General features: G+C 46.6%; 1 protein-coding gene across 2 annotated transcripts; it reads left to right on the forward strand.

Annotated features, from left to right (window-relative positions):
* Positions 1–8,374: 8,374 nt before the first annotated feature.
* Positions 8,375–110,295, forward strand: MARCHF4 (membrane associated ring-CH-type finger 4). 2 transcript variants are annotated; one of them, XM_058027636.1, is made up of 4 exons: positions 8,375–8,900; positions 74,383–74,544; positions 83,427–83,619; positions 101,955–110,295. In XM_058027636.1, the coding sequence occupies exons 1-4, from the start codon at positions 8,442–8,444 to the stop codon at positions 102,314–102,316; spliced, it is 1,176 nt and encodes a 391-aa protein (XP_057883619.1). In that variant the 5' UTR covers positions 8,375–8,441; the 3' UTR covers positions 102,317–110,295. The 2 variants fall into 2 exon arrangements, with proteins under 2 accessions (XP_057883619.1, XP_057883620.1); XM_058027637.1 differs by having other exon boundaries at positions 8,378–8,900; positions 74,383–74,538.
* The last annotated feature ends 18,556 nt before the right edge of the window (positions 110,296–128,851 follow it).

Consider the following 128,851-nt stretch of genomic DNA (forward strand, 5'->3'; position numbering starts at 1 on the left):
GTGTTTCCTGGGGTTGACAGCTTGTTTTCTCCCTCTGAATAAGAGCACATTATCTGGGAGGAAGATCCAGAGAGACCCCACTAGTCTTAAGATGGAAAGGACTGGTATAAGAGTCAGCCCATCACCACAGTCATCTGCATTGTGACCTGAGGGTTAAAAAACATCACCAGAGAAAGCCCAGGCCTGTTAGGAAGGAAGAGCCCCTTTAGTAGCATGGAGTTGTTGCCTACTTGCAGATGCTGGCTCAGAAACCGTTACTTTTGAGGGTTTCCTTTTAGGGTCTGCAAGACTGAATATTTCTGTCTGCTGGGACCAAGTCATTAGGAGCTGCATGACCCCAAAAACTAGAGGAGATTTCCGGCTCATCAGCACTGAGGGTTCATCCCACAGGGAAACCCAGGCACTCACCACCTTTATGGAGATGTTTAGTTTATGGCAGCATCCATCCCTAAAATGCTCCCCCACAATAAAATGTAATTACAAAACTCTTTAACTACATAAGCTTCTAAATCAGTTAATTATCTTGGTAAGAAAATGTGTATGGTTTTGAAATCTCACTTTAATTAACATAAAGTGCATTAGGAAGCAGTAGATCTGGGCCATCACTTGGATGTAACAGTTTCTCACTTCACGAGCTCCTAAGGCCCTGGGAGAGTGTCAATGTGATGTTTAAGCTCCCTTTCAAAGACTGTGTCTGGGCCACATGCAAGGCCAAGACCTCCTCTACAGAACAAAGTTTCCATTCTGAGGTACTATTGGGGGATGCTCCTTAGAAATTCAATGGTCAAAAATCAATTCCTCTTTCCATGGATGTAAATCCACTAATTTTTCCCACTCTTCTATTTCCCTCTGCTTTCATCGTCTGCACTATGCCACCTCCAACAACCCTGCCTTTAAATCCACACTCCTCTCTTCCTGTTGGAGCCTTCAGTTCATTGACAGACACTGCACTTGTCCTTTGTGCAAAGTAGTGGGGAGAGGTCACCAAGGAGAGTGACACCTGCCAGTGGAACCTTTGTGCACTTTTTAATGACAGTTGTGATCTTTTCTGTGTTTCTGATGTGCGTTGGAGCATAGTCAGGGCAAGAGAGGAGACAATGCAGTATTTTAACAGGCTGTGGGTGAGCCCTGTGTTTTGTGCCTGACACTTCCAGGCAGTTGTGGAAGCCTACTGCCTTCTTCTATGAAAATGATGTGGAGCTGGTGCATTAGTGCATATGGTGAGTATGCACAAGGAGACACTAGGATGTCCTCCTGCAATGTACTTCAGTGTGCCTTTCTCTCATCTCCAGTGTCCCTGCTCTCCTCAAGACCCATTTTATGCAATAAAGATCATTTAGGAGACACCTAAAAAGGTCTTCTCATGTCTGGGTCTTGACCTCTGGCAACATGGAAACCCACCTACTGCTGATGAAGCTAAGGAGATTATCTGGCTTGTAAGCAACTTCACTACCTGCACTGTATTTATGCAGCATGTGTATATCTGCCTGCTGATCCAGAAACAAGGTGCTGTAGATGGGGAAGCTATCTGGGCAGCCTAAGATGTTAAATCCTAAGATTGGTAAGAATTTGGGGAAACAGTCTTTAATATCCAAGTATTCATTACACTGAAGAAGAATTGTAGCTCAAGAAGGATCTTAGCTCAGCACAAGATTCACAGGATTCATAGGATTAATCTCCTGGACATCCTGGTGTGGTGACTCCGTGCACTACCCCTTTATGCCAGGTACAGATCCTCCTGAGGACAGACTATCAATCTTCCCATACAAAACTGTTGCTTTTTTCTTGAGGATGGCAGTGTTGTGCCAGATGATGGTCCTAGGGGGAACATCCTCAGTGTTTCTGTGTCTGCTGATGAATCCTGGTAACTAAGCAAATGCTGGATGACATGCTGGATCCTTTCTGTTCCCCTGGATTTGGAGAGCATGGGATATCTCTCAGGATCAGCCCCTAATGAGCTTGTTTAACAGCATTCATTTTACTCTAAATCCATCAGACAAGTGTAAGCCAGTTCTAGGTCTGTTGTGTGTCACTAAAATAACATACATCTGAGAAAGCAATTAAACACTTGAAACAAATTTGACTTGACTTAGGAGAGGAGTGGAAACATCCAAGGGACTTTTGATTATATACTTTCCTTTTTTTTTAATGTCTAATTTTCGGGTCCTTTTAGGCTTGGAATTTCATGACAATTACTACATTCCTGGATAGTTAAATCCACACAGCATTTGGCTGAATGCCTTCTGAAGATATCCTGAAACACACCGTCTATTGCAGCTGCTCTGTTCCAGTCAGAGTTCTGACTAGTCATCCAAGGGGACAAGGAATTCCTTTTGTAGGAGGTAGTGTAGGACTTGTTACCAGGAAAGCTCCATGTTTGAAGTTGTCTAGTCCTGAAGAGAAGTGCTGTGGCACTGCAAGTTTGAATTTTAAATCCAGAGCCTAAAGAAAGAAAAAGTGGGGGCTGTCCTCATCAGCAGTAGTATCTTCTCACCCACATTCTCCTGCACATTGACTGGCCTCAAGCCTGCTTGTAGAGAAAGCTCTAAAACAAAGACATGGATTTCTTCCTGAACCCAGGCAAAAAGATGTGCAGTTGTACTTCGCTTTGCTTGGGGTCCTCTTGCTGGACATGCCTGATTTTTCAAAGAAGAACCAATTCTTTTCTCTCCCCTTTGTAGAGAGCAAGCTGCCATGGAAATAGAAAATTTTGTTCTGTATCAATTCAGAGACGGACCATGATTTTTGCAGGAAGAGAACAAGTGGAAGTTCAGGCCTTGCCTGGGGAGAAAGCAATAGCACAGGAACTCCCTGTGTGCAGAGTGCAATGACTTTTGCTCCAGTCCAAGACAGCAGATACACCAAGGCACAAAACTCCAGAAATTATTTGTGTTCTCCTCTGAGAAGATTATTCCAATCAATATATAGATTATTTCTGAATGTTTAGAAGATGCATAACCCCCATCTGCTCAACCCAGCTTTCCAGCAGCAACATCCTTTGCATCAGCACATTTGCAACTGCCCAGAAAGAAAGAAAGATTAAAAAAAAAAAAAAGTGTCAGAGCTCCCCCTGGCCCCTGGCTGCATCTGCCCACAGGCTTCCTCAACTGAGTTATGGTAATTACATCACTTGAGATTTATTTAATATCTCTGTCCGGGAAAAAAACTAGGAAGTCTGGCTGTGACAAGCAATCAGAGGGTACTCAGCTGATGAGCAGCTCCCCATCATTGAGAGAGCAGCAGGAACCTTCAATGTATTGGATTTAAGTAATGGTTTGCCAGAGGGATGGGGCCCATGCCACGGCAATCAAAGCTACTCTGCACCATTAAGGAGCTGTAAGTGGAGCAGGAGGCGCAGTGCAGCTATTGACCGAGTAGGTGGGCATGAAAATGGGTTTAGGTAACTGTTTCCTGAGAGATGGAAAACACAAAGGAATGTTTCTCTGGCAGCTTTCTGGCTCCCTGATCCTCTCTGTCCACATCAGCATTTATATTGTCTGTCTCTCACATGCTTGTGCACAATGACCAGTGTGCTGAGTTCAGTCTGTTCAGCTGCAGTCCACATAATGTTTTCCTGCTTGCATTTGCCCTCTCCCTATCTCTGCCATTTTTTAAAAAATCCCTGAACTAACAACATAAAAAAATTAAAATAAAAATTTGCTTATATGATTTTATATCGAGCTGCCACATAGGCAGACCAAGTATTCATGCAGCTCTAGCCACCTTTTTTCTTGCTTCCTCCACCCCCTCTCTGCTGAGCCATGGCTTGTACAGAGAGGTGAAGAGGAGGCACAAGAATAGCAATACTTTTTTTGTCCTTGTTGAGGGAGTAGCTAAGGGCAAATGGGCCCACACGGTGCCTTAGATAACCAGTGTCTGCTGTGAGACCAACCTGCAGCCTGACACTTGAATCCTTCTATAACAAACAGTCCTGCCAAGATGCCTGGACATATCCCAGTCTAATTTCCTAGTCAGTAGCTTGGATGTAAGCAACCAAGAGGAACCAGTTATCCACTCTCAGCTGATTGAGTCATGTGTTTTTCCTTCCTCTTTGGGTACCCGAGGAGGGCAGAGGTAGTGTCTGCCAGAGGTGATGCCTCCCATGGTTGTCCTCCCAATGTTTCCCTCTTGCCTGTCAGTGGGCTCAAGAGACAATGGATCAAAACTCCCAGAAACAGGTCCTTCTGCAAAAGAAGGTGCTGCCCGTCATTTGCTGCACATTGCTTCCAGTGAAGAAAAATTAGGAAGGCTGAACTGGCCTCCTAACACATCCTGACTCTCACTGGGATCTCACCAAAGTGTCTTGGGCCAGCTCTTTCCAGTGCAAGCATTTTAAATGAGACACCTTGATCCATACTAAAGGGCCTGAATGCAGCATCCAAGTGTGAAAACATTGGCAGCTATCCCATTTACCAAAACAGAAATAATACCCACTCACCTCTGGGAAGCATGTGGAGCACTTCCGATTTATTATTTGTTTTATTTATTTTGTCACATTTATCAGCCATTCAACTCTCTGGGCACACAGCCCATACATTAAAACCCAGAGTATAACACAAAGATCTCCTCTAGCCTGAGAATATCCTTTCTGTAAAACCAGGCCTGGGCAGGAGGGAAGGATGAAAGATGCTTTACACAAGAGAAGGATAACAACAATATATTTTTCTCCAGTTCTGTTATTGATGGAACCATTCTGAAAATGTTGGTGACATCAAGACAAGAAGATGGGAGCAATAAAAAGCATGGGGGGTGGTGGTGGAAAGCCATCCTGGAGCATGGACACAGAGACTCAGCCTCTAGCCAGCCTGTCTCACACACAGGAAGTCTCTAAAATGCTCTTTCCATTATTATTTCTCTAATGACCCCATTAGACACGTATGAAATTCTGAGAAGCTGTAGTATGTTGTAGACAGCTACACGGGCAAATCTGCCCAGCTTTTCTGAGGAACGGCAGGCTGCATTGATGAATGTTTTAAAGCATCCCAATGTGTAATTTATTTCCTGGAAATTAATTGCATGTGCTGGTTTCATTTTCCTGTAGCAAATAATCAGTCTGCTCCTTTTTAATTAGGTAACAACATAGATTCCTCTACTAATCATGACACGATGTTTTATGCACGTCATGTCTTTTTCTATGGGAAACAATTTCAAATCATTGTCTGGGGCCCAGCACAACTTTAAAGAGACATGAGATTATTTATCAGTGGTGTTGCCTGGGTCACTGCCAATCAAGACCTTGTACACAAAACCAGCTAGAGTATCCAGACTGGGCATTGGCACAGGCAATGGCCTCCTCAAGGAGAAGTTTAAGGAAGAAACCAAATTAAATGAAATTTCAATGGCATTGTCATGATGTCAGGCCCAGGCGCCAAGAGGTGTGTCTCATCTTGCAGGTATTCACTGGTCCCTGAGCTGAGCTATTCCACTGACATTAGCCAGATTGCATAGCCTGGATCAATAATACTTTTGGTCCACATGAAACTCAGTACCTTTGTCAGCTGTTCCAGCTGGAATGCAAATACCAAATTCCAGTTGAGACCTAAGTTCCCCCTCGCATTCAGAGGCTGCAGAGTCTGCATGGACACACATACATCGCAGGATGGGGTGGGGAAAGCCACTTCTGCTGATGATTGCAGAGAAGAGCTAATGGCCAACAGCAGCTGCTACTTAAAATTTTCAAACAGGCTGAGAGAGTAAAAACTATTGGCCTTGACATCCATTCATTACTTGCAGCAAAACTCTAATTAAGCAATAGTGTTCAGTCATATTTACCCTCCACTGGGCTACAAGGAACCCATATTTCTACTGAAATACATGCTACTGAAACAAAACAAATCTATCAGCAAAAAACGCTGCTGGAGTAAAATGTAATAATGATATCATAGCTATTAGACCGAAAAACCCCTGCAACAAATTAATCTGCTAGGGAAAAGTTTGTTGGTGGGGTTTCGGCTTCCTGCTGGAAACACGTAAAACCCTCACCACTACCCGAGACACCGCCGCACCTGCGGCCTCTGTCTCCTGCCCCTGAAGTTCCCGTGTGTCACAGGACCGGTGGGAGCTGGAAACCCGCCTGGAACACGCCGGGGCGCCGAGGCTTTGCCGCCTTCCGGGTGCCTCTCTCGGCGGCGGGGCCGCGTCCCGCAGGGCCGGGCTCCGCGGGGCTGGAACGGGGCTCGGCGAGGCCGGTGCGGAGCTCGGAGGGGCTCGGCAAGGCCGGTGCGGAGCTCGGCAAGGCTGGTGCGCGGCTCGGCGGGGCCGGTGCGGGGTTGGCGCGGGGCTCGGCGGGGCCGGTGCGGGGCTCGGCGGGGCTGGCGCGGGGTTGGCGCGGGGCTCGGCGGGGCTGGTGCGGAGCTCGGCGGGGCTGGTGCGGGGCTCGGCGGGGCTGGTGCGGGGCTCGGCGGGGCCGGTGCGGGGCTCGGCGGGGCTGGCGCGGGGTTGGCGCGGGGCTCGGCGGGGCTGGTGCGGAGCTCGGCGGGGCCGGTGCGGGGCTCGGCGGGGCTCGGCGAGGCTCGGCGGGCGGGCCGGGAGCGCAGCGCCGGCGGAGCCTCCGCGCCCCGCCCCGCGCCGCCCCGCCCGGCGGAGCTGTCCGCGCCCCGTGGTGCTGAAGCCGCAGCGCCCGCCCAGCCCCTTCCCCGCCCCTCCTCCCTTCCTCCCCGGCGTGGGCTCTCGCAGGCAGCCGGCAGCTCGGGGCATCAAACGTTGGGAAGGGCTCCATTCCTCGCTTTGATTCTCCCCCTCTCACCCCGCCTTTTTGCTTTTTCTTTCTCTCTCTTCTTTTTTGTTTTTTTTTTTTTTTTTTCCCTCAAGCTGGGGGAGGAAGAAGAGCGCGGCCACGTCCCACCCCTCCCTTCCTGCAAATCCCCGCTAGCACTGCAAACAATCTGCCTTCCCCATTGCATCCAAGGGAGATAGCAACAGCAACATCATCACGGCAAGCCGGATGGGAGAGCGGAGAGGAGGCTGCTGCTGAGGGAGGAAGGCACACACGCACACACCAGCTCGATGTTGCCAAAGCGGTAGGAACCGCACGAAAAATAAGCCATGCTGCCCCGTGTGTCTGGCGCATTGTGCTCCATCCGAGCCTTTTAGGAGGAAGAAGAGAATTATCTGCTTCGGTTTTTTTTTTTTTTCCCTGCCAGCGAGAGTGCGACAGACTTGCGATGGTTGAATGTCAATGCCTGTGAGAGAGAGCAACAGTCAGAGCAGGAGGAGGACAGAAGGGGAGGAAAATGAAGGTGGGGACGGTGGAGGAGAGAAAGAAGGAGCCTCGTCCAATGCATCAAAAGGAGGTCCCTGCAATTGCTGATAGAGCCCTGACCGCCTCGCCATCCACAATGGTCTGTACAAGCTGCCAATGCGTTTGATGACGTTCCTGTTTTGTGAAAGGAGGAAAGGAAACGTGACCATGTAAGATCCACGTTTCCCCGGTCAATTACATGCGAAGAATAGATCCGATTTCGACGTGGGTTTTTGGTCCAGGATGGTAACAGCTTAGGGAATAATACAGCCGCCTTCCCTCATCAATTTCGCCCTGATATTTTTTTTGTGTGTGGTCCAGACAGCTGCTGGAATACAGAAGGTCAGAATATATAAATATATATAAAATATATATGATATATATATATTATATATATAAAAATATATTTGTCTCAGTACATCTGGGATTAAGCTCATTGAATGCTAATTATTTCTTTTCGGACTTTTAATATTTACAATGAAATCTTTTAAAGGCAACGGTAAAATCTGAAGCCACCTGGGAGCACAGTGTTGAAAACGTAGGGTGTTTTCCCACAAACAATGTGAAGGTCTTTTTTGTCAAAGAGGCAATTTTGATAATAACAACAGCTACCAATTTTGCATTTTGATAGCCAGACCAGCTGCTATTTTGTCTGGATGCACACCGGGAATCGTGTGATCGGGTTTTATTTTTTAATTGAAAAAAAATTATTATAAAATAGAAGAAAAAGGAAAATTACTTGAGATGCCAAATACTGTCGAGAGAACCATATTCTCTCTCCTCCCCACACCCACCGGAGACGTGGACCCTTCTTTTTTACAGGCTTAGGAGTTGCGAGAGCTGATCGGGGGCTTTCTCCCGACACCGCCGCCTGCGCCCCTGGACCCTCGGGCGTGGGAGATTTATTTCCTCCTCCCGCTGATTTCTAAGCAAACTTGTGGAGGGGGGAAAGGATCCCTCGGCAGCACAGAGTCGGTTTTTTTCCCGGTGTGGATTTTTTTTTTTCAATCGCCGTCCCCGCCGGGTCGCAGCGGGCTGCCGGGGACTCGGCCCCCTCGCCCTCCGGCTCTGCTTTTGTGCGTTCCCCGGCGGCCAGCGCAGCCCCCCCCGGCACTGCGGCCGCCGCGGAGCCCCCCCGGCCGCGGGGCGCCCGGCTCCTGCCCTTTTCTTTCCCCCGTGCCCGCCTGCCAAGGAAAGGCACATGTTAATACCACCCGGCGCGGGCATTTTCTGCTACTGCTGCTGCGGGCTCCTCCGTCCGAGACAGATGTTGCGAAACCAAGGCCTCCTCAAGTGCCGCTGCCGCATGCTCTTCAATGACCTGAAGGTCTTCCTGCTGCGGAGACCCCCCGCGCCGCCGCCGCCCTCCCCGCCGCCGCCGCTCCCCATGCCCGGCGGCGCAGAGGCGGCGGCGGGGGCCGCACCGCCCGGGGGGCGCGGGCCCGGCTGGCGGGCGGCGGGCGGCGGCGGCGGCGCGGGCAGCCCGGCCGCCGAGGAGTGGGGCAGCCCCGCCGGGGAGCCGCCCGCCTCCCTGCCCAGCAGCACCTCCTCGGATGACTTCGGCAAGGGCAAGGCCGAGGACCGCTACTCGCTGGGCAGCAGCGTCGACAGCGGCATCCGCACCCCGCTCTGCAGGATCTGCTTCCAGGGGCCCGAGCAGGTGAGGGACCGCGGGCGGTGGGGGCCGCGGCGGGCCCGGTGGCAGCGATGCTCCGGCCTGAGGGACCCGGGGCCTGCTGCTGCTTGAGGGGCTGTCCCTGTAGCCCGGAATAGGAGCCCAAACCAGAGGGGCTCTGCCTTCTGCCCAGGCCCCGGGCTCCAGATTTTGCATTTCGGTAGTGTTTCCCAGGGAGGTGTGGGGTAGAAGCGTGCTCCGTCCTTTTCTGGTTCCCGGCAGCCTTGCCCCGGGCACTCATGCCCAGCCTGAGAGCCGTACAGCCGTGGCATGGCAGGAGAGACATGCTGGCACCTTCATGGAGCAGAGCACACCTCAGCAAGGGAGGCTGTTCCCTGCTTTGTGGGTACCTAGTCGCAATGATTCCAAAAGTGATGCAGAGGAGGAGTTTAATGCGCTCTTTGCTTTTAAAAATACAACTTGAGTCTGTACAAAACACGTGGCACAAGACAACCCCACTTCAGTGTTTCCCAGGGGATGGCTAATAGGGACTGTGCAGGTGCTCCGCTGCTCCCGTGCTCCCAGTTGCACTATCTGCAGGAGAAACACAGCTAGCTGTGATTGTACCTGCTGAAAATGCAGACTTGAGGCGCTCCATGGTACAGACTGAGGTTAGGCCAGTGAAGTTTCTCTCCACCACACAGAAGAATGAAACAACTGCAACCATGCTAAGAATATAAGTTGCCGCCCTGGAGCATTATGCTCCATATTTAATGACAATTAAAAGCATCTCATGTATTTTAGGGCTGGCAACTTCCTTACAGAGATGCACCCAGCAACATTTGTACCTAACGTGACACAGCTTGCAGGTGCAAGGAAGGCTGTAGACCTCCTCTTGTGAGATCAAGCCCATATGTGCAGATAACCATTATTACTCAGGATAACTTCATTACCTGTCATAATCCTTGTATGAAAAAGGGTTGCCAAGTTCAACTTGACTATTTCCATTTTGGGCACAGGTTCTGGCATGTAAGGTGATACGTTGAAATCTTACGCAAAATGGGTTTTACCCCAGGTGTTCTTTCCCCATCATGGACCTGCGTGCTCTGCTAAGGAGAAAACCAGTGCTCATTTGAAAGTGGCCATGCTGTGGCACATGCCCTGCCTTTCCCCAAGTTGCCAACATCTGTAATGCAGTGATTGTGCCTTCCCTTATGTTGGTTTGAGGATGGTGGTGATGGGTGCTGGAAAGTGGGGAATGGGCTTCCATTCTTCCTTGCCACCAACCGATCCCAATATGCACAGCCCTGCTGGATGTGTCGTACCAAGGGTTCCATAGGTCCCAGCTCAGTGCTCTATGGACTGTAGCCTTCTCTAATGGTTTATGCAGCTGGCAGACAGCTGTGAAACACAGCTTTCACCACAGGATTTCAGATGGGAGTGGAGGAAATAATTCTTTTTTGGAGATACCGTACACCTTCTTCTCTTTCTTGTCTTGTCCTCATCTATTCTAAAAGTTGGAAGCCATGCAATTCACTTCCTGGGAATTTGCATTATTCCACATTTCTAGTACTCTTCCCTGGCTTGCCATTCTGCCTGTGTACACAAGACGTAGGCACCTCCGAGATTGGCTTACGTGTCAGAGCAAATAGAGCCTAAGCAGAATTAAAAGGTAGCTTGCTTCCTTGGAGAACATTAATGCTTGAAAATAATTGGATGCTAATTTTCACTCTGAAAACCAGTGTAGGTTGCACTGTAAAAGTGAGACTATTTGCTGACCATCTGCCAACCTACCTGAGTGAGGAGCTGAGCAGATGTGACTGGCATCTCATAACACTTTCACCAGGATTTCTCTTTTTTGACCCTCACAGTTTCTGACCAATACAATAAGATATTTGCAACTGTATTCTGCCACTCCTCCTTGAGCAGTACCTTATTCCACAAATAATTTTTTGTTCACTGGCATTGCTTGAGGAGTATTTGAAACCTTTGCCCCTGCAGCAGCTGGGAAGCACAAGTCATTATGGAGGCCCAGACTGTGGGGTTTCAAAGCACAGCCAGATCCTGACACAGCTTCCTGGAAGTACAGTTCAGAATAACTGAGCACTGAATTGGTGCAGCTGATGTCAAGACCTGCAGTTTGGTTTATTTGGTGCTTATGTCAATAAAACTCCAACAGGGCTAAATCCCACATTCCTTGTTCCTTTTTGTTATGGTGTTTATTACTGGTTTAGCCTTTATTTCCCTTTTTTTTTTTTTTTTTTACAGCTCAACAGCTGACCAAAGACTCTTCATATTTTGGACCCTCACAACTGTAAAAGTTATAGATGCACATTATTCTGTACCACCCCTGCCAAGATCATGATGAAAATTTATCTGCTTGGAAACAAAATATAATTGCTATTTCTTTACTCTGCTGATTAATAACAATGACAGATCTAAACAGTATTTTATTTACCTGTCAAAACCATCTGAATTTGCTGCAGCTGTGGGCAAATTTGCAGGGCTGCATCACAGTAACAAGAACAAAAGCCTTCATTATAAACTGACTGTTAGGCGCTCTAAGCTTATTTACTCAGATAAAATGACAGTGAGTCTCCAAAAGATGTTTTAATCCTGTTTTGATATAAAGAAAGCCCAACCAAAACAACAGCCAAAAAGGTTTTTCAGTAATCTGGCTTTGCAAGTAGGTTTTATTTAGCATCTAATGCAAAATAAAATTGGTAGGGATTTTTGCTTTAAATTTATGATTGCCCAACATGCATGATACTTCAGGCTACTGAATTGCTTATATTTTGAGCTCCTCATGTTGGTTTGTGGCTCTTATGGACAAGCTGATTCTTCCATTTAAAAATGTGCTGAGGACCATAGGAAGGAGGAAAAGTAATTTTTGTGAAACTGTTCTGATCCTTGCGTGTTAGTCAAGAGAAACCAGGGATGTGGGTGAGAAAAGAGTGGATCTGATGACCAGGGGATCACAGCATCTGGGCTCGTGTTTTGAGGGCACGAAGGGCAAACTCTGCTCAGGTCTGACAGTTGAAAAAGGCAGCTGCTTTCATTGAAAATGAGAGCTAAACATGGTTGAAGCTGAGGGACTGAATTCAGCTCTTGGCAATGGCATTTCCTTTCAGGGACTTGCTTGGCATTTTCAAAGGTTTCAATGACTGAACATCCTGCACCGTTGTGTCAGCAAATTCTGAGACCCTGGATTGAGTAGCAAAGCTTTGGGGAGAAAGTGAGGAAGAAAAATGCTGGAGTATTTTCTTCTGTTTTGGTTAATGCTTAGTGTTTGTAGAATTTTGTCTGCTTTCCTGGATCTCTGACAATGTTCTGCAAGAGAAAGAAACTAAGATGAGCTCCTCTCTGACAAATGTTTTACAGTATTTGATATGGTTCCAAGCTGAAAGCAAGTCATGGGGATTACCAGAAAAAGACATGGGTGAAAAGTCCCTTTGCATCAGGAGATAAACTGTTAGCCCACGTCACAAGGAGTTAGCTGTGCTGTGGAGTTTAGGGTCTCAGAAGTGGTGCTTTCAGCTGTGCTGGAAATAAATAGAGAACCATTCTTAAATGAAACTGAGATAATTTGGAAAGCCACGTGTTTCAAGGTTTGCTTGTTATATTGTCGGTAAGAGCGTGTGCACGTCTTTTCTTACCTATCATTTTCAGTCTGCATTTCTCTTTCTCTTTTTGGGGGAAAGCTGCTGGAAAGATGGAGATTTGAAAAGTCAATAGTGATAGATTTAGTTGGCTATGGAGGATCAGAGAGAATTGTAGACTCTTTCCTGCAGGCTGGTAGCTTGGACTTAGTATTCAATAGAAATGCTTGGATGAAGACTATTCTTCCCATCAAATTTCCTGCTAGACTTTTGGGACATCAGTTCCTTAATATGAGAACATGAAAACCTTCAAGAAAATTGGAAGGGAAGATAACTTAAAATGGATATTGAGACATACGTTTCCATGTGAGATGTAACTGGGCTGTGGAGCTCCCTGCTGCAGGACAAACAAAGAGATAAAGTTTAATAAAGTATTATAAAGCCATGTGATTATTATGAATATCTAGAGTTGTCACAATTAATCATAACACTTAAAGTAAAATTCATCCTTCACATCTGAAGCCAGTCTAGAGATTCAGTGTAGGACTGACTTAGGAGCAGGGCCCTGGGGCTGGTGTCTTGCCCCACAGCTCACCAGCCTCCTGTGCCTGACCAGTGAGATCACCCCTGCAGGTGCATGTCTGGATTTCATGCTCATGTAAGTTGATGTCTTCAGTGTGTAGGCATCTGCCGTGTTCAGGACTTCTCTAGAATTAAAGTGACCTCAAATTATTCATCCTGGACTAACACACATTCTTGGGGCCCTGTGTAGGTTCAGGGAAGGGTCAGTACCACTGAACAGCTGGTCATGGGCCTGTGTTACTTGAAATAGCTGGTGAGAATCTCAACCTCTTCCTGGTACAGACATGAGCAAAAAGCATCATCAGTTCCCTGCGTGGTAGGGTCTGCCGAGAAGGCATGAGCTAAGGTCAGGAGATACTGCTGGTATACAGACTGGGCTCTCAGCAGCACAGAGGAGTGGAGGAGGTGTCTGGGATACCTGATTTCTGATTTGCAATGTTGCAGGATTGAGGAAAATGAAGTACTAGAGTGAGACAAAGAGGAAAAGAGACAGTCTCTGTCAGAATTCAGAGCACAAGTATGATAATGAATGAGTGGAAGAAGAAACAACTGTGCAACCAGTATCACAAGCATGTCCAAAGCCCAGAAAACTTGCAAATACAGATGTTGGTGCTTCACAGGGTCTGTCCAAACTGGCTAGACCATCAGGACACTGTTTTCAAACATGCTGAATCCCATGACAGTGCAGGCTTCCATCCATGACCTTTTCATAGGTGTGTTTCCACAGGATTCATTTCTTTGCTGTTAGAAAGAGAATAATTCATTAGAAAACAGCCAGTCCTGCTAAAACTGAAGAATATGAGATGCTGGAATGCAGCCATTTGGATTTCAATCTATATTTTGTAATTTATGGGAGAAAGAAAGAAAGAAAGAGAGGATTCTTTCTGTGACATTCAGTCCATCTCTCTGCCTTCCCATCTTTGAATCTTAACAAACACCTCTATAGCTACCTCTCCTCTTTCACCTGTCCCAGGATGAAATCCGCACTGTACAGGCAGAACATTTTTGGTTTTGGCAAAAGCTTTGCTTGAGCCATCAACTGAATGGAGCCCAGGATGTCATCTATTTTAGATTTAGTTGCTGTTGCCACAGAGTTGATTGGCAAAGCTCCCATTAACTTCAACAGCAAAAGTGTAGGCATCCAGTAGCAAGGACCTGACCCCTGTATTTCAATAATGTTGTGTGCACAGCGGGGTTTCTATAAATAATAGTGAAAGCCACTAATCCCATTGACTTTTAATTGCTCTGGAAGACAAGGTTTTCACCTTTTGTGCCTGCTGAAACTCTGATGCCTGACCCATTTATTTCAGTGCCACTAGTTAGCCTGAGCAGCAGTTTTTCTTTTCTTTCACTTTTCCCTGTATAAAAGGCTTCATGAAGGAACTTGTCTATGTGTCACTGTTTCTTAAATATACATTTCAGACCATGATTAACAGTGGCTGATGTCAGTTAGTGACAGAACAAGCAATGCAAAAGCTTGTAGCTCCATTGTTTGCATCTGTAGAGTCACTGTTATTTCCACAAAGGCAACACTTGGCTCTGGAAGGGCTCTGTTCATACAAAACTGAATTGCATTTAGGTTGTCTTTTTAGCAAAAATTCATTCCCAGCAAGGGCCTCCTCTGGGGCAGCCTTTTGCTCACATCGGTGTTTTTTGCATTCAAGGCTGGCACAGTCCAGAAGTCAGAAATGGTCGTGCCAAAAATCTGTGATGCTGTGTGTCCTGTGTGCCTGCCGCACATCTCCATTCCTGCTAGGCCTGTAGTAAGATAATAAAATGTAATTGTTAGTGGTCCACGTCTGTGACCATCCCAGCCCTTTATCATCTGGCTGCCACAGGAATAAAGCCGTGTGATGGTGTAAGCTGTTACAGGTTGTGCTCATCAGCCCTCCTCTAAACCTGCTGGCTAATGACAGCCACATCTGGCTGAGAGTGCAGATCTGAAAGGCATCAAATTCCTGTATGCTTCATGAAAACTAGCTGGGTGAAGAAGAGGAAAGCTAGAAATGTCCTGCTGAGAGAGAGATTACAGCATTATCTGTGCTAGACACTGTAGAGTCCGTGGAGGAGAGAGCTTCAGATGGAACAGCAGCTGTAATAGGAATGTGTATCCCATTAGACAAAAAAAGAATAACCCCATCATGATATGGTTTCCATGGGAAACCAGACTTACAGAATAGCTTGTTAACTTTTTATCTTTCTCCTTTTCCTTTGTTAATCAGAATTGCTTACCTAAAATGAATTGCTTGATGCTGAAGACTTTCTTATCTTCCCCCATCTTTTCACAACCTACCTTTTATCCTTTTCTGATTTATCACTGGTTACAGTAGAACAGATTACCCTTTTGGTAGTGGAGAGTGATGAGTGATGACTTTCTTCTGGTGAAGAAAGTAACAGCAGGACCTGGAAACCTATGCAGATAATAAATGGACTGTCCCCATGGCCCTCTTTAAAAGTGATGAGATAAGGCAAAATCATGGTAGGCAAACTGGTTCTAGTGACAAGGCCCCTATACTGAAATTGTCACACATCTTCTGTCATGTAATTTCTTGTTCTTTACACTCTTGGGTGGTTTTCTCTCACCTCCTCTTCCTTCTTTTCTTCTTGGCCAAAGCCAGTTGACACATCAGAGCTTGGTTTCACCCATCCTATCTGTCTCTATCTGCACAGGTTCTCCTATGGCCTTTGTACCATCAAATCCAAGCCTCCTCTCTGTGCAGCTTGGAACATAGGTGACATCACTCCCAACAGTCACACAGACTCAACTTGCTTCCCTGGGTGGGGAGTGAGGGATGGTACAGAATGGGAGAATGATACAAAATAAAAAAAAAAGGTTTGCATATTATAATTTCCTACATCTAGTACCTTGTGTTTATTGTAGGAACCAGGCTGTGCTTGGGGAAGACTTTGTAAACCCCATGGAGGATGGGGTAGTTGTATCTTGAAGGGATCCCTGAGAAAGTTTTGCCTCCTCTGTAGGGTTACTTTGCAGGGAATGTCCCTTTTGGTTGGAGAACTGGACTGTCAGGCATACTTTTTTCCATGGAGTCACAGACATAAGCAAAACAACTTTGCAGAACATGACAGAGAAAACAAACTTGATATTCAGCCACTTTGGAGGTCAAGCACTGCTATGGCCCTTGTGGTTTCTTTGCCATGTTGCTCTCAGCAGAAGGTTACCAAGGTCTGCTTGATTGACAGTGTGTTCATGTTTAATGTGAGGCCATGAGGTCACCTTTCCCATGCAGAAAGGATGTGCCATTAGCTCAGAGGTCAGTCAGTGCTAGAGGCACCTCTAAGGGTTGCAGTGCTCTAAGCATTTTGAGGTGTTTGTCCCCACTGTTTGCAGACAGTCCTGTGGCCACAGCCTCTGTCAAGTCATTCCCTGGGATTGCCATTGTAACCTCTGGTACTCTGTGGGTTTAGCTTATGTTTATTAATGTGTGCACTGATGATGCCCAAGCCTGGGGCAGTGCCCTCTACCTGTCCAAAATCCTGACAGAGCCTGTTCTAACCAGTTCTTAATGATGGGCATATTTGGAGAACCCAGCTTTCCTGTTGACACTCATTTCTTCTTGACCTTTCCATTTTTTCCCAATAAGTAAGTAACTGAAGGTATTTCCCAGTATTTGCAAGTAAACACAGTGAAAATTCATCCTTTCAGGATTTTACAAGTTTAAGTGACAACTGAAGCTGTAACACTGCTTCTTCTCTAGACCAAACAATCCCAATTGTGCCTTTCCTTTTATGATGTATGTATCTTTTAGAACACTAATCATCCTTGGTGTTACACTTACCAAATAGTCCATATTTTGCTATAAAAGCACTGGAAACAATTATCCAGCTGAATCCTTGTCAGTGCCTAGCAGGCAGAAAGGTTTTGAGTCCTGCTTTACAGGTAGCAGAAATCATCCATTCCAGGCTAATGTTCGCCCTCTTTATTTATTCATTTATTTAGGGAACCGCAGATGATTATTGATTGTTACTCAGCTCATGATCTCCATGTCCTTCAGAGCTGCTTCTTGGCCAGTCCTCCACCCTGGCTCTGTGCAGTTGGCATTACTGCACTGGTGGAGGAGCTGCATTTCGCCTTACTGAATTGCATCCATTTTCCCCCAGTAGCAGCCCCTTACAGGAGGGTCTGCAGATGCAATAAGCATTAACTCTGTTGCATCTTCAGATCCGTAATGACTTGAGCTCAGCCTTGCCTCCTGAGCGGAGCTGGAATGAAAAGGCTGGAGGAGCAGTTGTGCTTTTCTTTAAGGATCCCATGACTGCCACAGGTAAGATATAGCTGGGGCTGGTCCTGCCTACTTAAGGCCATGTGGAGGAAGGGTGAATGGATCCTCATCCCTTGAGTTCAGGTATCTGCTCTCTGCCCCAATTAAAGCCACTCTCAGCAAGGCTGAATATGATTTTCCTGACAGTTTCAGGCTTCTAGCCAGTCATGCTTGAAATGTTGCCCACACCACCCCTCCTGCTTCTTCAATCACTTTATGGATGGGGTGGCTCACATTTCCTCCTAGCACCTTCTTGTGCTAGCACTGTCACTGGGGGCATTAACCCTACACCCAGTTTGAGCTTACGTTCTCTCATATCCCAGCTGTGTACTCGTGTTGTGTTCATTTGCTTTCTCTAGGATTGCACAGACATTTGTTTAGATGCTCATTTCTTGCGTTCATTACTGTGATCCCTCCCTCTCCAACTTCCCAGCACAGGCATTGTCCTGCTTCAGTGGAGTCAAAACCAAGAAGCTCACTTTTTTGACTGGTATCTTGATGAAATAAATGGTTTTCCAAGAACTTCCATGTGCATCTCCACACCCTTCAGCATTCCCTGTCCTTACCCAGATAGATCCTGCGTAGTTTTTTACTCCAATTCTCAGCGTTTGGGAGAGCTAAAAAAAGCCCATGTGGAAGGATCTGTTGAAGACATAACACACAGCATCAGTGCTGCAGGAATCCTGCTGGCACTTCACCCACATCACATCAGCACCTACCCTGGCAATTTCCTGCAGGTGCTGAACTGAAGCTCAGTGGATGCTTTGCAATTCCTGCAAGTACAGGGCCATGGGCTAAGCCTGCCCCTCCAAACACCCCAGTGCTTTTAGTTTTATCAGTCGTCTTCTCTGTCTGATGTCTTGCATGACCTTGCACTGTCTGATGAATTAAGCACTTCCCTTTTCTTTTTCTCCTTGTTAAGCACACTAGGACCTATCAGGGCTTAAGGTGCTGGACAAGTACAAGAATATTATTATCCCATTCCAAGTGATATTAAAAGAACATTAAGACGGATCAGATGGGCATTCAAGAAAAGTAGGCAATAATAAAATACTGTATCAGAGAGAAATAGCAGTTAAGTAATTAAAGAGTGGGTTTCCACAAGAGGCAGAAGGAGAGTTATGGGTGCTTCTGGCCTCCTGACCATTCTTTATTTTAATACTATGATAACCTTTACAGGATGTCAATATGTCAAACATTGCACCAAGAAGTGAAGCAAAGGCTTTTCTTGCCCTACAGAGTTCACATTTTAGGACATAAAACCCCAATATTTCCTTAACATTGAAAAGGCAGGCGTTCTTACAAGATTTAAGGCCAGAGGGAGTTCCTGGGTTAGTCTAGTCTGAACCTCTCTGTAATAGCAGTGAAATAAGTTCCCTCAATGAAATTCCTGCTTGAAGCTTAATAGCAGTGCAAGGACTGGAGAAGAAATATCTTCTTGAATTTCAGGTCTCCAACAATGGGAAATTGTTGGAGTGCCCAAGGAGAAAATCTAGGGAAACAGAGAACTGAAACTGTCTTTGCATATCAACTTTTGTCTTTTCTGTCACAGAAAGAACTGTGTACTGTGTGCATCCTTAGAAACCAGCTTCAAAAACCCTTGGGCTAGCTGGCAGAGAAGATTTCCCTCATGGAAGAAGTTCTGTGTTTGAAGACAGTTTTATTCCACATCAGATTAAAAGCAAGAAACTTTCAGCCTGGAAAAATACTCATGGGATTCAGCTAGTTAGGAAAAAAACAGTTCATAGCCTCCTCTGACATATGAGAGCAGAAGTGCTGTCACCTACATTTAACCCACATCTGGAGAATTTTCTTCATAGAGGGGATAGCTACATCATTTCTAAGAAAAACATTTTTAGAGCCCCCATAGCCTGAAGTGAGGACTCTTTCATAAAGTCCAGTTTGCTATACTGTCATGACCTGGCCCAGCTGATCGTGTTGGGTCATTGTTATTAGCTTTCCCACTCCTTATGATTTATTTCTTGCCCTTTTTGCAGTCATGTGAAATCTGTGGGAGAGTTCTTGGCCTTCTCATCCTGCAGCTATTAATGAGATTTCCTCTCTCATCTTTTTCTTGGTGATGCCAGACAGGAGTTTCATCTCTTTGAAGGTGTGCTCAGGCATTCAGTGTAAATGTCAGATGATGGTGACAATTTTGAGTTATAACTCATGTCAAATAAACTCACACAGCCTCAGAATATTTTAGGATTTTAGGGAACCTCAAGAGATCATCTTGTTCAACTTCTGCTCAAGCAGATCTGACCAAATCAGATTTCCAGATATCCAGATCTGGATAATTCTAGGGACTGTAATTCCAGTCATGTCTCTGGACACCAGATTTAATATTTAACCTCCCTTGTAGTAAAAATGTGTGTATGTGGGGTGTATTTTTGATTTATAATCATAATTTCTTGTGTTTCAAATAGTATCTGTTTCCTCTTGTAACCATACACCTTTGAGAAGAGTCTGGTTTTCTTGCTGTACCATGAGGTGGCTGAAGACAGCAGTAAGATCTCCCCATAGCTTTTACAGTGATTTTAGAAGGAGCTGTGCAAAAGAAAGGATTAAATGTCTGCTCTAACTGCCCTGTGTGGATTTGGACAAGGGCTGAGATTTGTGTAATGGTAGTCAGATAAATACCAAGAGAAAATACCTGCCCATCTATAGCTTGAAGAATGAGAACAAACATTGCTAATAATAGCAAAAGCTCAGTTATGTGTCTTTGTCATAGCCAGGACCCTTCTTGATCCAATAATCACTAAACCTCAAGGAGGTGATTCTGTTTCAATCTGAGTCTTACAGAAATACTGGTTGTAGAAAACCTTGATTGAACAAGAATGGTTTTTGTTTAAATTGAACAGAAGGATGAGCAAAAAGAGATCTGTAACTAAGGTTTTCAACTTTACAGAAGCAGATTTTGAAAAATTATGAATCTGTAAAAATATGCAATATAGCAGAAATTTATTATATGTTATCTTATTACTACCAAAACAGCCATTAGTCTCTTCATAACAAGCAAGCATTCTGTTACAATTGCTGCTTTCTGGAATCTTACAATAATTCTCTCTTCTACAGGCCATTTTTGCTTTCTGCCTTCAATTTATTTGCCTGGAAAGCTGTTTAAAACCTGTCCCAAGATATGTTTTAATAGAAATGAAAAATATTCTCTTCTCTCTCTCTTACTTGCTTCCCTAAGCATCAGTACTTATCCATGTCAGTTCTGTTTATAAGTTCACAAGATACACTCAGTGACATTTAAACTTCTCTGTCAAATCCAGCCACCTTTGATAAATAAAGGGCTGCAGAACTCTTAAGCTCTTATGAGTTGTCTGAAAATGTGTGGCTGAGTGGGGCATATTCCCCACACTGGGTTTGTGATGCCATGGAGGGGAACTGTCATAAGAGGCCCACTCCTACAAGACATCATAAAAAAGACATCTTACCACCAGGTACAATTCAGGGAGAACATACACACTGTTTGGCTCCATTGCTCTGAGACCTTCTGGTTCTGCTGTTGTCTTTGCTTTTAATTCTCTTTTCAAAAAGGCAAGAAAAAGATCCATCTGCCAGCAGATGTGGAACTACCAAGTTTCAAGTTAATACTGGAATATTTCAGAAAACTGTACATTTGGGAAACATAGGGACCTGTATAGTAAAAGTTTTAGAGGCTTCTCCACTGACCCCAGTCCAGGATCTGTTATTTTAGTCAGCCTCTTTCTAGGGCACTTCACAACAGGGTGGTTACACACAGCCAAATGGTGAGACTTGCCCTTCAGGCAGCACACAAAGGGAGGATGTTGATCCAGCCCTACCTAGGACTGCTTGAAAACCTGAAGAAACAGCTTTGGTAGATGGCTGATGGCAGCAGCTCTGTCTCAAGCCTGCAGAACTCTACGTGTCACTCCATCACTGCAGAAACCTCAGCTGGAGCGGAGAGCCGGGTGATCAGGGGAAGGATTGTAGTTAAGTGATCATGACTGGCAGGGAGAATATCAGAAATAATTCTGTGCAACTTAATAAGAGGAGGAACTTTGATCAGAGGCATCCAAAGTGCATCTGTCAGTAGGAAAGCAAACTAAGCTGCAGGGACTCTTCAGAAGTTCTTATTGCTATAGTAAGCCAAAGGAGATGCAGAAGCTGCTACAGGCTTATAGATTTCCACAGAGCAGTCCAGTAAGCTCACATCAGAGATTATTTGCGAACACAAGGCATACAAATGTGTGTGTTTGTGTACCTGAGCTGCTCTGCCAGTGTTTAGGAGGATCAGAAATGTACGGGGTAAAAGTTGTGATCTCTGAAGGTGGCAGGGTTTCTACCATAGCATGGCTCTGCTTTCTCTTTGTGTTGGATCGAGTTATTTGTCTCTGTAATGGATGTGAGAAGGCCTCTGAGATTGGGTTTCTGTGATGAAACAGAAGATGGAGGGGGATGTTCTTGGAACAGATGAAAGCTGGAAAACACATGCTCTGCTTCTCTGATCAGCACAAGGTTCTGTTGCACGTGATGGAACCTCATTCATTCATTCATTCCTGCAATCCCACTGCCACCAAAAAAGCCTAATGGCATTCATCAGCTCCTTGCTTCTTTGCATCCCAGTTCTGCATTGCCCCATTTTGTATGTTTCCTTCCACAGGATTTATAACTTCATCCCTCTCCAGGTGGCATCTCTCCAATAGGGCAATGTAACTCTGTCTTTTCTTACCAGATCATCTTTTGTCCCTAAGCACTGTGAGTGGAGCAGCAATACCAGCCCTCTTAGGCTACAGGGGAGATTTTTCACCTTCTCTAACTACATTGTGAATGTTCCCAGTTTTTCAGCATGCTCTGCATTTTGGCTTGATTAGCCTATTTGTTCTGTTGTATTGCAGAGACAAGGAGCAGTGCTTAGGCACAAGAGACTATGTTCTCTCCATATCCTGTAAAATAAGAGAAAATTTGCTCAGCTGGAAATGAAACAACTTTGAGTTCAAAACTCATTTTGACTGACAACTGTTTTGCATTTTTGTACAACCATCAGTGCAGGCCAAGGTCTTTACCCCATATGTAAATGCTCCTAAGGCCGTTAGCCATTTGTATGCCAGAGATACTGACGAGTCAAAAATAGGCTGTACAAATCTATGGAGATAGGGAAAACCATCAGGATTTCACTCCATATGGCATGCCCTATACATGTTTGGAACAAATATGGAACAAAATTCACCCCAAGTCCCCTTTCTCAGACTGCCCTGTCCACCTGTCCAATACTGTTTGGTACCCCCTGACACAGCCCTTCCTGTGATTTATATCCTTTCAAGGGAGAGAGAAGGAGCTTTGCCAGATATCCATCTACCTATAAATGCATATGGCATAACTGCTGGGACACAGCTGAACTCACGTGACTGTCTTTAATCTTGTTTCCTTTTAAATCACTGTGTCTACATTGCCTTGAGCTGTTTTTCTTCCCTCCTGAAATGTGCGCAGCAGCATTGGCATCAATATCTCCAGTGCACTGCTCTGCTTCTGGACTGCACAGCCTTCGGGGCTCTCATGAGATGCTCAGAGGGCCATGAGGGTCAGGGTCCTGGGTTCCCATCAGCACGTCCACGGCCTCTCTGTCTTCAGAGGTTCTGTGTGATCCCCAGGCAGCAGCCAGCCACAAGCACTGCTGCAGTGTGTGAGTGTGTGCTGATCCCAGCGCTCGCGGCTGAGCAGGGACCGGCTGTACGTGTGTTTGTGGCAGGGTGGGACAAGGCAGATGCCACGTGGCTGAGCCAAATTGGATTGAGGAGATTAAATGGTCATTTGTGGGTCACGTTTTCCTGCAGAGGGCAGATTGATGCCATGATTCACATCTGGGCTGTGGAGCAGATGCAGCAGTTCCAGCTGCTGTGAGGCACTTTCCTGGAGGACTCTGCTGTGTGCTGTATGGGGCTGGGATCACAGCACACCAGCTAGGAGCTCTCCCAGCTGGGGAGAGCTGCTCTCTGCTGTTACTGGTACATTTGTAGTGAGAGATCTGCACTTTTCTGTTTCTCCAGTACTGTGTGCATGGCACAGCCAGTGCAGTGCAGTGATTTGCAGTGTATCACACCTGTACTGAATCACAGTAGCTCACAGATCAGGCCTCTGTGTCTTGTGGTTTTTTTACAATCCACTTACCAATGTTCTGTATCCATCCACTGAAAAAGATCTTTCCATCTGACTGGTCAGCTGTAAGTTCACCAGGTCATGAAAGCAGGCTGACCTGGAAAGATCCGAGATATGAAGATGGTTCAGAACTTGATTTAGGCTTGAATAATTTCTGACACTGGGGTGTCTGGGCTGTGACTGTGAAACAGTAGTGGGCCCTTGCTGGATAATGCAAGTGGTAAAGAAAACTTCCTGACCATGTCAGAAGATAGCTAAGCAAATGGCACACTGTGATATGGAGGAAAACCACATGGCCTGCTTCTATGAGTGTTTGGAGCGGGCATGTCTGCTTTCTGCAGAGCCAGGTTTTGCCTTTCTGCACAAGAAAAAGAAGTAAACTAAAAGGTGTAGGGAACTGAGCAGCTAACACAGTCCTCTCAGATGAGAGTCACCCTAGGAGGTCAGAATTAGCAAACCCCAGAATTTAGAGTCAGGGTGGCAGCTGGGTCACTGGATAACAGGTCCCAGCCCAGGTAGAGGGTCGGTCTCTGGCTCTGAGAGGACACATTTAGAATATTTCCCCCATTGGGATGGCTTGGCTAGAGGAGGTTCCTCTTCCAGTTCAAGTGAATGAAAGTGGATGAGCAACAACCATGGATCTCAGCTTCTCGTCTGAGCTTTGTAAACAAACTGTGATTCTGGGCACATCACCAAGGTGGGACACAGCTCTGAATTGCAGACACCTCAATGTGAGTGTCACAATGTAGGTGTCTGCATGTGGACTGGGTGTTTAGGCAGTGAAAAATCAAGAGCTTGAGTCATGCCCACGCAATGATTTCTTAGTGGAAAACATCTTGAGGTAGGCAATCGTGCCCCTAGCGAATGCAGGCAGCGGAGCTGGAGAGCCAGACACCTACATTTGCTCCGCTGACTCACTCCCAGGGCTCTGCTGTCAACATTGACTAGACCTCCATTGATTATACAGGAACCAGGGCATCCAGTGCACACAGAGCTGCTGCATCTACGTGGAGTACGCAGGACCCTTTCATGCCTCCATAAAGCAGACTGGAAACCTTCACTTCTAGGAATGCTTTAAGGAATCCTTGCTCATCTACAAAGCACTTCAACCTAGGTGCTCTGCAAATGCTGAGTGTTCACGTTATTATAAGTAAACAGGAATTCAGAAATGCATGCACAACACTGAAGAGAAGTAAACAGATGGGAGAAGTTGCCAAGTAAGGCCACGCTGAAGTGATGAGCAAAAATAAGTGTTAGAGACAGTCTGACATTTTTATAGCAAGACAGATGCAGCCAGGATTTGAAGCATATAGCAATGAAATGGGGTCAAGAAGGTGAGCTGCCTTTTCTTGGCCAAGCTCTTCTCCTGTTGGGCAGTTCCTTCCGTGCTCAAGCAGCAAGTGCTCCTCACTGTTGGCCTGGCTAATCAGGATAATCATGGTGCAAAATAGCTCCAGTGGACAAGGCAGGAAAAGTGATATTGTTTGTGGTGAGTTGTTGTGTGGGAGAAAAGAGATTTTAAACACAGCCTTGAAGTCACTGAGTGACACCAGCACTGGGCTGACTTGAACTGACAGCTGTTCATTACTGAGAAAAAAATGACTCACTAAAAAACAGCAATTGTCTTACATCTAATAGATGACTTACAGTCAAATAGAATGCTACAGTCTTGGCATGGGGGACATGCATAATGTGACAGACAGCCTGCAGCCTCACATATCTTTTACAGAAATGGAGTTCAAAAGTTGCACAAGACGTGCTGTATTTTAATTAACCAAAGCACAGAAAAGCTGCTCTGCAAACCCAGGCAGAAAGTGCATGAGGACACCCTTCTCTTGGCAAAACACTGAAAATCTAGTACAGGGCATCCTAAAATACGTACAGGGCTTGCCAATCTGCTGTTGCTAACCACAAAAATCCTCTGGCTTCTGAAAAGTTGTTATTTTCCATTTTACAGCGTCCAACTGGAATTGCTGCTGGAAGCTCCTATGGGGAGGGGAGAGCATCAGCAGAAGGGGTCTTCACAGAGAAATAGTGAAAGGGAGCAATTCCTGGGGAATGATGCATTGAACGTGTGACAGGCACTTCTGAAAATTCATGTGTCTGTCAGAATTGATGAAACTATTTCCTGTTGGTGTGATAAGAATGTATTAAATAGTTGTCTGGGTTCACACAAGCATGGATTATAAGAAAAGCTCTTGTATATTAAAGGATTACATACTTTATTACAGTATATGCTACCTAAGTAGTACTGGGAACGGTTCTCACATGTGTCTGTGCTACAGGGGAACAGTAAGCAAAAGGCAAATTGTTTGTGGTGGTCCTAGGTGTAATTTGTATGACCCAATATGGTTTTCCCATTTTTGGAGTCCAGAATGATCTTTTCACCTTCATAAAGTGGCCTAAGTCAATCTGGAATCTGATGGTGCTGAGGCTCTCATCATTTGGATGTAAGTGGCTCCACCACTTTTCTTGGGCATGGGAGCAAAGGGGATGTGTCTCTGGTCCTCAGATCACTTTTTATCCTTCAGCAGGTCATTTCCAATCTCTGTTTTGGGAGGGAGAGTCAGCAGACCTTGGCTCTGAATTTCAAGGTGCTGGGCCTATTCAACAGACAGAGATGTCTGATGGGAAGCAAGGCACTCAGCATCTCTGCAAATGGCACCATCAGTTCAATGCCATCTTTATTTTTTAAAGAAAAAGTTGGCTTGGTTGACCCATGAGTTGCTGTTCATTATTTTCCCATGTGCATGTTGATAATTCCTTGTTATTGGGTCATTTCTCTTTGTAAAGCACTTAAAGTACAATTCAACACCAGTGTGGGACATGCAACTCCCTGAGACGGTGGTGGCCTCCTGTTCACTTCTCCTTCTCTTTTTCTCACTCAGCTGCAATCACATGAAAGTTCCCTTGAGCTTTTGCTTAGCTGGCTCACCCTTGACTCTAAATAGTAACAGCCTTAATCCAGGGGACTTCTCTAATCCTGGGGTCAGAGTGGGAAGCATGAGTGATTGCTCTGAGCAGCAAACCCATTTATGCAAAGTGTTTCACTCTCTGAGCAGCATCGTTCAGGAAGGATGAGATTAGAAGGATATCACTGGCAAAGTGACTAAGAGATTTATCTTATTCATAGGCTTGGCTTGTACTTAAGGAATTTACATTATTGGGATTTTTAAAAAATCTGAGCTGGCTGAATCTATCAGTCTTCCAGCTGTGTCATAGATATTGAAGGCTTGTTGTTTCCTTCCTGGTTCCTACCTTGCAGCACCTACACATTGCTCCCACTGCTTTTTCTTGTTGCTTTTCTACACCTATTTCCATGTGCCAGGAGTACCACAGCCTCCCCCAAGTCCCTCAGAGATTATCATAAGACAACTCAGTGTCAAGACACTTTCCCAGGTATTCAGTCTCTTTTTTTCTTTTGCTTAATTAATTTCTTCATTATTTGTCTAGTTAATAGTGTTGGGAATAATTAAGAGAGTTGCATCTCCCTCTGACACTTATATGTCTGAATATTTATAATAAAGAAAAGTCAATGTCCTTGAAGCTTCTAAGTCAATGATTCCCCTCTAGAGCAGGGGCTGGGACAGATCATAGTATGGATATAGATATTTCTCTGCAACTGTCCTGAGAGAAAATTCTCAGGAGCTCAGCCCTCAGGGAACCCCTACCCCTGCTGAGGTTGGCAATGCCAGCACAAGTGCCCCAGCTCACAACAGTGAGCAAAGACCTGGAGTGCCTTTGCTCCCCTACAATTGTGTATTCAGACAGACTGCAAACCCCACACTCCTCTGCTAATGAAGACTGGCACCTTGCTGGGGGATGGATGAGGAGGGGGATGGTTGGCACAAAGGAGATGGACTTGGTAAAGGCTGCATGCACAAAGACATGCAGTGCTGGAAGGCAGAACATCCAGGGTGAGCACAGTCAGGCTAAAGTCAGTTCAGGAACTCTGTCTTCCCAACATGGTGTCTCCCTGCACAGGATTCAGGCAGGAGCAGCAGGGACATTTCCAAGGGAAGGAAGGAGGTGTCACTGAAGTTGAAAGAGAAGTCAGTGTCACTGAAAGAAGGTAAAGTCTTATCTACAGACCTTTCCTGAGGGTAAGGGTGACTGTCCAGTGTCTTGGTGATGTGTGCTTGTGAGCAAGCAGAGCCAGTCCAAGACCTTGCAGCTATAATGAGCAGCAGCCTCAGCTCTGCATTTCAACCCTTTCCATGTTCTAGCACCAGGGACCATGCAGCCAGGGTCTTGGTCCCAGTTTTTTTTTTTTAATTCTGATTAGCTTTTTTTTTAAAATCAATTCCCCTATCTGACCACCTGGTCACCAACACACCAGTGGTAATGGGGCAGGGCAGCACACACAGGAAGGGCAGGAGGAAGGGGGAGATGGCAACACAGACTTAGGCATAAACTGTGCCCAGAATTGCATCCCAATAACAAGAACTTAGCAACTTCTAGTAACAATGAAGTATAAGGCATTTGAAGATACTCTGCAGCAATTTAAAGGGGATTATTTTATATTCAGCCCGGAGATAAAGCAAACTTCAAGCTCAGCTCTTCAAGAAAACAAGCTCCTTGCCTGGCCTGACATTTGAATATCTGTCCCAGGAGGGAGTCCCTTTTACCTCTGTAAAAGGAAAAAGAAAGCCAGTGACACTTTTAGGCATGAAGCCATGCCATTTTTGTTCTTACACACTTTGCAGTTTTTCCCCAGTGACACTGAAGTTGTTCCCAGCTCAGGGAGGAATTGTCTTCTGGCCATCCTTGGAAGAAGGGCTGGACGACGTGGTTGCAAGCTGCAATTTCAGAGATATCTTTCTTAGTGCCCAAATACTCCCCCAGCACAAATGAGAGATTGACAATCTGGGTTAGTCAGGGGGGGATGCTAAAACGCTAAAGGGACAGAAGCACATTTTGTGTGAGGAGAGGTGGAGGGATTTGGGCTTGTTCAGTCTAGCAGCAGGAAGATGAAAGGGGAGATCAGCTGCCTCCTTCTACTTGAAGTCATAGCATAAAGACTACAGTGCCAGAGGGGCACAGCAAGGGTCTAGAGGCAATGGCACACGTTGCAGCAAGGGAGGTACTCGTTGGATATACAGAAGTAAACTTTTGCAGTGAGAGCAGAGTAGCACTGAGACAGGAACCCAGACATATGGTAGGATCTCAGTCCTCTGACATCTTGACAATTCAGCAAAATGGAGTCTTGAGCAACCTTGAAGTTAGCCCAGGTTTGAGCAGAAGGCTGGACAAAAGAAATCCAGAGACCTCCCAACTTAAATTCTGTGACCTTAAAGAAAACCAGGGGCTGAGGAGACTGAGAAGTGGCTGCAGTGTCACTGGTCACAGGTTTTAGCCTTCTCATTCTGGACAATGGTATTACAGGGAGAAGATTGTTAAGCACGCAGAGATGTGAGCCCACCCACTTGCCTGCCTTCAGACATGACTGTGCCTGCAGCCATCTCAGTGTGTCCCAGCTTCTGTGTGACTGACCTTTGCACAAATGAGCTGGCCCAGCACGAGAGCCTGTCCTAATGAGCACAGCAAAGCTATGGCCTTTTGCACTGGTGGCAGCAGTCAGTCCATGACTGATGTCCAGGAGGTGCCTGTGCTCCCCACTCATGTTGTGGGGGCTTGTACTGCCGTCCTTCACTTTGAGATCAAATTATTGTCTAACTAGTGAAAATTTGGGCTGGAAAAGACTGGATAGATGTGCTCTATATGCCCACCATCTTCCTTGCCTGTACCTCTGGCATGTCTCCTGCTCTATTCCCTAGATAACCCCCAACCTCCCATATCATCAGCATGGTTTACTGTGGGTTACACCAGGTCCCTCCAGTGTAACATCAGACCCCCTGCTCCCCAGATATCAACCTCTTTGCTTTCAGTATTATTCTCCACCTATCTTGCTGAGGCACCCCAGTAGCATATTCCCAGTGACTGTCACCTCAGATTCCCAGTTAGCAGCACCTGTCTTACACCCCCACTTCCCAGAGCCTTCCTAAGCTCAGTAGTGCAAATACTCAGTAGTGTGACCATCCTCACACAAAGCTCTTTCTCCTGTGGCACTTCCCCACTTTCCTCTTCCAGTAGCTCTTCCAGCCTAGCCCCCCAAAATGGTCCTTCCAGGTGCTCTCCCTTTATCTTCACCTTCCTGGCAGGAGTGTGGGAGGAGAAGGCAGGCAAAACCTCTCCCTTAGAGTGGGCGTGCTTAATTTGGTGTTTGTTTTCAGTGCCGTCTGCTCATCACTGTTTAATGGATTGCATTTATGACGTTCACAGAAAGAAAAAAAAGAGAAATATCTCTGCCTCACTACAGCACCTTATTTCAAGGGAAAATGCCTTTCCTGTTTGCCTCTGGATGCTTGTGTCTGTCTGTGGGATTCAGCTATCAAAAGGCATAAGTGCGGTCATCTGACACGTGCATTGAAATGCTGCTCATTTTCTCCCTCAAGGAAGTAGATGAAAGGTTTCAATCTGGTGCTCTTCTGCCAAGGGAGAAAGTGATGATAAAATGCAGCCTGCCCCAGCGGAGAAGCCAGGCAAAGAGGGAGCTCTGGACAGGTAGATGTGCTCAGCTGGCCAGGTCTGGCTGCCCTGTGTCCCTGAGCATACCCAGCACCAGCAGGAAGGGACTTTATTCCCTGCCTGCTTTTGATGGGGATTGACCCAGAGAGTCCCTGCACTGGGGATGGCCAGGAAATCTTGACCAATTTCTAGCCAGCCCACAAGTCCAGGCTATTTGAGACCTGTTTGGTTTTGTGTCCATTAAGTCCTTTATTTAACCAAAATCAGGCCTCCAAAAATGTCAAATAAATGATTTATATTCCTTTAAATAGTTACTAATTTCCTCTTTAAAAAATTTCTCTCCTGTCCTCCTACAAGGAGTTAGAATTAGGTGCCACAACTGGACAGGGTAGGCTTTCCCAGCCTCTGCATGGGGCTTGGTACCACACTGCTGGTTTGCAGAGGAGCCATTTTCCTGATTGTGGCACTGGCTCTGACTCTTATTTAAGCTGCTGCGAAAGGAGAGGCATTAGGGAACAGCTATCAGGTCTCCAGAGAGCCAGACCCCGGCAGAAGTGTGAAACGTCACTGTGCCTGTGGGTGAGCAGGAAGAAAGTGTGTTAATGCTTTCGAGAAGCACCATCAGGCCACAGACTTTATTTCTCAGCCATCCATCTCACAGTCCTCTTAGCAAACCGCAAATAGTAACACCTCCCTCCCTCCCTCCCGGGAGCTGGGAGGCAAAATTAACTATTGCAAAGCCCTCTGGGCGCATGAAGCCGAGTCCAAAGGGTCTATGAAAAAAGCCTTTCCACAATGCAGATTCTCACTTGTGACGTACTTTAGGTTTTTCACGGGATTAAAAATAAAGCAAGACGAGCCTCCTCCCAGCGCTCAGAGCTGTGGATATGTGCAGGGAGGATTTGGGCTCACTGCAGACGCTGCTTTCCTCAGCACGAGTGACTTGAAGGAGTGAGCCCAGCGTCGCATTGTGCTTTTAGCACAAAAGGATGGATTTTGAGGCTCAGTGCAAAGAAGTAGCGCTGCCTTTCCCTGCCACCCTGCTCCCACCTTCATTATGGCAGAGTGCGCTGCCAGGAGCAATTAAGCAGAACGAGTTTTGTTCTCCCAAAGAGCAAGAGCTCTCTCATGGAGCAGTGGCTTCTCACTGCTGTAACGTGGCTTAGCTCAGGAATGTGCCGGGGATTTTGAAGGGGTGTTGCCAGGCTGGGTAGGACCAGCTGGTTTTGTTAGAAAGGGGACGAATGACAAGCCAGGGAGGGGCACACAGGCTGGTTAAAGGAAGAAAGGATGGTGCCAGTAGGAAACCTCTCACCTGGCATTTGGAAGCCTGCGGCATAAATGTCTGCTCTGCCAGTGTGTCCTCCAGCACGCCTCTGCCCACACACCAGCTCCTGCCTGGGCACAGGGGACACCGTGCTGTCCCTTTTCCCCAGGGGGACCATCAGGGTGAAGGCATTGACAATTACACACACCTTCAGACAGCATGAAAGAGGGAGACACAGGCACGCTTGCCCAAGATAGCCACTGTTAACCTTGCCTCATTTTATATATTTTTTACAGCTGCTGCAGATGTCTCGGTGTCTCCCTGGAGGGTTGTTAGGTACTTACAGCCCTTTCAGCTCAGACAGAGCTGCCTACCAGAGCTCATGGCTTTGGCCCTGGCTCCATGAGGCTCCCTCCTTGCAGGGAGGCTGGCTGAAGTCAGAATTGTCCCTGCTCTGAAAGGGACTTCACTCGAGTGCAGCTGGGCTTCAGCAGCTCAGTCAGTGCTGGCAGCTGCTCACCCTGATCTGATTGTAAAGTCGGGATGGAAATAAGACAGAGGATAAATAAGCAAGGATGTACTGGGAAGCCCTACAAGAGGAAATAAGGACATTATTATTGATTATTAAAGATAATAACAGTAGTAGTTATCGACTTGATCTTGCAGCATAACCGAGCCATGTTGTGCTATTGCAGGAGAAGGGAGAGGTGCAGAATCCCTGCACACCAGTCACACAGCTCATTTGTTCTCACCCAACAGAGCCAGAGAGAGCACGTTTGTAAAATGTAGCATGAATATCATAAGCTAAAGTGACCTGTAGGATTTTCACACCACAGTCAGCTGGGGAGCTGTTGGCAGCAGTAATCCAGAAGTATTTTTCCATGGCATCAGCCCAAAGGGTGGTGGAATTGCTGGGAAATGTGCTGAATTTGGGGAGCTTTGGAGCTACTTGGAAGTATATTGCAGGAGATGGAGAGGAATTGGTGTTCTGGATTTATGGTAGTGCTGGCTCCCATTTCCAGGCTCTGTAGCAAAATGGTCTCCCCACTTAAACTATCTCTGGACTCACTGTAGCTCCCCGGGCTCAGGGCTGGCACAGCCACCTGCGGGAATGCTGCAAAATGGGATGTATCTGTCCCAGCTCAGCTCAGCTTTAGTGCCAAGGCAGGGGATCCTCTGCATGGAGCTAAACATGAAACATATTTGCTGTCCTCCAGTTACCTCTCCACCTGGCCCCTTTGCAAGTTAGCTTTTAAATGGGGAAAGAACTATCAGGACACTGCTGCTGCTGCATCCCCAGGGAGACAATGCAGAGCTCAGGTGACCCTAACCCACGGTGCTGTGGGATGGATGCAGCCCTGACTCAGGTAAGAGGCTTATGTTATGGAGGGCATGTGCCACTCTGTCCAAGAACATTTGCTTTGTCCTCTCTCACCCGCTAAATCTGATTTAGGGTGGCCTCATCTCTGACGCCTCCAATTCCTTTAGTCTGTTTCCAGTCACCTTCCTGGCCACCCTGTTAGTGTGCAGATGTATGTGTGTGTAGTGGGGTGTTAAGCCCTTTAGAGCATGAAATGTGATAGCTGTCCCTGCACGCAGTGAGCTGGGGCTGCAGAGGGAGATGGAATTAATTGCACCAGCAGTAGCAGTTGATTGGCAGTCAGCATCGTGGCAGCAGGGAGGTGAGTCTGCAGAGGGGGAGCCTTATCAAATAGCTGGAATCAGCTTAATCAGGAGGAGTTTTCTTCAGCTGGTAGCTGGACAGAAAAGACATCTGTTGGCGTTAGTGCCTGAAGGCATCCACCGGGAGGAGCACAGTGGAGGACCATGGCAGCCACTTGCATGCCCAGGCTCCCCAGGGGTGTGGAGTAGGACGCACAGGACAGCAGTTGGGATGTGCTGCCTGAGAAACCTGGTTTGATGGGATCATAAGAAAGCAGCCACAGACAAATCCCTGAGATGTGGGCTCTAAGTGACGGCTTGGGACTGAAATGAAATACCAGACTGAAAAGTGAATTTTGGAGCTAGCAATTTCCAGAGGTAGCTGTCCCTGGCAACTCAGTCAGAGGATAAGGGACATTTAGCTGCTCATCCTGCGTGGGATTCAGCCTGGCATTTCTGCTCTCCAAGCAGGGAGCTACCACAAACCTGCTGTGCCATGGCAGGGTAAAGCACAGTGCCAGTCAGTTGGTTTTACTGTGTTGTAGGCAATACTGACAGCTAATCTCTAATTGGTAGCTTGTCTTCATAGCCCCAAACCCACTTTGTACAATTCAGAGTCTCCACTAGGGCAAGATCCTCAGTGACTCCAGCTTGGTGTCTTCCCCTCCTTGGTGCCATGGAGAGGTTTTATTGCAAGCATCAGAGATGTGAGCACCCAGGCTGATCAGTGCAAGGCTGAAAGTCACCATAATGACAAATTACCCCATGGCTGTGCCTTTTGTTGCAGGGCTATTGCTACCATGTCCGTGACACAGAGATGAATCATTCTGCCCAGCGGTAGCGCACAGCCTCCCCCGGAATGGCTGCTGGTTACTCATGCACAGCAGGAATACGTGCTGCCTTACTCTTCCAGAAGGGTCATCTCCAGCTGCTTCTTCAAAATGCCAGAAGGGGGTGATTTGGCCCATGCTGTGGCTGAATGGGGCTGGTACCCTAGATGGGCAAAAAGAGGAGCAGCACATTGTCCCTGGCCCACTATGGGGAGCACAGGTGTGCAGAGTGTTTGCTTAGCATCATGAAGGAGCAGAGTTTCCACCTTGCCATAGAGTCATTTGAGCTGATTGCAGTAGGAAGCAGGGCTGGATAGCAGGGCCCTGTGCTCAGCTTGTAGCTGATTCCCTGCCTGACATGGGAAAATGAACTAGGGCTTGTCTGCACCAGAAAATTTCCCCCCTGCACTAATCTGGTCTGGCAGAGGAAGCAGAGCAAGGTGCCAAAATGGGGTTTTTTTCCCTTTTCCTTTTCATCCTCTTTTTAAATAGCAGTTCAGCTGATGGGCAAAACACAGTCTAGAGTAGCATTACAGGCAGCAGAAAATTAGTTCAGCTTTTACCCTCATTAGCTGATTGCCAGTAATTAAAATTTTGTCATTAACTACAGATGTTTATGGCCTGGAAGAGAAGTTTGGGTGTCTCCATGTTAGCTCTCAGAAATGTACTGATTATCTACATTTAATTGGCTGCCTGTGCCTCAGTTTCCTTATCTCTTACAGGGTAAAAAGGTCACCCCTATCCTCTGCTTTACATCTCAGCCTATAAGGGCTGTCAAAGGAAGGTGTGCTACCTTCAGATATAGTTCTTTTTACGAAGTTCAGCTTCAGGAAATGCAGTTATTCACTCTTTCTACCTTGCCATCCCTTCCCTTTAATAAGCCTCACTATCCAATAGATCATAATCTTCTTGGCATTGGCCTTTCATTCTCTCCAGGAGCTTTATGCCATCTATTATTTTCAAATAAGCATGGATGCCCACAAGTTCATTCATGCCTGTTCTTTGACAGCAACTGGTTACACTAAGGTATCTTACAGAATCAGAGCTGGAAACCAGGAGGAACAGCCCTGAAGCCCAGCTCCTGGTCTGAAAAAGCAGGCAGAGCCCAGCACCTGGATCTCAAACCCTTTGACAACTGGGGATGAATAGCACTCACTCCTGGGATTCCTCTTTGACAAGTTCCTCTGTGTCCCTACATTTCAGAACAAATCCTTTCATAGCATTTGGTTTCTCATTAAAATAAATGCATTTCTGTAGCAACCTCCTCAGAAGGAGTCGCCCCACAGTAGCAAATTCATGTGTGCAGCCTGGCATTGCAGAGGAACAATGTAATGAGAAATAAAGCCAGCTGGAGTTTAATCAGGAGAACCAAAAGAAGCCTCTCTCCTCTTCCCACTGCTTGTGCCCGAGGCATTGAGCAGGGCCCAGCACTGACCTGGTTGTGGATCTCCTTGCCTCCTGTTCCCACTGCAGCTGGGAAACATTAAAGGCAGCAGCACTCTGTGCAAAAATGTCTTTCCAGGAGACTGCTTTAAGTGTCACTGAGTGAACAGGGAGAGGTAGGAAAAACTAGAAAGTCATGCACAATACCCTGCCAGTTTCCTTTTGAGAGTCATTGCTGTTTATGTCCCCAGCATCTCCCTCCTGTTCCTCCTGCTGTGCTGGGAGCCTCAGCGCTCTCTGCTTCTCAGCCCTTCCTCCTCTTCTGCCTACATAACCATCTACACCTTCTGATGCTCTTTCTGTGAGCAGGAGGAAGCAGAGTGGGGATTGATGAGGGAGTTCAAAGGCCCTGGGGATCAAGCAGTGACGCTTTCTCGCTGCTGCAGTGACTCTGAGTCTCTGTCTGCTGGTTCCACACACAGGGTTGTACACCAGGGCCTCTCCCAGACACTGCTGCGGTCTCTGCAGCTTGAGACAAAGGCTCTGGCTGTATCTGGAGTCAGTGGCAGTCTTTAACAGAAGGCAACATAGCTGTTCAGCAGAGCTCAAGGCAGCTGGGTGATTTCTGGCTCACACACCAGGCCCAGTGCTCAGCTGCTCTCTGCATGGGCAGGGAGTTTGCCTGTGCCAGCAAAATGCACGTTGATGCAGCCTCACACACCGACCCCTCCCACGCAGCAGCATTGGCTGCAAATGCATTCCCATCACTGGATTTATATCCCAGCAGTGCCCTGGCCGTGCTAGTGCTGTTAATAGGTGTCAGCATCAGCACCAGCAGATTTGATAGCCCCCAGGCAGAGCTCATCTGAAGGATAGGGACATTGCAGTATCAAGGCTGGCGTTGCTCCAGCACAGGATGGGAATGTTGGTGAGGGAGTCCAGCTGTCACACTGAGGCGAGGCAGCAGAAGTGGGCTTTATGCAGCAATGTCCAGCGCTTCCATTGTCTTGCTTTCACTCCTGTTTATTTTCCTCTCCTCCTTTATGGGTGTCACCTGCAGAGCCTTTGGCACTGCTTTTCTGATTGGCGTGCCCCAGCTTTGCACAGATCAAATGCAAGTGTGGCTGACAACTGCTGGAGCAGCACTGGGAAAGCATGACAGCACAGAGCACACCATCCAGGAGCAGCCAAGACAAGTGAATTACTGGGCATCTGGAGAAATCCAATTGGGAATCCAAAGATTGGCCTCAAGCAGGGACAGTATGTGGCCAGAAGATGTGTCACAGTCATTAGGAAGGAGTAGGACCCCCAAGGCTGCCCAAGCTGTGCAGAGCATGTTTGCACACAGCAGGAGCTGTGTGTCTCAGAGCACTCTGTGCTCTTGGCACACACTCAGGCTCGGGGCATGGGACAGTCACATCTCATCTAGTGTCAGAGCAGTGACCCTCTTGGCATGACTGCTAAGTCCCAGTGCTCTATTAGCTATTGCTCAGCTCTCCAGCTCTGCCCTGAGAGTGCTTTGGACAAGGCAGGAATCCCCAGCCCTGGGTTTCCCTCTGCTCTCGGCAGACAGGCTTTCCTCATGTAGTAGAACCCCCAAACACTGGTTCCCTGTGGAGGGAAAATTGCTAGGCCAGTTTTGGTGAAGTCTCTGCCTTCTCTGCTCCTCAGCACATCACCCAGTCACATTGAGTGACATAGCAGCTTTGCAGGCAGAGAGGGAGCTCCAGAGAAGCCTGGAAAATGTGGTGGTCTTCCTGGCTGCTAGGTGTCTTCAGGATGGGAGGATCCTTCATCAGCAGCCTTGGCAAAGACTGTCTCCCATGCTGGCGGCTGGTCCTGTCCTAGCTCTGTGGTTTCCAGGAGTAAAGATCTGAGATCTTCAGGGAGGTCTTGAAGAAAAGATCAGCGCTGATGAAGACTGCTTTCCTCTGTGCCTTGCACTCAATGTCTCTGGTGCCTAACCATGTGAACTAAAGTAATTTCCAGGATACCAAGGCATTTCTGACCCTGTCTTTGCATCCTCTCCATTTTGTGTGGGTACTCCAGAGTCAAATAAGGAATTCAGCTCAGTGCATTGATTTTCCTACACTGACAGTTTGTAATAAGATTTCTCTCTTCTATGCATTCCCTTATTTTCAAGACACATAAGCAATTTTATCTTAGAATCCTCTTATCCTTGCCAAGTTTGGCTGAAAGCAGCCAACAACTAAAAAATTATTCACTGGGGGCTTCACACAGGCCTGTGTACTAACCAACTAAGCAGTCTTGCAAGCATCATTCCCATTACAAACCATGCTGAAAAGGGGAGAAACAAAACCTGGTATGACTGGTCGTGATGGGGGAAGATGTAACACTATAGAGATGGCAGTGATGCAGAAGTGAGGTAGCTCTGGCTGCAGGAGAGAGGAAAGAAGTACACTCAGCAGTGCTGCTGAAGCAGTTGGATATATTTAACGTGTGCTGGGATGATCCAAAACACTGCAGTTCTGGACAAAGGTTGATACTTAGGTGTGGCTGAGCATTGTTTTGAATGCCTCCATGCTACCTGCTTGTGTATTTCACAGAGTCTGAGCTAGAGAACTGGACAGACTATTGGGGGTCCCTGGGAAGACTGGGGCAGGTTCAAACTGGTGTGTGCATTTCTGCCAGCATTAGGGCACAAGCACGTTGTGCCTCCAGGGAGGGGCTTCAGGGCAGGACTGCCAAAGTGTCTCAGAGGGTTTGGATGAGAAGAGCTCTGACAAGGGCTCAGTGTGCCGCTGAGAATGGAAAAAGCCCATGGGACAGGTCATCACCATGACTGCAGTAGCCAGGAGAGAAAGTCCTTGATTTTCTTGACAGGGCCCATGTGGCCCTTGGTCACCAGGTGGATGCCAGTAAGACCTTTTAGCATGTGGAACTTTTTCCGTTATTCAGAGTGTAGCAGCTTGGCCAGCTGTGGTCATGGGTACCTTGGAACACCTGGAAATGGAAGTGGGAGAGGAGGACTGTGTGCAAGTGATCCAGAGCCTGATTAACATTCTCTCATGGAGAATGTGTGTAACTGCTCAGTGCACAACTTGTGGCTGGAAGGGGACAGCTGTTAAACAGACATGCAGAAGCCTTTTGGGAACAAAGGTAAATTCATGGATTTCATTAAGCAGTTTTTTTAAAAAACAGCACTCCTGATTTCTCTGTGGTGTGAAATTCTGTCAGGCTTCCCTCATTTCAGACCCAGTGACACTTAAAATTTCAAACATAACTAGATTTTGTTTAAGACTTCAGGAGTTGAGGGAGCTAGTGCATCTCTCTGTAAGTTCTTTAATAGCTAATTGCTTTCACTTCTTCAAAAAAATGCACTTCATTTCTAGACTGTATCTGTTCACCTTCATCTTGCATCTACTGGATCTCATTCTGCCTGTCTACAGGATTAAAAAGCCCTCCACTGTTAAAAACCTTCTCCCAGTGGTAGTACTTAACAGATTACAGTCGCGTCACGTCTTCACCTTCTCTTCATTAAGCTAAGAAGATTAAGCTTCTCTCTCTACTCACTAGAGAGACAGGTTTTCCCAAACACAGACTCACAGTTCTGCTTTTCACCTCTGAAATTGTAGGAGGTTTGTGCAGAGTCAGGGTATGCTCCAGATGGTTCAGATGACCAGACTAACCTCAAGACATGAGGATAAGGTGTAGGCTGTGTTGGAGAGGCTGAGCTCACTCTGAGGTGCTGATTTGCCAGACTCTGGTCCATGGAGATGAAGCACAGTACTCTATAGTCTTGGAGACCTCTCCTCTCCACCATATCTTCTTCCAGAATGTATTTACAGGAATTGGAGGTGAAAGAACATTTCTCAACTATCTCAACTTAGAGCAGCTCCTCTCTGCATCTGGCAGTTTTTGGGTTAATCTTGCACTTAGAAGTTTTCCAATTTGCAGAAATTTCCCATTTACTTCTTGTGTGCACTTCGTTAAGGATAGGCCCATATGTCCTGTCTGCTCATCTAGTATGAAGAGGATTGACACAAACGAATGGTGCCATCCACAGCCTGATCATATTTGGCATCCTTGAATTTGGCAGAGGCTGTGGAGCTAGCTTAAAAAAGAAGAAAAAACTGTAAGATGCTGTCAACTCTGCTTTCCTAAACGGTTTATTAGAAAGTACGCTGTAAGAATCTGCTCAGCATTTTTGTGATTTGATCAAGAATACACAGGAGGGATGAGTGAAGCAATCTGGAAGGAATAAAAATTGATCCAAAGCCTGAAACTTATTGGAAGTTTTTAAGTTTGAGCAGCTTCATGTAACTGTTCCCATTGCTGTTTTCATGATCTTTTACCTTGCTAACACTGAGACCTGAGATCCATGTAACAGAACTGCTCTAAAGCCAGGACATGTGCCTGACCAGACTTGCCAAGTCTTGAAGAGGATTTCTGCCTCTGGATTTCTGGCCAAGCCACACTCCTCAATCACAGGTTTCTCCCTCAGTGTAAATGCACAGTTTCTCATCTTGGCAGTCTGAGGATATTCCGTCACTGCTGTCACCCAGGAGCAGTGGGTGGGATAGGCCTCTGAGTTGGGGACTGAAGGATGTTCAATCCTGTGTCTTTGCATGGTGTTTTGTCTTGTCTCTGAAACATGAATTCCTTAGTAGCTGATTTGGCTTAATGTGCTCAGATTGTTTTGCGTCAGGTCCCCAAAGCTTTTCCTGCCCTCTTTTCTCTGGTTTGTGGAATAAAGAAAGGGATGTCCAGCTTTGCCAAGGACTGAAGAGTCCTCAAGACTCAGAAATCCTCAGTGGGACGCAGAATGATTTAGTGTGCAACAAGACTAAGCAGAAAACAGCTCCAAGCTTTAGGAGGAGTAGAAAGAAAAGTAATCATTGGAAATTACCCCAGTGTCACCACAGTCAGCCTGCTGCTTGGGGCCCTTCCAGTGCAGGCCCAACAGACTGCCCAGAGCAGTGTTACTGAGTTAAGGACCTCTGGTCCCCAGAGTGATGGAAAAGCTTGTGTTTATCTCAAGGAGCTTGCTTTCAGCCAGGATGGCAGTGACTGTTCCCATTGGTGGGAGTAAAAGTTCTCATGGTGCTTTTAGAAAGGGCATCCGAACAAGTCCCGGTGAAAAGGCATCCAAACAAGTGCCTGGGCCATTCGCCAGGCTGGAGAAGCCACTGCCTTTGTCATCTGCCTAGGTCTCTCCTCAGAATTATGAAATTGTGGTAGGCCTGCCAAGTGGCATTGATGGTAAATTACTACTTTTAGTGGCAGTCTAATGCCTGCCTGCTTTGGGCTCTAATCTGCCACATTTCCAGTTACCTATATGGACACCTCCTCTCATGTGTCAAGTGGGTGAGTTGGGCATTGAGCAGTACATTTGATGTCTTTATGTGGCATCAGACTTTCCAAAGCAACAGGCCTTCTCCAGAGGAGGAATCTGCTTTCCTGGGAAGGTGATAGGGTGGTGGCTGGGCAGATGAAGCTTAGCATATTAATTGTGAAATTGTGCAAGTAATGAGGACCCAGTTCCCTTTCTGTCCTGTGAAAGGTCTTAGGTCGCAGATACACTCAGTTACAATGCTCAGACTAAAAATAATTAATCCTTATGAATGCTGAGAAGGAGTCTAAAGAGGCTCCTGTCTTTTTGGTTATAAATCCTCACTAAATGCATTCACCCATCAATCAAACATGTAATTTAACACTGGCTACATTTCTTGGCAAGTAAGGAGATTTTAGCTGGCTGGGCAGGGTGAGTGGATCAGTACTGACCTTTTGAAGTCAGTGCCCCTGTGGTTGTTAAAATGTCCCCTCAGTGTCCCTCTGAATTTCCACAAAACACACATGGGTAGGATGCTTAACCATTTGTACTTGAAGTCATGGGTGATAATTTCAAGCCTCGGGAATGCTAATCCCATCCAAGACTACGAAAGGAACTGTGTAACACTGAGGAAATCTCGCATGCAAAGATTCTTTTCTATGCAGCCGTCATGGGTGTTCACTGTGTAGAATCATAAAAGGGTTTGGGTTGGAAAGGGCCTGAAAGATTTCAGGTTTCCAACCTTATTGCCATGGCCATGGGGACCTACCATGGACCAGGCTGCTCAATGCCCCATCCAACCTGGCCTTAAACACTGCCAAAGATGGGGCATTCACAATTTCTCTGGGGAAAATATGCATCTACAGGTTCACATTTCTTTTTGCACCTTAAAAACAAAGAACGTGAAAAGGTTGGGCAACATAGTCTATAAAACTAAAGGATAAGAAAAAAGAAAAAAACCTCAAAATTATGTGTACTTGAGGAAGACCTGCATTTACTTCAGCTTTCTTCATTTCTGACCACTTTCAGAGTAAGTTCCAGAGCTGCAGTCCCCACACTCTTAGCAGAGCCCAAGCCATGGCTGCTGCATAGTGGTTGTTGCTTACCAGGGGCAGGAAGAGCCTGATGGCAGGACAGAGTGGCTTGGTGGACCAATGCACTGCTGAAATCTGCCAATGTCATGAGGTTCAGAGGCATCATCTGTGGAGAGAAGAATGGCAGAGGAGGATTTTTGGCATGGTCACAAGCATGGAGACTCATTGGACAAGAGGCAGACACCAGCCATGTGTTTGGCTTAAGAAGGCAGAGTCTGAAGGAAGGATGCTGGGCTATTCTAGCTCTGCTAGATGGGGTATGGGAGACCATAGCATGAAGGAGCAATGTCCACTGGCAGTCAGCATGGTTCTCAAAGGAGAAAAATTCAGAAACAGCCTCAAGGGGAATGACACAAAGAGAAAAACCACTTTTAAAAGCCTGGGTCTTTTACTTGGGATTGAGGCTTGCCTCGGGATACAACTTGGTCTATCCAAGTTAAAAGTCTCCCCCATAAAAATAGTCAGTTCAGAAAAGTCTTGTGTAAATCAACCACTCAGAATCTGTAACTGTGATATTCTTCACACACCCAAAACCTATTTGACAAAAATAATAAATCAGGTGGCTAAGGTAAGAAGAAGGTGGCATGAAACTTAAGCTGGAAGAAGAGGACTTGAGATTCCAAGAGTAGGTATGCAATTCTATATGCACAGTTTGTTAATCCCAGCTGGATTTGTTTGTTTTAGTCATTTGAGACTTATTCACTAGGAAACTAAAAATAACTTTGAACTTATGACTATTTCATCATCTCTGGTTTCTTCTCCCTGCTCAAAAATTTGAACTATTAATCAGACAGTTAATCTTTTAATCTACATCTAGTTGATTAAATGGGTCTTAATCAGTGTAAAGCCTCCTGTGAACTCAGAGTATCGAATTTGGGCAAGGTCTAGATCTCCACACACGCTCTTCATCCCACCTAAGTAGCCAGGTTAGCTGTCAGGAGGCAGAGACAGGAGATTTGCTCTGGTCCAGCTCCTGCTCTCATAAGCTGCAAGCGCAGACATCCTGACCTTCTCTTGGCTTTGGCTCATCTCTAATGGCTTTGTGGCGAGATGAGAGAGAAAATGACAATCATTCAGGTCAGTATTTGAACTTCCACTCTCTGTCCAACTGGTGGCTGTCCAACATGGCTGTGTGAGGACGAATCCAGCAGGCAGCTGGGACTGGCTCTGGCTGTAGCTCGTTACCTGCAGCCAGTGCAGGCTCCTCAGAGGCACTGACAGTCCCACTGTACCTGAGCCATCTGTGCCAGGCACCACAACCTCTCCAGCACCAATATACCTAATGCTCTCTGCTAGGAAAGGCTTTTCCCAGCAAGTGCAGCTGGGAATCAGGCTCTCCTCCTGAGCCTGACCAAGGGACAGCAAGCTTTCCAGCTGGTGCTCAAAGGACTTAAAACAACTGTATTTTTCCACTGAGAAATCGCAAGGTCCACTTTAAATTAATAGCTTCAGCTTTCCTGAAATCTCATGAAAACATGGAAAGTAAAAGGTAAGACTGTCATTGGGGTGAGAGGTCTCTATGAAAAACTACTCCCTGTTGCCCCATACTATTTGTCAGACCTCTCCACCCAGAAATGTCTCCAGCCCCACAAATCAGGATCTGAAAAAGGTAGCAGGAGGGCAGCTGAGCGAGGAGGAGTCTGGCAATTCTTGCTGGTCCATCCCACAGTAACTGCTTTGCATTCCTCCTTCATTCAGAAGAGGCTGTTGGCCATCAGTCCCAAAGCAAATTTTGTACACAATTATTCCTTCAGCCTTCACATGTGGTAGGACTCTTCAAATGCCCCTCCCTCACTATTATTGTGTGGCATCCTTTCTCCTGGTCATAGGAGACTGTGCTTAAGACTCCCAGCTCCTGCTGGGGCTCTCCAGCCTGCTCCTGCCCTGCTGGCACTGCCTTCCTGGGGAACAGCCGACCTCATGCACAAGCTGCTTTGTTCCACATCAAAAACCACTTCCCAACCTGTTTTGCATGGCCCCAGAGCAGGTAGAAAATATCCCTCCAGTCTGAGTGAGCCCAGGAAAGGGCCTTTAGAGAACATGGTGGGTTTGAACACACCCTCCCTGAGTGACCTGCCCCAAGACCGTGCTGTGAAGAAAAGTAAATTACCCAGCCAGTAATGCTGCCTGCACAGACAGCATTAAATGACTCACTGGGCTTTTCTGCCGATTTGTTTGGGGTTTAAAAATGTTTTTTACTATTACTTAGCTTCCAAAAGTGTTTTTCATATCCTCTCATCTGCTTTTAATGGACTGCATTTAGTTTTCTTTTTTCTTTTTTTTTAAATCAAATATTAAGGCATTTTCTGTTTTTAAATAGACGGCTGATTAGCTGTGTCAAAGTTTTTGGTATGTCTGGAGTTTCTTTTCCATGTGTGTTAGGGAGAGCAGGACATGAAGCAAAAATAGATGTCTTACATTTATTCACTGTGCTGGCCATGAAAACCATTCCTGTTGGAAATGAAGTCTTGTTATCTCAAACATGCCTCTTACGTCTGTGGTGGCAGCTGCCAGAGAAAATGCATTACTCTTCCAGCTTGTGCAGTGAGGTGGTGGCACTGTGTGTGGGAAGGGAGGAGTGTTTTTTTATGGAAGGACCCTTTACTCCAGTGCAGATGCCTTTCCATCCCGAAATTTCTGCTCCTGGGATGAGGGACACCAGGAGAGAAGAAAGTGGGGTTTGTTCCTCAGGAAAACACGGGGAAGTGCAATTGAGATGAATGGTGTGAGCATGTTGCATTTTTAGGCAGACTCTGCTGTCACTCAGCTCCAGCGAAGGCTAACGTGCTTTTCTGGTGGAGCAGAGGGCGTCCAAGAGGAGCAGCACAGCCTGCACTGCCCACCCACACAACAGCACATCAAGGTCTCAATCCCATCCCTTCCCAAAGTCTTCGCCAGCTCTGGAGATGGAGGCGTGTGTGGATGAGATGATGCCACTCAGAGCTGCTCTCCAAATTACGTCATGGGAGAAAAACAAGGAATACAGGCAGGGTGGAGGGAAGGGGGAGGCAGGCAGACTGGGAGGGTGAGTCCAGAGGCAGGCAGGGCAGAGGAGAATGGTAGGATCCTAGAAGCAGAGGCAAAAAGACAGTTTGATGCTGTCATCAAGCCAGGAGGATCAGGGGAAGAGCATGGACATCCCAAGAGCTGTGTGTGGCTGTGCTGGAACGTGTGGGTGTTATTTGCTATCTGACAGAGATTGCACAGCATCTTCAACATCCCTATCTAATATATTGATTGTGATTAATGCCATTACATGGCGTATCTGATTAATTAACAATGGCTTCCCGCTGGCGGCTGCTCCTCGCCCAGCAAGTGCGGCAGCTCGAACCCTGCAGATGCCAGCACTGGTGTTGCTGATCCCCACAGTGATCCCCACAGTGGGCTCCCCACTGCCCACCACCAGAGCACGGGGTGCAAACAGGAGGACTGGAGGGGAAGCACAAAAGCCACCGCCACCCCACTGGTGGCCAACCAAGCTTTGTCACAGGGATGTCCCCACGGGCTGTGCTCAGCTGGGGTGCAGGATGAGGAGCCGTGCAGGGCATCCTCGCTGCCGTTCCCACAGAAGTGTTTCGTCTTGGTTAAGGAAACAGCAGCCAATGTTTATTGAGAGAAAAATCAATGCCGGAAAATATCACAGTATGTTGAGCGAGTGTGCGTGAGGGTGAGCAGGTGTGCAAGAGTGTGAGTGAGTGTGCAAGAGTGTGAGTGTGCGCAGGTGTGCATGAGTGTGTGTGGGTGTGCACGGGTGTGCATGAGTGTCCAAGAGTGTGAGCGGGCGTGCAAGAATGTGCATGAGTGTGCAAGAGTGTGAGTGGGTGTGCATGAGTGTGAATGGGTGTGAGCAGGTGTTTGTGGGTGTGCATGAGTGTGCGTAGTGTGCAAGAGAGTGAGCGGGTGTTCATGGGTGTGAGCGAGTGTGAGTGAGTGTGAGCGGGTGTGTGTGAGTGTGCGCAAGTGTGCGAGAGCGTGAGCGGGTGAGTGTGCGCAGGTGTGCATGAGTGTGAGTAGTGTGCATTGGTGTGAGTGGGTGTGCGTGAGTGCAAGCAGGTGTGCAAGAGTGTGAGTGAGTGTGAGCAGGTGTGCAAGCATGTGAGGGGATGTGCATGGGTGTGCTAGCAAGGGGCGGCTGTTCACCTGCTCAGCTTCAGCCCGAGGCTCGGACAGCCAGACTCCCCCATGTGCAGGCCCTCGCAGCCCCAGCTGCCGTCGCTCCTTGTGACATTTCTCTCACGGATGGTTTTCGATCGCTGATAACCTGTTTCCATGACAACCAGCCGCTGTTGTGACACTGGTCTTGGAACAAGCTCAGGCTGATGTGTTCAAAGTTCCTGCATGTCTCAGGCAGTCAGAGGGCCGCCTTTGCACCCTCCCTTCATCGCTGGCAGGCCTCCGAGGCTGGGAGGAGGAGGGTAAAGTTTCCCTGTAATGAGGGCAGTGGGTGCCTGGCTACATTTTTATGCATTAGTGAACCAGAGAGAGATTAAAGGGTAGAGGCTCCACTAAAGGATTAGCAGATTTGGTTATTCAACTATCTCTTTAAATTATTATCCCTAATTATAAGTATGATGAAAGTCCACTTGGTGAGGGATTAGAAAAGAGCCAGATGCAGCTCTTGGGGCTCTTGTGCTAGAGCCTGGCTCTGAGGAAGATCTCCGTGTTGTGCTTTTGTATGCTCCACTATGCTCTTTCTTGTCTGGTTGGAGAACAGCTCCCTTAAAGGGGAGTTGGGGCCCTGGTGCTCTCTTTTTCCCCCTCTGATCCCAGTGAGATGTCCCATGTGTAGGAGAAGCCAAAGGCAAGCGGGACCCCCATCTCCTTTTTGGCTCTTCACCATCTCCATTTGCTTTCATTTCTGACTGCACGTGGCTTCTTTGCCTTCCCACATCACAACGTGAGCAGTCTTACCATTGTTTCCAAAACCCTTTGGGGTCGGCACATATGCTCCAGACAGAAAAAGTATTTTAGTATTTTAAATCCACACAGTCTTTGCTGCACACAGATCTTTTGCTTCTGTGTCATTATTTTCACTTAAAAGGGCTCCAAAGTGGTGTGCAAAAGCAAGGCTTGGGGGTCCTGCTGCTGGAACTCATGGTGGGAGGGGAAGAAAGTCACTGCCACCAAAGGTACAACAGCTTACATGGGGCCAAATATTCAAAGTGCTCTGGAAAAGGCTGAGCTGAGAGACAGGGATTTCTTCCTAGGAAGAAAGCTGAAATTTGGGCAGGAAACAGAAACTAAGCCACCTGTGCCTATGAAGTTCACACAGAGAGGTTCTAGGCTATTTTGGGTGTTACTTTGTAGGTGCTGAACCCCAGTTTTCCTGGCAAGCTAACTTTCTTTCCTGGCAGCCTGCAGAGTCTGGATTGAGAGTCTGCTGTGATGTAGAGCTGAGCATTTGGGACCAGAAAAGGGTCTAAGATCAAGGGGTTGAACTAATTAAGCTCAAACACCCTCTTAGGAAGTGGGAGAAACAGCTGGCATCCATGAGCCTGGGTCATGCCAGGGTCTTGGAAGTCCTAATCCCATGGGAAGGGCAGACCTTGCCAGCAGCTGCGAGAGGGACCTTACAGCCCCATGTGAACCATGTCTCAGGACAGCTCCTTGGGAGCCCCAAATCCAGCCACAGCCGTCTGGGTTCTCTTGTAGCTGTGGTGTTGTGCTACAGATTTGATTGAACAATTTCTTTTTTTGGGGTGGGGGAGAGTAAATTGCTGGCAAGAATTCAAAACATGGCAATTAATAGGCTTAAAGTGTCATGTTTTACAAGACTGTGTGCACAACTTACAATAATGGGAATTGTAATTATAAGTTCTCCCAGCTGACAGGGAAGGCACAGCTTTGAGAGCTGGAGTGCCTTATCCAGCCCACCCCACAGCATCTCGTTGGGATGAGGAAGAAATGAGCTACAGAGCTTGGGAATAGCATTATTTTAAGGAACATTTGCTATATAGGCTCCTAGAGGAAACCTGGGAGATCGAGGTGGGGATCCACAATGAAAATGGACATCACTGTCACTGTAAGGGTCACAGGGATTCAAGTTATGTGCTGGTAACCACCCTGGAAACCTGGGCTGGGATCCCTGCATTGAAACAGAAATACACTCCCTTTTGGACTAATTTTCTGATGGCTGGAAAGGAACACGATATCTCCAAACTCCCTAACCCTTAAGCTGAAGGGTTTTTCAGCATGTTTCAGTAACAGCATTCAAAGTCACCCTCTTGCTGCTTTAAATGGTTCACAGCTTGCAGGGCCTTAAATGAGTTGTGTATTGTGAAGAGTAAATTACATTACAGTGTGTGCAATTGGCTCCAGCTGAAACACGAGCCCTCCTTTTCCTGAGTCAGCAAGTTCTCCCAACTAACTTTGAAGGCTATTAATGTTTAAATGTCATCTGCACAGAGGACCTGGGACCCTCTCTATTGAATGCTCAGGTCAATCACTGCCTACAGAATGCCCACAGAGCAATAAGGATTTTAGTTATTCACATTCTCTCCTTTTCCAGGGAGATTATTGCTTTGTTCACAGGAATATGGTTGGGAGTCTTAACAGGGCAATGCAAAGTATGCCAGGAAGATGCAGTGTGTGATGACTGGAGATCTGTAGTGGGTCCTGAGTTCTGGGTTTAGCTCTTAAGTTTCCATTTAGTCCCCTGAACCATCTGCCCTTCCCAAGCATCAGTTTCCCCAGCAGTAAATTGGAGACAGTGGTCTTCCTACCTATGAATCCTGAAAAACAGCTCATAGGAGAGGGGTTATACTCTCAATGTGTTGCTAATAAATACTGCAATATGAATCATTCGGTAGCCTTACATATAATTATATACTCTCCTTAATTATTGAACAGCTGCTTTAATAAAACATGCAGCAAATAATTCAAAATCTATTCAAATAAAAAGATGTGCAAAAATTCTTCCTGTAAATATGTGCAAAAAATAATTTGCGTATTATTTAAAAATCAGAGCAGTCCTTTGCTCTATCTATAGAGAATAATTGAATAGAAAAATATTGAAGTCAGTAAACAGCAAATTAATAATTCACGTAGTATTTACAGTCACAGTGCACTATATTTTTGATGGCCTGCTTTCCTGAGCCCCCTGCCTGTTTCTGTGGGGAGCAGTGCTGGGGTGAGCACCTTCAGAACTCCCATACTGGGTGCTCAGGGCTGCACAGTGTTGAGCCTGCACTGCTGCAGGGTGGGCTTTGAAAGCAACTGCTCATTGCAGAAACATGAGGTGATCTTTCTGGAGCAGCTTCATGGACCACCAGGTTGTGCCCCAAAGGCAGCCCCATGCAGCAGTGCAATCCCCCTTCACCTCCCAGCCATGACAGGGAGAAGGTGTGCTCACATAGTCACACACAGTGGTGCAGGAGGGGACATCCCAAGGGCAGTGATGGATCAACCTTCAGAGGCAGCTGGGGCCAGGCTGGGGATACCACAGAGTCAGAATAGATTGGATGGGAAGGAACCTTTAAAGGTCACCTAGTCCAAACCCCTGCAATGAGCAAGGGGAACATCAAGTTGTTCAGCCTCATCTAACCTGACCTTGAACATTTCCAGGGATAGAGCATCTACCACCTCTGTGGGCAGCTTGTTCCAGTGTTTTACCACCCTCACCATAAAATCTTCTTCCTTATAGCCAGTATAAATTGTCCCTTCTTTAGTTTAAAACCATTAGCCTTTCTCCTGTCACAACAGGCCCTGCTAAAAGGTCTCAATTTTTGTTAAACGCCTCCTTCAAGTACTGGAAGGCTGCAGTCTGGTCTTTCTGGAGCCTTCTTTTCTTCAGGCTGGGCAACCCCAGCTTCATAGGAGTGGTGTTCCAGCCCTCTGATCATCCTCAGGGAACTCCTCTGGACTTGTTACAGTACATCTATGTCCTTCCTGTGCTAGGGACCCCGGAGCTGGATGCAGTACTCCAGGTGGAATCTCATCTTCTTGCCCCTATCTGCATCTCCACAAGGGACTGAAGTCTGAGAGTGAGACTAATCTAATGAGAGCAACCCTTCAGGGGAAGTTTTAGACCTGAATTCAGCAGCTTTTGGGTCACTTCAGTTCAGATCAGCTCCAGTCTTGCACTTTTTCTAATGGCACTGCCCAGGGCACATCTCTGTAGAGTTCGGTGCATTTAAAAGTGCTAACTAAATCTTGGGGGAGAGGGCCTTTTCAGAGGCTCTTTGAAGAAGTTTTTCTAAGATCTAGATTTATATTGTGTCCCTTCCCTTTCTTCAGATGTGAAGCTTCAGTGCTGCCTAACTTCTCTGGGAGTTTATCCCCAGTGTGGTCAGGTATTGCTTCCCTTCTGAAAAAACAGAGCATTCACAGCATCCAAATGCTCAGGGGATTGGAATCAGAAAAAAATAGTGCATTTTCCTTTCTAACTCACAGTTCTAAATCCTGGTCAGTGAATGCCCATGTAGGGTGGTCCTGTCAGGAGAAGAGCTGAAGTTTGTTTCTGAGCCATTGTCCCCACTGATGTGATTTTGCTGGAGCAAGATGTCGAGACATCCTCACAGCTATGTGTTAGTAGTGCTGGGTTGGACTCAGGGAGTTTTGGTTAAAGGAAAAGAAGAGGTAGGTGGTTCTTCAGCATGGGCCATGCTCAAGAAAAGGCCAGGAGCAAGGGAACTAGTCTAAACCAGGAGTTTGGAGTGATAAAGCCAAAAGGATGGAGGTGTTGGTGCTGAGCAGGGAAGAAGGAGTCCCAATGACACGACTCAGACATAGCCGTAAGGGTTGCATCTGGATCCTCTGAAGAGGGTGGGGATTTCGTCACTGGAGATCTGCGTCAGGGGTTATTTCTTCAATCAGGATCCTCCCATTTCCTCACTCTTTCCTCCCAGGAGCCCCTGACTGACAGCTCCCCAGCAGGGATCCGTGCAGTCACTCATTACTGCCAGAGATGTAGCGCGCTCACTGCAGCCGGAGCTGCAGAGGAGCAGGGGGTGTCTGAGGGACGCCAGGTACATTTTACTCCATCCATCATTTCCGTTCCTTGCTGGGGCTTGCGTGACTCCATATCTGACAAAAACAGGGGTATTATCTCCAGCTCTGTGACCAGATTTTAATGAAGCAGTTCTTTTATTTCTGCTTTACATTTATTGAATGCCTGGATGCAGAGACAAGACACTGCACGAGGATTAAACCTGCCAGGATTATCAAACCTGCCAGCAGTGGCAAACTGGAACTACCTTTGTTTCCTGTCCAAAATCTCCTGACTGACAGCCATCTTGCCCTAACCCACAGTCATGAATTTCATCAGGGGGTGGTTAGGTGGTTTGGGTTGAAAGCTGCTCATGAGAACCAATATCCTACCCTTGAGGGTTAAGACTATAAGACCACAGAGCTTAACAGGCTGATTTCACAAATATTGTCTTGCCATCCCATCAGCTGAAGGGTCTGGGTACAGGTTATGACTGGAGACTCCACTACAGGATCTTACAGGATCTGATGTTGCAGCATGGATGTGTCATGTCCATCCTGGCCAAAACAGCTATTTTGATTCATCTCTGTTCATGCAGTTATCTTTGACATTCGCATTAGGGGAAATGGAGGCAAGGGAGAGGGTAGGATCCACGTGGCAGCACCTGCTATTTTCACTCCCCCATGCTGTCCCACGTTTTTAGTTCCCATCATCACTTAACCACCTGCTCAGGTGAGGTCCTCAGTCATGGCTTTGCCTTGGTTGCAGGGCAGTGCCTGGAGGGAGGAACTGCAGCTTTGTTTCTCCTGGTACCCCTGCAGTTGTGCACTCATGGGTACAGTCCTGTTATTGTCCCATTCTTTAGTCACATACTGTCTGAAGTTAGGGCCTGACTGTTCTTGGAAGCCTTAGCTGTTCTACCATCCAGGTGGAACTGTCCCTTTTTTCAAGAGGATGCTCTACTCCTCTATAGTTTTATTTACATCTTTATATTTATGTAATTATCTCTACTCCTTTATAATTTTTTTTAGAGAGAGACTCCGTTGCTACCATGAGTAAGGACCCTTTTCTAGGTCTTTGGCATGTATTTATATATTTAGCACCTGCTTCATGCTAATGCTGCTGCTTTCTTTGCTCATGAGGACCCTAAATGAAGAGCTGAAGTGACAAATAGGTTTTTCTCTTTTGTTCTCTAAAAATATGATGTTGATTGTTCATAGTAAAGATATATTTCAATCAACCAAAACAGAAGAGACTCTCTCTCGTCTACATAGATATAATGCAATTTCAACTACAATTTAAAAATAAGAAGTTATCCCTATAAAAGCTAATTCTATTAGTGTAAACGAGACATCAACTGATCAAAAACATGTTTGCATTTATAAAAAATTTAAATTCTAGTCAGCGTGATTGTGCAGCAAGAAGACTAAAAATACCACATATCAGGTTTTCTGAGACATAATTTCTGCCTTGGAGATCAGAAATTTCCAGGTGTTCAAGGGAAGGTGAGCACATTGCACCCCAAATACCTTCAGAAACATCTAGAAACCAAGCACTGTCGGCATGGATCAGTAACAGATATGGCCCAGCAAGGAAGTGTCAAGACTAACTCATTTGCTGTGGATGGTTAATTGTCCCCTCTTACCTGTCTTGACTTGTCCCTAAACCAGGAGCTCAGATGGGGAGTCTGCAGGGGAGCACTGCACATTAGATGTGATAAATCCCACACTCTGTCTCTCAGTCAAACTGCTTCTCTTGCTGTCACTGCTTCTCTCAATGTTCCTCTTCATTTCAGGTTTTAAAAAAGGCTGATGTTGCTGCTATCTATAGGTTATGCAAATGAGACATTTTTCCCCAAAAAACACACCACCTTCCTTCGGTGTGTTTCTAGAAAGCAAGAAGCTAAATAACTAGTTCACCTTGGCTCAGCAGTGGAATGGTAGTGGAGACTTCAGGGTAGAAAGCTACAAAATCCAGCATCAAGAACAAGAAACAGTTAATTACTCATCACTTCTTCCAGTACAAGAGCCAAAGGGTGCCCAGTTACCAGATCAAAAAGCAGCACAAGGAAGCACAATCCATCAGCTGGGCAGCTCACTTCCTTGGGATGTTGCAGGAGAAAATAAAAAGAATAAAACACCTGAAAGAGGGATTAGGAGTTATTAAACACAGTGGTCCAGAAGCAGCTTCTTTCAATGAGCTCTGGTCTGACCCTGCTGTTATGAAGGCTGTGGCTGGCAAGCATTAACCCCAACCACTGCTGCAGCCCCAAGAGGAACACTAATTAAAACACTTGTCCAGAGCAGAACAAATAGTGCCCTGGAGTGATGGGAGGTGATTCAACAGATATTGGTGGCTTCAGAGGCAATGTCATCTTCTGTCAGCAAAGGGGCCCAGCTGGATCCTAGGAAATGGGAAGCTGATCTGCTCCCCAGCCTCAGGAAAACCATTTCCTTGGTATGGCTCCTGGCTCAGCTCTGTCTCAGTAATATGCTTGTCACCTCTGCAGGGCAGGCACAATCTTTTACCATCTATCTGTTCCATTCTTAGGAGAAATCAGCCCATCTCTAAGGCAGTGTCTCTCATTGTGCTTGCCATTGAGACGCAAATGGGCAATAATTATGTCTATTCTGGAAAAAAAATAATCCATTCCACTGTGTATTTTACTCTGCATATTTGAAGCTGTTCCATTTACAGACACCCTCCATGTGTCACTCCACTTACAGACTCTGATGCAGATGGTCCAATTATTTATTAATCTGGTTTTAAAATATCCTCAGCATGTTTCAGCAGGAGACACTTTCTTCAAGGTCCCAATTTCAGCACAGTAAAAAAGAGGTTTCCTGTTGAATTTGCTGGAGAGCAAGATTGAGTCTTCTTTTGTCCTTTCTGACCTTCCCTTTCATGTACTACTAACATCTCTTAGACCTGGGAGAAGCAGTTACTCTTGTGGTGCATTTATATTTCTTAAATGTCTGAAATTGAAGGGATTATAGCTTAAATCTTTGCCTGCATCCCTAGAGTGCATTCATATTCTCACAAGCCATAGACACATGGATCAGAAAAAGCATAAAAATTTATGTGAATTAAGTGTTAAAGAGCTGAGTTGGTTTTTTTGTTTTGTTTTTATCCTTTCTGCCACATGTCCCAGAAGATTCAGAACATCTGGAATGTTGGCTGCAGGCCTGAATGAACTAGTTTTAGTGGCAGCCCATTGGATTTTTGCCCTCCCTCTTTACAATTGTGTTAAGCTGACCAAGTTATTAATCCAGTCCAGCATCAGAGCTGAATGAGGCATCACCATGACTCAGGGTTTTCCCTTGATGGGATATAGAAGATGTCTCACTGCAGAATAAGCCTTCAAAGTGGCCACCAACCACATTCACAGGCTACGCTGAAACCCAAAGGCCAAATTCACCAAGCCATGGGGAATTTGAAACATGAGCTGTGCCCTTCCTCTGCAAAAACAGCAGAAGAAAGGTGCTAGGAAATGCATTCACCACCTCATTGCTTTTCTAGCACCGTTATTTGAGTGCTGTTGCTCATGTGCTCAGGGGGCTGATACACCAGAAGGGTCCAGAAAGCTCTTGATCATCTCTGCCTGCACCCTCCCAATGGCTTCACAGGATGAGGTCTGAGAATGGCCATAGACTTCAAAAGGTGACAATCAGAAAATGGCACACTCCAGACTTCCCTCTTGTGCATCCTGTGAACCTGAGGTCATGGCATGACACTGCCATTGCCACAGCCAGCCTGAGCACTCCTGGGAGAAGGACAGCCTCGTACTGAATGGCACTGAGGGTATTTTAGAGGTCTGAACCTCTGCCTCCAGTTCAGTGCTCTGCCCCACCTGCAGGAACAGCCGGAGCCACAGAGGAACAGAGCAGGAGGTTTCCCCAGCACAGCTCCTTATTTGACTTCATATCCTGATCTGCCTCTCAAAGGTGCCCATCATTCAAATCACTTCATTGCAAGATTGAGCTCCCTTTTGTTGCACCAAGTGAGCAAATTTAGAAACAGTTAATCAGTATATTTGTCTTTCACCCATTAAATTATTATGCAGCAAACAAGGTTTCCCGGGAATAAAACTATTATTGTGGAAAATAAAAGGAGATGTTTGTTTAATTCCCTTCTGCAATGAATTGTTTGGACAATGCAACATTTGAACTGATGAGCAGGAAGCACTGGAATTCTGCCCTTAAAGAGAAGTGGAAATCTCCCCATCTCTCCCCCATCCCAGCTCCATGGTTTAGGGCATCACTGTCTGCCTTGGGCCTTGGAGGGAAACACAGACAAGAGGGACACTGAGGGCTCTGCTTTGCTGAAGGAAATCTTCAGCTCATCTGGGCTTTTGCTGCTGTGCTCCTTCATGTTTTTCTTTCATACTTTTGACTTTTTGTAGCTAGGGGTTCCCATCATGTAAAGACCCTTTGGCTTTAGGAGTATCGTGTGAGTATCTTGTGAGTATCTTCCTCACACAGACTGGTCCTTGAGGAACTCTAGCATCAGTGATTTTGAGTGACCAGAGTGCGTCTGGGCTGATAAAGACAAATGTGATCCTGAACACCATGGAAAACGGTCTCCCTGCTGTTCTCTGCAGTATTGATACCTGTGTCTGGCTGCAGGCAAGGCTGGGCCAGGGTAGCACAGGGAGCACACCACAGGGAGCACTGCTTGGAGGGCAGTTTCAGTCCAGCAACAGTGCAGAAACAGGCTGCACACAAACCCAAGGTGGTTTCCTGAGCAGGAGCTTGGGAACCCTGGGAAAAATAAACTGCTGACCTGATTTATCCCTGTAAATACACAGGAGACATGTAACTCTGGGTAGAGAGTTCAAGCCGTTCAAGCTTCCCCTACATCCGGAATATTTAATATAGATAGAGCCTGAATGAATTTAGGGTGACACAGGTTTCCAGCTGACCAAGTAGGGAGCTATTGGAGGAACATTCCAGAAGGAGCTGGGTCATTAAACTGAACTGATATTACAATGAAGCAGAGCAGGTTTGAGAGCAGATTTATGACATGCAATAACAGGAGGCTGGAGCTGGTGGCTGAAGTGATCTCTTCAATCTTACATCTTTCTGCTGAAAGCAGGCTCCAGTTTCTGAGCACAAAAGCATTCAGTCAGTTAGCAAGGGCAGACGTGGGTCTGGTGACCATCACCACCCTCTCCCCACAGCCCAGAGCTGCTTGCCATGGTCTGCCCTCCCTACGGAGATGCTGTGCAAGGCAACAAAATCTCAGCACCAAAACCTCCTTCCTCTGAAGTCAAACCCAACAGGGCTCTCTTTCTGGAAGAGCCTCCTGAATACATTTAAGCTTTTATTTCTCTGACTGCAAGGATGAAAGTGTGTTATTCCTTATACCCACAGAAACAGTAGAAGCATTGTGGTTCACAACACATGGGGGCTGGAGCAGAGTCAGTGTGAGAGGAAAACCCTTCCCAGCCCAGAGGAGCATCATCCCAGTTGGAATGCTGGGGATTCCAACTGGGATGATTGGATGAATTGATGAAGGTGCACCCTTGCCACACAGGGGATTTTTGTTCACTTTCTCCCACTGCTTCTCTTTGAACTTTGCCAAATAATCACTGTCCCTCCTTGACCTTGCAGCTTCCATCCGGCCACAAACACAGCAGGCCTACCTGTGCTTCTCCAGCCTTTTTTTGCTGTTTCTAGCATGGGTATTCCCCTGTGCAAAACCCCCTCTGGGTGTTGCAAATCTAAATCAGGATAAGCAATTCTGAAACCAGCCATGATCACTGAAAGCAGCCAGCTTCAAACTCACACACATGAGGGAACAGATAAACCTCAAATTAGTAGACAGCTTATCACTCATTTATCATCACTCAAAGCTTCCAGTTTGCTAATACACCTGGGTGATCTTTTTACAATTACTGTAGTATTGCAGAGGAGCATCCTTCAAAATAATTCCAGGTAGAGAGAGCTTGCCTGGCACACAGCTCTGAGTATCTCCCAAGTGAAATAAGTACTGTTTCCACCTAAATAGGATCTAATGAGCCATTCAGTAGAGTAGGGGGGGAGGAAGTCTTTGCCCTGAGGAAAAGCATCCCAAAGAACTCAACAGCATCTCCACTCTGCTGCTGGCAGTGCTTGTCTCTCAGAAAATACAAGCTACAATAGTTCTCTGAAAGTATAAGTGAAAACACAGAATTGCAAGAAGGAAATGAGCGTTTTTAGGATATTGGTTTCATAATTGTTCCCAAGAGTCTCAGTCTTCAATTTCACAGTTCCTTATCCTGTCACAGTTGCAAAGATGATTGGTAAAGACATGTTATGGTGGATGGATTATTGCTCCCTGCATTTGTAGGGAGCCTGAGACAACAGGTCAGAGGTGAATGATGCCTGATCACAGGTTCACAGCAACACAAGGAGTTGTAACAGCACTCCCAACAACCACTTCACAACTCACAGAATTACAACAAAATTATGGAAATAAGTAATTGACCACCTGAAAGGGTGCTGGGTTGGAATGGCATGTTTCTGTGAGCCTTGGAATAGGGCAGGGAGGTGAAGGTGCAGTCCCATAGTCTACAGCAAGGTTTGCAGAGAGCTTTCATCAGCTGACCTGATAAAAAGTGAAAAATTGGCCTGACCAACAGGGAAAATAAAAAACAAACCAAAAAAAACCTATGTAAGCAGACCCATTATTCCAGTCCTTGAACATGAAAGAAACAGTGCTTTGTGGACAAAAAACTTATTTTTATCCCCAAGACCATATCAAACTCTTGAGGTTCAAGAAAGGAAAACCAAAAAATTAGAACTGGATCAGATCTCTGGTGAAAAACATTCCTTCCCTGTTGGCTGAGGGTCTGTATTCAGGTTCATGGTAGAGGAAACAAGTCTGGAGCATAGAACACAGCAAGGGTGAGGTATGTTAGACATAACCTACAATCTTTACATTTACAGCAGTCTCATTTTCTAGTCCTGCATGGTGCAGAGCTTGAAGTCTTCTCTAGGGATTGGAGGACTGGGAGGAGCTTCTGTACCACAGATGCTTAAAGATGAAGTGTGTTTAGCATCAGGTTAAAAAGCTCACGTCAGCTCTCTACTCACATTCAGCCATTAATCTGCTCTTGAGAAATTCTTTACCTGGGAAACATCCAGAGTAAATAAAGGTGGATGCAGGAGGAATCCCAGTCAACTCAGCTCAGAGCTCACACTTCCATTTCTACCTGGCTGCACTGAGGACAGATCAGTCCCCTAGGGGCTGCCTGGACTGGGGCAAGGGCAGATTCCTTGATGAGAGGTAGGTTTAAGTGTTTTCTGGTCACCACAGGCTGACAGAGGGTCTTTTTTCTTTTTTTTTTTTCTTCTTTTTTTTCTTTTACATGAAAATAGCTGTGTTTTAGTAATAAAACTAGATTGCATTTCATTATGAAACACTTCCAGTCCATGCCTAGGAATGAGTTCACAGAGCACATGCAGGCACTGCATGACCATAGAGACAAGGAGAGGAGACAGGAAAGGGGAGGCTGAGAAAAATCAGTGGTACCTGCTCCCCATGAGGCAGCAAGAACAGTGAGCTAAGTCCTCCTAGAAAGGAGGTGCAGCCCTAACATTGTCACTGTCCCAGAGAAACGAATCCTGATGGCTCAGAGTAAAGCCAAACAAACTCACTAAAGCCAAGCAAAGGCCATAACATTGCTGACTGAAAGGGAGCTCAGCCTCCTTCCATCCTGCTTCTAGGTACAGCCTCCATTCTGTAGCTCTCTATCTTCCCTGGCCCCACTAAGATTTTAGGCTGGTTTTCAGCAGAGCTTGTCATGGACACAGCCTCCCAAATAGCAGCAGCAGCACCAGAGAGCCAGCAAAATCTTCCCAAGCTTCTTGTGTGACCCACAGCAAACCCATCCCCAGACAGCTCCCTGCTTTAATAGAGACTTCCCCACAGCTGCTCTGAGCAGCAGTTCAGCTATGGAGAGTCCCCTCCTGGGGCTGCTCTTGGCCACTAGCCCAAGAGGACACCCCACTGCCTTATCCAAACCCTAAAACAGCCTCACTTTCCCCTCTTCAAAGGTGTGCCCAGGATATTCAGGTGTGTTTGCTAATGCCCTCAGGACTGTGGAAAGAAGCCCAATGGGCTTTCTCCTGGGTCAGTCCTGGTGAGGTGGAAGGCTGCAGCAGCTGCAGGTGGGCTGTGAAGATGCTGTGTGTCCTTGCAGGAGAATTCTGAGCTGGGGAAGCCCTGGGGTCTCCTTGGACTGTATTTTTGGAAGTTAGGTACCCGGAAATATTTTCTCCTTTAGACAGTATGCTTTTAGGGTTATATTAATACTTAAAGACTGTAGTAGGACTGTTTCTCTAGGGCACTTTAGGATCCTCCCTCTGCTGCCTGGTGGGAACTGGGAAGCTTTTCTATGTGTGACAATCTCCATAACTGACTACCAATGTGTAAAAAGCCTGACTACACCCACACCAGTGATGAATTATGGCATTTCCCTTGTAGGCCCTCACTCCCTGTGTCTGTCCCAAGGTATTGTCCCATCATCTTTCACAGCTGTAATGTATGATATTCCTCCTGAGACAACACTGCAGGTGGACATGACACAGGATAAGCAGCTGTCTGTTGCCATCTCCTCCTGACAGTCTGGAATGAAAAAGAAGAAATTCATGCCTGTAGAGAGGTGATGTAAAGTGCAGACAGGGAGGAAAGGGAAAGTGATAGCAGAGCCATCAGGTTTGAGTGACTGCCTGTGCAGTAGTTAATGCAGGGAATACAGTGGCAGGGAATACAGTTAATGCAGGGAATGCACTGGGTTTGCTTCTGGAAAACAACGTGCACAAGGATCTGTGCAAAGCTGGGGACAGTGCAAAGCCTGGGCCAGCCCCGCTCTGAAGGGCTTGTGACCTGGGATGATGAGCAGATAATCAACCCTGAGATCCCTCTGCCCAACATCCTCAGGCCCGAACAGAGAAGCAAAGCATCACCCAGGCTAAGGCAGGGCTGGATCTGCTGGCACACTTGAGGTGGTGCGGCCTTAACACGTTCAGTCCTACCAGTGCTTTGTCCCTGCCCTGTAGGGAAAAGCAAATAACCCATCTCGGCAGCTCCCGCACGGCTCTCTGTGCCCAGCCGGCCGCGATGGGCTGCCGGCAGCCCGGCCGGGCTCTGCGCTGCTCCAGCCCCCGATCCCTGCTCCAGCCCCTGTTCCCTGCCCCAGTCCCTGTTGCCTGCTCCAGTCCCTGTTGCCTGCCCCAGTCCCCGTTCTCTGCTCCAGCCCCCAATCCCTGCTCCATCCCCCTGTTCCCTGCCCCAGTCCCTGTTCCCTGCTCCAGCCCCCGATCCCTGCTCCATCTCCTGTTCCCTGCTCCAGCCCCTGTTACCCGCTCCATCCCGTTCCCTGCTCCAGCCCCCGTTCTCTGCTCCACCCTCCGATCCCTGCTCCAGCCCGTGTTCCCTGCCCCAGCCCCTGTTCCCTGCCCCAGCCCCTGTTCCCTGCTCCAGTCCCTGTTCCCTGCCCCAGCCCCTGTTCCCTGCTCCAGCCCCTGTTCCCTGCCCCAGTCCCCGTTCTCTGCTCCAGCCCCTGTTCCCTGCCCCAGCCCCTGTTCCCTGCCCCAGCCCCCGATCCCTGCTCCATCTCCTGTTCCCTGCCCCAGTCCCTGTTCCCTGCTCCAGCCCCTGTTACCCGCTCCATCCCGTTCCCTGCTCCAGCCCCCGTTCTCTGCTCCAGCCTCCGATCCCTGCCCCAGTCCCTGTTCCCTGCTCCAGCCCCCGATCCCTGCTCCATCCCCTGTTCCCTGCTCCATCCCCTGTTCCCTGCTCCAGTCCCTGTTCCCTGCCCCAGTCCCTGTTCCCTGCTCCAGCCCCCTGTTCCCTGCTCCCGCCCCTGTTCCCTTCCCCAGTCCCTGTTCCCTGCTGCAGCCCCTGTTCCCTGCTCCAGCCCCTGTTCCCTGCCCCAGCCCCTGTTCCCTGCTGCAGCCCCTGTTCTCCGCTCGCAGCGCAGCTCCCGCGGCTCCGCTTCCTCTGTGCTTCCCCACCTCGCTCCCTTCCATCCCATTACACCCAGGTGATCGCTTCCCCTCCGCCTCCCTTCTTCCTGTGCTCCAGCCCCAGCCTTGTCATGGCCAAGTTACCTGCAGGCTGTGCAAATAAAACCATTCCTGTGGAGGCAAACATGCCCATATTTTTGGCTCACCTTGGGGAAAATCTCATTCAGCTTATGTCCCTGTTTCCTTGAAACCTATTCAGGTAAGGAGGGAGGCAAGCTCCCCTCTGTAACCATTGGCAAGTCTAATAGCTGCCGGCTAGGATTATTACTTTTTTCCTATTAAGCAATGAATTTAACCAGAAAACGAACCGGTCAGGAGGGACTTGGACACCCTGCTTTCAGTTTGTAATACAGCCAGCCCTAAAACACGTGGCAGTGCAGCAGAACACGTTTCAAGACCTGCCCCCTGTGTGCTTGTGTTCCTCAGCACTGTTACCAGGCAGACTTTCATCTCCGTTATCTCCAAAGAAATAAAGAGAAGGAATTAAATTAAAAATTCAAAACCCATTGCTCTCCTCCCAGCAGCAGGAGGGCGAAATAGCTGGAGGAGATGCTGAGCAGTGAAGGCCAGGATGCAGGTCCCACCCTGAGATCTTTTTCAGCTTCCATGGCGGCTACCAGAGCCCAGGAATGTGGCCAAGCACAAGGAAGGGGTCCGGAGGACATGGAGTGTTTTCACCCTCCAGGCCCTGGGGCTGTCAGAACTCTTCCAGCTTCTTGGGATGATTGCTGTAGCCTTGCTGGGGGGCACCACTGCTTTCATTTCATACCCACTGCCCCTCAGAAGGCAAACTTCAAATTGTATTTACTACCTGTGGAAATGTATCTCAACCAGAGAAGAAGGCAGACATGGCTTGGGCAAGAGCTTTGGATGAGGGTGTTGTATCTCTGCCAGGGCCCCTTGACCCTGCTCTGCCATCCCTGCAGTGGGGGACTATTGAGCACTGGCCCCTCACAGGTATGCATGGCAGCTGGAAGTACTCGTTTTGGAAACAAAAAATCATCTGCAACTGCCCATTCATTTCACCCAGGATGCAGAAGGCAGGCTGAGAATTTGTATGTAAACATATTGAAGAGGAGAAGCTCCCCTACCGGGAGGCTGTGAAGTAGTAAGGTAATTTCTTTCCTTAAAATTTCAGTTTACTGTTACAAAACATTGGCAGAGCCTCTGAAAAACAGCTTCCACTTGAGCACCTCTGCAGGTGAACAGGGCTGCTGCAGGGATGGGACCTGCCTCCAGAGCTGAACTGACTGCCCCAGTACTTTAGGCTGGACATGCTCTGACTGCCAGAGCATCAAAGACACACCAGCGAAGATCAATGTCCATGCAGACAGGTGGCCAGCCATGCTTAGTAATTTTCCCTTCAACAACCTTGTTTTTTCAAGATCTTTGTACACTGTGGACTAAATGAAGAGCAAGGATCACAACATGGAGCCTTCCCCAAACCCAGCAGCTGGACATCAGCAGAGCTGTGGGAGGGAGAGCTGGGGCCAGGGCCCACTCTGCCCATGCCATCCCCGCACAGCTCCCATCACACTGCAGCCCATGAGGGGCTTCTGTGGCTGCTGCAGGTGTTTCCCATTCCTGGAGCATCGCCCTGGAGGGTGATAGCTGGGTAATGAGTTTCTTTAGTCTTGCTTGAATGCTCTCGGCTCTGCAGACACAACTTCTCAGTGTTTGACATCAAAGAGCAGATGAGTGGCTGATTACACAATACCCTGCCCTGAGCAGTTAGTGGGACTTCCTCCAGGAAATAGATGTGTGCATAGCGATAATTTCTGTGCTTATCTCTCTACCAGCCCCAGTTCTGCAAAGGCAAGGAAAAAACCCACTAGGAGCTTTCAAAAACCTCTTAAAATCACAACAAAGCCCAGGACTATTGTACTAAAGGAACTCAACTCTTGGGACTTGTAGCCCTGTCCCCTTTGTACTCATGACATCCAGGGCAAAGCAATGACAGCAGCTTCCCTCTTTCCTCTTCTCTCTCCAGTGCCCTTCTTCCATCCCAGTTGCTTGCATGAACAACAGTGAAGGAGTGATGAGTCTCGCCAGAGTACAGCAAGTCACTGTCAGGGAAGTGGGCTGGGCATTTTCATGTTGTTCCTGGCTTGGTGCACCAGAAAGTGGAGTAGAGCAGCTGGGTGGATGTACAGGACAACCCCATCCTAAAAGCTGAGTGCAGGTTAGATGGATGATAACATCTCCAACACTGGAACTCAGGAACAGGTATTTGAGCCTTCCTGTGTGGAGACACGACTTGCTGAGAGAACTCTAAGTTTTTACAGGAGAGATGTGTTGTTTCAGAGGAAGGCAGCCTAACCTGTAGCTAAAGAAGGCCACAGCCCAGTCTGACTGGGCATAGTTCACTGAGCTAACTAATCTAAGTGTGGCAGGAGGAATCTTGCTTGGCACAAACAGGTTCTGTATCTGATGCAGCAAATCCCATGGGAAAGGGCAGGAGAACCAATTTGACATTGCACAATAAAGACCAATAACAGGGAGATAATAATTCATATTTCAATAGGGCATCTTTCATACTGAGGGATACAAATGATTTGGCCACTGTTTGAAGTTCAGCCATCTCTGGAGTGGAGCATAGCTGTGCATGGCATCTGACATTGCCTCAGTGTTGATGTTTTTGTTAGTATGTAAGCTGCCAATCAGTACATCTTCAAAAGGTTATCACAGAGTCAGGTGATAAGTAGCCCTATGTAATGCTTAATATCTGTGCATGGATAGTGCTGAAACCTCAAAGCCCTGGCACTGTTTATATATGCACATTTGTGTGTGTGTATTTCACCTGGTCTTCAACTTGTGCAAAAGACTGATAAAAAAAAAAAAGAAAATGGCCTCTATAGCCCACTTGACTAATGTTACAGCTATTCTTACATTTATTTCTATTTTCTCTCCTTTCTGTTTCATATTCTGCCTGTGAAAGGAAAGCTGGATTCCCCAGCTGAAGTAGGAAAATGCAAGAAGGCTTTCCAGGAGATGTATGCAGGCAAAGACTGAAACACATGGATTTATGCAGCTTTGTATACAGGAGGCTTTTTGCCAGGGCAGCACTGAAAAAAATCACAATTAGTGTTGTGCAGTTTCCCCTGGGGACAGTGCAGCCAGTGGCACCGGTCCCTCTGGCTCTGTCCTATTGGGTCGCTCTTGACTGGAAAGTTGTCACACTGTGCAAAAGGATTTGGGGATTAAGCTGCCTTTTCCCATGGTGTATTTTTGCTGCACTTCAGCTAAGTGGGCCTGTGGGTTTATGAGCTCTGGAGCAGGCTCCTGTGATGGCAGGGAGGAAGGTTCTGACAGTCAGCAAGAGCATGCTCCCCTGCCTCCTAATCCCAGCCTTTCCCCAGGGGACTTCACCTACTTTCCCAGGATGCCTTGAAAATGGAAAGCAAATGAAAGGGCAGTGTGACCACTCTTGCCATGACCAAATGGTATGAGACACCCTGCTTTTTTCCTCTCCCTTACCCCATTCCTTGCTCAGGCTGTTCCATGCTGTCGCTCTTCCATCCGACTCGCAGCCCTCTGAGCTGCCAGCCCTGCAGACACCCCCCAGCACAGCCCTGTGAGTACTTCCCTGGATCCCACTGGAGAGGTGCTGCTGGCAGCTCTGCCTGGTGGGATCCTGAGTGGTATCCATCGTCATGGCACAAGTGCATCCTGCAGGCAGCTGCTCTGCTGCCTATGGCAGAGACACCTGCAGAAGAAACCCTTTATATTTCTGGCTGGTTTTCAGCTCGCTGCCAGTAAAGGCAGTTCAGCTTCACTCTGGAGCTGCATCATTTAGAAGGGAGGTGCTTCTGCCTCCAGTGCACGTTTGTGCCAGCGAGCATTTTGAATTTCTGCCAAACACTTAAGTGACCTTATGGCAGGACTGGAAGGCAAGGCTCTGGAGCTCCACCACCCTGCTGACCCTGTGGGTCTCTGTTCTCCCCTCAGCTGCCTCCTTCATGTATTTTTGTTCAGCATCTCTGCTTGCACGGTTGCCTGAGACATTAAAAAGAAATGCCTTCACCACTAAGGCGATAAGGAACTTGATCTCACATAAATTGGGATGTTCTGAGAACCATATTAATTTCTGCTAATCAGCAGATGAAAAATGAATTACTTCAGATGTCATGTCCTATTGCACGAGTCTTGAAACGTTTGGAAAAGCCATAACAGAGTTACCCAGTAATTGAAGGGCTCTACATGAGTGAACTTTGTAATTGCATATTCTTCTCCTTGAGTCTGGGAGGCAGAAAGGAAAAGCGGATCAGGCCACGTCTTAATGAACCAGCTCAGTCCCACAGTGCTAGTGAAGCCAAAAGTAAACAAACCACGCTCATTATTTTATATCACAGCTCCCCTGCTGCTGCTGCTGCTGCAACCACATGTGTGTGGTCTCCCACCTCACTTCTGCTTTCAGCCCCCTGCCAGGCTGTCCTCAGCCTTCACCCCAGGTGCCCCCAAGGCCAGCAGCCCACGTTTGAGCTCTACCTCATGCCACAGGAGACACAAACAGCTTTGGAGACAGACGTAGTTTTGGAGGGTTTCCATCTCTGAGCTGCCTGTCTTGACCATCCCAAATGGAGCAGGAAAAGCTCCTGCATAACTATTCCCATCCAGACCTGTTGGGACAGTCCCTCCTGTCGTGTCCTCACTCCACATCCAGCTGGAAAACACTGAATGGAGTAGTGGAGATTTGCTCTGTGCTTCTGTTTGTGCCTTATTGGTTTCCACTTGTTGAATGTGCATATGGCCCCCTCGGTTCCTCACTGTACTGCCCTCAGTCCTGACTGGGGGTCACTTGAGGGTATGATGGCAAATGACAGCCCTCAAATCCTGGCTGCCCTCATCTGCTCCCCTCCTGTACTGATGAGCTGGTACAGGGTGAAACAGCTCCTAAGCCCTTGTTGCACTTTTGGACAGAGCATCTCACTGCTGTATGCCTGCCAGTAGCACCTGGCCATTTTCTCATTCCTGAAGAACCCAGGAAGATTAGGCAAATATTACAGAGATTTTCTCAGGCCTAATGTTGAAGGGTTTTTCAGCTTTCTCTGAGAAAAAAAAAACCAACCAAACAAAACAAAACCAAAAAGCCTATTGGTCTGTTTGTTTCACTGTCTTTAAAAGTGGAGAGTCAAAGCGGCATCCATTTCTGTAGATTTTCCATGGCTGTTCCTCAGCAGCTGATGGCATAATGTTTCCTGAAATGGCCATTAGCTGAATATCTTTATGAGCAGCTTCCCAGGGAAGTAGCTGCAAAGTTCAATTTGCTGAATTATGAGCACATCTCGGATAAGAATTGCATTGTACAGTACTTGCATTCTGAAAGCATTAACTTTATACTTTGAACTTAGAGATAGTAAGGAATAATTGCTATCTTTTTTATCTATGAAAAAATAAGTATATTTAGAAAGATTTTATTTGGATGATGCTTTCTCTAGTAAAAAAGCCATTTGTACCCAAAAAAAAGAAAACTTCTATAATTGGTTGTGGATTTATTACAAGAAGCCATAACTTAAGGGTACTTGATTTGTGCTGAAGAGTTGTTTGACTTCATGGTGTCGCATCAGATTTATCCCAGCATCTCATCCTAGGGAGCAAAATTGAGTTCCCTCTTGTATCTCACACAGAATAAATCTTAAGTATTGTCTGAAATACTTTAAATTTAATTAAGAAGAGCCAGAGTGAAACAACAGTGGATTTCTTTTTCAGAAGTAACTAGAGTATTCTACCTCATGAAAGGGTTGGGGTCCAGAGTAAATCTCCAGAAGCTTAAAGCCCTCAGTACCTTGGGTGAGAGCCCAGGAGCTACAGTTCATGACATTTCTTCTCTGGGATGCTGAAATGGCTCCACTCTGTATTCAGGAGGAGTCTGGAGCTGAACTCAGTGCAACACCAAGTGCTCAGGGGTGTTCAGGTACCTTGATTTCACATGTGACTTCCATGCACTGAGGGCTCTTCACTTAATCGGTGCTGTTATCACACCTGATGAGGCACAGCAGGAGGTATTTGAGACACTTGCCTTTTGATTCCTTGCAACCAAGCAACATTTAGTAAGAATTACTTAAATCAGCTAATCAAAAACATGTTCAATGACATTAGGATGAAGTGGGCTGTAGAACACATAAGTCAAGTAATTTTTCTTGTGAAAATCCTTCTGTAGAGAGAAAAGCAAATAAATATGATATTCTGTAACCTCTCTGCTCCTTGGGCTATTAATAATTAATTCCTGATTCCTTATTCCGTATTTCAGGTAAGGTTCAACTTTGTTCTAGTGGAACAATTGTTCAGGATCAGTTTCAGCTACTTTGTAATGGATTTGCTGGTGGCAACAACAACATGGCAGGAGTGCTTGCAGGTCCCTGTGTTTGCTGAGGAGCTGATTTGCACTGAGGACTGCCTTGCTCTGATTTGCTCTCATTTGCTTATTTGCTCTGAGGAAAACTGATGGGTCAGGATTCCTGTTCAGAGGAATCTCCTCTGAGAAGGGCCTGTCTTGGCAAGACCAGCACACAGAGATGGAGTTCAGCATCTCTCCTCTCAGTTAAGCGGGACCCTTAGGGACTGTCCTTCCCTCTCACTTCCCCTGCAGTGGTGGACTCAGGTGAGAACCAATCCCCAGCATCCCTTTCCATGCTGTCTCCCTTCCCTGGCCAAGTGGGACTTGAATGGCTCTCTGCCCTTCACTTTTCACTGGCCTGAAACCAGGTGTTAAAGTACTCCATAGCTCATTGCACATAAAATGCCCTGTGATTCTCTGTTTCTCACAAAAATGCATTTTTTCTGCTGCTTTGAAGGAAATTGGTGTTAAGCCATGAGACACCCAGCCCTTCCTAAACCATCTCCCTTTGGTCTTTACCAGTGGTGGCAAAGAAGTGCCCAGAGCTGTTGGATAGTACCAGGCTGTGGGCAAGCACATGACCAAGTTGCTGTCAGATAAATACTGAAACAGCCCTAGCCTAGATTAAGTCATTTTTTTCCTTTTTTTCCTTTTTTATAGTGAAAAGGGATTGGGTCACGTCCAAATATTTTATATTAAATTCTAGAGCTTGCCTGTTTTCTCTTCTGTTACCAAGGCAAACGTGCCCCAGCTCCCTGACAGATCACATTAGGCTCAGTGGAGCTGTGTTCAATCACCTTGCTCTGGAAATCAGTGCAGGAGTGAGGGCAGAGCCACCACTCCAGACTGCTCCCAGGATGAGTCACCACAGCAAAGGCTCCTGCCTGAGTGAGCCAGAGCCGCCTCTCCAATGTGCTGGGCTTTCTGCACCCAGGACTTCTCAAGCCTCTTCTTCTTCTTTCTTTTCTTCATGAGATTTTATTCCTTGTCTTCATTTCTCTCTCCCACCTTCCTGCCCTGCGGAACTCTTTAAGGTTTTAGCAGTTAAGGGAGGAAGAGAAGGCATCCTAGGCATCCTCTTTCCTGCTCCTTGGCAGAGCTGAGAGATGATCTGAGTGCAGAGGAACCCACTCCTGCTCCTGCCTGGCTGAGTCTGTGGCACCATTGCTGACCCTGTGGAAAGGTGGAGTACAGAGGTTGCCCTCAGGCCTCTCTGACGTGGCACCCATCCCTGTTAATAGGCAATGGGGATCCCCTGGGGGCACAGGGATGGTGCCACGAGGGGTCTTGCTTTGGAACATCTTGCTCAGAGGTGGCAGAATAGGAGCAGAGCAATTTGGCAAAGAGGGCAGCCATTGCAGCTGAGGGCTCTCTTGGGACTTTTCTGTTCTCTGCTGAACAGCCTTGAGAAGGGACCTCAGATGCCTCTGTCAGATGCCTCTCCTCCACATCCCTGCTCTGTTGTTGGGCATGGGTACAGGGATCTGACCCACTGTCTGCCTCCAGCACAGCTGAGACTCTTGAGTCATCTGCTTCAACCAAAAAAACATGTTTTGACTTAAAACATGGGCAAGCTTTGTTCCTACCCTGATGAGCAGCCAGATGAGGTGATGGTCCCTCAGTTCTGCAGTGACAGAAGAGTCCCCAGGGAGAATGGTAACGTTCAGAAAATGGAAAGTCTTCCTTCCCACTTCTCCATCCCACTCCCAAATTCTGAGCTGACACCTCTGTCATTGTCTGTCTCAGCAGTGGTGACAAGCACAAAACACTGCAGACGGCAAAGAGCAGAGAAAATACTAAATTTCCCTGGTCTGTGGTGAAGCCAGAGGCTGTGGGCATCAGCTGCTCAGCTGGGAAGTCATGCCTCTTGTGACAGTGGTGGGATGAGTTTTCCAGCAGAAGGGAGATGCAGAGCAGGTCCCACCCTGCCCTCCTCGCAGCTGTGGCTGCAGCCTTTCACGTTTTCATCAGAGAGGTGCAGAAAAAGCCTGAGCAGCCTGGCAGCCCCAGCACTCCTCACAGGTGCCACAGCAGCAGCTTCCGTGGGTGGAAAGGCAATTTGTGTTGTTTTTGAAGCATTGGGAGCTCTGCAGACATGATGGCTTTTCAGAAAAGGCTCACTGGAACAAATGAGGGGTTTTGGCTCAGGACCTTGTGAGACGCATCCCTTTCCCAACTAGCACCCACACTGCCAGACATCACCAAAATACTCCTGGTGGTCCCAGAGGGGTGTGTGATGGTTTTGCTGGGTGCACTGAAGCTGAGATCCCTGTCTGCTCATACCCAGCCTGTAGGCAGAGATGCCTGAGGCACGCAGAACCGCCAATCCCGATTGAAAATTGCAGAAAACCATGAAAAAGCAGAGCTGTGCCCCCACAACACCCATCTCAGAGCCCCCAGCCTGACATGCCCACCTGTGGCTGCTCATTCCCACTGCCAAGAAGCTGAGGAATCCTGGAGAGGGGCCCACATCTCTGCCACAGCTGAGCCTGCAGAGACATGATCCTGACCCAGGGAGCTGCCAGGCTGAGAGCACACACCAGAGGCTTCACCAGGCAGTCACAGACTTAATAAAAACCACAGCTAAGCAACAGAAACAATTGTCCAGAGCTGGATTTTTCTCCTTTATTGGGCTGCATTTTTCTCTTGCTGTTGTGATGGGGTTACTCGCAGCACCCCAGGGCACACAGATCTTGCCTGCCATGGGCAGTGCTGTCTCTGCATGGCACAGGGATATCAGGTCTTGCAGGGGAGCTGTGGGATGGTCCAATTCTGATCACAGAGATGGCAGTCTGGATGATTTATTTTTCTAATCACTTGCATAGATTCTCCTATAGGGTCTCCAGATTTTAGGGAGGTGCCAAGCTGGGGTATTCTCCCAGCTGGGTCAAGAAAAGGCTCTCAGCAGATTTCTGCCAAGATGGAGATTGGGATCAGCACCCAGCTCTGCTGAGGTGCCTGGGGACATGCATCTCACCAGAGCCCCATACATAACCATGTCCTGTGCTGTCCTGGACCACAGGAGACCTAGCTCCACTCCTCCCTGGGTCCACCCTGTGTCAATTTGCCCCAGTGCTGGAGAATTTCATGCAATATAACACATATGTATACACACACATGCACATGGATACCTGTTCCATGTCCCTTGTTGCCTGTTGCTGGCTGGCACAGGGCTTGCATGCATGGGGAAGCATTTGAGATGCTGGTAATAATGTGTTTGGTTCAAAAGGATGGAAGGGCAACTCTTGTAAGTGTGTGAAGACAGAGTGGTCATTAGTACATGTTCATTGAAGTTTACCAGCTGTGTAACAATGGGCTTCTCTTTGCCATTTTACTTAATTTGTCTGTAATTATGTTCCTAATATAGAAATCATTTGGCATTTATTTGCTGTAATAAAACTTCCCATTGCATTTAAACTCAATGTGAAGATTTAAGTATATTTAGGAGACACAGCTGAAGACCTGAAATTAAATGACCCTGGCTTCCTTTTGCAAACAAGACAAACTCAGATAAATGCTAGCAGTCAGATACACACATGCAGATCTGTGAGCAGCAGCAGCAGCTGCATGTACACCCCCAAAGAGAGATGGCAGCCCTTGTGGTGATGGGACAACTCCTCCAGCATCTTCTCATTGATCTGCTCTGGCCCAGGGCACTGCTCCTCTGACTGATGCTCGTGCTACTTTGCATACCTGAGCAGGAAAAATGCACAGGTAATGGAAAAACTGCAGGTCTTAAGATCACCATCAGCTATCTTGGTTTTGTGCACAGCTTGCACTGGCTTTCAAAATGTTTGCTTTAATGGTTGTGGTAGTAGGATGTTGGGCCAACCCAGGACACCAGCCACATCCTGGCCCAGTGACACCATCATCCCCAGCCCTGCCCTGTTTAAAGGAGACTAGTAGGGCAAATTTGCTGTACTTAATTTGCAGTTAAAAGAACAGGCCTGGGAATCACATCCCATATCTGCCTGCTGGTGGGTGAGCAGCTGCAGCTGCGGATGGGCCCCAGCACTGATAAATGACAGATAAAAGCCAGGCAGAGCTCTGCCACCACCACTCAACAGGGGTGACGCTGCTCCTGACGTGGTTATTTTCTCCCTGGATATACCGAGCACCACAAGCACGCACTGGCAATAATTTTTTTTCCCCATCCTTTCTCAGCACTCCTGCCAGTAGGCTTTAAATAGCAGGGGCCAGATAATCATTAACCACTTTGACGTACTGCAGCGGGGACAGACTGGGAGTTCAGACAGAAAGGACAGAGCTGGAGCAGAGCTGCACTACTGGTGCATCTCCAGCAGTGTTGTCCTCCTCAGGGTAAAGCCAGTTCAGCCTGGCCTTGCCCTTGCTGCTCATTGAGACAAGCTCCCACCATACTGAGAGATAGGGAAGAATATTATATATATATAATTGATCAGTAAATTACTCTTTCCAGAAGTAGGGAAGAGCATTTCATGCATATGTTTGAAATGGTTGTGGCTGAGCCAGAGCACCTTTCACTTTTTGTTAACTCTGGTTTTTCCTAATTTAGACTTGGATAACAGAAAAAAAAAAAATAAACAAAAAAAAATAAAAAGGCAGGTGACGTGACTCCAAAGCACATTTCAATGTTTCAGAAGAACAAGATGATAGTGAGCAAATTGAGGAGGAAGCTTGAAGTTGGGAAGTATTTCTCCACTAGTTACTGACAAAGGAAAAATGCTGCTTAGACTCATCCCAGTGATGGAATGTAACTCTACAATGGGAAGTTGCAAAAATAAATGTTGTGAAATAGGGAAATAGATCCTTCAAAGGGTTTTTGGAGAGCAGTCCCTACAGGGATTTGGTCGGAGTGCTGCTGTTTGAACACTGGAGAATATATTGTGCAGACCCATCTTCTACAAACTTGCAAAAATGAGTATTAACGTTTTAATTCCCATCTCTAATTGTTGTGATTTTTGTCTCACTTTGGGATTGCTTTTGTGTTCCTGTAGCTTTTAGCAGCAAAGGACTCTGCTGCTAAAAGCTTCCTGTGTATCACAGGAAATGGTCTGTTCCTGAGCTCTCTGTACAGACAGCAATGAGACTCCTTCTCCTTTGCTGTACAAAGGATTTATTCCTTTAATATGCCCCTGGTGTTTGTTTTTCTGCTGGTACAGGAGTGCATGTGCATGTGTGTGCATGTGGCAGCTTTACAAATGCCTGCTGTGGATAGAATTGGGCTTCACAGTATGCAAAAATAGCTGTGTGCCACATACAAGGATGCAATATATCAGACGGCTGGAGAAAATGTGATAAATTGAGTTTTTGCTAGATTTGCTAAAATCAAGTTACTGGGGGATTTATCTCCACAGCTGAATCCTGAGGTTGTAGGAGCTGGCAGGACTGTGTGTTTGAGCATCACAGTTAGGGAGGGAGACTGGGTCCCCATGGTGCTGTAGGACATCTGTGAACATCTCTTGGCTCTGAAGAGAGAAGCTCAGATTTCAGAGACAGAGCCCCAGAAGCCAACGCGAGTCCAGGCTGTAGCTGCAGCTTTTCCCCTCTGCCTTTGCCTGGAGGTTGTTGCTCTTAGTTCCTGCTCCATCCTGCTCCATTCCTGATCCCTCATCATCGACGCCTCCAGCTGCTCGTTAGACAAAGCCCAGGTCCTGCACTCACCATTTTGAGCCCTGCAAGAGACCTTGCTGTGCAGTGAGGTGGAAAGGCAGGGATGCTGCAGATCTGGGAGGTTTCTGTGTGACCTCCTTACTGCTGGGGCCTCACTTGTGTGCTGAGGGACAAAGCTGTTGACAAAATAAGGCACCAGGGACTGAGATGAGAAGGGCAGACCAGAGGCACAGGGCAGTGGTCCTTGTAGCAGGCTGGCTCTTGGTGTGGAAGAGGTTTGGCGAGCGGGGAAGCAGAGGAGTTGTGCCAAGTTCTGATCCCTCCCCTTTTGCATCCTGTCTGGCAGTGCCTGCTCTTCTGGGCTCCTGATCACTCTGGTGATGTCCCACCCCAAGGGACATCAGTCCTTCAGCCAAGGGCACAAACAAGCCCAGCCAAACCTGAACCCCTCAAATTGGACCTCATGTGGGGAGTTTGAGTGCCCGGTGTCAGTGCTCATTCCCACGTGCGCCTTTCTCCCATCTAATCCTTCCCTGCTTCCCTTCTTCTGGTTTGCCATGTCACCCCTTGCCAGGTGGAAAAGGTTCATGGAGCCTACAGCCCTCCTTGCTCCCCCTCTCCCTTTGTATCCCCTCCAGTATATAATGAAAACCAGTAACAAGTATAGCCAAGGCTGGGTTTGTAACACAAACAGTTATTTACAGTTTTGCTACAATTTCATGAAAGATGACATTTTTAGGTGACCTAGCTGAAACAAATGAAACAATTTAAATGTTCGCATTAGGTTTTGTAAAAAGAAGTATCACTCTTGCCCAGTGTGGTCCTCAGTTCCTCAGCTGCTGACACCTGATGTAGTGACCTAGAAGCTGACACAGTTTCCCACCACGGTTAGCAAGGGCAGGATCTGGTTCATAACCCGAGGCAGTTATGGATGTCTTTTACCATATCCAGCAGTGTCCAGTGCCAGGGTCTGTTATCCTGGTGCTCCATCAGACTAGTGATGAGGCTGATCTGGGCTGTAAGAGCAAATACCTTCTCCCCAATGCTGAAAGTATGATCCAACCTTCCCTGTCCCATAGATATTCTGCCTTTAAAAGCTTTTTAATCTTGGAGCACAGTTAAATGTGCTCCAATCTATACTGTGGCTTTTAAACACTAAACAGTGAGGAGTAAAATGTAATGGCTCTCTCCTAACCTAAGCAAGCAATGGCAAACAACTGTAAAGGGCTCCTGAGCTTGTGTGCACAGAGGAATTTAGTCTCATGGTGAACAGCAAGATAGCAGATAGATCAGAATAATAGGGAGTGTTTGTGGATGTTTGTGGACCCTGTTAAAAGCTGCACTGGAAACAAGGGAGTGAGCCAGGAGGTTCGGTGTTTCAGCCACCACTCATAACTGTCTGGGTTGCAGGCCAGAACACAATTTGTTCTCCATCTTGCTTGCTTCTAGGGTGCAAATAGCCAGCCCTGTAGTTCACCAGTATGACTGTCTGGGATGGTAGACAGTGTGGGAGAGAAATTTGAGGACATTTTGCATGCCTGGGCTTGAGGAAGCTACCTGGGTCTGAGCAGGCCATCAGTCTGGAGCAGAGGCTGTCTCACAGCTTATCACCACCACCAGCCTCACTTTCTAAAATAGGCAGCAGAGAGACAAAACCTGAGCAATGAATGGATGGTGTCTGGTTTCCAACAGAAGTGTGTCCACTGGTTGGGGTCAGTGTGGGTCCTCTGGAGTGGTAAGAATTGTGCTCATCCAGCTTTTCCTTCAGTGGTGACAAGGCATGTAAGACCCCAGTGTTTGAGACTGTTACATCCCTGACAGTCTCATTCACATCAGCCAAGCATTATTAGAGGGAAAAAGGGATGGAAGCAGCATGATTACCTGAGCCAAACCAGGTAAAAAAGGAAGAAAGTTCAAATGGTGGATAAGGGAGCTTCTGCCATGCCTGCCACGTGTGCTGTGCTGTGGAAGGAGGGGAGCCTCGCTGATGCTGGCTGTCTGTCTGTCTGTTTCAGGGGGAGTTGCTGAGCCCGTGTCGATGCGATGGATCTGTGAAGTGCACGCACCAGCCATGTCTGATCAAATGGATTAGCGAGAGAGGCTGCTGGAGCTGTGAGCTGTGTTACTACAAGTATCACGTCATTGCCATAAGCACAAAGAACCCTCTGCAGGTAAAGGTACTAGAGACATTTCAAAGTCTATTTATTCTTGTTTCAATTTTTGTTTCTGGGAGCAAGTGGATTTTACCTGTGTGGGTTTTCCTTCCCTGTGCACAGGGATTCATATGTCAGAGACACTCAGAAAGGATTGCCAGGGGCTGGTCCAAAGAGGCCCCATGTTCTGCTCAGTGGTTCTGGGAGCATCCTTTGGGAGTCTGCTCTTTCTCTCCTTGGCAATTCCTATATTCACTTGCCTCCTGCTGAAAATTCCACAATAGTGCTATAACACCTCACAGCCATTCAAATGTGTTCATCCACTGGAGAGCCCAGGTGTGCCTGCCTCCAGGGCCAGGCAAGGACTGTGCCATTGTGGGATTTACTGCAACAGAGCACACAGTCTGTGACTGAGCAGTCGAGACTCCACGTGTTTATAGTTGTGCCATTAATCCTGATCTCCTCCTGCTGAGACTCCGCTGTGTTGGCGTGAGGGATGGTGGAGGCAGATGGAGGGTTCTTGGCACTCTCCTCTCTGATCTCACCCCCTTTTTCACTTTACTGCTCTCACACAATCATGGCAAGGCACAGGAGGTGTTGACTGTAAAACTCTGGTCTCTTCAAGCCTGATTCTTGATGGACTTTTGCAGATGTGCACACAACAGGTAAAGCACATCTTTGATGTGTCTGTGAAAGTCATCCAAGGACCCACGTTCTTTCTTATCTGAAAAGCATTGTAGTGAATAAGTCACAATACAGACTGGTGATTTTAAATCAGGATTCAGAATGGGGAAACCTGTGTGACTATTAAAAATGGGATAAATTATCCTTAATAGCTATTGATTTATTGTGGGGGCAATGCCTGAAGATGCATTAATTACTGCATGCCTTTGCTAAGCATCATTAGTGCTCTGGCCATAAGGAAGCACATTACATCCAGGCACTTCTGCTTAATCAGCATCATCTGGACTGGAGGGGCATCACAGTGGTTTAGAGATGAGGGTCATGTCTGTAGGGATTTTGGTCTGTCCAGTGCCTGGCCCTCTGTGGGTCACTCTCTACCAGGAGGCAAGGACAGTGCTGGTGATGGCGCCCAGTTGTACAGGGGAGTGGGGGAAGGGAAACTCCTGCTCTCTCCTTCCAACTGCGAACTCTGTGTGGTTTTTTCTAGGCCTGAGGTCACTTACCACATTGAGGAAAAAGTGACAACCCATTAGGACTCCAGACTTAAATGAAGTACTGAAATTAGGGGGACATCATGGGGAAACTTTACTGAGGGAAGGGAAAAACCTGCCTGCTCTCTGAGAGTCCCTACAGCTTCTGATTCAATTTTCCATGAACCATGGGCTGGACACATCAGTAGTTTCATCCCAAGCCTCAGACCTGGAATGTTTTAATTTCTTGGCTCTAGTAACTCAGAGCAGATTGAAACACAGGAGGGGAGATGTGGACAAAGCAGCTTTTGTTTATTTCTGGAAAGCTGCTCCATGATTGCCCTAATGCTTCTTGTGTCTCAGATTGGGGATGCGATGCTGAGCAGCACTGGAGGTTTGTGAGTACAAATTTGTGAGCCTTTGTGACCTCAGAACCGTCTTTAATGAATGACTTCAAAACACTCTGCACTTTCAGGGGGCTCAGGGCAATGGGTCAGTGACTTTCTTCCTGTTCCTCACTCAGCTAAAATTTGTTGGAGCTGCTCATGGACAAGCTTCCACCTCACACACACAACTTTCTGAGCCTGTGCAAAGCTTCTCTCTCTCTGGGCTCCCCTGGCAGAAAGTGGCCTGATCTGGTGGCCTTTGCCATGAACACTGGGTGGCAGAAACAGCTGAGTTAGAGAGCTCAGCTCCAGGAGCAAGGGTCCCAGAGCACTGTGCAGATCTGGGGCTTGGAGCCTTCACATTGCTGGCTTAGACTTCACAGCACTTCTCACAGAAGCACTGGGAAATTTGGAGGATGGGAAGAAGCAACTGGAGTGAAAAACCACTTGGCCTGGAATAAATGCAATGTGTAGAGCTACAGCTGTGAGCCTGGGTGCCCTGACTGGTGCCAGCACAAAGGCACTGCTGGGAAGCAGATGCTACCCTGGCATTAATATGCAAAATCCTGTGGGAAGTGGCTGATACACCAGGCCAGGACTTCCTACCAGTGCTGAGGGCTTGGGCCCCCTGTAACCCCTTACTATGAACGCCTCATTTCTCAGTGAGGTAAGATATCTGGTAAGATACTGGGAAAAGGGGGCAGAGAAGACACAGGAGTTACTACTATCCCCCAACACTGTATCCCATAACAAGTGACAGCATGTGCAGATGGGAGGAGCATCATTTCTGCTTGGTCTGCACCCCACATGTGGATAACACAGGCTAGCTGGACATACAAGTATATCTCAAAGTCCCTGACCTTTCCTCTCAGGGTCTGCTGGAACTTGTGCCCAGCTTTGTTCTTACAAGAAATCTCTGAATTTCTCAAGCACAGTTTTTGGAGAGCAAATGCTGTAGGAAGTCAAGGTAATCTGTTTTTTCCAGACCAACCACAATACAGACAAGGACCACACAAGCCTCATGTCCTTGTCCAATATAACCTAATTGGGTGATGCTCTGAGCCTGGCTAGATTCTAACCAAGATCATGACCTACCTCTCTCCTGTGTCCTGTATCTGATAGACTGCTGGGAAGCCAGAGCCAGGCAGCTGGCAGACCCTGGATCCCTGAAGCATGTCCAATTGGTCTGAGCAGAGCAGCACATCCAACACCCACATGTTCCCTGGGACCTGTATGTTTGTCTGCCCATTTTGACATCTGCTGCACATTTTTTGGAGTGCTTAGAAGCACAGCATGGGCCAGATGTGTCTGGAGACTCATGGTGTGGGCAGAGAAGTTACAGCCGGGTTCATGCATAATTAACACAGGCTCCTTCCAGCCTCCAGGCTATTAGGAAGCTTCATACCAGAGAGAGACCTTTAGTCTTCTGTTTTGGCAGAATTAATCTCTGTAAATTAACCCACCCCACTCTCTACTCCCTGGATTGCAGGCATTTAAGACCAAAGGTCTTAAAGCAGCAATAGTGCTAACCTGCTGAGGCTGGGGGATTAAAGTTGTTGGACAACACAGCAGGTGTCCTGCCAAGCAGCAGTCAGGCAGTGAATGAGCAAGAATATTCCATCAGCTGTGAACAACCAGGAAATCCAGAGCTTTTGTCCATCCATCCATCCATCCATCCATCCATCCATCCATCCATCCATCCATCCATCCATCCATCCATCCATCCATCCATCCATCCACCAATCCATTCTGCTGTCCAGTTAGCCAGTCACTGAGACAGGAGTCACAAGCTTGGAGGTTTAAATGCTTCCCTCCATTGTAATACTCGTGTAAAGCCCATGATTTTTTAAAGGCCCTGAAGGCCCAGGGGTTTAGAAGCACATGATCATACTGCCTGCACCCTGGTGCTGATACATAGTGGAGTAGGTATCTACCTTGATGGGCCTCTGAAGTGTATTTAATCTATATACCTCCTTTGTAGTCAGTCCTGAACCACATCCACTCTGATGTTCTGATTTTAGCAAAGAGAAAATCTATTTGAACCAACCTTCCCAACAACTGTCTGCAGTCTTGATGAGTTCAGCTCTGATTTACAGTTGTTATCTCCTGACTCTTCCTGCATTGTGGGCTGTTTCTGCTCCAAAGATCCCCAGTTATCCAGTGCTGGGGTTGGGATCTGGTCTCTGTTCTCCTCTGGCTCCATTTTGTCCATGGTGATGATCTGTTAGGAGCTGATGAGTGCTCTTACATGGCCTGTTCATCAGGACACTCACAACTGCAAGAACAGCTGGTTGCACAGGGCGTTTGAGCTTCATCCTGAGATGCTGAGCTAAAAAGCTTGAGGCAAGTTTACTGATGTCTCCTGGTTGTCCCAGACTGCTGAATCAGCTGTGTTGAGCATGAGCTTTGTTTCTCCCAGCTGAGCTTCAGCTGCAGCCTGCAAGCAATAGGTGCAGTCACTGCAAGAGAGACTTCAAGGCCTGTGTGTTAAACAGGAGTTTTCCTGGATGCTGGCACTGTAGCCTGAGTCTTACCAGATGCTGTGGCACATGGAGGAGGGAGGTTTTCATCATTGCACATTTCCATGACATGGCCCTACTGGGCCCTCCCGCCTCCTTGCTGCATTTCTAGTATCTGAATAAGCCACAGCATCTGGAAGTGTACAGCAGGGAAGCTATGCCACATCAGTGGCTTAATTTTGCTTGGTGAATTTGTAAGAAAAAAACATCCTCCAGAAGATAATTGATGGCCAGGGTCTTGGGACAGCAGCAAGGGGAGAACCACACCCAAGCTGCAAATGATCCTCTCCAACCTTCTAGGAAAAACCTCTCTTGCTTGTGACCCTGGGTCTGAGAATTAAATTGCTGACTAGCACAGCTCAGGATGTTAATGATGTGTATTAAGGGGATGTGTCAGATACAGCAATAAAAATAAACTGAACTGCCTGAGGCAGGCATGGAGGAGCTCTCAGGGGAGTGCAGGAAGGCTCTTCCAGCAAATGAGACTTCTTTGCAAGCTGCTGCAGTAAGACATAGACATCTTCTGCAGGCAGTATCTGCCTTGGAAATGCTTGTACTGCTGCTTGGGAACCTTTGTAGACTGCAAGTGCCAAAGAAAGGGAAATACAGATCAGGCATTAAATACTGTAGTAATGACATTATTCATCTGTGTTACATGAGCAGGCTTTCACTTACAAATCTCTAAGCAGAAGCACTGAAGCAAACAGGGAAACAGGTTTGTGTCAAGTACAACTTGCAGGTTATGAAACAGTGTAGGAGAACAAATGACATACTCAAAGGCAGCAGTACCAGCTTGGACCCTGACTAAAGTCATCACAAATGTCAGACCTGAGCTCCTAAGAAGCCCTTTCTGAGGCATCTGGGTTTGCAGAGCTTGTGATTTGGGCAAAATGGGGAAACTTGGGGAAACTGGTCTGAGAGAGAGTGGTTTGCACCGGCAGACATGGGTGGTGTGCCAAAGCACGTGGCCCAGGGGGGTGGTAGCAGAGGACAGACAGCTCCAGACAGTTTCTCCAGAATGGTTGGGAGGGTTGGAGCACTTTTCCAGTGTGGGTGGCAGACCATCACAGAGAACTGCTTAGACATGTTCTGAAGCCACTGTGAGTCTGGAGCTCACAAAGCTGATCCTGTTATCCTGTGGGAGCCTTTAAAGCTTTTTGGTACCACCAAGTCCTTAGTTCTGCCCTGTTCAGCACTGGCAGAGCTTTCTGCCTGCCTAAAGGTCATGTCCCTGACTGCCAACCTGGGTGAGCTGAGTTGTTAAAGGTGCACTTTAGTGCAGCTCAGTGGCTACCAGGAGCTCGAGTCATTATTAGCTGGGGGAACAAGGGCTCAGCTTTAGGTCTGTCCCCACAAGTGGGATTGCTTGACCTACTGTGATCTTGCTAGATCTTGAACATTTGAGTGGAGATTTGGAGGGAGGGTGCTGTGTCTGCTGCTAGGCATTCAGACAAAGAGCTTTGGGGGTTTCAGATGTGCCAGTAGAGGGACTCCAGAGTTGCTGAGCAGCTCTACTGGTGACCCAAGATTGATAAGGTCTCCTGCCAAGTCCCTGGTCTGCTGGCCATAATGAGGGTGGAGAGGGCTTGGGAAAAGGGGTGATTTTCTAAGGGCTGTTATGAAATCTGAAAGACATGGTGCTGTGATTGAGGTGAGCTCCTAAGGCTACCAGTGCAGGGACACATCAAGCCCAGCTCCTGCAGCTGAAATTCATCAGCACATTCCACCTCTAAACAGCTCTTGGACCTTTCTGTCTGAGCACTCATGGGGGTAAGAGGCTCTATCTTCTGTCTCATGCTAACATCTTCTATCTCATACACTAAGAAGTGTAGCAAAATGGAATTAAAAGATGAAAAATAATGACTCTAGTTATTAGTGGCTCAAGCTAGATCTGGGACACTAAATTGCAGTTCTCAAGGTTGCCAGAAAGAAAATACAACATTTATTACTTCTTTTTTTTTTTACTGGAAAATATTAAATTCTTCTGCATGCTGGCTGTTTTCCCCAATGTTCAGCTTTGACCCATTTACCTCCTTGCCAGAGGGTAATCACACCCCAGTGCCACCTTCTGAACAGAGTCAGGACTGCTGCTGTGTGTGTCACTGTCACTTAGTGCCAGATGCAGGAGGAGAGCCTCCTACCCCCTGGCACAGCTGACAGGCTCCAGGCTCTTCATTATCACCGCAGTGAATTTCCCAGCAGCCACTGCCAGCTGAGCAGTGTCAGGCACTGTCCCTGCCAGTGTTTCAGCCTCCCTGTTCCCAGCCAAGGGGAGCAGAGTCTGAGTTTTGCACTCAGGTGTAACTCTTCTGTTCTCCAAGCCCCATCCCCTTTGACAGTATATTTAGTGCTACACCTAAGCCTCCCTTTCTCTGCAGAGCCATGGTGTTGGTGGTATGTGGCTTCTAGCTGTAGAAAACAGTTCCTTCACCTCTCATTGCTACCTTGGAAGGACCTGTTGCTAGCAGAGGCCTTGCAGTATGCCAGGCAGATGGTGAGGAGCCAGTCCATTACCTCCTCAAGAGAGAGAAATGGTGCAGAATGATTTGGCTGGCACAGGCGCACGCGGGTCAGTGTGCGGGGCTGCAGTGAAGCCTTCGCACGCAGCCCCAGGCTGAGCTCTCAGCACTCTCATTCCCTCTGAGTCAGCCACAGCGAGTGGAACGGGAGATGAGGTCTGGGGGAAGCTGCAGGGGTGAAACTGCAACCCCATGCACACAGCCAAGCTCCCTCCCCACCGCATGAATTTAGTCCTGGAGCTCTGGGCTAATGGCATTGCTTGCTGATTTGTCCTTTATTGGCTTATGGTGCTGTTGAGAACAAAGCTGGAGAGCTGGTGGGAGGATGGCAGAGCTGCTTATCCCACCCTCAGAAGCCAGATTTGTGATGGGTGCTGGGTGGCCTTTGCTCTGCCTGATGTCAGGAGAGGAGTTGCACCATTGCACCTCTGTTACGGACTGCAGCACGCCTGCAGCATTGGGACTTCCAGGCTGTTCACTGTGGGACCTTCTCAGTGGCACAGATGGGCCAGGTGGATTTGGTGGAGGCATGGAGCAGGTCGGGCTGTGGCAGAGTGGGAATGGGCTGTTGAAAAGATTACTGAGTGTCCCCAGTGCTGTGTTTGCCTTTGGCTGGGTCAGCTGCTGGGGCAGATGGCAGGAAGGGGACTGCAGTAGCTGAGCCCAGGGAAGATACTGGCTTTAGCTGAGTCCAGTCCTCCTTCAGGAGGGAACAAGCTCTCTCTCTGCTCAGCAGCTCAGTGGCCATTTCTGTGGCCAACTACGAAATAAGCTGGTACTGCCCACCTCACTGGTGCTGCACATCCATGGAGGACAATTTGAGGGCTGTCTGCCCATGCAGGATGTAAGCCAAGGAGCAAGGCTGGCAGAGGCAGAGGAATCTCCTTCAACTGCCACCCACAGACCTTAACCTCTGGCTGAAGCTCTCGTTTGTCCCTCTCCAAATGCAGCCCTTTTCAGGGAAGTGCATTTGGTTCAGGGGTTTGAGGGGTTTGGTAGCAGTGCCATGTGTGTCTGTACCAGCACAAGTCAGCCTGTGCTTCTCACCCTTCAGTCAGGGTTCAAAAGTCCTTGCAAAAAACATTGCTAACTCCTGGCTGGCCTGAGCATTAAAGAGGTATCCCATACTTGAACTCCCTTCTTGCACTGCAGAAGGATGGGACAAGGCTTGCTGGGTGATCCTGCTGTCCTAGGATACGTTTGACCAACATGCAGGGCTCTGAGATCTCACAAGACTGTTACTTCACAGGGGGACTGAATTTGGGCTGAATCTAGGCTAAAGGTTTTCAACTCCTCTGAATCCTCTGTACCTGCAGGAGGTTGAAGTCCATCTTTGTTTATGCTCCTGCCATTCCCACTGTGATTTCAAGGGCATGTATCTCACAGCTAGAGGTGGCCTATATACTTCAGTGCCAGGAGAGACTGTCTCTCCTCAGCCTGTTTACACATTTGATTTTTGATTTGCAGAAGATGCTATGGACCATGTCCCTAAGTCTTGTTAAAGACTCCAATTTCTGCTCTTGGTTTTATAGGACAGTTTTCTCAGCAGTGTAAATCTGAGTGGGGAGGTTTTATGCTGGATGACAGAGAGGAGTCTGGGTTTAGGATATTTATAACGTTGCTTATACAAAGCTCTTTGACAAAGTGAATGGATTTGGAGGAGTTACTTCTATTTTTTTCTTTTTCTGAGGAAGAAGCATTGACGTTTACCTTGGAACACAGCCTGAATATGTCTTCATCTAAAGGCAGGGTGTCCTGACCACAACAACTTGTGTTGTTTGTAGCACGTTCTGTGGGATGTGCATTGCCACTGTGAGATTCTACCTAGGGCTGTGATCATGTCAGATCTCACAAAGTGGCACAGAGCCAGCTCATATGAGGCCTTCAAAAAAAAAGCTTGGTTCTTTGAGATATTAATCTTTTGGTACTGAGATACCCTGGATGAGGATGTTGCCTGGCTTCTGTTTGAGGGAGCAACTGAGCTTTACGGTTTGTGATGGCCATCGCAGATCTACTGTTATGGGCATGTTATTTTTGGTGTCTTGCCTTCATCCATCCTGCCTCACTCAGGTTGCTGTGCTTTCCTGGTGAGATGCAGGACTCCTTTCCATTGCCTCTTTAGTAGTGCTGCCAAGAAACCCAAGGCCATGCACTGTTGAACAACTGCCATACTCCATCCCAGATATGGATGGGGTAAAAGCACCTATGCCCAGAGGTGCTTTTTGAGATCTCCAAAGCCACCACAGTGGTGTAAAACAGTAATGTGCTCCAAGTAACTAATTCTTCTCTTTTGTCCTCCCTCCTCCTTCTTGTGCCCTCCCTGTACAGTGGCAGGCCATCTCTCTGACGGTCATTGAGAAGGTTCAGATAGCAGCGGCCATCCTGGGTTCCCTCTTCCTCATCGCCAGTATCTCGTGGCTCATCTGGTCAACCTTCAGTCCTTCAGCCAAGTGGCAGCGCCAGGACCTGCTCTTCCAGATCTGCTATGGAATGTACGGCTTCATGGACATTGTCTGTATAGGTGGGTGACTGTACCTCACACCGTGCCACCCGCTCACTCACCCCTGGAGAGGAGTGGGACATGGCCTGGAGAGCCAGCCTGTACAGTTTGGCTTGGATTGAGTCCCACAGCTTTTCCTCCTCTTTGCTTTTATGGCCCATTTTTCACTGTTCTCTCAGCTCATCTGGGCAGCCCCAGAGTGTTTCCTTGGCTCGGGTGGCAGAGGGACCGGCAAAAACACCAGAGAGAAGCAGATGTCTCTTCAGAGCAAGAAGTGGGTGGGGAGGTCTAGGCGAGGCTGGGGAGTGTCAGGCTTTAGAGAATAAAGCTAATCCTGGAATAGCTGATTTAGGGATTGCCCCACACCAGGCGTGGAAGGGTCTCTCCACATGCAGCTCCTTGGCTCTCCAGCCCAGTCTGCTCCTCATGATCAGTGGGACAGGTGGTATAGCCCCAGTCTCTCTGCCAGGCAGGAGTGGCTTCCCCTTCTTTGGCCCACCTTGGAGCTGCAAGTCCAAACCAGGTCACGGGCCAGCCTGGGGTCCTTGTCAGGTTTCTGGTACAGAGCAGCTCTTTGAGGATGCAGCTGACTCACGCTGCACAAGCCTGGAGAGCACAGCAGCTGCTGTCAGCCTGACCCCAGGAAAGTCTCCCTGGGACCAGTGCAGGTCTGCAGGATGGAGGGACATAGCTGCCAATACCTGCAGCAGCTCCTGAAACACTCTGGTGAGCAGCAGCCACCTCCAAATGTGCCCCTGAGCAGTGTCCTCCCAAGAACAGGCCACAAGATAACTTGTCAGTTCAAGTGACCCTGACAGGAAGCAAAAAGGGAACCAGAGACCTCTTCATGTCTGGGTCCTGGCATCACTGTTAAGAAGTTAGAAGAAGCCCTCTCAAACTCAGTGGGAAAAAGCAGTCTTTTTGACTTGGTGGATATGTGTATGTGTGGATAGAACCATTCCAGAGGGAAGAACAGCCCCCATTCCAGCCCTCAGGAGAAGCAGGACAGAGCAGCAACTTGTGGAATTTGGGTGCAGAAGTAAAACAGACCCAGTGGCAGGGATAGAATTCTGGACTGCACACCCTGGTGTCCAGGTTCAAATGGCTCTTGGCCTCAGCAGCCTTCCAGCTCAGGACTTGGGGCTGCCAAGACCAATTCCTCCCACTGTTGCCACCACTGTGCTAGCAATGAGATGTGAGCTTGGCCTGTAGAGATCATCCTGCTTCTTCATGTGATGCTGGTGGACCTACCACATTTCCCCAGGAACAAAGTGTGTTAAAGAGAGATGGGTAGCACCCATATGTTGGCACAATAGGCACAACAGGCTATGTTCTCTTGCTGGAATAATTTAAAGTGGAAAAAAAATTTCCCAGTGCATGTGTGGTGTGCACATGGGTTGCCTTGTTGGCAGGGGACAGAAGTAGAGAGCTCTGAGCTGGGCAGACATCAGTAACATGATTAACTGGCTTTGATAAAGCTTCAAGAGCTGAGGGGAACTGATTAGCTCATCTGTTAATAGGAGGCAAATCTTCCCACATAGCAGAGAACAAACCATGCCAACCTTGAACTGAAGGGGAACTGAGCAGACAGATCAGATTTTAGGTTCTTTTGTTTGTTTGTTTTTGTTAATTTTTTCCAAGGATTTGGCCTCTATTTCTCTTTCCCACCTTCTGTGAGGGAAAAATAAGTTTATTTGCATCTCCACTGATGTCACAATTAAGCATAATGCCCTAAGCTGGGAGCTTACATCCCATTCCCAGGAATGTTTCAGAGTCGTGACTTGGGGCATCCCCTTGTCTCCTGTTCCTCCCTGCACAGCTGGCAGTCCCAGGGTGCCAGGCATGCTGGCTTTCCCACAAACTCAAAAGGCAGTGGGAAGCATTACAGATGCAGTGAGTTAACATGTCTGTACGTGGGTTCTCTTGCCCAGAGCTGCTCCACTTGGGCTGTGTGCAGCACGTCTGCCCGTGCTGCCAGGCAGCCCACCCATGCTCATCAGGGACAGGGGATGTTCTGGAGCACGTGAGCTCTGTCTCCATTCCTGTAGAAAAGCTCATGTGTGATGCTGCCAGCCCTCTGCCCCTGCCACCCTGCAGTGTAAAACTTGCTCTTTGAAATCCCAGCTGTTAGTGCTGCTGCTGCTGCTGCTGCCAGCTCAGCGGTGGAGAGAAAATAAGTTCTGAGCAGTACTAGCTGAGAGTGTGTTCACTCTCCTCCCCTCCTCCTCCTCTTCTGCCCAGTTCAAACTCAGTGACAAATGAGATCTTTAGCAGTTGATGTGATCATCTCTCTTTTCTGAGTGCCTTCTCCTCAGCCCTGCAGATTTCAGGGCGTGCACTAGCACTGGCCAAAAGGCTGCTCTGTCCCACTGAGGGGCAAGGCCAGGTCAGGCCAGGGGAAGGGACTGATCACAGGGAATTCTTTCCTATGAACACAAGTTGAGAGTGTTGGGGTTGTTCTGCCTGGAGAAGAGGAGGGTCTGGGGATACAGCTTTCCAGTATGTCAAGGAGCCTACAAGAGAGCTGGAGAGGGACTTAGGGCAGGGGCATGTAGTGATGGAACATGGGTCATGGCTTCAATTTGAAAGAGAATAAGGTTAGATATTAGCAAGAAATACTTTACTGTGAGGGTGGTGATGCACTGGAGGAGGTTGCTCAGAGAAGTTGTGGGTCCCCAATCCCTGGAAATGTTCAAGGCCACATTGGACAGGGGCTCTAAGCAACCTGGAGTAGTAGGAGGTGTCCCTGGCCAAGGCAGCTTGGAACAAGATGATCTTTAAGGTCCCTTCCAACCCAACCCATTCTATGAACACTGCAACTGAGGTGAATTCCTCATTCACTATAACTTTGTGATGGGTGCAGCAGTGTCTCCCTAGAAGGCTTGAAGTGAGTTCCTCACTGTGGAACAGCTTTTCTCCCTCTCGTTATCCTTCTTCCCAACCTTACTGCCTCATGCAGGGCCTTTTGACAAATAGTCAAAGGCAGCTCTGGAGATAGAAAGTTCTGCTTCTGACTGCCAGCATGGCCCTAAGCCTCTTGTTATTCGTCCCTGGGTTTTAGTTCAACTTCTGCAAGTTTAGGATAAAACCTCTCATGGATAATTACAGTGGAAATGGATCTTGAAATACTGGAGTGTTGTCTGTGCAATTCAGTGTCTCCTCCTCTGCAGTAGAGCCCTTTTCCTCTTTTGTTACCTAGCCTGTGGGTGGGTAGGAAAGATTTAGGAACTAAGAAATGCTCAGTCATGGGGAAAGGGCAGAACATTAGGTGCACTCGGTTCTACCACACTTGGTTTTTCCAGCTAATGTAAGATGCTGTCTGTACATTTATTTTGTAACAGGTTGGGCAGCCTTAGCTAGCACAATGTGATACCATAGGTCCTACAGTAATTGCATGAATTCCAGTTGTTTCTTCCTCCAGCTTGAGCCCCAAGTTTTTCTTTCCCTAGCAGAGAAGCAGAGGTTTGAAAGACAAGGTACTTACTGAAGAGCAGGTGTGCTGAAATAGAGCTCCTCTGTAGTTCCTGCCAGTTTGCACTTCTGTTATACCTAGATGTCTCACATCCATTGGGTAGCCAGTGATTCTTGTCCTGGAGGCAGGTTCATACACCCTGTCACTGAAGATGCTCAGCAGGACACTTCCTCTGGCACTGTGGAGTCTCAAATGGAGAGTCACCAACTCTGCAGAGGTGTGAATAAAATCAGACAGGCAAACAGCAACTGCCCAGCTGTTTTGTGTGATCTCCTCTCTACCTGGTCAGTAAGGGATTTTGGTAGCAATTTGCCAAGATAGGGATATCTGTGGCAATTTGTATGGACAATCCCGTGGCAGCACTGATCTTTTCCAGTGTGGAGTCAAAGGTGAGGGCATAAGTGCTTCCTTGCTTCATACAGCTCCCTCAGCACATTATTTGGTTGTTGTTATCCTCATATGTTCTGAAATGGTCAGATCATCTCCAAGCTGAGCTCTCAAAATACGATTGTTTACTCAGAGACCATTGATCTGTGGAACAAAATCCAGGGGTCTGGATTTCACCCTCAGTCACTAAACCTTCAGTAATATACTAGTTTTCTTTGGACTTTTCTAGATCTAGCATGCCCCACAAAAACAGTTGGGAGGGACAGAAACCGTTATCTACCTCTTCACCCGTGATGAAAACAAAAACCACAACCAAAGTAAAACCAGTCTGCAACTCGTGATCAATGGGACAGGTGGTATGGCCCCAAGCGCCAGAATCTCTGTCCTTCTGGGCAAGATGTGCAAGATGGGCTTTTAACACTGTTCTGCCCCTTGCTCTCAGACATCTAACAGAAGGGCAAGAAGCACTGGAAAAGATTGCTTGGGATTTGTGGGAACCTCCAGTACTGGATTTTATTTAAGAACCTGTTAGAAAACATATGTCAAGAACAGGTTGCAGAGAGATGATCCCAGTTTGTGAAGGAGGAACAAATTAAATGCTTCTTGATATCTAGCCAGCCTCGATGTCTTTGATTCTGATCTCTCTTTCATCTGTGCTATCTCTGGTCATGTCTGTAGGACAGATATGAGAGTTGGATTAAACTAGAAACTGGTGATGGTGCCAGCATAGGTACAGCTCTGCTATGAAGTCATCTACAACACAGACATCTGAGATCAGGAACCAGGAAGGGAATGAGAAGTGAGATGGGGACTGTTCATTTGATTAACTGCTCTCTCCATGGTCCATGAGAGGTAAATCTCTCGCATAGTGAGATTAGCAAAAATGCCGATATCGAAATGCACAGACAAATGGCATGAGCCTTCACAGGCCTCAGGTACTGAGCAGAGAGAGTAGCAGCTTAGAGCTGGCCTCGAAATCCTGAGAGATACCTGCCTGTTAATTAAATCACAGTCCCTGGAGAGGAAAGGAGTGGTTTGCCTCTCTCTCTGTCAAGGTGCAATTAGGGGAAGTCGACATTTGTAGAATAAGGTGTCATTTGGGGTCAGGAGGACAGGAAAGCATCTCCTGTTAAACAAGAAGGAACTCTGCCAGCTAATGAGAGCATGTCACAGAGTGGGCTCAGGCATCCCCAGATGGGCTCTGAGGGAGAAGCATGTCCCAGGAGGGCCATTAGCAGGCTGTGTGCACAGGGCTGTGGTGATAGGGTTTGTGTGTGCTGGCCTGCTTGGGATCCCAGGGCTGTCCCTGAGGCTGGCATGCTGTGGGCTTATCCCCAGCAATGCAAAATTAATCTGGTCTGCCTCTCCTTGGATCACTGACTGATGGGCACTTCTGCTTTGTCTGTGCCCAAGTCCCTGCTCCCTGGCTCACCCTGCCTTGGTGCTGACAGCAGTGCATTTCTCCAAGCACTAAATCCTCGTGCTTTTTAAAGTTTTTCCCACGCTTTCCCTGGCTGGCCCCTGATGGTATTTGCCTTCAAAACAGCACTGCACCTCAGCAGCACAAGATGGGCAGAGCAGGACCATTCATCCAGCCAACGAGTCTTGTTGGCACACCATGGCAATCCATTACAGATCAGGAAATGTCTGCCTGCTGTTTTTAATCCCAGCTGCCAGAAAGAATAATCAAAAGCATCCAGTATGTCTGACAGCATCTCAGCACAACCATAGGTAATAACATAAGAAATCAATAGCCAATTAAAACCGATCCACAGCATTTGATCTTTCATAGTGCAGTGGGAACAGTAATTAATGGAGCTTCCTTGAAACAGTGACAATTCAAGCTTCCTGCGAAGACTAATGGGGTTTTATTCTAAATGAGATTTATCTTACAGAGAAAATGCTGGGCTGAGGTAGCCTCAGGGTGCTATCTAGCCAGGTCACTTGGGCCTTCAGCATTCAAAGGATTTAGGAGTCAAAGTCACAACGAAATAAAAAGAAACTGAGAAATGAAGTGTCTTCAGGGTCTTGGTCTTCATCTGTATCAGTCCCATTCTCAAAAGGGAAGCAGATGTTTTCATTCAAGTCCACACAGTCCCCCAAGGTATAAAGCTGGAAGAATTGCTACCATGGTAGCAAATCAGTTTTGTGGAAGCACCAAGCCCACATGTTGGCTCAATGACACCCTAAAGGCAGAGCACACGGTAGAGAAGTTCAGCAAATGTCTTTGAAGGAGAGACCTGACAGCAGCCCACACAGCAAATGTGTGTGGCTTTGGCATACCTGGAAGAGATCTGTGAGAATATACAGAGGTCTTCTGTGTCTTCAGCTTGATGCACTGCTTGCCATGCTCTTCATGCACTTCTTACCCAATTTGCATGTAAACTGGAGCTGTCAGGGGCTAATAGGAGTGGCCAGATCCAGCTCCTACCTTCAGAGCAGGCAGCTGGGATAAAGCTAGGCAGCAAAGTCACCTTTTCTTCACCATGAACTCTGGTTGGACACATTCAGCCACAGTGTGCGTGCTTTAAGAACCACTGAGCACATCATTGATCTATCAGCTGTACAGAGGCTGTGTAGACAGGAAGAGTCCCCCCAGGGCATGTTATGGGACTCTCAGTCCAGCTGGGCAGGGTCCCTCCTGGGGAGCCATCATTGTGGGCCCTGTAGCTGAGCCAGCATCAGGAGAAGTGACACTGCAAAGCTGATCTGGCCACTGACTCCTTGGCTGTTATCCAGGAACAGCGGATGTTCGGCAAAATCGAGACAAGCCACCCTTCTGCCCTGAAAGAAGGGACCTATTTTTATCCACTGTTGCATTGATTGTTCCATAAGAGAGCACAGGGGCAGCTGGCACGTGTGCACTGTGTTCTCCCAGCAGTGGGCAGGGCTTCAGGGGCTCTGTGTGCCCACAGGACTCCAGCACAGCTCCAGCTTCTCTCCACAGAGCCAGAACTTCACTGCTGAGCTAAGAGACACAGGTTTGGACCTGGCTCTGAACCCTCTCCCTCTTTGCAGGGAAGGAACTTGGCTTCCAGTGCAACCTGAGCAGCACTGGGCTTTCACATGTGTTCCTTCAGCTCCACACTCCTTCCCCACATCCATCTCCAGCAGGGTCCCACTGTTGCAGCAGGGCTCCAGAGATTTATTGTGAATAACCATATGGTGCTCTCTGCTCCAGTGGATCATTGTGTTCGGTGTTTAATGAGGGCAACACAATTAACTTTTTTTGAGGGAAAAAAGAAATTCTTTCGCCTTGTGAACTGCATCTTGTGCTTTCAAGTGTGATACCTTACAATCAGAATGGTGCCTTACTGTCACTAAACTCCTTGACAAAATCACGTGCCTGGTGTCCCCAGTTAAGTTTCCATACGTGGGCAGAGGCAGCAGCGCTCACCTGCCTGTCACAACCTCTACACTGTGGCAGGAAATTCCCTTGTAGGCAGCTGGTAGGATCTCCCATGCCAGCTGCACAAATTGTGCTGTCTAGTAAGGGATGAAAAAAGTCCTCAGTTCTGTGCCAGGCTGTGTTTTTCCAAATGCCTTCTGTCCCATCACTCCTCCTACTACAGCCTGCATCCCCACAGACACTTCACTCCTGGAGGTGGAAGCTGTGGCCCATGGCAGGCTGTTGTGGCTGTTGCAAGAGAATTCAGCTCCGTGGTCAAAGATGAGACCACAGCGGGGTCACCCATCATGTACAGTGGATGAGGTTTGTCCCCAGCTCAGTGAGGTGCCAGAAGCAGAGGTAAGAAGAGATTAATATGAAGACACATTAATCAAGCTCTGGGATCACCTTGTAGAGACTGATTGATGGCTACCTACTAGCACAGCCGTCTTTCAATCCCGATGCAACAGGCTGTAATGAAGAACATTGCAAACAAGCCTATGGGCTAAGTTGCTAAAGTTAATTCTTCCTGAAAGTTACTCCCTGAAGCAGTGCTTTTCTTCCTGCACCATTACCCATGAATGACAGCCACAGCCTGAGCCCCTGTGTCCCATGGCAGAGCTGGTTCCACAATATCCATACTATGCCAGGTGGGACAATTCACTCTGCTCAGCCGCAGCCACACAAAGAGCCTTTCTGTGTTCTCCAAGGCTCTCTAAACCTTTGCTGCAGGTTTAGCCATGCTCAGCTCCATTCACTGCTGTCATACCTGTGAGCTCAGCACTGGCAGATACCATAGGTGCAGGTAAACTCTTTCCTGCCCCTCAGCCTCTGTCAGCATTCACTCATCTGGATATTGCAGCCTTCAGCTCTGGTGGAAGACCTTTGTATGTGCAGAGAAGGAAGGAATGCGTTTTGCCTTCTTAGAGTAACAGATCAGAAATAACAGACCCTTGTCCTTTTGGCTTCTACCACCTTTGTTAATATTGAACAGTGCCTCTGTGGGAGAGGAGAAGACCTTTGCAGGGGAGAAGGTGGGGTGAGACCTGTGGCGACATCATCAGGGAGCAGGGAGAGGCTGCAGCAGCCAAGGTGAAAGGCTTTGGGAGGTCTCACAGAAATCCTGTCGGTATTTTTTGTCATGGCTGTGAAGGACAAAGCAGCACAGGACAGGCTGCACCATGGCATGTCCCAGGAACATGTTTATCCCAACAAAAGGCTGGCCAAATACCAGCATGAACACCTTCTGCCTGACATCCTTGGGATGCCTTCCTGCATGTTGGAGGGGAGAGATGCCCACATCTCATTCCAGTGAGGCAGCAGAGGCAATCACCATGCACATGCCAATGTGTCACATCACAGGCATCTCAGGTCCCTTAGTTTAGCCCATGTGCCCTAATTACCCTGGGGGATGGCAAGGGTGGTCTGTACTCACCTTTGTGTCTCTCCTAATTGGTTTGTATTTCTCTTAGTGATAAAGCACGTAGGTGACTGGAATAGTCTGGAGGAATTGGGCTCAGACAGGACCTGCATCCCTTAGAAAATGAAAAAATTGTGAAACTATTCTCATTTTTCCTTACAAAATTTCATTTGCTAATAAAAGCAGAGAGGGAGGCATTAGTTCTACATTCAATAAGCAAATGTCATGTTTTGATCATTCTTGAACAAAGCATTTTGATTTAACATTTAGAGATGACTGCTCATGCTGAGTGTTTCAAATTCAGTGTCAGAATTTAGAATACAACATTTTTAAAAAATTCAATTCCAAATGAAACATTTTAACCTGTCTGCAAATACACGTGTGTTCTTCCATTCTGGGGAACAATGTGACTTTTTAAGGTCCCCAAGCAAATGTGAAGGCAGATGCCCAAGCTCTGCACAGCACAGTGGTGTTGTCCTTTTAAAGGAGTGTCCCTGGGATGTCTGGGGATCAACATGACTGCCCAGGCAGTGCTTTGGGCAGAGTGACATTAGCTATGGCATAGGAAGGTTCAGGACCCAGACGTGGAGGAATGGTTTCCATCTTGCAAACAATGAAGTGGAAGTCAGGTGCTTTTTCTCTTTTCACCATAAGTATTCAACTCCATGAGCTTCTGTAGGGAATGTCTGGAAATCTGAAGGTAGAAAAGACCCATAAAATCACCTAGAGACCAGTGCTCTATTCAACCTAGCTTGAAATGATTATTTACTCCCTTCTTTTAAAGACCTTGCAGTATCTGTCATGCACACAATGAATGTCTTTCACCTCTTGAACAAAGCCTTTTCAAGATGCGGGGTGTTGCTGTTATATCCATTTTAAATTCAGAGGAAAAAAAAGATTCCAAGAGGATCTACCCAGTCCTAGCTACAAAGCAAGGAGGGGAAACTTTAAGAGAGCAAGGGGGTTTATGAGTACTGCCTCCAAGCCCTGTCCCTCCTGTTCTGGCACAGTTATGGATAGACACACAAGTGGGGAATGGTGCTGGAGAGGCATGATTCAGAAGGAAGGGGGTGTTCTCTTGGTGGAGCTCCCATCTCTGTTTATTTAGTTGATTTTTCCAAGAACAGTCTCATTTATTGCTGCCTGCATAACTGCAGATTTCCCTTTAATTCTCTGCTTTATAATGCCCTGTACAGGAGTACAAGGGCCCTTCAGGGCACAACACCCATTTTGCTCTAGCTGTCCACAGCCAGCTGACTTTATGGGAGTACTTCAGTTTATGCTTTTATCTACTGCCTGAGCAAGAATTTCTTTGGGTTTCATTTTACCTATTTTCAGTTATTTCTTGTTTTGCTTTAGGGTGGTTTTTATCACTGTTTTGAGTCAAGGGGTAAAAAAGTACTGGTCTGGGCAGTGCAGGAGGAGAAAGTTGTGGTTGGTAGTTTGTATGTTTACAGCTGGAAGTATTGTGGCATCTCCAGGGCCATGGTGTTGCTGTGTGCAGCTCCAGGGGTCAGCCCAGCTCCTCTGTCACATCTCTGCAGGACAGCTGGTGTTATTTTCCCATTGCACACAAACTGTGTGGGAGTGCTGAACAAAATGAAATTTCATTTCCATTGGACAGCTCTTCTCACTCCTTAATTTAGCCAGTGTTTCCTCATGTTGGGTCTCACCAGCTCAGCCCTACAGGGCTCTGCCCATGTGTTGTGGGGAACATGGCTGAGCAGGGCTGCCCTGGGATGGAGGCAGCACCTCACAGAGAAGATGCATTACTTTGCAGCCATAAAAGCTCCCCAAATGCTCCTGCAACACCCTGTCCCCAGCTCCCATGAGCTCCACAAGCCCCATGACAGGCAGTCCTATCTGTCAACTCAGTTCATCCTGCTGAATGAAGCCTTCCTCCTCCCACAGCTACAAATGCCATGTCTGTGGGGTGGACAGCTCCCACTTCCAGGAGGAACCTGTGGCATCCTGTGCTCACAGGAATCACTGCTGCACGCTTGTGTCACATGAACTCAGGACATGCTGGAGTGTCACAGCCTGGAGATTGTTTCTTGCCATGTAGCTCAGCCTCATCCTGCAAAATCACAGTCCCTTCCTGGGGGAGGGATGCTGCCAGCTGCCACCCCAGGCACTCCCAGCAGTAATGGAAGAGCTGCCTCCTGTCCCCAGCCCCCCACACTGTGCCCCAGGAGCACCCACCTGGTGGAGCAGCAGCTGTGGGGACTCCCTGAGGTGGCAGCACGCTGGATCCATGTCCCACCTGGCAGGGCTGACTCTGGGCTGGGTGTTAGAGAGCTTGGGGCACAGCATGATGACCTGCCCAGGTGGGATCTGCTGCTCCCCTGGCTCTGCCAGGTGGGGTGGAGGGAGCAGGGAAGGAGAAGGGCTCTCACTGAACTTGGGGAGTGGTCCTGGCCCACAAGGGGCTGAGGAAGCTCTGAGGCACAGCTGCCTTTGAACAAGGAGAAATGAGATGTAATAAACACAAGGTTTTCTGGTTAGTCAGCACTTGAAGGTTGTGGGCCAGCTTGTTTTTGCTGTAGTGACCCAAAATGGAAGAGTCCAAACCTCCATAAAAGACTGGGAACAGCTCCTCTGTGCACACTGGTGGGAGCCCTTCCCTGGCTGTGGAGGTACCAATCTCTGAGGGGCTCAATTTCAGTTTTGCTGGAGTCATGGCCCTGTGGCCAGGGGATCCAAGCATGGCATGCCAGTGCTGGGAAAGCTGTGTGACAGTGAAACGTCACTACCATTAATGCACTTTGCAGAAGAAGGAGTGTTTTGTCTTCCCCAGGTCCATGGGATCCATGATGGCCATGTCATCCAGTGATAACAGCACTCAAGGGAGTCCAGCCATGCAACATTCCAGTCCTGCTGAGCCAAAACAGTTTAGACTCATACATAATCAGTTCTTTAAACATTAAAAAAATGTGCATTGAGAATGATTGATAAGAAAGTGCCTGATTATAATCAGCTAATTATTTTTTCCAGATGTTAAGCATTCACTTGAGCTCTAATCATTATGAATACATTTTCAATTTATACTTTATCTCATTAAATGCTGGCAACTGCTAAGTTTGCACACCCTCCTAGTACAGGTCCAGCATTATTCAGAGCAGACCTTTGCTAAAAGTCTTGTGGACTAGAGAAATCCTCTGATCACTGGTCCAGTATCTTGCAGCTACCAGAAATTTCTAAAAGACAGCACCACATGTTCCAGGCTAACCAGTAGGAACTAATCCTGTATGCAGGGAAGACTGTTCAGCTCTAGGGACAAAAATTAAATTTTGGAGAGTGGAGATGATAGTTATGAAGGAATCTATACTTCCTATTCGATTTCCCCAGAAAGCAAAGACTCCCTGAAAATTTGAATGTATTAGTAGTTTGTATGGGAAGCAACTGTTTAATGAAAGCATTCCAGAGCTGAAGAAAAGTAAGATGTGAGGATAATGGACTCCAGAAAAGCAGCAGCAGCAGCCCCAGGGGAGCAGAGCAGCGAGTGTCTCTTGGGAAGAGAATCTGAAGGATAAAAGAGCTGTGAACAGCTCACAGCTGCCAAAAGCAATGATACTAAAGGCACAGCAGCAAACTGTGCCTGTGCAGGGGGAAGCTCAGAAGCGTGGGAAGAGAGCACAGAGGCTGCACCAGGAACTCTTTGAGGACCCAAAATCAGAAGCTGCAATCACACAAAAGGCAGAGAGAATAACCTTCAACTAATGAAAAGTCTCTAGAAATCACACAGGCATGGGGAGCTGTCAGAGTTGAGCCCCAAGATGACCATCCAGAGATTCAAAAGGCAAAAATAACTGGGTCCATAAGCATAAGTGAATTAAGAGCAAGGCAAGTCTAAGAGCTCAAATAGTATTTGATAACAAAGAGCCAAATAGTTAAATGTTGCCTTTGTTTCAGTCCTCAAAACTTAACTAAAATAATTTTAATGAGGAGAAAGGAGCCCAGGGCAGAATCAGAAAAGTAGAGCCTCAAAAATATTCAAATGAGTTAGCTCTGTCCTTGTCAGCGTGTCCTAATGAACTTCAGAGGCAGCTGCAGGAGCAGTGGCTGACCCATGAGCATTTCATCATCAGGAGCTTGAGGAGGATGCAGGAGGTGCCAGGCAGCTGGGGAAATGCAAGCAGAGTACCTAACTTTAAACATAATCTCTATCAGATAATGAAGGTAGGCACTGAGGAAATGAAGGGCAAATCAGCTTAACTGATTCATAGAAAGATACTGAATCTTTTTTAGCCAACCAATTGGTGAGCACAGGAGTATAACCAGATGTAATTTGGAAGGGTAATTGCAAAGTGGCTAAGGAGGAAGCTGTTAGTTCAATATGCTGTGGCTTGGGCAATGCTCTTGGTGCTTTGCCTTTGGACTCTCCTCCCAGAAAAACATGTTCTAGATTAAATTACTATAATGCAGGTGTACAGCCAATGGAGAAACTGCTTTCTCAGTAGTTATCAGTGGTGTGCTGTAAACTGAAAACACATTTCAAGTAGAGAGTCTTTTGGACTCTGCTCTCTTCAATATTTTTATTAATGACTTAGATAATTAAATAGGATCTGCTGTTATAAAATACACACATGACACCAGGCTTGGAAAGGCTGCAAGCACTTTGGAGGATCAGATCAGCATTTGAAATTTGAAATTATCTTGGCAAATTGGAGGAATCAACAAGATGTAATTGAATAAAGAAGTGCAAAGCATTACCCTTAGGAATGAGAAATCAGAATCCCAAACACAAGCTGGACCAGTCACACTGATGAAGACAGTGACAGACCAGTTTATTTCAGCAGGGAATCAAAAGGCAGGTGGGGTGTTACAGTGCTGATTCTGCACCTCTCTGCTCTGGGACTGCACTGTGCTGGGGAGTTCACCTGCAGAAAAAAGGGAAATGAAATGAAAAGATTCTGGAGATGATGAGCAGGATTGAGGAGAAGAAGGACATTCCCAGCCTGGTCAGCTCTGGGGTTCACAACTCTTCTCCAAACCAGCCCAAGTACAGAGTCATATTGATGCCATGACATTGTTTTCAAATACAAAACTACTTCTCCCTGTTCCTTGGTTCACCCTCTTCCCCATTTCCTGAAGAGCACAGGTTCACCCTCTTCCCCATTTCCTCTGCAGCCTTGAGTATCAGCCACAGGAGCACCTAAGAATGCCAGGTTGTTCAGAGAATTTGTCATATTCAGCTGGAACCGACCTGGGCACAATGGTGAGGGATGCCAGACACCATGTACCCCTTTCCAAGCCTGTATTTCTTTTCCTGATTGATCATCAGCCACTTTCCTGTTCTTAGGTCAAGATAAAAGATGACTAAGCATGGAGCAAATAAGATAAGATTAAGGCAAAAAGATTAGTGAGGGCTGAGCTGGTGGAGCTTTGGAAACAAAAGTGCCGAAATTTGAGATTGTCACAAAAGATTAAAGAATTCACAGAAGGGGAGGGAAGGGTTTGTGTATGCAATGATGTCAATAGAGAGAAAGCCCTGCAAATAAAGTGTTATCTCCCAGAAAGCTTGGTTTACCTTGGCCTGAGTCACGGCTGCTGTGGAGGCAAACATTAAGCTTTGATCACAGCTGCCATAATCTTCCCCTGACACCCAATAATGAAAGCAACAGAAACAGGCTGAAGCATGGCAGCTGTCTGGCTGAGATGAAATTGCATTTGAAAAGGAAAACAAAAAGGCAAAGTCCTGCTGAAGGTGGAAACAAGAGGTGACAGGACAGGGCCTTTTTGAGAAGCCAACTGGCTGGAATGGACTGTGATTTTATTCTCATGTAGACAATATCAGTGTCAGTGCAGGGGTGATGAGCCACCCATCATCAGCAGAATCTCTGTTTTGGTGGTTTTCTTTACTGGCAAACAGGTGAAACAGTTCCTGCCCTGAAACTTTACCTGTTTCTTTCAAGAAAATGCATGGCAAGTGTTGGAATAAGAGGAAGGGTAATTGGAGGCTGGAAATTCTGGGGAAAACATCACTTAGTGGCAGAGGCTGACCACATTCAGGAATTCACTGAATGTTGTTTCTGGGAGACTGCTGCTCCAAAGTTACTTTAAATTGGAGGCTCACAACCCCCTGGGTTAATCTCAGTCTCACAGGATGGTGGTACAGCAGCTGATCCCTGCTTTCCCATCCAGAGACACAAACACAATTCCCTTGTTACTCTGCCACTGTTCTCCCAGCAGCTCTTCTGGTCCTTGGGCTGAGGACCTTTCTCTGGATGAGTTTTCTTACAAGCCCACCCATGCAATGCATCTCTGTCTCTATTCCCAAGAGATTCCAGCTTTCAACAACTTTCAGATCAAGGAATTTCATCTAATGCTGGTCCAGCAAGGTCTCTACGTGAGAAAATGGGAACGAGAGCAACACATAATGAGTGCCCACATTCCATGGGAGTTTCACTTCACCAACACTACAAACTAGGGATTTCATGGAGCAATGAGGCGACGATCTAGACTAAAAAGTGTGCAGGTCACAGAAATGTTCCTTCTGAAGAGGATGGTTTTCACAGGTGATCCACCGAGAACAGATTTTGTGAATCAGAAGAGGGCGAGATAAAATGGGGAGAAGTAGAAAAGGACCAGGACACTCCCAGAATCCATCTGAAACTCTGATACAGACATTTCTGTGTTGAGGACTGCACAAAGATAGAAGATCACACCAGCCTGCAATCTTACACACTCACACAGAGGATTTGGCTTATGGAATAACTGCTTCTAAATGGACACCTCCAGTTGAATATAGTCCTTCCTAAAGGACTTCCCACTGAATTCTGGCCTTTAAACTGAACATTTCACCTCAGTCAACAAGAATGATTCTTGAGGGGAGGGGTGTTCTTGTTAAGAGATGCATGTAAGAATTCCAATGAATGTAAGAGCTGAATGTAAGAATTCCAATCCTAATTTATCTGAGGCAGACAAGATTTGTTTCAATGAGAGCATTAAGCATCCTGCAGCTTGCTATTAACTGATGGACTCTTGCTTACCCTTGGCACTTCCTCTTGTGAATGAATCACTGTTACTTCCGCTTCCATGCCCCTCCACTTGGTTCCTTCTTAATTTTACAGCTTCCTGAACTTGACACTGGGAAATCGATAAGTAATTTAGAGCCCAGTAAATACAGATGAAAAGAGGTTATTTTGTACTTTTATAAATATTTGGAAACCAAAACTATCTAAGAAAACAGCTGCTCAATTGACTCAGCAACCCATCCATCAGCATCACACAGTTAATTGCATAAGATCATAAACATTTATAATTAGAAGGCAAACAAACAGGAATTTTATAAACAGCCCTCTTGAATCAGGCTGCGCATTAAATATTTGTGATAAGGTAATTAAGAATAGATTTACAATCGTGGCTCGGTGTTTAATACTTTGTAGAATGGATTTGATTCTATGGAGAATGTTCTGCAGCCAAAGAGAAAACATTTGATTTTGGCTCTTTTATCCCAGGCTTAAAGTGGTCTCTGAGAAACACTGATCAGAGTGGAATTTCATTCATTACTGATCAGACAGCTCATTTAAATGTATGTCTAATGTCCCTTGTCATGGGCTGATCCACTTCAGGCATGCTTCAAAGCTCTGTCTCCTTGGCTGGATCTGCAGGCTTTCCCTAAGTCCTGCTTTTTATGGTTGATGCTTTGATCAGACCACGTCAGAATCCTCAGCCATGTTTCAAAGCAGGAAGGGAAACCCACATTTGCTATTATGACATCACTGGGTTTGGTTATAAAAATCCAGCAGCACTGCAGGGTGTGCAATCTCAGTGGCCTGTGGGAACCAGAGGGTAGAGCTCTCTTGTACTGTGGTGCCCTGCACCATTCCCTGTCCCAAAATAGTCAGATCTGCATATAAGCTATCCAATGGAGTTACTTCTACAGCCAGTGAGCAGGCTCAGCATCCCATTTCAATGAATGCAAGTTCATTCCCTGAAGCTAATCTGGGATCAAGTCAGCAGGGCTCCTAGTTATGCTTAGAACCAGGGAGGCTGGAAACTCAATCTGTACTGAAGCAAGGATTTAAACTCTTTAACATCAAATGCTGATCCTAAGAAACCAAGTGCCTGCATCCTGTCAGTGGGTAGTGGGGAGATTAGCCCTAAGGGTAAGATGACCTTCAGGTATTTTGGGGTCTGATGTGGTACAGGATATCTCCAGTAATTATCTGTCATCAGAAGCTGGAAGTGTCTGGAAAAGGTAGGTGGTGGGTAAAGCTGTAGCATCTGATTAATCAGTGATAGCTGTAAACCACTTTATTCTGGGGTGCCCATTATCTCTCTACACATTGTTGGTGAATTCAACCCCTTTGTTTAGGCATGGGTTTGATTCTTGTGAATCTTTTTCTTGTATTTTTATGCTTGCAACAGGAAGGCAAGAGAGCTACTCTTATTCAAAAGGTTTTTGATAACCTTGATCCTGACCCAGAATTGTGAAGCCTCCATCATTAAGGACAATGAAGCCATCCATGTGCTAACTCACCCAGACCTGCCTGCTGGTCTGGCTTCAGTTACATGGGACACGAAGGCACTTTCCTAAGACAGATGGCTGCAAAGCAGGGACACTCAGGCTCCCCTCATTCCACATAAATCCCATTGTCTAGCAAAGCTTGTGAGGTATATTGCAGTGCTGAGCCATTCTACAGGAGATGTTGCAGCTTCCTCCAGCCTCGGGGGAGAAGACCTGTGGGGCAGCCACTGCTAGACCTAGTGCTTCCACAAGGTCTAGCCAGGGTCTGGCAACTTCAGTAATAGTAGCAGAGCTTAATACTCAATTACTGTCATAAAATAATTTAATTCCTTAGTCCTCATGCAAGGGTGGGGAGGATGATGGAGACAGCTGGGAATTGAGCTAACTGCTGGGCTGCTGAGGGGCCTGAGCTGCTCCTTCTCTTAGGAACACAGAGACCATTAGCAGTGCTGTGTCCTACAGCCCAGAGCCATCTCCAGACATCAGCCTGTGCCTGCAGGTGGGCAGCAGGACACAGGCACTGCCTGCATGCTCTGCACACACTGGGAGCTCCTCTGCCCTTTCTGTCGAGCGTGTTGAGCTCTCCCTTGAGAGGAGGCAACGATGCTGGATGAGGTACCTGCTCTGCAGATGAGCAAAACTTTACCTTGGATAACAAACCACTTATGGGTGCAGACAGAACCTCTTTTTCTGCTCAGTTGCTGCCTCTGGCCTCCACATGTGTGTCTGCTCTGCTGCTGTGTGTGTGGGGAGAGACACGGGCTGTGCACACACACGGGGCTGGTGCAGCAGCCGTCAGTGACACGTCAGCTGCAGCTACACCCCCTCCAAACACACGCCTGAGCCCAGTGAATCATGCCTATGCAGCATGCAAAATTAGCCCAGTGAGAGATAAACCTTGGGCATTTGTTGGTAAACAGATACTCTTTTGCTGTAAGAGCATAACTCACTGCGCTCCATTTACGATCCGTTTGTCGATGGCTGAGATAAAACCGTAATCCCTTTAATTCAGGGGAAAAATGGATCCAGCAGACAGTGGATCCAGCAGACAGTGCTCTGCCTGTCGGTAATTAAAATACAGGATTTATCATTCAGAAAGCACTGGCTGGAGAGCTAACCCTAGCCAGCTAACTGGGGGAAATGCTGGGGAAGGTTTATGGTTGTTTCTAAAGTTTTGTTTGTGTTTTATGTCTATTTCTTTCCCCCTTCCCTCCAGGTCTAATAATACACGAAGGGCCCTCGGTTTACCGGATTTTTAAACGGTGGCAGGCGGTCAATCAGCAGTGGAAAGTGCTGAACTATGACAAAACAAAGGACATGGAGGAGCAAAAAACAGGGACCAGGACAAATCAGCGCCCCTCCTCCCAAACCACCCACTCGTCCTCCACTGGTGGTACAGCCACTAACTCCGCTCCAGCCGACAGCGGGGCACGGGCTGCCGGCCATGCCACAGGCACCCTCTCTGACCACCACTGTGCTTATACCATCCTGCATATACTCAGCCACCTGAGGCCTCACGAACAGAGGAGTCAGTCTAGTAGTAACAGAGAGCTCGTCATGAGGGTCACGACGGTCTGAGCAGAGGAATTCAGGAGGCCTTAACACGAAGCGGAGGAGACAAAGAACTCATAAAGCAGAGGAGCATGGTGTGCCTTTTTCTTTCTCTTTCCTTTTATTTTTTCTTTTTTTCTTCTCTTCTTTTCTTTTTTCAGTAACTGCACAAGATATAAGAGGCGGCACCTGGCCAGCTAAGGAAAAAAGCAGGTGGAGGGAGAGCTGCACACTCATGCTAAAGAGGTTAATGTTTTCCAGCCTGTTTAAAAAAAAAAAAAAAAAAAGAAAAAAAAAGAGAAAAAAATAACAACACAAATCACAAAAAAACCAACAAAACAAGTGCAATACAGACTACAAACTGAGTAGGCAGAGTTCTGGGGAAGCAGAGGAACAGACGGTTGAGCATGTCTTAGAAATCCTATTACCTGGAATAGGTAACGCTCTGTGCACAGCCCCCGTACACACACGCACGCGCACACAAACACACACGTAGTGTGAGATTTATAACAACGTGGAAGGGAACGAAATATTTGGAGTGGTTTTATTTTCCAGACTCCAATTAACCAGGGCTATGAGTTGTTTTGTTTCATGAGTCACTGGAGCCTTGTTTGTTTTACTGTGGGGTACCTGAAGTGAAATGGCTGGGGATTTTTCAGTATTGATTTACAGAAGACAGATTGAATCATCTCACTAAGAAAATCTTAACAAAATCCAGGCATACCCAAATTTCACCAAGAAGCCTGTTTTTTTCATAATGTTCCTGACAAGGGGTTTGTGAGGGTAGAACTGGGAGGGGGGAGGGTGCTCCATAACCTTTATTTGACGTATAGGCATTTTTGGCAAATTTTGTACAAACGTTCCGCAGGTGTTTCAAGCACAAGTACTGGTGTGATTCATGCCTTCATAACCCCAAATCCAGCATCCAGACCTTACCACCCACACACATCATTTTTCCATGCAGACATTCCAGGTTAATTTCCTTCCATTTTACTCTAATCACAAGAAGCTGACCCATCTTTGGTGGGTTTCTGCTCCCTTGCTGATTCAGACACTCATGCATTGGAGATGTACCTTTTTTTTTTTTTGGTGTCTGTATCTCTGCTGCTCAATTTGCAACAGTCTCACTCAGTCTTGTAGGCTGATCCTTTCACATCCAGTCTGTTAGTTTATTACAGAGTCTATTCCATTCAATCATCCAAAAGAGAGTTAGTCTGAAGAGGGAGCACAGTTGCTGACTGACTGTGTAGCACTTCTAATAAGTCTCCTTCTCTGGGATATATCCTCGAAGGTGTCGGTTGCTCTTCAGGAACATTCTCTTTCAATGCACAATGGCTGAATCATTTGTGGATATTAAAGGGACACTGTCAAGTACTTTTTAAATAGTTTTTAGGGTTTGGGCTTTTTTTACTCTCCATTGTTTGTAATATTCTCTTACAAGCTTGAAAATAAAATTTCTTTCCCTACCGATTTTGTCCTTTTCCATTTGGGCATGTATGGTTCTCTCCACTCACCCCATTCCTTTCACTATCCCTGTCCTTCTCCTCCCCACCTTTCTTCTGTGACAGGAGGAAATCCATATTTCTGATTTCCTCCTGACTATCTTCATTCTATGGAGGGTATGTCCCAACTCTATGGGGTTATTTTGCAGCTGCCACAGAGGAAGCATAAGAGCAAGAACCCTAGAAATACAGAGATTAGCTGGGATTTTCAGGAGCAAAAGCTCAGCTATCACAAAACAATGACCCCATAGTGTTCAAGCCTGAACCCAGCTCCCTCCAAAATCAAGATAAAGTCTTCAGCCAAACTGCACCCATTTAGCAGCAGTGCCAAGCAACGTTGCACGATGGCTGAAAGCAGCTGCCCTCCATCATCATACCAGCACCTCTCACACCTTCTGTGAGACAGGGCAAACGGGGGCTGCCAGCTCCTCTGGCAGCCAGGCTGTCACAGGTCAGGTGTTTCTGGACTGGAGAAGGTGTCAAACTTCAGCCTCTGTGTTTGAGCATGGCAGCCATCCTGCAGCATTGGGGATGGAGGTGAGCAGCTTAAGGCAAGGTCGTATTTTTCACCTCGATTACTTGACAGTGTCCCTTTAAATATCAGAATGCAACAGAACAGGTACTTACTTCTCTGGCAGAGAATGTGGGAGGTGGAACACCGTCGGAGAAAGCCAGCTTACTGAGGACCAGTGTGAAACAGCATGGTTTCTGAGGCCACTGTACCTTTGTCTGACCAGATTTACTATCTACCAAAGAGTGCTTTTGGCAGAGGGGAGAAGAGAGATGGTGGCGGGCAGAGGGAGAGGGAAGGTGCAGCTCCAGTCATCTCTGAAAGTAGCTATCCCCCAGAAGGAAGGTGTTGCAATGAATGATCTCTGCAAGAACTGCTTCAGTAGAGAGAAACCTGGCCAAAGCAAGCAAACACAGCAGCCTCTCACTCCTTTGCCTGTTCTGGAAGCTGTCCACATTCCGAGGGATGAATAATAATAGTGTTTTTGGGAAGGGGGAAGTATACACAGATGAAGGGACAGCTGTCACCCATGATGTCGTTTCCCTCCCTGCCCTCCACTCATTTAACATGGAGAAGTCAAATTCCTTTAATTTGACTAACAGATAAAATGTTACGAGGTCAGAAGCACAACTTGCTGTGAAAGAGTGGTGTACTCTGAGCACACAGGACTCTGCATACTCTCACTCCAGCTCTGCCACTGACTCTGTAGCCTTGGGCTGTTTGGCTCAGTCCCCCCTCCACGCCAAGGGGGAATAACAATACGTACCTACCTCACAGGGGTGTTGTGAGAATCCACGTTGGTAAAGCCTGTTGAAGCGCTGAGTCTACCGCCGGTAGTGCCGAGGTGTGTGGTGGGGGTGAGCAGCGCTGCCCTTTTTTGCTGGTTACAGTGGGATCACAGCGGGAGCCCATCGGCCTTCTCCTCCCTGGAGACCTCCTCGCGCGGACGCGGAGGCTGTCGCCCGAGTGCCCTCTCCTCCATTGCATGACATTTTAAGCGGCTGTGAGGTGCAGGATAGTGACAGACATGAAGTCCTACTTGACCAGGGATTTGCTACAACGTTTTCTATATCTGTGGGGTTTGTTGGTTTGTTTTTTTCCATATATTGTGCTTAGAAATAAACTTTCCACTTAGGGCTGGCGGTTTGGGGTCTATTCTGTTGCATGGCAATGTATACAAGTCTTATTGTCTGTCTTACTGTGCAAATGATCCCGCAGCCCAGTTTCAGAGATGGGCATGGTCTGAGCCTTTTCACAGCGGCGTAAGACTCAAAAGCCTGTCTAGACTGTTTAATATTTAAACAACACTATGAACTTGTCAATTGTATGTGTTCTGTGCAATACGAAGCATGTCATTAGCTGGCTTGATGGGCAGAGGGGCTAAAGGAAGGTCAAAACTTGTTCAAAGAGCTTCATACACGTGCCAGCATGGGAGCCGAAGGGCTGCCACCAGCAAAGCAAACTCGGGGGAAGCCATTGGAAACTATTTCAGAACAGTTTACTCCAGAACAAGGTACTTCTGAGTTTACGAACTTCTAGGCTGCCAGCCTGCGAGAACAAGTGCAAATTTAGTGTGGGGATTGGGGTTTTGAATTCCCTTTTTCTTTCCTCCTCCAAGTTTTGATGGCAGAAATACTGAGGATCTCTTCCTTCCATGGCACAGTTCTCTCTTCTCCCACAATCTCCTTGTGCCGTCCCCTTTGTGCTACTATGCAGGACTTTCAAAGGTGCAAATGGAGACAAGTACGCTCCTGAGACATGAAAAATAAGTTGTGTATTGGGTGATTCTAGCAGATAGATGAGATGGGGCAGAGCTATGCTGCAGAGGCATCTCTTCTTCCCCATGTCTTTCTTCTAGTCTTGTCTGCTGGGTCCCTGAAGAGACGTTCCCTGTACTTTGTTACAAAGCTGTCAGATCACCTTCCACTGACAAACAAAGCTTGCAGAGTTTGGCAGCTGTTTCTCCCAATGGAGAAAATTCTGGGTCCTATCACTGTGGAGACCCCTCAGTTCTTGGGCTTTGTGGTCCTCCAGCATTGTTTGGAGGTGGTCAGTGTGGAGGACTGTGTTCAGCCATCATCAGAAATCGTGCGTGTATGGTCCTGCTCAATCTTGTGATTTCTGCCAGTTCCCCTGATTTTCTGTCAGCTTTGACAGGTCTTTCTGGTAATGCTTTTCTGGTTATGCTCTTCAGAGGTGTTTTGCTCTGTGTCAGTTGCCAATGCTGTTCTTGCCTACTGAAACATCAGTGCTGGCCTCCAGCTTCCACAGCTCTTCCATTCTTGCCATCCTGTCTCTTGGTAAATGCTCACTGCCAAGTTCAAACCCTCCTCCTCTGTGCCTGCAAGGGGTCAAGCACATGCACTAACCCAAGGATCACCAGAGAACACAAGAAATGTTAAGAGTCTGTATCAGAAAGTCAAACTCTATAACCATCAGTCTTTGATATATATTTACTCTGCCAATCTCAGTGCCTGCTGTTAATTGGCTGCTACAAATAAACAACAAATGCTGGCAAAACCCATATACTCAGCTAACTTGATTGCCAATTTAAAACGTAAAAAACTGTGGGCTGTTTTTCAGAAAAATCTGGTCTGTTCCCTGTTATGGTTTCCCAAGCAAAGTGGTGAAGGATAGTGCCCATCCTTCCCATGATGGGATGGGCAACCCAAGGAAAGAGAAAGTGAGCAGCTTAGATTTGAGTCAAGAGAAGTGTTGGCTGTCCTGTTTTCACTCAGGGAGACAGGAGAATACTATTCACACCTACCAGACCACTGGCTCTTCTCAAAGCCCTTGATATGGCAGCAGTAACTCTAGAGCCAGTGGCTGCAGCTGGAGGACCATTCTGAAGAATTTCCAGTTCTGAAGACCATCCTCTGTCCACTTGTAGTGGTCAGTCATTCAAGCATCATCTCTTTGTTTTCCTTAAGAGAAAAAGATTATTTGACTAAGCAAAGCACTAATGCTCTTCAGTGTAGGATGAGGCTGCACCATTACCACTCCCAACCTTGGTACCTCCACCAGGATTCCTGTCCATCTTCTTGTGAGGATGCATGGTCAGAGGAGCTGCTCCTTTCCCCTTTCTATGTTGGTCAAGCATTGGAGGAAAGCAGTCAGCAGTGCAATTGCCATAGGGACTGCTGGCTGAGTACCCTGATCTCCCCTCCAGCATCATCTCCCCTGTGACTGCTCCTTCTCATTCCTGAGGCAACAGATGCCTCATCCCCTCTGCCATCCTTAGACTCTGGCCCTGAAGATCTCATGAGCAGACACACAGCTACATCCTTCACATTTCCAGACAGGCAAATTCACTCCACTGATAAACAATGACATTCAAATCCTGAGAGGACAAGCAAGTGTAGGAGCCTATTGCATTGACCTTCACCATTTCTTACATGCAGAAGGAAATAGGGTGAAAACACCAACCAATTGGTTCCTCCATTTTGCAGCAATGGACCAGTGGCTCTAGGAATATTTCCCTCAATAATGCAAGTCTGACATGCAGCAGTTACTGCAGGCTGTCTTTGATCTCACATCTATCATGTCAGATAAAAGGAGAGCAGAATCTGACAGTTCTGTGCTGTTTACACAAACATGAAAAACTATCTTAGTTCATTATTCAAATTACCTCCAGGTCAGTGGGTGAATTTCTCATTTGATGAAAGATTTTTTTTCTCTTTCAGAACTGGAATTGCAAGATAATAGGTATGTTAACATATACATATACATTTATAAATGTTATCCTGAAAACATAAAGAAGAGATAAAAACCTGAATAAACCTACAACAATACTTGATTTTTGAATAAGTTTTGTCAGAAGCCAGGGAGTTGCTGTAGAAAATGCAACATAGGGTTTGACTTCAGGCAAAGAGAAGACAGAAGAAGGAAATACATTTATTGCACTCTAGGCCTATCTTTAGTTCATGCTCATTATTGTATAGCTTTTAATTAAGACAGAAATATGTGGAAAACAGACACTCAGCTCCAGTAGCAGGAAACAGACTAAAGATCCCTCAAAACTACCTGAGCCTCAAACAAGCACAATGATGCAAAAGCACAAACAGCTGCCATCACGACTGCTTGAAAAGAGATGGATTTCGAAATGGGACAAGAACTCAGACAGAAATTCTATTCCAAGCCACATTTCCCATATTTCTTACTTTAAAAAGGGAAAAAAAAAAAAAAAGGAGAGGAAATTAAAAAGGATTGTTCTGATACCCAAGTCTTAAAGAAGTAAGTAACGGTAGAGAAGATGTACTAAGATAAGATGCTCCTTTCTATGTTATATTATGCATCAAGACATGCTTTGCCAAACAGAATTAGGATATCACATTCAATTCCCTGATCATTCAAAGACAGTCTCAGTGACTGAGTCTGCTCAAGGAGAGTTCCTAGAGTGTAGCCTTCACCAGAGTACCAGAGCTCCCATCTGGATGGATCAGGCTGTTTGTCTCCAGCTGCACTCTTGGGTGGCAGGATCACCACCTGTCAGCAAGTCACTGCTGGGCAGCTTTCATCAACTGATACAGGTTATGATATTAATAATCACAAAATTTGCACATGCCCATCGTGCCCCTGCAAGGGACCTGTCTCATCCTTTCACAGCTCAAGCTGATGAGAGCTACTCTACTCTTAGGTCTTCATCACAGGAGAGCTTTCCTTTAAAATCCGGCCTGCCACACTTCTCTGGGAGTTCTTCTACCACACTTTATAGAGATCCTTTTTCCTATAAGGATGAACAGACTTGTAACCAACCCACCCGATCTTGCTTTCTAGCTAGAGAGACAAAAATTAATGTTCTCTGACCAGCTGATCTCAGTACCTGTGTTCTTATGAGATGATACCCCCCCCCTTTCACTCACTACTCCATCATCTTCGCTTTCTTTTGGAAAGGGGTGATCCATTGCTACCAAATGGCAGCAGTCTCTGAGATGAGAATCTGGACAGCCTTTCTACTCCTTGCTAACAGGCACACAAACCTTCCTCCCACCCCTCTAGACTGATGTGGCCAGCAGAACCCTTTTTCATGGAGTTTCACTTCTTGATCCAGAAGAGCAACCGCTTTCAAGCATCTCCTTCACTGCTATCAAGCTGTGGGATAATGGCATGGGGAATCTTTTGTTTCTTAGCCTCAGGGTAACTACAGTGGATGATGTACCTGAGCCAGAAACACAGTGAGGACAAAGCACTTGTAGTTTAGATGGTGGTAAACCTGGATGAGGCTTGTTCTCATGACAGGAGAGCAAGAATCTTTGTCAGCTTTGTACGGTAGCAAATCAAAATGGCCTTGTTCCCTCATGTTTTTGGCTCATTTACATCAGCTCTGCATTATAAACAAACCCTTTTGTAGGCAATGCAGGCCAGGCCTGGGGAGGAAATCTTCCTCATTCCAGAAGCACAACCAGCCCGTAGCTATGCATCAATCCCTTCAGGACTTTTGCCCCTGAGAGGCTGAGTGCAAGAATGGAGGTAGCTGGCAGGGATGGCAAGAACACTTCCCTGGATCTTTGTCCCCAGGGGGCAAATTCTGCATCTCTACATGTGAGTCCCCTTTGAAGTCACTCCTAAGGCCTCCTTCACTACTACAGGGTCTGCCCAGGAGAGGAAGCAGTGTCTCTGCATGGATCCCCCAGGTCTGCTGCTGGGATCCTCATTCAGGCCTGCCAGAAATCCCATTGTTCTCTGAGGGCTGAGATGAGTCAGTGGTATGTCCATGCAGAAATACTCTCTTTGAGACAGCTTCAGAGATGTCTGTGGGGTTGGGAGGGATTGGGGGTTTGTCCAGGGCAGGAAGCACGGGGAAGGGAAGGCTGCAATGTAAGGAAAGATCAGCCACAAGGGAGGGGCTGACTAAGAGGAATGACCATGTCGACTGTGTTACTGTCCCATCATTCTCCTGAACCCAGAATGGAAACTTCCAAGTGCTCTTCATGAGCTTATGTTTATTAGAAAACTATTCCTGGGTGTTCAAGATTGTTTTCTAATGAAAATATACATAATAAAAAAAGAAAATCAATGACTCTTGGTAATCTTTTCCTTTCCTCTCTTCGCTTGTAACACATTGTGGAATTCACCTCCTTTCTCGTTCGTTTGTTACTATAAAATCTCTTTCTTTCTGGTCACAGTTCACACAGGGCCTCACACAGTAAACTTTTATCTTCTCTTTACACATCAGAGGCAAAGACTTCACATAAGGAGATTTGAACAAAGGACCAGGGCTCAGTGTGCCTAGCACAATGTGTTAGCACTTCGACTTATCAATTGTTCATGGCATTCAACAGCAAAAATTGTTTACCAAACATCACTGTAAGGTTCCTGTGTAGTGTCTTCCCTATGTCCAAGAGAGAAGCTTGAGGCAGCCATGGTAAGTGCATGCAGCTGTTTTCAGAGTACCCACCCTGATGTGCTGTGTCCTTCCCAGGGACTGTGGGAAGAGGCTGGTGGCAGTTATTGATTACTGCAGTGATAACACTGATGGTTTGGAATGAAGAGGATGAGACAGGTCCTAGAGGGTCCTCAGGGAAATGAGGAAGAAGCCATGAAACATGGACAAAAGGGGCTTCAAGGGGCCCTCTGCAACCAGCCTATGAGTCCAGTACCAAAACTGGTTCCTTCACAGACTGCAGCCTGACAAACTTCTTGCTAGATCATATCCCCTGATTCACAAAAACCTGCATCACCCAGGCCAGACAAACACAAACACTGCACACATCATCTTACCTCAAACCCAAACCCAATTATTCTTAATAGAATGTATTATTCCTAATTCCAGGTGGCCTCCAAGGGCTGGTTTAATTCAGTGCACACAGCTCCATTGCTAAAAGCCATCATGTGCTCTGCAAAAGGAATTTCCTGCATCAGCCAGCCATGGCTCTGCTGAGCTGTGGCAGCTGTAACACACTGTGGCCTTTGCCACCTCAGTGATTTCAAGAGAACAGGGATACTGAAACACTGGGTTGCTCTACAGAGATCCAAGGCAGCCTGTAAAGCTGGGAGGTTTGAGTGATATTGCAGCCTGGGTTCCCTCACACACAGAAAGGAGTGTTGCCAAAACATTGGGATCTGAGCTCAAGCTGCAAAATTCACGGCAGAATTGCAAAAATCACAGGCTCGAGAGTAAAAAGATTTAGAGGCAAGGTGGTGGCAGGAAGATGTTTTAACTCCTGGAAACATGCAAGTATTTTGGTTTAGAAATGGGAGGAAATTTCAAAACCTAAACTACAATGAATGCAGGTATAATCTGATTTGGAATATATTTACCTGAATCTTAAAGAGAAAATAATTTTGTTTGAGAATTTCAAGCAGCAAGTCAGTGCCTCCCATCCAGGAGTTACTGGCCACTTCCAGAGGCAATACAACACTGTCCACTCCATGGCCAGAGGATGCCCATCTCTAAAGGAGATGGCAAACAACTGTCTGCAGTTACAGTGGTAAAATTCCCAGGGTAATATAAGTCTATCGAATAGACAACAAGGTTATTAATTTTGAATGCGATCACCTAAGGGGCTGACATAAACCTGACTGAAATCTGCAGGATTTTTCCTCAGGCTTGAGTGGGCGCATAAGGCCAGGCCTGTGCCCTTGGGGCATTTTGTTCTCTCAGCTCCTCAGCACTTTTCTGGTTTTGCAATCCTTCAGCAAGAGCATGGGAGAGCAGTAAGTGGATCAGCTCTGTGAGGTCAACTGAGCCTGTGTTGCTGCAGGATTTGCAAAAATTACTATTTAGCCATAGTTAAACCATAGTTAGGTGCCTGCATGGGGGAAAAGAGCCTGTTCAGAGGCAGGGATGGTAATCAGCTGAAATATTCTGAGTTCTTACCAAGGTCAGTTACATTTGTAAACAAGGCCTCCCATCCTCAAAAAGAGCCAAAAATATCCCCATGCATCCAGGCAAGACAGACACAGAGTTGCACACCTTACAGAGCATAATTAAAGTATTCCACTCAGTCTCATTTCAGGTTTAGCTGGGAGCAACAAGCACTGATTACTTAATGCAAACAGTGCCCTGGTTTTTTAATGCATTAAATAACAACAGACACCCATAAACTCCCTTATTTTATATATATATTTTTTAATGCCCAAGCCTCTCTAATTTGTGGCTACTGTGAACTTTATTGCACCACTAAAGTTCTATCAAACTTCAGAGTGGTCTCAGGTCAGAGCATAATGGATCATTCCCAAAGCTGTAACTGGTGTACAGGAAGGCAAAAATCGCTTCACTGAGTGCCACTTTCACACACAAGCCATGTCTTCCCATTCAGATAAGGTTTCTTGGTGGTGAAAGATGCCAGATCTGGAGCTGTCTCTGCTCACAGCACATGGAGTGACCCTTGAAGCTCTCTGTGTCTTCAGTCTCCAGCAAAGCACCTCTGCCAGCTGAGCAATGCTTAAGGCCACCTATTTCCACCTGCCTTTGTACGTATTTAATGTAGTCATCTAAAGCTACAGCTCACCCAAATTTATACATCTAAAGGCCACTTGTCAAATTCTAAGCTTCCTTAGCAATCATCAGAGAAAAATAGGTGCCTCCCAGGAATTATTCATCTCAATTGTGTTCAGCACCAAACTGCCCACACAGTTGTCTAGCATGATTTGAGATGCTTGACTGGCCTCCATTGTCTCAATTTTAAACTGACACCTATCTGTAAAGTTGGGAAAGAAGCACCCACCCCTCTTTTGCATGTCCCACATACCCAGCAGTTGCATCAGCCACTTTTCCCCTGATTTTATTAACCAGAGGAAGCAAGTGTGGCTGCTCAGGCTGAACACAAGATACACCCCCAAAGCAGTGAAAAAGGGAGAAGGAACTACAGCAGCTGTGAGGTTTTCCTATTATCCACAGTCAGTGTGAGACTCCAGCTACCAAACCTCTCAGCCCTGCAGTTAATTGTGCTTGGGGTCTACAGATCATTACATCTATTGCTTGAAACCTGCCTCTTATTCTCAACTTCAGTTCTGAATTTGCAAAAAGCATAAAGTAAAATACTGCTCAACTTTTCCTAAAAGTTAAAAAAAAAAAAAAGGCTTTCTAGGCCTAGCACCTCAAATTACTGTTACCGCTTGAAAATTCAGGCCTGAATTTCTAAACACTCAGAGGAAACCCAGGATTTTTTAAACAGCAAATTCTTCAAGGCTGTGGATGAAACCTAGCAAAAAGTTGTTGTCCAAAGAGCAAGGCAGCTAGTCCTGTGCCTGTCACCATTTGTGACTCTCATCATTACAGCACATCTTCTAACAGGAACATCTAACATCTTTCAGAGCTTTAGGGAATAGTTTGTTTTCTTGTTTAAGGCCTGCAAAAAATCCTGAGAAAACTGAAAAGGAAAGGTAGAAAGAGCCTGAGCACCAGACAAAATGGAGCAAGTAAAGCCACCATAGCCACAAAGCTGCCCTGATGGAAAGCACAGGCTCATGCTAAAGGACAGCCTCAGGATTAGAAATCATGCCTGAAAATGTTTAACTAAGGCATTTGTCTGACAGCCAAAGCAAACAAGAAGAGGCACAGGGAGGTGTTTTGAGGCTTTAAAATGCTATTTGCAAGGTTGAAGGAGATCAGAGGCTCAACAAGGCAAAGCTGCTGGTGCCCATTAAATTTTGCAAAGTAACAAATCTGTGAAAGGGAATCACTCATGATCTCACACAACAAGGAACTAATGTTTCCAGGGAGAGCTCTGCACCCAGGAGACAAACACTCCTTGGACTGCCTTCCTCAGCTACCCAAGCAGCAACTCCCCTCTCCATCACCCGACCTGCAGCCTGTCTCAGCCTCCCCTTCTGAAAGCCAAAATGCTGCTCTCCTGCAGGGCAGGAGCAGATGTCACTGGCTTCCCATCCCCAACAACATGTGAGCCTCGGGAATCACTGGTGGGATCAACCCTGACCTGCATGAGCACATCAAAGGGTGCCAGCAACCCTGCTCCTTGCCATGGACTTGATTGGAACACATCCCATTGCACAAACTACAGCCCAGGAGGCACTGGAAGCATCCACAGCACTCTGTGCTGTACACTGTCAGCACTCTGTTTCTGAACACGTGTTAGAAAACCCCATTACTTTACCTCTCCAGAAAAAATATCACTGCTTCCTTTGGCATCTGTCTCCACATCTCTTCCACACTTTTCTCTGCCCTGTGGTGGTAATTGCTGCTGTTACTGAGATGCACAAGATTATGCAACTGTCTAGCATTTTGATTTAATCAGCATGGGGAAAAAACCTGCTCCAAAATCTATTAATAACTACCAGCCAGCTCCCTCCTTCCCTCCCTCCCAAATTCCCATGGAAGGAGGATCACAGGCAGATCCCTGCAAGCACAAACTATCATCCTGACTGGATCAATAACATCCATGGTGCCAGGAATCTGCAACGAATTCTGGGTAATTAATCTGCCAGGGAAAGACAACCTTAATTAAGAACAGCCAAGCTGTTCTTTTCCCAAGCCTTGTGCTTAATAAAGTCACAGTACTGGTTTGGCTGAGGATTTTGGTCTAAATTTTAATGGGTTTTTTGTTCCTAACAAATGTTTTGAAAGCAACAATGCAGGCAGCAGGAAAATCTTCACACAACAGTCAGAGCTGCAAACTCTTTATTTGCCTTCTCGATGCCACATTAAAGGTGGATGATCTCATTATTGCAGATGCCTCAGGGCTGGAGAGAAGCACTGGCTTCAGCTGGGATGGACACTGCCCTGGAGAGGCTGCCTCCATCCCTAAGGGGCCACAGTAGAGATAAAGCTGTGACCTCCCTCCACTTCTTAGGAAGAGCATCCAGGACAAAAGTTTCCTCAGCAGGCCAAAATCTCTGCCTTTCCACAACCCTCCAGGCAATCTGGGAAAAACCATTTCACCGTTTCAGCCCTGCCAGGCTGCAAGCAGCCATTTGGGTGTGGGCAGTGGTGCAGGTCACTCCAAAGCTCCTGAAGCAGCTGCTGCCACAAGACAGCCAGAAATCCTGCCAGGCATCACATGATGACTTGGGAGGAGTACTGGTTATATTTCTGATACACAGAATTTAAGTTCTTTGTTCTACTTCAAATTCTTAATTTCATTTGTGGTAAGTGTATCTATAGCAACACTTATCCAGTGTGCTCAGGACCTTTTTCTGGTGCCAATGTCAATGGGTACAGACTCAGCCAAGTCCAAACTCTTATTCCCAGGGCAAAAAAGGCCAAAGGGAAGCCACATCCAAACTGTCCATTCCTCCTGACCCGTGTCAACTCCTCATGATGACAGCTTGGGCCAAAAGCAGGTCAAAATCTGTGTTCACAACTTACCAAGATGAGCCTGGGAGTGTTTCCTGGGCATCCATTCGTGATGAGGACATGTCTCAAACATTCAGAAAGACCCAAGAAACTCCCAAACTGGCACTATACCCCAGCAAGGACTTGGTCAGCTGCAAACAAAACCCTCCTGAAGCAATTTGCACAGCCAGTTTTGAGGGCCTCAAAAGGTGTGCTCCAGAAATTTCCAAAAAGATCTCTAATTTCACCAGCCCCGCTCATCTTTGCAGGTCAAACTCTACTCACCTGTCTGAAGCCAAGGGGGGGCCTCCATATTTATTGGCAAAAATCAGCATTTTCCCTCATGTTATCCTGGACAGAAGGCAATTATGGTAAGGACTGATGATTTAACTCCTACTGTGGGGACAGCATCATGACAGCTAGATTAAAGGTGTCCTTTATGAACCATCACAGAGCAGGAGAACATGATAATGAATGAGTTAATTACACCAGCATCTGAGGCTGATACTACCCCATCTGCCACTTTAATTAATTAAAACTCTGATGGACAACAATGAGGCCCTTCTCAGGTCTGAGAGCAATTAATTGCCAAAGTCCTCAATAAATCTAACAGCATCACTGAGTGAACTGGCAGAAGAGCCCACTGTGAGCAGCCCCAGAGCAGAGGCAGCAGAGCATATCATGGAGTTTGAAGCATCCCCAACACGATGCATTAATCTTTTGGTGTTGCTGGGAGTGGGGCCCAGGAGTTTTAACTTCTTGTTTAATCACCTTTTCTTACCTCTCAGCATCAGAAGGGGCAGTCTCACTAAAGGACATGAACTGCTGGAGAAATTAAGGGCTTTGGCCCCTTTTGTCCAGGTTCTGTAATGAATGGGTTACATTTTTGCTCTTGAGTGTCTGTTCTCCTTGGACTAGCTGTAACCAGTCCTGACAAACAGGGATTTTGGAAATGCAATGGGAAGCCAAACTCTTCCAATGCTTCCTGTGCTCATCAATCAAAGAATGGCAGCAATCAGCAGCAGTTGCTCAGAAAGTGCTGGCAAACTGGGCACCTGTGGGCAGGTCAAGGGAAGACTCTGAGAAACCAGACACAAACCATGTGTCCTGATTCCATCAGAGCAAAGACAGGGCATGACAGAACCATAAAATATCCTGAGATGGAAGAGACCCACAAGGGTCCTTGAGTCCAATGGGGTGAAGCTGATCAAGGCACTTTCTACTGTGAGAAATCCCAGACTCCAGAACCCCTTTCCAAAGAAAGGAAAAAGAAGAAAGCCCTAGTGCACAGCCATTTAAACCCAAAAATGTTGTCACTGTACTGAAGAGAAACTGCCCCCAGCCAGGGGGGAGGGATTAGTGCTTTTCACTTTTTGCCTTCTGTCTGCACAGAAGTTTTACAAACTAAGCACAACTACAAGGCAATGGATTTTTGAGGGAACACCACAAAAGTTCACTTTCTTGTGTAACAAACAGAGCTAGAGGGTACCAGATCATCTCCAAAGCCAGTGCAGCTCACAGATGTGGTTTGGAGACCTTGCAAAAGGTGCTGCTTTTTCAGAGAGATGGGGAGGAAAAGCCTTTCCTTCCGTTTTTATCCTACTTATGCACTGTTAAGCAGTTATTGCATTTCACCTCGAACAGTAACAATTGAGGAAATAAAGCTTTATTCTACAGATCTAATGATTAATAACAATTACCAGCAGTGATTAGTTAATATGGCCATAATGCAGCAATCCCACAGCCTGCCTGTCAACTGGAGGCATCAGTGCACTGGATGATGCCAGCTGCTCTCATTAAACACTGCCTGGCTCCTGAGGACAGCAGGACAGTCCTCTGCAGCACCAGCCCAGCTCAGGGTGATGCAGCTGCAGCTTCCCAAAGCTTCTCAGGCTGGAATGGGACAAGAAACAGCAAGTTTAGACATGCTGATGTAAATACAGAGACCACTGCTTTATGATCACAGAAAGGTTTAAGTTGGAAGGAACCTTACAGATCATTTCATTTCAACCTCCCTGCCTTCCGAGCCCCATCCAGCCTGGCTTTGAACATTTTCAGGGATGGGGCACCCACAACAGGCAACCTGTTCCAGTGACACATCCCACATTAGAAGGAGGGTGATTATCCCCAGGGTGCATGGCTCCTGCTCATTGCTGGGTCCTTAGTCAGTAATTGAAAAGGAACCATGCATCAAGGGGTAAGACACGATCCAGTTAGCAGAGGATAACAAAACAGGTTTGCTCACAGGGCTCTTGTTTCAAATTCTAGTACCTGGTTCTTACAGTGTTTCAAAAAGCAAAGCAACTTCTAACATACAAGTAAAGTAACGATGGGCTCCTTTTCCAGGTACAGAAAAGGAGGAAAACAGTGAAGGAAGGAAATAGAGCTGAAATGCGGAAGGCACTTTCCAACAGATGCTGTGGCCATTTACAAATAGTAATAACTCTTTATCTCCATCTGAGCAAAGGAGGGTGAGGGACACATGCCACATACAAACCTGTACTTCTCAGGAGAAGAATGGAAGAGAAATTAGAACAGACCAGATGTTTAAGGATTACAATTTTTGAAGACTAACCAAAACACACAAGGAGCTGTTGTTGCTCAGGTGAGCCCCAGCTGCCTCAAGGTATGTCTGTATCATGCAGAACAGAAGCATGCAGAACTGCCCTAGGCATCTCAGAAGAGCCAGCTAGGTCAGGGCTATGCAAGTATCTCATCAGAACACTGTGCTCCCCTCAGCCCAAAGGGCAGGAGGAGGTTAATCCTCCACCAGTGCATTTTAAGCCATCTTCAGGAAGCAGATAATGTGGCATGTCTCTGCAGATCAGCTGACGTGACAGATACGTACAGACATGTGCATCCACTGTGGGCTGAATCCATTACTCAACCTAAGATTTGGGTCAGATTTTCTGACTCCACCTGCAGCTCAACTAAACACCATTCCAAAAACCAGAGAGCAAGGATGTGGTAGGGATTTGGGGTTTTCACATCTTTTTGCTTTCTAACCCCTCCAGGTACCAGGTATTACATATTTAACTCACCGAATTCTCCAAGAGCCCTTCCCTTGTTGTCCAGCCCCAAAAGACTGCACATTCAGGAAAAGTATGAGAAACCATGCTCCAAGGACAGGGAGTTTTTTTCTTTGTCCCAGTTTTAGGTTTAAGCCCATTTCACATATTGACTTTTAATGTTAAACTTTTAGCTCCCTCCAAAAAACCATGTTAGAAGAAACGCTTTTCATAACACCATTAAAACCTTACTGGCCACTGCAAAGAGAGCCCTCATTCCAGGCTCCCTGCAGTATTTGGCCATTACAAGGAAAGATGGGGATGTGGGTATAACATTAGCTTCAAATTTCTTTCTTACCACTGTCAGTTTGAGATAAGCCCCAATGTTATTTTTACCCACTCTATAGACCAGGTACTACAGAAGAACTTGGTGTAACCTGCCACACTGCAAAACAAGTGTCATATTGAATTAGTGATTCTCTACTACACTTCTGTCCTGTTCTTCCACAAGCAGGCATGTACTAGAAGAGTAATAAAAAATATAAAAATCACTTTCTAACTCCTGTTTCAGTTAATACCTCCAGTTACATAGCATTATTGTCATGGACAGTCAAGAGAAGCACTAATTAGCCTGGCACAATAGACAATTGCATTCTCAGTTCTCAAAGTCAGGAGAATGTCTCATTTGTGCCTTTAGAAGCTGTGTGAGGAGGAAGAGGGGAAAGCAAAACCAGCTCTTCTCTGATGTAGCATAGTTCTTGACTAACCAGTTACTGCAGTGTGGCTGCCTTATTTTTGTCATAGACCCATCTGGATATGCAGAGGCACTTATTTTATTCACAAGAATATACAAAATAAGCATCTCTCTGATGAAGTCAATGAAACTGTATTGGTATGCAAACCAGCAAAAAAAAAATCAAAATGCAACACATTGCTTCTAGCATTTTTATCTTGATCTGAGATCTGCAATCACAGATGATGTCTCAGACCATTCACATATTGCTGGAGTTGAGCAGTTTGGTCTGGTTCAGCTGATAAGAACTCAGTTCAGGACACAAAAACACCTTTTAGGTTTGAGGGAATTAGAGATAATTTTGGATTCAAGCTCACCTCTAAATAGATCTGATTCTCCCCTCACCCATGTATATAGTACAGCTTTTAATGTCTTCTTCTCTAACAAAATTATCACACTTTTCTCATCCCTTTCCATCTCATGTATTTAACACTGCATTTTCACAGTTCCTTCACAGGTGGCCTCTGAGCCAGGTATTCCTTCTGAGGCACAGAAAGGGGAAGGATGGCTGTCCAGGAAACTGTAAAAGATGTTGAATCTACCAAAGGGCTCAAGAACTGCCCAGTAAATTGCTCTCAAAGGTGCACTGAAAGTGCATTGTCCCTGTAGCACAAACACTGAGCAAGGCAAAGGGTGTACCAGCACTGAAAGATGAGTTTATGTGATAAGCAGCACTGAAAACTCATGTTAAAGTCCTGTTCAAAGCTCTGCTCAGAGAATTGACCTAAATCACTTCCCCTGAGGGAAGAACTCAGCAAAATTACAAGTAAATCTCAAATGTCCCAATCACAAGTATCACTGATTAGCCACCAGAACATGTTTGCTAGCACATAGGATCTTTTATATGCTTTGTTTTGCCAAGCAGAGAGCAACACCAGCTCCAATGACACATTCCTGCTTTGTGTCCTCCACAGCCACCCTGCAGCAGGCAGCAAAGAGTGCAGGAACAACCCTTGCATTGAAGCAATTGTGTCTGGAGACCTCTTGTAAGCTCATACAGATTTTAGCATGAACAGATGATTAGATTCCTTTGATAGTTTTGAAAATCATTTTTTTTAGACATTTCAAAAAGCAATCAAGGGAGTGAAGGGCTGGTTGAAAGGGATTATGTTCCCTTTGGAGTGAGGCTCTCAGGCAGCTGCATGGGACAGCAAACAACTACATCCTGGGCTACAGCAGTGTCCTGCTTTTGGCTGGGAGAGAGTTAACTTTCTTCTTAGTAGCTGGTACATGGCTGTGTTTTGGATTTACTGTAAGAATAATGTTTATAACTCACTGATGTCTCAGTTGTTGCTAAGTAGCGCTTACCCTAAATCAAGGGCTTTTCAGTTTCTGGTGCTCTGCCAGCGAGCAGGTGCACAAGAAGCCAGGAGAAACATGGCCAGGACAGCTGACCCAATCTACAGAAGGGATATTCCATACCACAGAACCTCATGCTCAGATATAAACTGGGGGAATTGGCCAGAAGGTGCTGATCAGTGCTCAGGCACTACTGGGCACTGAGTAGTGCACAAGCCAACTTGGTGCCAAGAAAGAAGGAAAATCCTACAATGGGTTTTCTTAGGATACCAGACCACCACCTTGCTCATTGCTAGATCAACGAAGCACAGCTGCTCTCTTGGTCACACCACACAAAACACAGCTCCTCCAGGCAACAGTGACCCCAAAAGCTCCAGTGGCACAGACTCTGCTCCAGGCCATTTATTTTGCAGAGTAGGTGGAGCAGTATCAAACAAGCAGGCTGAAACTTTTGTTTTAGGATCACAGTTTTAAGTTGAAATCTCTGCAGCCTGTGCCAGCTTCTGGTCTTGAAAGCATATATGGGTGATGCTCTTTCCTGCTTCATGCCAATAGATAGATCAATATGAACCTCTTTATTAATCTTATTATAGCTGCAGGGGGGCTCTTTGCAGCTCAGGTTCATTTGTCTCCCTGTGATGTTAATACAATCAGGCACAAGGATCACTTCATTAAAAGATCATCTATGCTTGATCTTATTTGAGCTAGAAAAATCATTCCTTTGTCATACAAACTGTATGGTCAAAATTGCCAAGCTAAATGACTCAGTGTAACACAGGGAGCAGAGTTCAGCTCCAAAGAGCAGCTGGAAGAGGAGCTGTCACTAAGCAAACACAGCATTTCCACCATGATTCAGATGGAGGATCTATCCACTGCACAGATAAATGGGCACTCTACAATCAGGTACAAGGAGGAAATGAGGAGTACAGTGGATGTAGGTGCAGAGTATCTGTGGCAGAACCCAGAGCACAGCCTAGCTCTCCTTTACTGTAAAATGATGTCCTGTTTTATTTAACCCACCTTCCTCCTACATATTCCTCCAGAAGTGCAAAAGACAGGGCTTGTTTGTTTAGAGTGTGTCAGACAGGCACTGTCCTCAGAGCAAGGGGCCTCTTTTCTAAGCAGATCATTGCCCAGAGGGGATGAGGCCTGCAAAGGGGGCTGAGAGCATCCCAGGATCGCAGCTCTAGGTTGGTACTTCACAGTCACCTGCCAGATGCAGCTTCCAGCTGGTCACCCTGTGAATACACCCTTATACAAGAGCACATCTTCAGTGATACAGACACAGAATAGAGATTAACACCCAAGAGGAAGGATTTAAATTTGAAACGCTGTTATTGCTAGAAGATGCTTTAGCCTCTTGAGTAGAACAGACAATAAGGGGGTAAGGGAACAGCACAACCAGCCTGTTTCCACTGGATTTTTTTCAGATCTAACCTATTTTTACAGACATCACCTGAGGACACCTCCACTCCAGGCCCGTGGGTAAAGAACAGTTTCTTTGTTAATTTTGCAAGGAAATCAATGCAGCTTTGGCACACTGTAACATGCACACAGAATATGCAGGCAGAGCACAGCCTTTGCCATTGACTGCCCCAGCCCAAAATGGGCATCTTCAAAATCCTCCACAGGAACAATCTTGTCCTGCCTACATCTGCATTTCTACCAATACTGACCTGTGTGCATATTGCCTCTCTAGATTATAAACCACTCAGATGAAAAATAGGAGCAATACTTTTTCTTTTGAAAACCTCAGGATGAAAGTAAGCTGCTACAGCACTCTCTGTGCCACTAAGTTTATTAATAAACACACAAAGTCCTGAAATCTTTTTAGCAGATTCTCACTGAAAGAAACCCTTACCACCTGTACATGCTAGAAATCGAGCAGCAGGGAAACCTGAATCCTTGGTTCATTACTCATAGGAGTTTCTGGACATGAATTAAATACATATGCTTAACACCATAGCTGCTCATATAGCAGCACCATAATGTGAGTTTTTCTCACCTTATCATCCAAAATTATTTTCATGAACTAGTAATCACAGGAAAACTCAGGGAGAGATAATTATGGGTCACCAGGTTGACATTGGCCTCAGAGAGCAGGGATTAGTTGTACAGCAAGATAAAAAGCTATAATGGAGCAGCCTAGGACAATAAATTGGCAAGAGGCCTACCATGCAGCATTGGAGTAATTGTTATGTCCCCAAAGAATGGTACCTTGGAGCCTCACTGGTACCTTTCTGGAGAGGTAAAAAGCCATTATGACAGAAGGATTTGAGGGGATCTCATTCCAGTCCCCAAGAGTCAGAATCAGATGGCAATTTCCTGCAATTAATGGTTTTGCCTCCCAAACCTGGAAGTGCAGCACACATTGCTGATTTTATCTGAAGGTAAGAGCTGGGAATGAAGCACAGCTGCAAAAGAGGCTGGAGGGAATCATGTGGCTTGGAGCAGCAATTTAGCAGCACTGTTTCTTCAGCTAATATCTGACTTCAAACTGTAAATGCTTTTTGACTTGCCTTTTCCTTCTCCCTCTCTTGATGCCTTTAATTCATGCAGGGAAAAATCCATGCTCCACAGACATGCCTGGCTTGTTGGGCACCAAGCAAATCCCCAAAAGTCTAGAGGAAGATCATTCACAGCAGCTGTGCAAGCCTCCCTGCACCCTGCCACCAGAGCATTTAGAACCTGATCAACCAGGCTGCCAGACCTAGGTGTACCTGGGGATTTTGCCTCAGTATCATCTGTGCAGTCAATGTTACCCAGAGGAAAATTGTAGTGCAATGAAGACATCAGCTTCTGCCCCATTGCTGGTTTTGTGCTGTCTCTGAGAGTACACAGAAAATCCTCAGAGACTTTAGGAAATCTTTGTACAACAAAGACTTTAGCCAAAGGTACGTTGCCTTCAGATGCTCTTCTAGGAATTGGAAATTGGGGTTGTTTCTTTAAAGAAACATTGCAGAGGGGCTGGACTAGGTGACTTTTCAAAACCCCTTATGTTGCAGCATATACCACAGCACATGCCAATGTTGAGAGGGTCAAATACACAGAGTGTCACCATACAATTCCAGAAGGTTTCAGCCCACACAGAGTATCACCTTACCTCATCAGAAGGCTTCAGGCATCTGCCCATACAGAGCAGTATCACCTCAAAAGGCTGCAAGCATCTGCTCTTCTTGTTCTTCAGCCCAACCTTTTATCCCCCCATGTTGATGCACTGCACCTGTGTGCCCTCTGTTCCCTTTGGTGGTTGGTCAGTGCCCCTGGGCACTCCATGGCTCATTGCTGTCAGTGCTGCTCACAGCTGTGCCCATTGGGGATGAGGCTCAGCCACAGCCCCACTCCCAATCACCACAAACTGTGTGCCTACCACACCTTCCAACCCAAACTACTCTATGACTTAAAGCTTAACAAAATATAGAGTTACATCCCAACAATTCCTGCCATTCTGCAGCTACTGAGTGAATGACAGAACTGTATTTTCTTCAGTTCCACTCATCCCATAGGATGAGTTTTTGTACTAGCCACAAATCATTTGCAGCCTGGCCTAGAGTAATTTTTCAAGACCAGGTTCCACCACAAGGAAATTCCTGCACAAAACCTCCAGCAGTTAAATGTCAGAGAAGGATATTATTTTGCTTTGGATACCTAACATACGTTTTCTCTATGTAGTTGTGACTTGGCATTTCAATTCTCTCTACTCCACAATAAATCTCTGAAACTGCCCACAGCTCTTCTATGAAGAACTAGATTCTGCAGAATTATCTTCCTTTGAGGAGTACACAGCTGTCTAGAAGGTGAAGCTGGTCCTGCCTTCCAGCACACATTCAATCTGTAACATGTATCCATAATGTGCTTCCCGTGATTTCCAGTGGTCCCCTTGGGTATGTCTCATTCTTGTATTTAAAGTTACAGTGACCTGTGGGTAGCAAAAGGTCATTCTTGCATGTTTTTCTCTCATCATGTTTGTTCCTTTTCACATGTCCTCTGTCTCATCGCAGTTCTTACTTCTGAATCATCATCAGCTTTAGGTTAACAGGGATTATACACAATCTCATGTGTAAACCTTGAGCTGTGAGTCATTCAAATGCTAAAGCCTATATTGCTCCCATTTCCTGAGGACTGCAGAGAAATCTCTTGCAGACAAACTACAACCCCATTACATCTTGTCTTGCTGGACTAACCCTATTCCTTCTACATTGATTTTGTCACTGCTGCCCAAAGGGAATTTCATGACCATTTGCATTTTTAAATAGGTCAGTGTGTGTGTGTCTGGGAGAACTGTAAGTAAATGCTCATTATGTAAAACAGATCATTCTTTCTGGAATGTGAAAAGAGATATAGAAAGGCTGTTCTTTCCAATAATAACCTTTGAAACCTCATCTGTTTCCTCTCCTTGCCTTTCAAAGTCATTATGTGGAATAACAGCTTCTCCATTTCTCCAGAATGCCTCAGTCTTTGTCTGTTTAATGTCTGCCTCTCATATATTCCTGGTGCCTGTGGGACACTTAATGGAACTCCCACTGTTCCATTTCTCCTCAAGACTAATGATCACGTTCTCCTCATGCCCAGGGAACATCAAAATAACTTGCTTTTTATTCTTCATTTATTCCCATTCCCCCAAATCTTCTGTCATAAAACTTTTGCACTGACATACCTTCTGTATATGAAGTCTCATCCAACCAAAGTCTATCAAAAGTCTTTCCTCTGCCTTCTCTGGGAAATATCATAAGTAAACAACTTTTCCCAATTAGAGAGGGAGAATAACCAACAGACAGAGATTTTTGGTCAGAGCATGGTGCTAACAACACCGAGGTTGTGGGTTCACTGCCTGCATGGGCCACTCACTTAAAAGTTGGACCCGATCACCCTTGTGTGTCCCATCTAACTCAGGATATTCTGCAAAACTGTGAATAAATGGCCCCTAATGAGCCTTCAACAAACTAGGTATAAAACCCCACTGTTGCTGTCCTCAACTAGTGAACCATATTGGCTCTCTTATATTCTTAGAAAATAAAACAATGAGAAAATTTTGATGCAGCTGTGGAGGACACAGCCTGTTTCTCTTACTGTTTAATTTACAGATTAATTTAGATGGAATCATTGAGGATTCACCTCTTCTGGAGTATGTCCTTTATCTTCCAAGAAGCCTGACCACCAGATCTCACATAGTTTTGAGCCACCCCTTGTGACAAAGGCACAGATCCCTTACAAACAATATGAAGCAAGCCCACCCAGCTTAGCTATGCATATGGTCCCTGTAAGTGCAGGTGCTCCCAAGTTTTCCTTTTGGTTAGCCAGCAAAAGTACTAAAGACAGAAACCTTCCCTATCTCTGCCTCTTCAAGGCATTTCTGCAGCAAGTGCATTATCCAAAGATAATGTTACTGTTGCTAATCAGTGCCTTAATAGCTACAAAACACACTGATAGTCTTGGTACTTTAAGGGATAGCATATAAAACAAAAGCAAGTTCATTAAACATATGCAATTTTCCCATCACCAAACCAACTTTCCTTCCCAAAATCTTTATTCCTCTTACTCAAGGAGAAAAAGGATATACTTGCTGGCTGATGTTATCTTTGATGAATTCCCCCCAGACAAGAAAATGAAATGAATCAGCAAGTTGAGCTGCTAGAAGATCAGATGCTAGTTAAAGGTGGGATTCAGTTTATATACAAATTTGTACAGCACCCAGAACAGTTCTGTGAAAGGTGGATTACTATCACTTGGGTTATGCTCTTCTTGGAGAGCATTTAGCCTTCTAAACCTTGGTGTTAAACTGAAATGTAGAGATCCCACAGGTGGCAACTACTGAAAGCTCCCAAGGAGTAACAGGGAGGAATTTACATCACAATCACTAGATAAAGATCATGTGATTTCTCAATTCACCTTTGCTGAGCCATTTTTCATGCTTTGCAGGCAGAGAAATGCTACCTTCTCAACATTCAGGACAACTGTGGGCTAGGAGACCAAATTCACACAGGACTCAAACAGGAAAATGCTCTTGGCAGTCTCTCACCCATTCAGATCAGAGCCTTCAATGCTGGCCTGCTTGGGACCAAAGAAAAAAAAAATTCCCTCCACCCCCCTCCCTCCTTTATCAGTAAGTAAAAGGTCCCTAAGCATTCCGATACAGCTCCTGTAATTCTTGTGAAAAGTCAGCATAGGGGCCATTTGATGTACTCGCTCCATGGGGAGAGAACATTTGTCAATTGACTACTTGCATTAGCAGGCTGGAGAAGGCATTCTCATACATCCCAGTCATACAAAACTCCAGCAATCAGGTACTAACAGCTATTTTACCTTTCTTTTCCTAGCATTATATCTGATCCACATGCTTCAGGCAAAAATATCTGCACCACAGTTGGTCTCCTCAGGGGTTTGTGCTCCCCTTATGCATTGTCTCAGACAGCAGACAGAAAACGCTTCTAGTTATACCCTACATTGGAGGTATTTCTGTTTTCTGATAATATCTTGAAAGCTGTAAGATTCACTCCCTTCTGGAGGAAAAGAAAATGACAGTTATTACTGTCTATTATTGTGCGTTAAAATAGGAAGAAAGGATGAGACAGAGTTGGAACTCAGTGAGACCATGAAGAAAAACAATCCTTTGGTTTGATATATTTAAAGCAACAGTGAATATATTTCCATGGCCAACCTACTAATTTCATTACAGAGTCTCCAGACTTTCACAGCAGCCCATACAGCTCACTTGGTGCATAGGAGGGGACCCTAAGAATTAATACACCAGTAAATATATATGTGACCAAATCTGAGTAGCTTATAGTGCTGCAGAATAATTCATTATTTGGTAACAGCAAAAAGTACTGTAAGTATTTCAGGTTCCTGCTAAAAGAGGTGCTTTTGATGGTCAACTGTTGAGACTTGTGCTGGGGAAGCATAAGAAGGAACAGAATTAATTTTACTATGTGTCTTAGTCATGCTGTCTTCACAAAGTTTATTGGGAAGAAGCAGATTAATTTCTATCCAGCTTAAGTCACTACAGTACAGTATGTGCAGAGTCAGATGAGCAAAGAGTCTATTTTAAGGCACTCATCTCACAGACGCACTAAAGCTATGCCTGGTTTGTAAAAACAAAACTGAGAGCTTTTATGTTCCTTTTGAGGTCTTTTATTTTCATAAAAGGAAGCACTATTCCAGAACAGTAAAAGAGGGAAGGTAGAGTGAGACATAATCTTTCCACTCACCAAAACTTGCTGCATGGAAAAATATGATCAAACTTTAAGCTAAGCTTTGTTCAAATGTTTTTCAAGTAATTTTCTTGTAAAGAGTATCTCTATGCCAATTTTTTATGCAGAGTTCAATGTGGGTTTTGATCCTTTGGGAAAAGTAAGAGAGGATAAAAATTACAGCCTTGCCTTTTTTAGTATATCTATTTCAGACCTTCACATCAGAATACGATAGTATTACAAAAGAAAACTTCGCCTATTCTGGTTTCCTTTATTTTCTTTAATATGTGGTAATCTATTCCTCTAAAATTTTCAGGTTCAGTAATCACAAGAAAAGAGTTCAAACTGGTACAGAACTTCTTCTAGAGTTGCCCTCAAAACACTGCAGAGAAATGCTATGGACAAACTCCATCCCCAGAAAGGCAAGTCACCTCTTGAAGTCAGTGCTGCCTTTCTTTACCAGCACCTTTAAGTGGTGAGGGTTTGCTGAAAGAACTGTTTTTTCTATGTGTTAGTTCTTCAAAGAATTTAGAAACAAAAGCCTAGGTGGGCTTCCAGTCCCCCGCTAGCACTGCAAATATTTTGAGTTTTTAAAAAAATCTTTGTAACCCACATCTCAAAAGAGACACAAGAACACTTGGAGGTTTCCTACATCTGAAATTCACAAGTGCTCCCAGCACTGAGCTCCACTACTGTAATGGTACCAAGAGAAGAATGAAGATGGAAGGGGAAAGGAAGTAAAGCAGAAAATTTAGTGGAGATGAGTTTTCCACTGTCACAAACCAACAGCTAAATTTAAGTGCTTATTTCACACTGACAGTGGTGAGGCTGAAAAAATCCAAACCCACCCTTAGAAGCACAGCAGCAACATCCACCAGTGTATTTGCCAGCTTAGCAACATGCAAGTCAGAACTCTCTTTCCAGATTATCCCTGACCCCACTGAGATCACAAGGGAATTCCTCCCTTGCCTTTTATCATGTGCAAATGCAGAATATAAAAATGGCCTGTGTATTTAGAATTCA

Source organism: Melospiza georgiana, chromosome 7 (genome assembly GCF_028018845.1).
Source record: "Melospiza georgiana isolate bMelGeo1 chromosome 7, bMelGeo1.pri, whole genome shotgun sequence".
NCBI classification, from domain to species: Eukaryota; Metazoa; Chordata; class Aves; order Passeriformes; family Passerellidae; genus Melospiza; species Melospiza georgiana.

Bases quoted from the DNA above. Each gene is read 5' to 3' on its own strand.
- MARCHF4 (XM_058027636.1), top strand. From the start codon at position 8,442: ATGTTAATACCACCCGGCGCGGGCATTTTCTGCTACTGCTGCTGCGGG. The intron at 74,545-83,426 runs GTACTAGAGACA...CTCCCTGTACAG, and splicing joins AGAACCCTCTGCAGGTAAAG to TGGCAGGCCATCTCTCTGAC. The intron at 83,620-101,954 runs GTGGGTGACTGT...CCTTCCCTCCAG, and splicing joins CATGGACATTGTCTGTATAG to GTCTAATAATACACGAAGGG.